Source organism: Falco rusticolus, chromosome 7, assembly GCF_015220075.1.
Source record: "Falco rusticolus isolate bFalRus1 chromosome 7, bFalRus1.pri, whole genome shotgun sequence".
Lineage (NCBI taxonomy): Eukaryota > Metazoa > Chordata > Aves > Falconiformes > Falconidae > Falco > Falco rusticolus.
The window spans coordinates 70,718,158-70,860,542 of NC_051193.1; the positions used below are offsets into that span (position 1 = coordinate 70,718,158).

General features: G+C 47.7%; 2 protein-coding genes and 1 long non-coding RNA gene across 7 annotated transcripts in view; 1 reads left to right on the top strand and 2 right to left on the bottom strand.

Annotated features, from left to right (window-relative positions):
• Positions 1–8,007: 8,007 nt before the first annotated feature.
• On the bottom strand, positions 8,008–55,038 carry CREB3L1 (cAMP responsive element binding protein 3 like 1). Of its 2 annotated transcripts, none has more exons than XM_037396081.1 (12): positions 54,803–55,038; positions 30,147–30,375; positions 25,203–25,363; positions 23,462–23,540; positions 22,367–22,524; positions 21,611–21,760; positions 20,753–20,811; positions 18,814–18,882; positions 16,326–16,425; positions 11,429–11,549; positions 10,724–10,970; positions 8,008–10,326 (listed from the first exon to the last, which is right to left on the bottom strand). In XM_037396081.1, exons 1-12 carry the CDS (start codon positions 54,908–54,910, stop codon positions 10,290–10,292), a joined length of 1,518 nt encoding a protein of 505 aa, XP_037251978.1. In that variant the 5' UTR covers positions 54,911–55,038; the 3' UTR covers positions 8,008–10,289. The 2 variants fall into 2 exon arrangements, with proteins under 2 accessions (XP_037251978.1, XP_037251976.1); XM_037396079.1 differs by having other exon boundaries at positions 22,367–22,527; positions 54,803–55,037.
• Positions 55,039–69,799: 14,761 nt separating this feature from the next.
• LOC119150671 lies at positions 69,800–73,638 on the bottom strand. Its single transcript, XR_005105179.1, has 4 exons — positions 73,573–73,638; positions 72,917–73,065; positions 72,527–72,633; positions 69,800–69,989 (listed from the first exon to the last, which is right to left on the bottom strand). It is a non-coding gene; the product is annotated as an uncharacterized LOC119150671 (long non-coding RNA).
• A 23,695-nt stretch (positions 73,639–97,333) lies between these two features.
• PHF21A (PHD finger protein 21A) overlaps positions 97,334–142,385 on the top strand; it is a 132,387-nt gene continuing 87,335 nt past the window's right edge. For 2 of the 4 annotated variants that reach the window (XM_037395402.1, XM_037395399.1), the window contains exons 1-5: positions 97,334–97,782; positions 129,831–129,871; positions 133,932–134,067; positions 138,630–138,662; positions 140,805–140,870. In XM_037395402.1, the coding sequence (XP_037251299.1) occupies positions 134,014–134,067; positions 138,630–138,662; positions 140,805–140,870 (153 nt within the window). In that variant the 5' untranslated portion in view covers positions 97,334–97,782; positions 129,831–129,871; positions 133,932–134,013. Of the gene's footprint in view, positions 97,783–109,665; positions 109,796–109,872; positions 110,093–129,830; positions 129,872–133,931; positions 134,068–138,629; positions 138,663–140,804; positions 140,871–142,385 lie in introns of all 4 variants that reach the window. The other 2 variants (XM_037395401.1, XM_037395400.1) reach the window with 2 other exon arrangements.

Genomic DNA, 142,385 nt, shown 5'->3' on the forward strand with positions numbered 1-142,385 from the left:
AGCAGCTCATGCTGCCTGCACCTTGTGATGACTAATGGGTCCCAGCAGGAACAGGCAGGTTGGCAGCAGGACAGGGGCCTCCAACCTTCACTTGACATTGAGGATGGCTGTGATGCCCGCAGCCCACAGAGGAGGTCCTCTAAGCTCCACGCTAGGGTTCAGCAAGTGCCTCCAGAGCCAGCACATCGGGGGGGGGGCTTTCTGTCAGCACCCCCTCCAGGGCTTCTTGTGCTGCTGGAGGGGCTCCTGATGAGAGGTTAACCCAGAACTGCTCCATCACTGCCTGCCGTGCCCCAGGGAGCAGCCAGAGACGACCCTGTGTGGGCGTCACAGGACTGCACAAGCAGATTTCCACCCCCAGACACTTCCTCTCCCGTTTCCCCTTCCCTTTGCTGGGCTGCCAGAGATGGAGGGCGAAGGAAGCGGCTGATCCCAAACACCACCTCCTCCCTCACCGCCGGCCCGCAGGTAGCTGCGGCATCCCCTCCGCCCCTGCCCTGCTCTTCTCTCCTGCAAAGCCCTGTCAGATGGAGCAACGCCTCTTGCAGAGGGACTCCCGGTGAGGGCTGAGGATGGAGGAGCTCTGCGGAAGGGTGGCACAGCCTGGAGCGTGTCAGCGGAGCCGCCTGCCTGGGGCGGCCGGCTTGGGTGAGCAGGATGTAAACAATCCCCAGCAACCTTAGACAATTCTGGAGCAAATTCAGGCTGATCAAATTAGGTTGCAATACGGTCCCTTCCTCCCCTGGGGAGAATGGATAATTGCAGCTGGCTAATCCATTTGCAAAACATGCTGTGCACATCTGGAGAAAGACAGCTAAGAGGAGAAAATCCTGTTCTGCCCCCTCCACTTGGCACGATAATCCCTCACCCTTGGTGGCATCAGGGCAGAGATCCTCCCAGCTCGGCCTGGCACCTCCGTGAGCAGCCCCAGGTACCGAATGAGGGCCAGGAGGTCTGTGCGTTGCCCCAGCTCACAGCAAGGCTCAGGGATGTGGGGCTGCCTCTGGGAGGACTCTGCCACCCCGGCTCCTGCTTGCCACCCACTGCAGGAATAACAGGTGCTGGAGATGAGTCAGCTCCAGGGCCCCTCCTGCTCTGCAGGCACTAATACAGTTTCCCATCAGTTCCCATTACCGCAATTATCAGAGAGCAATTTGCTCACAGTTTGCACCACAGCCCACACAAGGGGGGAGAAGGGCTGCTGTACGCGTGGGAGCGCTGACCGATAGCTCCTGCCCCAAATCTGCCCCCCAGCAGAGCCCCGTGCCCTGGGGTCCCCATGTCCTGGGCTGGCACAGAGCCCACCCGGCCTCTGCCCACCACAGCAGCAGGCATGGCACCAACACCCTCTGGGCCGGTTTTCCACCTGCTTGTAAACCACCTGGTGCTTGCTACAGCATGGCATGGCATGGTGCCGCTGAGCCCAGGAGAACGCAGGGGTGTCCCCGGGCCAAGCCAGCTCAGGAGAAGGGTAAGGAGGTGGCTGCTGCCTTCTCCTCCCGGCTCGGTCCCAGCAGCCCAGGGTCGGTCCTGCAAGGGCTCGCGTTTACCCCGGACAGGCACAGGGTCGAAGGATTTCTCCTCATTTACACCTGAGGGCCGTTCTGCAAAGTTCAGAGGTACGACATGGTAGAAGGGCTTAAAGGGTGAACAAAAGGGGAGGGTGAGACACCAGATCTTATTCACTGTGAGGGAAAGAATAAAGCTGAGCTCCTGGAGGTGCTGACCCAAGCTGACCAAGGACCAAGCTGACCCAAGAGACCACAGCTGGAGCTGGGAATAGGAGCTCACCTGAGCATCACCAGGCAGCGGCTCCTGTAAGCTCCCCGGGAGCCATGAAAACCACTCTTTGCCCCCACCGGCTTTGCATGGCTCTAGTAGGGGGGTAAGCAGAGCAGTCCCAGCAGAAAAGTCACACCGAAAGCCAGGACAAGTGCTGCAAGGTGTCCCCTAAGGGCACATCTGCAGCCTAAGCCCCAGTCTCAGCCCCTTCACCTTTGCATCACTGCTCAGTCTCCCCAGGTGGGACCGAGGTTTCTGGACCTGGGAATCAAGCAAGGGGACATTTGCCTGGGGGTCGCAGAGGAAGAGGAGAGCCAACGTTACCAGAAGTCCCTTGTACCCAGTGCATGGAGCAGCGACAAGCTGGCGCTGCAGAGAAAGAAGGGAATGTGCAGCCCATGGCCAGAGCCCACGGCAGGCAGCTGAGCACGAGCTACCCAGAGAGGGGCCTGGGAGGCATCGCAGCCCCGGGACGGGAGAGAGGAGTCAGCGAGAAGGAAAAATAAGGGGGACTGCGATGGTGACAGGAGGACTGCCACTGCAGAGGGGGCTGTTGCGTGGGTGGGGTGAGAAGGGGCTAACTGTTCCCCTTGTCCCCATGCCGAGAGGTTTTCCAGTGGGAAGGCACTGGTGGCCGGTGGGAAGAGCCAGCCCTGACCCCGCAGGAGGGAGATGCCCCCTGGACAGGGCACTCCTCCACCCCAGTCCAGCCCTGGCGCGCGGGGACCCGATGGCTCCTACCTGTAGGAGACCTGCTTTCTGATGGCCAAGTGCAGGAACTGCTTCTCCACCTCCGCCACTGCCCTCGCCCCTCTCATCTCCTCCCAAGCTGGATCCGCGCTGCAGAGGACAGAGTGTTCTGCTCGCCTGGTGCTCTCTGCATCTGCTGCTCCCCAGAGGCTTGCGGTGGCCCCCCTGGCCACCTCGCTGTCACCCCTGGCTGGGGTGAAGTCTCTCCAGCCCCCGGGACCTTCAGCCATGCTGAGGTGAGGTGTCTCTCCAGGTGGGGAGTCCTGCTCTGTCCCCGCAACCTCTCCGTCCTGCCCCACAGGGTCCCACGGGTGCGGCTCCACTTCGTCTCCCCAGGGCCGTGGGACAATCCTGGTGAGGCTTAACTCCCAGGGGAGCACAAGCAAGGAGGAAAAGCAGCGTCCAACTTTTTGCAGTGGTATTTACCTGCCTCTTGAGAGCGATTTGGGCAGCTCAGGCGCTGCAGCTCAGCCTCCCTCTGTCTCTGCTGCCCTGCCACTGTGAAGCAGAGGAACAGCTGACAGAAACCCGGAGACGCTGGTGATGCTCCTTGGAGGGCTAGGAGAGAGCACGTCCAGGGATGGCGATGCTCCCAGCGAGGGGTGGAGAGCTTGGGGTGCCTTCTGCGGGGTCCCCCCGGGGCTAGGCACGTCCCTCGGTGTCCCCGGCAGCAGCAGGCGAGCAGGAGAGGCAGGCAGAGGTAGGCAGAGAGGTAGGTGCCTGTGCACCGATCCTGCAGCAGCCCTCAAAAGACAAAGCAGAAAGTGAGCATGAGTGTGTGCGTGTGGAGGGGGGCTGCGGAAAGCTGCACCGAGCCAGGCAGCCTGGTGGCACCTTAGAGACACTCTGAAACTGGCACTTAACCCTTCGGAGGCCGGGGAGGCAGAGGGGGGAGACAACTCAGCTGCCCCTCGCTGCTTGCAGCCCAGCTGGCGCCTGCCTGCCTGCAAGGGCTGCTCAGGGAGCTGCATCTCCACCGCTCCTCTGACCCAGACATGCAGCCAGGTAAAGTCAGGCAGCCTGGAAAACTGCGTGACAGGTACCTGCACCGTACCTGCTGCTCTGGCCAACTGCCCATGGATGGGGATGGGGTCCCCGGCTGTGGGCAGTGGTACCCAAGGAGAGGTATGGCTGTAGCAAGGCTTCCCTCCTCCTAGCAGGCTCACTCAGCTCCTTGCCACTTAGGCGTCCACATTACCCATGGTTTTTACTACTTCAAGGCATTTTTTTCCTCCAATCCTGGTATCCAGAGGTAGAAAGACTCTCCTGTCCTCTGTCCACATCCATCAGGAGAGTTGCATCATCTGTCTGTCCTGAGCTGGGACTGGACTTTGCAACCCTAGTCCCAGCTCTGGCCTGCCTCAGCCTTGCCTTCCCCAGTGCTGCGGATGCCAGATGGGGTGAGAGATCCCCACAAAGCTTCCATATGTGCCTGGCTGCTTGTTTTGGATTTGTTCTGCCCCAGATTCACATGCTGAGGCTTTACCTGCTGGGCACTGCAAATAGGAGCTTCGGGTCAGTAAGAGCCACCCCCTGCATCAGTTGCCTATGGCAGGGTCCTACAGTCATGTAATACATCAAGAACACGTTGCCATCACCCCTAATCCCAGTGATTTCCCATGAAGGGCTGGCACGGCAGGAGCTGGAACACGTGCTCAGCCTGCTTTGACTGTTTTATCACCTTGGGAGTCATCAGGAGGAGCTCACCCCTCTGGCCAGTGCTCCCCATCACCTCCACACACCCTGTGGCCCCTTGGCTGCAGGATGCCACGGCAGGGCATGTTCCCACTCCGCTCCTGACGCCAGTGTGGGACACAGCAGGGGATGGAGGAGGGCTGTACCTTTCCCTGGGAACCACAGCCCACCAGCACCCCCAGTTCAACTTATTGAACCTTTGTCTGGCCCGAGATGCCATGATGACACCTCCCCCAGAGTCCTGTACCTGCCGGGGGATTTGTGCCTCCCTGGGGCACGGCAGCCCCCGAGCCCACTCCCCCACACAGTCGTGACTTGCAGGGAGCCCTGCAACCTCCTCACAGTGTGACTCAGCCCCTCCAGCCCCCACAGGGGTTTTGTTCCCCTTGAAAGCCAGAGTGCCGCCGGGCGATCCCCCCCAGCGATGGCAGAGCTGGCCCTGGGGAAGCAGCTTCACCCTCACTGCCAGGACAGGGACCTGCTGGGGGCTTGGCAGCACTCACGGCACTGGCCCGTGTCCTCCCACCACCCACAGACACCGCGGAGGCTGGGAGCAGGCTGTGGGAAGGGGGAAGCAGCAGGTACCCAGCCGCTGCAGAGGGACCTGCAGCACCTCGCTGCATGGGCCACAAGACCCACCTTCACCTGCGCTGGCCGGGCTGCCATGGCAGGGCAGAGCCGGGGATGCCCAGAGGAGCTACGAGGGGTGGGATGCAGGCTACAGGCTCACTCGAGCTCCTGGGTTATGGTGGCAAACATCTGTCCCTCATGGTTGAAGGAGTCAGTGGCCACCACACTGAGAGAGGAGATGGCAGCTGGGGGTGGATGTGAGCTGGGGGCTGGGGGAGCGCGGGAAGGAGGGCACAGCTACCCGGGGGCGCTCCTGGCTGATGGCTGTGGCGATGCCATGGGAAAGGAGCTTCGGGGAGGGAAGCAAAGGCTCTTATTGCAGGAGACATCCCAAGAACGTGGCACAGCATAGCCCCAGCGTGCAGCACCTCTGGTTGGGGCAGAGAGAGGGGCAGGACAGTGGGTGCCTCCTGCCCTCCCATGGAGCCTGACCCTGCGCAGCAGAAAACCCTTCTGATGGGAGGAGGAGCCAGCAGAGGATTTTTCCTCTTTTGACACATGCACTAAACTGTCCAGCCGTCACACAGGCAGTGCGCCCAGATCTTGTGTGGCTGGAGAAGAGGAGATGTAACGGGATAAGCCTGCATGAGGGGAGGTAAAGGATTGCTCAGGCTTCTGCAACTCCGCCTGCCTGTTCCTGCAGGACATTTCAGATGTCTGTCACTAACAGGGCCACCCCTCCCTTGGAGGATGCCATCAGAGCTCCCTGAGGACCCGGGAAGGGCAGGCAGTGCTGGCCAGGGATGGCATGGCTGGGTGGTGGGGCTGGCTCAGTCCTGCCCTCCTGGCACCCATGGCACCCTTCAGCTTACCGGGGGCTCACCTGCTTACAGGTGGGCTCTCCTGTGCCCTGGGTCGGGATTTTCTTCTGCATGGGCACATGGGACAGTGCAAGGGCAGCTTGGTGCTACCACAGACCCCGTCCTCACTTTTGCAGGCACAGGCAGGGCACGAGCTTTCTAGGAAGCAGCATTTGTAGCCACCAAAGCTCTGGGAGGGTACGGTCTCCTCCCTGGGCACAAAAGAAGGAACATCCATGCTGCTCACCTGGAAGCTCCGTTTCAGCCACCAGATTAGGAAATTAGCACGGATTTGTTGAGGCTGAGGAGGTCTGGGTCAAGCCCTCAGCCCCTGGGGGTGCCAGGAGGTGCGACCCCCCCGTTCTCTCCAGCGGTAGGACTGGAGCTTCATGGTGGGTCCCTGTGACAACTGCTAGCACAGTCCCAAACAGTGACAGCAAGAGGGACCATGCTGGGCTTGGAGAGCAGGGATGCCCTCCTGAGAGCCCTAACAACACATGTCCTGCTGTAACAAACTCAACGTACCCGCCAGGCTGCTGTCACACACACGGCCAGTGGCCCACCTGGCAGCGGAGAGCAGCAAAAGCTAATTGTTTTATCTTTTTTTCTTTTTTTTTCCCCAAGTTGGCCTGGTAACAGAGAACAGTTGGGAATAATTTGTCTCTCAAAAACGAAGGCCGTGTTCCGTTAGTGTTCTTTTTGTTCAGCACTTGTACGTATCCACAGTGCAGAGGCTTGTTCGAAATGTGACCCTAAAGGGGCGAAGGCCTGGCTTGGCACAGGGGGGCACCTGGAGCGCATCCAGCGTAACCCAAGGTGACTTGTAAAGGAGGTGCTCTCTTGCTTTGCTAATTCTCTTGTTCTGCTCTAATTAGTTGCTGTAGCCAAATTGGTAGGTGTGATCGGCTGGCTGCATTTCGGGAGGCATAGCGGGGATCAAAGGATCCTAATGTGCCTGTTCCGAGCTATCTGGTAGGCTGCGGAACTGGGAGAATTTGTCAAGACGAAGGGAAATTTGCTCCTGATGGGTGGGGGGTCTGGTTGCTCCAGCCGCATCAGTGTTAAAGGAGCCAAAGCCTGGGAACTTGTCCTTTTAAGAGCTCCCTCCTTGCACCCATTTCCCTGGATGTTTTGGAGTGTGCGTGAAGGGTGCAGGCCAGCTTGTCCCCGGGAGGCAATGCCCGAAGAGCCGGGTGATGTTTCACAGGGCAAGCAAAGCAAGAGCCCCTCCCTCAGATGAAAAGTGGTGGGTGCAGGGGGCGAAGGTGCCTCAGGCCTGTGCAGGGGCAGGAGGGGGCTTCTGGACAAGGTGCTGCAGGGAAAATGTCAGACCCTCAGCTAGTTCTGGCCCAGGACACAAACCGCTGGGCAAGGTCAGGCACTTCCTTGCTCCCGCGGGTGAGCAGCGGGGAAGGGAGCCCTGCGGAGCGCTGTGTCAGAAACACGCGGGGGATCCCACGCCAAACCGCTCGGCAGCACAGACCCAGCTGCCAAAAGAGCGCTCCTCTCTCTCTCGGCCACTGTCCAGCGGCCAGCCCTGTCACAGCGGGATGGCAACAGCTCAGTGCTTTTACTCATAGCCAAAAGAGACCTTTGCAAGCCTTGAGCCTCATACCCTTCTCCCGCGGCAAAGGCAGAGCCCTGCGGGCCACCTTTCAGCACCTCTGTGAGGGGCCTCTGCCCAAGCTGCCTCCCAGATGTGGGGGGCCGGATCACAAGGAGAAGTTGTTTCAACATGCAAATTCTAACGAACCCACCTAACTCTTTCCAGAAAACAAAGATGCATTTTCTAGAGCCCCTCTCGCCTTGTGTTTTGCACAAAATTAGGACAAACCCCGTCACTTCTCGCAGATGCCAGTGGACCGTCAGAGGTACGGGCTCAGCCAGGTCCCCGGTCCTCGCCGATCCGAATGCAGCTGCTCTGCTTTTATGGGTAATGGAACGATTTAAGTATTTTTTTCAGACAGGATGGGACAGAGCCACGGTGCTACCAGCAATGTCTTTGCTGTACAGACCCCTGCGCAGCCCCTTCATCAGAGAAGCTCACTGCACCTCATTAACTTTCTTCCACGATCTTCCACCTTTCCAAGAAGATGATGTTAGTGGTATTTCGCAGGGGGGTAAGAAACTGAGGCAGTTCTGACTTGTTCAGAACTGCAGAAGAAATCACAGTGCTACTGGAAATAAAACATGCAAGTTTGCTTCTAGCCCCCGACACTGAGCACAAGGTCCCGGCGCTGAACCAGTTCTGCACAGGGCCAGGGAATGGGACCGTCGGGGAGTAGGAGGTGAGGAGCTGTGCGGGCTGTGTGACAAACATGCCTCAATGAAAGGAGCCATCAACCCAGGGTGATGCTGCATCTTTTTATTTTATTTTTATTTTGCTTCACTAAGCAAATGCAGAGCGAGTGATAGGAGGAGGGGAAAAGGCGGCTTGAAAAAACAAAAACAAAAAAAACAACCAAAAAAAAAATCAAACAGGAGGGAAGAGGCAGCTGCTGGAGTATAAGGGGAAAGTGAGCTGCTACCAAGAAAGAAGTTCATAGATGCCAAGCCCGCACTAATTCTTAATAAAATACAATACTGAAAATAGGATCTGAGAGTCTCCAAAATACAATATCTTAAGGGATCGGCAATAATACAAAATAAGGTTCATTATGTACAAACGAGTTCTGCTCTTGGTCTCTGTACAACGGTGGGAGTGGGAGGCACGGGGACGTGCTCAGTGGAAGTGTTGGGGTGGAGGAGGGCGTGCTTGGACCCAGCAGTGGTTCTTTGAGCTGGGGTGGAGGCGGAGGATGGGGAATGCAGTGGTATCTGGTGACCAGCGGGTCCTGTGTGAACCTCGAGAAGAGCAGCACTACGCTGAAGGCCTTCCTCTTCCTCTTCCTCACCCCGCTGGCCATGCCTGTATGGTTGCAGCTACCTCTGTCCAAATTTGTCCTAAACGGCTTGAGGGCAAAAACAGTTTTCAAAAGGGAGAAGAGAGGGATGTGAGGGCCCTTCCCTCACTTCTCCCAGTCCTTGAGCAGGATCCATCCCAACCTTCCTCTCCAGGGAGCCCTCTCCACTCCCAGCCTGGGGGGAGAGGAGAGGCTGGGGCAGTGCAGAGTGAGTCCAGGGTGCGTGAAGAGGAACAAGCCACAGAGGAACCTGCTGTGAGAGCTGGCCTGGACAGGGACTCGCACGTACAAACACAGGGCAGCCTGCCACATCCCAGATCTCCGACGCTCGTGTCTCGCATTGTCCTTCCATCAAATGGCAGCTGAGGGAATGGAGCAAGGAGACACCTGAGCCTTTCAGCAGGGCTTTTGCCGGGGAGGAAGAAGGGTCAGAAATGGGTGTCTGGGTGCTGAAGAGGATGGCATAGATGAGGTCATTTCAGCACCAGGCTTGGCAAGTCTGGCCTGAAGGGTGGTGTGGCAAGAGTTCGCAACCTTTGGTGCCAGCACTTAGAAGGAAAAGGTCTAAAAGACTCTTTGGTGACCCTGGCCAATTCCAACATGCCACCCCTTTCCTGACAAGGCAGACCTGTCACCAGAGATGCCAGTATGTCCTCAGTGGCTTTCACAACACTGCTGTACACACAGAGGATGTGAGGGGAACGATGGCTATCCAACAGCCCTCCAACAGGCTGCAGCGCTCTCCTTGGTGGTTCCTAGAAAGACCCCACGTGGCATGAAGCAGAGCTAGGGATGGAGAGCCGGGATGGGGATCAGGTTATGGGAGCGGGTTTCTCTCACCCACTCTCAAAGCGGGAGGCCTCAGATCAAAAAGTGAGAAGGCCACTGACGTGGTTAGCACTGCACTGTAGGGCCCAAGCTGGGAACAGAAAAAGAAATACCACCCCTGCCAAAGCAAGGGTGCCAAGGGTGGGGAGAATTGGGTTGTGGGGAAAAATTGTTATTTATTTCAGAGCTCTGGTTGCCCAGAAGCTTCTGGCTAATTTTTACGGTGGTTTATCTGTCTGGGATCTGTCTCCCCCACTCCGTTTGCGTGCAGATCTTTGCAGATAGTTGGTGTGGAAGTTATGTAGGTATGTCCATCAAGAGAAAACTAGAGCAAGGAAGAACTAGGTTTTCTCTCAATGGAAGCAGAAGTGTACTAACAGATGGAGGGAAAGGAATGAATGAGCTCAAACTCTCCAGAGCCATCTCTCCAGCACCAGTATTACCCACTCCTAAGCCCCCCAGGCAGGACAGCAAAACCAGCACTTTCTTTCCCTCCTTCAGGTGCATCTGATGTAGCCAAGGGGTACACACCTGGGGACAGCCCCCTTGATCTGGAGGCTTTGGGGAGTGAGCTGAGAAGTTTGGGGGCTTCCCCTGATCTCCCTCCACTCCAAGGTGAGCCCACATCCATAGGGTAGTGCTCATTTAAGCAGGAGGTAAGGCCAGGAGAAGAGGGTGTCTCAGGGCTTCGCCAGACATTTATTGCTGGTTCTGGCAGTCCTGCAACTCCCCTCAGAGAGATCTGTACTAACGGGGGGGCATGGGGAAGGGGAGAAGCTGAACCCAAGGCCAGATTAGGAGTGTCTGAATGCAGCGTCCTCTCCCGACAAGTCCCCTCAGTTGCTTGGTGAGGAGGGGAATCCTGCAATCAGACAGATGAGGCCTTGAGGTCCAGCAGCTGCTACAAGTATTCAGCTGTCTCACTGGAGCTTGTCTCCCTGAGAAAAAGAAAAGACAAGGCATCAGTCAAGGTTCACTGCAGCCTCCTATGCAAATTCACCTCTGTGAGCCCAGCTGGTTTGCTCTGACAGGGATGGAGCCCTTCCCCAGGGCACTGAATGACCAGCAAGCCTGGGACCCGCTGAATCACCAGTCCTCCTCAGCTCTGTGCCAGTGGGACACTAATCTATGGAGTCCTGAACTTCTGCTCTAGAAAAATAAACTTGGTCTTATGCTCCCTGCCAGCACGGGCCTCCTCCAGCCGCTGCTTTTTAGCTAACTGCATCCCGGGCAGCTCAGCTGTCCTCAGCTCGCAGCAGAGGGGACAGGGCTGTTGCTCACTCCCAGACACCACGCTGTGCTTTGGGGCTCGGAGGGTGGCCCCCAGCTGCTTACCTCTCATGGAACCGCTCTTTGAGGTGGGCGAGAGTTGGGTCAGTTTGGTTCTGGTCAGGACCCTCCAGCTGGGATTTGCTCAGATATTTGGCCGTCCCATGTGTCCTGGCCAGGTGAGGCCTTCCCTCCTCAGACTGCCCTTTTTTGGGCTCCCACCCCTCAGGATGGTCCATGGTTAGAAAGGAGCTATAGCTCTCTTCTAAAGAGCCAGCACCTTCATCATAGAAAAGGAGGCTCCGTGACTGAACTGGAAAAAAGGAGAGCATTGGTTAACAATGAGGACAAGGTCTCTTGCAACGGATGTGGGTCAGGGTGGTGGTTTCAGCATGTGCTCCCCCAGCTATGGCCTTGTCCGTGTGTAACCGTGCAGGATGCCTGCTGTGCAGGATACCCATCTCCCCCCAGCTTCAGGAGGTAAACGCCTCCCTGGACACACAGCCTCTTCAGAAGACAATCAATCAGCCCTGGAACTTTTGCCTCATATTCCTTCCTTTGACACTCGTCATGTTTTGGGACAATGGTTAGCAGAGAACAAGCCCAAACAAGGTGCTGTTATCAGACTGACAGGCCAGGACTCTCTCCTCACCAGAGCCCCAGCATATGGGGTAGGCACCAAGGGGAGGACGCTACCCTGAACCAAGGGCATCAAGACAAGAACTGGAAATGGGTTAAGAGGGTGAAATGCAGGAACCACGTTAGACTCACTCTTACTAGTTGTGTAAATGTCTGGTGCTGGTGTTGCTTTCACTGTCTGTGATGATGAAGAAAACTCAGGGAGACAGGGCATCAGGGATCCCAGGATCAGAACGAAGCAGAGTGCCAGCACCTAGAGAGATCAGCACAGAGTTAGTGCCACTAGCCATGAGGAAATGCTCCCCCTGCAGCACACAAGCATGAGGCCGTGTGAGAATGTGTGGTCATTGCTGCGGTCCCCCAGGGAGGGAAAGGGCCCACTCTGCTAATCTCTGCTGCAAATCTAAGAAGGGAAGTCAGAAGCTTCCTAGTGTTCCTTTATTTGAAGTACTTCTGGTTCAATGGTGAGACCTTGCTCAGCCAGTTGGTGAGAGACGGGGGAAGGCATAGCTGGGGAACAAGCTGAGAAAAAGGGAGACTCAATAGAAGGGATGAACTCTGCCTCGACCAAAGGGAACCTGACCATTGGCTCAGCAGCAGCTGTAGTGTGCTGTAAGAAAACAAGCTCACTGGGACAAATCTGTGAGGCACCACAGCACATAGCAAGGTGAAGCTACTGTCCATGCAAGGACAGAAATGACAGCAGAACTGCAGCTGCCTAATACCTGATAGCAAGGATAGAAAGTGCAAGGAAAGGGTTAAATTTATGCTCAACATGCACTATTCAGGACCATGTGTCTGTGCCTTCTGCTGTCAGGCAGACCAGTCAGAGCTACTGGGCAGTGATAAAAGGAAACTGGCAGATGAAAGCTCCCTGGAAATCCCCCTCTGGTAGGTCTGCACCTGTCTGCAAATTCTGCCCTAACAGTAAACCTGCCGTGAGATGCCAGTGCTGATTGTAAGGGACTCTGTGGCGTTTAAGGAACTGCCAGTACAGAGCGAGAGGGGCACATGGGAAAAGATACAGAGCGAAATACTTATTATCTGAATACCCATGTGCTGTGAGTGGTTTGTAACAAGCTGCTGCCAGCTCAGTGCTCAGACTGAGCAACACCGAAGAGGCAACGCATCTGTTGGTGATTTCTACTACCTATGCATACACTAGTTAAGTTTGACCTGTGGGGACAGCAGTTTCTTGAGTGCTTTTCAGAATAGCCACCTATTTTGGAATAGTCATGCCTAAGAAACGCACAGAAGCTGGTACACCAGGGTAATTTTGACCACCAGTCGATTCCAGGAGATGTGGAATATCAAATAAATAGCACAGGGATTCTACACTATGTAAAAAGGGCTTTTAATTGTCCAGACTCTCCATGGCTGTTTTTAAAGTAAGGAAATTAAGTGTGGACAGCATAGACACTAAGCACATCATATCAGGCACACAAGGTATTTAGAACCCTTATCCCACAAAAACAGGGGAAAAAGTAAATTCTGAATAGATGTTTCTTGCAATTCACAGAATCATAGAATCAGTGAGGTTGGAAAAGACCTTTAAGGTCATTGAGTCCAGTCATTAACCCAGGACTACCAAGTCCACCATTAAACCGTGTCCCTAAGTGCCATGTCTATGTCTTTTAAATACTTCCAGGGATGGTGATTCAACCAAGCCCCTGGGCAGCCTGTTCTAGTGCCTGACCACCCCTTCCATGAAGAAATTGTTCCTAAAACCCAATCTAAACCTCCCCTGTCCTGTCGCTTGTTCCCTGGGAGCAGAGACCGACCCCCCCTGCCCACAGGCCCTGTCAGGCAGCTGCAGGGAGCGACCAGGCCCCCCCAGCCCCCTCCTCTCCAGGCTGAGCCCCCCCAGCCCCCGCCCGGCTCTGGACACGCTCCAGCCCCTCAGTGTCCCTCTGGCCGTGAGGGGCCCAGAGCTGAGCCCAGGGCTCGAGGGGCGGCCTCACCCGTGCCGAGCACAGGGGGACAGGCACTGCCCCGGCCCCGCTGTGGCCACGCCGCGTGGGACACCAGCCAGGGCACTGCTGGCCTCCTGGGCCACCCGGGCACGCTGCCAGCTCATGTTCACCCAGCTGTCAACCACCCCCCAGGTCCTTTACCCCCAGGAAGCTTTCCAGCTGCTCTGCCCCAAGCCTGTAGCACTGTGTGGGGTTGCTGTGACCCAAGTGCAGGACCCGGCACCGAGCCCTGTTGAACCTCATACAATTGGCCTCAACCCATCGATCAAATTATCACAGCCAACTTCTAGAAAGGGGAGCCAGCCCTGTGAAGCCTGTTATTCTCTTCTAAAACAAAACAGGCTTTACGGGCTGCAAAAGACCTGTATACTTAACTTCTCGCTTTACATGGCTTCCAGCTGGGGCTTTGCAAACCAGTGTTGTTTGTACTCTGTTTCAGGTTAACTCTGGTTGATGCTCTGATTTGGTTCCACTTCAAACTCCTTAACACTCCATAACAATAACTCTTGGTTTGACTCCAAGTACCATTCATCTCATAGCTTTTTACTGTCTCACCATTTTGACCTCTTCAAAAGTGAGGGGGACTAATCTAGAGGAGACTACTGCAAAACCATTTGGAAAGGTGGAGGCAAAATTAATCAAAAAAAGACATCCTGAGCACATAGTTATCACATGCTGCACCGTCAGACTGGGAGGAAGTAGCAGATGGAGTGGCAGAGAGCCGTTATGGCTCTGGCAAGATCCAACATTTTTAAGCTTGGCTTGGATGATGGATTGTATCAAATCTGCAGATGGGGGAGACTACGAGCAGACTGGCTTTTGGTCAGGATTCAGATTCAGAATGATGTTGACCATGGGGAGAAGTGGTCCAAGAGAACAGTGGGCAGATCCATGTAGACAAATGCCGAGACCTGCAAGGCAGCAGGTCTGGTTAACAGAGGAAACATGTTAGTGACTACGTGGCCAGGCAGCTGTACTAGAGGACGATCTGAGAGTTAAAATGGAGCACAAGGTGGGCACAAGCCAGTGGTGTCACTTTGCAAATGGCAAATCTCAGCCCAGGCAGTGTTGAACAGGCTTTTTGGCTGGCTCTGTACTGGCTTTCAGGTGGAACCCTGTGTCCAGCTTTGGGTCCTGTACTTCCAAAAAGATGTGGGGCAACTGGAGAAAGTCTGTAAGAGAGCTCTGGGAACAAGCAGTGATTCAGTAATTCAGCCTACAAGGGAAGACTGAAGAAATAGTGGTGATCTAGCAACCAGACTGAAGTGAGTTGCTCAAAAACCAATAGCTTTCAAATATGTAAAATGTAGCTGCACAAGTAAAATGTAGCTACACAAAGGGAGGGTAAACTGATCTTCCTTACAGTGGGCAGAAGAAGTTGTAATAGGCTTAAGCTGTTGCAAGCAAGATTGAGATGAGATAGCCAGAAAGCCTTATCTGGGAAAGATAACAAAACACTGGAATGGTTTGCCTGAGGAGGCTGAAGACTGCTCACCATTGGAGGCCTTCAGGAACTGGCTGGACAAATATACAGCAGGAATGGCACAGGGCTAAATAAAAAGGGTACTCTGCTCCACTCCCATGCTGCAAGGCATGATGATTCCACATATCTGTCATGATAAGGATTGATAAGGAGTGCTGTATTTGAAAATGGAAACTCGGAGGCCTATGAGAGGAACTGGCCAAAGATAGAAAAGCAAATTACAAATTCTTGAAATGCTTCAAAGCTAGGAAGCCTGAGAGAGTTGGTGTGTGGGCTGGGATGCTGTGGAACTGAAGGGAGCAGCAAGCAGAGATAAGACATTGTTGGGAAGCTAAATTAGATATTTTATCAGCCTACAGCACAGGCGTTGTCTGTAAGGCCCCTCTTCTGGACTGGCTCGTTCCAGGTAGTAGTGAAGAAGAATTGCTGGAGCCAGGGGTGCTCTGATGAGCTGCTCCATTAAGGAACAATGAGTCACTGGGACCAGCTGGGTCACACCCGAAAATGTGGAAAGAACTCCGGAGCGAAGCCACAGAGCAGCCCGCAGAAAGGACAGTTGGTCATTAAAATCTGGTCTGACATGGGGGCAGCAAAGAGCAGCAAAATCTGAGCAGCTTTCGAAAGGAGGAAGTGCTGGAAATTACAAGCGGGGGCTCTGGAACCGAGGAAATTCATTGAACCGAGAGCAAAAAACAACCCCTCAGGACACTGAGGGTGCTGAGAAAGTGTGGCAAGCACCTCACCATCTGTTTTGTATTTCATGGCTGTTAACAGTATGGAAGTGATAACTAGATATAGATAACTAACTTTGACAAACTTGTCACAAGCCGTTGCTACGACAATCCTGCAAAGACATCATAGGGTTGAAGGTTATATTTTTATTGTGGATCAGAAACTTCCCCCCGGCAAAAAATGAGATGACGAATAAGCAACTGACTCTATTTACGGCCATACTGGCGTGCCCCCAAACTCCACAGTGAAGCCAATATTGCTTAACCATGACCCTCTACTATGAGAAATGAGAGGCAACCATGGATTACCAAAACCAACAGACAACTCCGGATAATTTTGGTTAGTCAAAATGGCAAATTAAGAGAATTTCAGCTGGATTTAACAAAGCCTGATATGCAGGCATAGCAAGAACAGATGTCATTTCTTGCTGATAAACACAAGGTAATGCCCACTGGGAGGAATATTGAAATGTTCATCTGCCCTGCTGACTTAAACACTAAGCAATACCAACTCAGCAAAAGAAAACTACCCAGTGTGATGGAAGCTCATTGAAGATTTTTGCTGAATGGCCGATAGCCAATGAAAACCAAACAAAGTGTTGTTCTGCTCAAAGAACAAGACAGTGAAAATGCAGGAATTGTTCTAATGGTGTTGCATAAACAACTGGCAATACTGATGTATATATGACACAGGGCCCCGTTCTGGTGACTCTAACAGGAAAGGAGAGAGCAGACATAACGGACAACAGAGCCAGGCAGTGAGGAAGAGGGCAGAGACAGACAATCGACAGAGCTGTCTGGGGAAGCATGGCCAATAAAGAAGATGGAAATGAAGCTTATACCATTAGGCAGGTCCCGGTCTGCGTGGAAGCCATTTTGTAAGGTCTGGAGACTTTCCCAGCTACCAGAGCCTGCAGCTTCTGTAACTGCTGGAGTAGAGTCCTGGGATAGGAAACAACCCAAATCAAAACTTGATAAGGAGGTAGCAGCCAGTAAATGATGCAATGATACCACTACTCCCTTCGTATTTTACCCTGATTTTCCCTTCTTGTGAAAACAAGTATCTCCCCCTTGCTATATCTTGCCCAAGTTCTCCAACTGAGCAGCCTTGGGAAGCAAGAAGCAAAAAAGGGTGAGTTTGAGATACAGTGTGCAGGTACTGCAGGAGCAACACCCCAAGGTGCTGTTACTTTGAGGTAACACCCTCCGTCTCCTCACCAGTAGATCCACCACAACCTTCACTGCAACTACCCACCAATATGAATGTCCCATTCATTTAGGACTCCTGGGTGCCTCAAAGCCCAGCCAGTCAACTCCCAGAGCAATGGAGAGGCAGGCTACCATGAAAACCAAGCTCTGGGGTGGAGGATTAATGTTGTAGTCATGTCAGACCTTGAACACAGGCCTGCCTTCTCCCACTTCACTCAGAGACACAAGCTCTGCAGCATGACCTGTGCCCTGAACCATATGGCAGAGAGAGAAATAAAAACCAGTTATGATCCCCTCCAGCTTCTTCAGTCTCGGCAAGCTCTGCAGAGGTATGTGGGCAAAGCCAAATCTTGAGTTCCACAATTCATTCTCTGGCTGCCCCAGCTGGAACACGTGCTAAGGTCTCTCTGCCCTGTTTAACTGAATGCGGGCATTGGCACACATAAGCACAAAACAGTGGTGGGTGTGTTACTAAGATCCACCAAACCCTTCACTGGGCTGGTGAAGAAAACTGGGATGAGGGAGACTACAGATCACACCATTCCCAAGAGCTGCAAATTACTGAAATGCATACTATGCGTATTTCCCCCTGGGAGCACTGACTGTTTTACACAAATATGTTTGAGCTTTTATAAAATGCCAGGTCCTGGAGCCAGGAGATTGCAGGAGAATCCCAGCTTTGCCTCTTTCCAAATCCTCTTGTGCTCCTTGTACATATGGAGAGAAGCACAGAGCGTCCCACTGGCAGTGCTCAAAAAACAACCCCAATTAGAAAGAACACAATGTGTTTTTGGAAAAAAAAAAAAAAAAAAAAGTGTATCCTGGCTTTTAGGACAATCTCCTGATTTTGCAGGGTGGGGCTCATGCTTTTTCAGCAGCAGGGCTGCCCACGCTCCCAGAGAGGCCAGGCGGCAGGCTGTACCCTGTGGATGAGAGCAGCTGGGCAGATGGGAGGCTCTGGCCACTGGCACACCTCAGCTGGACCATGCCCGACAGCCCCTGGCCCCGGCACCGGTGGCTGGCCTGGAAGCCGGGGCTAAGGCACTGGTGTCATGAATGGGAGGAAGGAGTGAGGCAGAGCCTCAAGGAGTGCTCCATGAGCTGTAGTGGCAGCAGAGGGATGGGCGAGAGGGGACCGGCTGTGGTTTTCCCCTTTAATTCAAGCTGGGGGTGACAGAAATGGGGCAATTGAAATAAGTGTGTGCGTCCCCAGCCCTGCAGCTGACCCTGCCCTTGCTCACACCTGCTGCACTCAGCAAGAGGGAGCAGAGCTGGGCCCTCCTCCAGCTCCTGCTGCCCACCCCTGCAGTGGGGATGGGAATCTTCCATTATTTGCTTCCAAGGAAGCAAATTTCCCTAGTGATCAGTTAGCCAGCTCTGTATATTAGAAGCACAAGTGCTCACCAGATTCTTAGGTAAGGGAGCCAGTGGCCTGTTCTGAGGCTGTGGGAGCAGCTTGCCCCTTTCAGGTGAGCAGCAGCAGCAGCAGATGGGAGGTAGATTTTCCAGGCTTGCTTTGCAAGGGAAAGAGGCAAGGCAAGGGCCAGGGTACCACATAGGCAGGGGTTTGGCCTGGATTTGGTGGGAGCTGGGATCTCCACCTTTATTAGAGGAATGGGCTTTCCCTGTATTCAACAAGTCTGTTCAGCTCTTTCTCGAGAGAAACCTGAAAGAGCCACATTATGTCCAGGGCCTTGTATTCCTCCAAAGAGCCCAAGACCAGAAACAGTGGGTCTGAGAGGCTGGTGTGAAGGGCCTCTCTCAATGCAGCTACCCTGCAGGCAGCCAGAGGCCTGGAGTGCAATGGGGAGAGCAGCATGAGCCCAAACAGCTGCAGGGAGAAGGAGGAAGAGATATGAGAAATGCGCCTTCCCTCCCCTCCCCTTGCTGCAGCACAGCCTGGCCATCCCAACACAAACATTCCAGGCTCACTAACCAAACCCAGCTGCCTTGCTGCTGCCACGGGCTGAAAACCAGCGCCTCGACGAGCAGCACCCGTCCCACCAGGAGCTGGAGGAGCCTGCCTTTCTCTTCTTATCCCTCTGCCCCAGCACACCCCCCCAGCTTCCCTACCTGCCCACCCCACCCCACCCACAGAGGGTCAGGTCTAGCCCCTCTTACCTGTTTGCATTTTCTAAGGTCTCCACTTTTTTCCAGAGTTCATTGTTTTCTGTCGTGTATGTCTCAACCCTGCGGGAATAAAACCCATGGCCAGTTAGTTACAAAGGCCAGACAGATAAGGAAAATGTAGTCCTTGCCTCTCTCGGGGAGTGGAAGTTCAGTGGCCTCATCCATCACCTGCGAATATGGTCCTGGAGCCAGATGTTCCAGGTCTGTCCGGTGACAGTCAGCCCCAATGGACCAGGAGTGAGATTGCAGGTGGGCTACGTGTTCCTGTTCCCAGTTCAGGGCTGGGAAAGCCAGTAGCACCCTGTTACAAGCAGGTCAAGTCAGGACAGATCCGAGGTTTTGCAGGCATTTCCATCACTTCCAAACCCCGTTTAAGGAGCATGGAAAAGGAAGAGGGGGACAAATTCAAACCTCTCCCACCCCGCCTGGGAACCTGCCCTGGCTGCGCCTTGGGGGTGAGAGCCGGGCCCCGGTGTGCGGACGCGGGGCAGCTCCGGCTGCAGGCGCTGGGGGGCAGCAGAGAGCCCGCAGCCTCCGCCCGCTGCCTCGGAGCGTGGCCGGGCTGCGGCGGGCCGGGGGCCGGGGCATGGCTCCAGGGCGCAGGGAGCCAGGCCAGGGCCGCGGCCTGAGCCTGCTGCCGGCTTCCAGCACAGCCTCCGAATCAGGCGTTCCGTGTAAAAACTGGGCTTGCAGCGAAGGTGTCAAACTGAATGGTGAAGGGCCCAAGCACAGGTTCTGACAAACCAGCTCTTACAGAAAGCCAAGTTGACCAAAGACTTTGTTCCATTAAAAAAATTCACTGAATGCTGCTTTTGGTTCACATTTAAACCTGGCATTGTTTGAAAGCCATCTGTCACAGCAATGCACTAGCGTAACAAACCACTGAGTACATACAGGCACCACAGCCACGTCTGGGGATGAGGCCCCAGCACAAAGCCCTGGCCCTGCCACTTCAGCAAGGCCAGCCAACTCCCCAGCCCCAGCCTGACGGAGCTGGGTGTCAGTGTGGGACGCTAGCTGGAAGTAACGTGTTCCGCACACTCACGTGCACACCGAGGTGCTGCTTATGGAAGGACATGAGAACTTGACAGTGCCTTGAGTCATCTGGATTTATTCAGTATTTCTGCATGCTTAGAGAAGATAAACAAATAGCATCAGGGAGAAGAGTTAATTAAAGCTGGGGTTGCGGGCTGGTTTTTTTCCATTTTGCTGATCTCAGGTGGTGTTAGTAACAGGAAAGATGATGATATTTAAACAGAAATGTGAATTTGCACCTGGATCCTGGAATTCTTCTTTGCCTGCGAATGCCTATAAGGGGCTGCTAGTACAGAGGGGATCACAGGATCAGGCCCTCAGGGGTTATTTTCTACCCCGTCAGTGTCATGTGATGATACCTTAGGCTTATACCTACCATATGTGCAGGACCTCAGGGTTGCAAGGAGAAAAGCAAAGCTCATGCAGGGAATAGTAGAAGGGAGGGAGTGTGGGAAACAACTGTAGTGGCAAGGTTTTTTCTTGCTATCAAATGTGGGTGTGTCCACCCTCACGGGGAAAGAGAGAGGGAAAACCCGTGGTCAGTGCCCTCAGAGGGCCTGCTGGTTATAGGACAGACAAAACAGAAGCAACTTCTAGTGGGGAAACATGACTTTTACCCAAAATCCCACCTTGTTGGTAGCCAAAATGGCCTGTGTTCTGCAGGAGATGAGCCAAACCAAGCAGTTGGAAGCACAAGGTTTCTAAAGCAATCTTTACCCTGCAAGAGGATTTCTAGGAGGGAGGGGAGTAGGGGCAGGATCCCAAACCAAACTTATGTGCAGCCAGCCTTGCAAGGAACTGTATTCTTTGAGCAATTCAGAGACAAAAGCACTAGAAAGCGGGGCTGTGCATGGACAGGACTCCTTTTCCAAAGGTAAGACTGAAAAGAACTTACTTTTTCTCTAGACACTCCACATATTCTTTCTTCTTCCTGCGACTCTCCTGAGCAGAGATCTGAGGGGGCAGCCATCAGAAAGGAGTCAGTATCATAAGCCTCTAGACATTTCTTTGTGGTTCCCTCATCTTGCCTGTTCCCTGCACACACAGCACCCTAAAGGCAAATGGGGAAGTTGCCTTCCATTCAGTCTGCCATTCCTACCAGTCTCCAGACCAAAACCGGGAGGGACGGATGCTGTAGGTATGCAGTTTTCTTTGGCCTGTAGGCCACAACCATTTATTGCAGTATGCCTGACCCCCTTGCAGCTGAGAGCATCTTTAGCGTTGCTTTGAACTCCTCTGACTCACACGGGTACGTGCTGTGGCCATCTGGGCAGATTCTGCCCCAGACCACTTCTGAGTCATTGGGTGACTAATTCAGGGTCTCATCACTTCTCCCATGGGATGCTTTCTAATCACAGTTGAAAGTCTCACAGCCTCTGCCTGGCTAACGAGCTCTGTGGATCACCCATCCTGCACCATGCAATGGCTCTTGCTTCCCTGCCCCCACAGCAAGGGCTGACCAAGCTGGTTTGTCTGACCTTAGCTTCTGGGCCCCATCCCAGGCCATGCGCTCCCAGGAGCTGGGCTGGAAGCCACACTTCCCAGATATAGCTGCATGCACAGCATGCATGCAGAGATGCACCATGGCACCATTTCTGGTGCCATGTAAAGCTCGTGCCAGTGTACCAAAGGTGGGACACCACCTTTTCTGAGCTGCACTGCAGCTGAGGAGGCGAGGGTAACTATAGCACCGGTCAGCTGAGGACATTCTGGAATCATGGAAACTGCATGGTTACATTTTTTTTGCAGTCACCTTGTTCTTGATTTTCCTCCTGACCCTCTTCAGTGCTTTCTCCTCTGCTTTGGTGAGGGGCAGCTTGGTAGGAATGGGGTAGCCCTCAGCAATCAAGGTGCGTTTCTCCTCTTCAGTCAGGAGCAGCGGGCCAGAGGTCCCTTGTAACTTCTGAAACGCAAAGAGAACACCTGTCAGTGTCAGCAAGGAGTTCTATCCCAGTGAACCTCCTTAAAGCCTCGCAGAGCAGCTAGGGGCTCAGTACAAACTGGTGCAGGGCAGTGCTCTTTCCTGTTCTCAACCTGATCCTGGGGGGCACAGCCCAGCAGCTGCCTTCCTCCTTTACTTGGAGGGCATCTGCTTCTCCATGGAGAGGCTGGCCACACGTTTACACTGCAGGACCCTGCCAAAGAACTTCTGGGCGATGGTTAAAACACAGTCTGGGTATGGGAATTCTCAATTATTCCTTTCTCCTCCATTAACCTCTTCAGAAAGTTCTGCAGTGCACAGGCCACTTCCCAAAGTACGAGGTGACAGACAGCACTTGCTAAAGCAAGGAAGCTGCTGGTAGGCATTGTGCAAGACTCATTGTGCCTCTCCTCACTCCTGTGAGCATCCTCACATCCCTGTGCTAAGACATCACATTGACTGGCCAGAGCATTTCAGCTTGGAGGCCTTAACAAGGGCAAGATCCCCTACATGAGCCTTGGAAAGAATCCAACTCTCTCTGAGCACCAAGGAGCCCTGTGTCCCAGTGACATCCTGCTGCCTCCTTACGTGTGGTGCTGTGAGGAGAGGTGAGGAGGAGATGGCAGTAGAAGAACGAGCAGCAGGTCGAGCTGGGCTGGAGGGAGGCAGGGACCGGGGGCTCTGAGATCCATCGCTGTCACTGCCATGGCTGCTGGGTGGAGTTGGAGGCATCTGCACCAGGTCATCTACTGAGAAATAAGGATATCAAGTCAATGGCCGCCATGTCATCCTGTTGGTACAGAAACAGGACCCCGAGTAGCAACAGGGAAAAGCACTGCCATAACACAGGACTGAAAGGAGAGGGTGATGACTCTGATAAGACAGGCTGGGTCTGAGAACAACGCTGGACTGAGCACTGCCCAAGACAGAGGCGAGGCTGACCTCAAATGTGCTAACCAGGAACTGCAGGAGTCAGACAGCTGGCAGGGTCTTTGCCAAGACAGTGAGGGTATTTACAAAGCAGTAAGGTACGCTGGTGTCAACCAAAATGGTGTACAAAGCCCTTGATGTTTTGCTCCATAGCCTGTTCACAAGTACAGGAAAATCTGTGAGAGAAAAGCTCCTCCAAAAGCACTGCAGAGCTCACACACTTGCCAGTACACTTGATCCAAAGGGGCTCTGATCACTCAGTTGGTTTCCAGCGCTTCAAAACTGCCCCCACTTTGTACTGGAGAGCCCTCGGGGCCTTAACGAGGTGGGAATCTGCCTAAGGAATGTCTCTCTGTGGCAGTGGGAGTTCCTATAGTGCTTTCATTTGTGCATCGGCAGATTTTCAGATGCTTGGGTTTCTTTCAAATTAAACTGGATCCTGAATTTCCTGACTTTCAGATGGTTGTTTTTGGATAACACTACAGCCTCTCTGAGGATTTTAAAGGCACTCTTGCTGAAGTAGCCTGTTTTCCCTGGGAGTCCCCGATGAACAATCCTCTGTGTGGCTGCTGGTCCAGACACTGATCTGAGTTGGAACAGTGCAGCACTCACTCCTCTATTGGTCTGTGCCCCAGTGCTACCTTGTGTGCATGGCTCTGCCCTCAGGTGTTGTCTTTCCTCCCTGTATAGTAATGATCTATATCTGAGTGATATAGAGGGATGTAAGTCAACCAGCAAATTCTATCTTCTTACCTGCAGGCACATTTAGAAACTGGTTCACCTCTTTGGGTTCAGCTTTGATCACAGGTGCTGGAGTCATTTCTATGGGAGTCTGTGGAAAAGAAGCAGAAAGAGCTCTTGGGTGCTGCCACCTCTCTGCCCAGAGGGTTCCCACCAGTTCTGTTCATAGCTGCTCCTTCCCTGCTCTCTGGCCTGCCCCATCTCACAGGTCTGCCCCAAAGCAGCCTCTCACCACCCATAACAGAAACCAAGAGTCCAAATATAAGCCCCCTGAAGTCTGTGTCACTGGGCACACAGAGTGCAAACACGTTTGCAGAGGAAGAGGCAGTGGCAGATGCTGCCAAGCAATGCACTAAGTACCTCCAAAAGGGAGATGACTTTTATCCTGGGTAATTCTTCCCTTGTTAGACCCAGACAGAAACAACCTATGCATTACCACGGGAAGTCCCTCTTTGATCTGCCTTCATTAGAAATGGGAGTGTAGAGGTTATACAGAACCAGAAACAGAACAACCCCCTGTCCTGCTCACATCATTTTCACCAGGGCTGCTGGGCAGCTGTTTCCAATCAGAGGGGGCTGAGAGTTAAATAAAGAGTAGATTTATTCCCATCTGGGCTATGCTGCCCCTCAGATCCCTGGCTCACCAGCCCCCAGCCCACTATCGGCTGGGGGAGTTTTTACACTAAACAGACACATTGTAAACTCCTCCAGACTGTAAACACAGCTGAGAGAGCACCATGGTATGGCTGCTGAGCACACACAGCAGAGCTTTGAGGGCACAGCAAGTTCAAGCTGTGTAAATAATGGAGGAAGCTTGTGCACAGTTTTGGCTGGAAGTACCCATTTGTTTTGGATGGTTGTTTAAATGGGAAGATCCTCAGCATGAGTGAAAAAAGGAAGTGAACCCCAGAGATGCTCTGCTGTTACCTACTGAGCTGCTACAAGATCGCCAAGGTCTGTGTGAGACTGGTCAGACTTTCCCATCCAACATGGCTGGACTCAAGGCCAGCTGAACTGAGCCTCCAACTCACACCCTTGGCATAAGTGAGCCTCTTTCAAAACAAACGGACTTCTTAAGAACTTAGATATGACCAAAAGACTTGGTCCCTTGTTACTTAGAAATAGTAATTCCTGCTGCTTCATAGGAAGAAGCAAGCAGGACCTGGAGTGGGACCTCCATTTCCAGTGAACAGCTGAGAAAAGTGAGAGGCTGTATGGTAAGCGTGAGGCCATGAAAAAGGCAGTGGCAGAGTGGGGGTCTATTCTCAGGAATAGTGAGGTCACTGGCAACACGTTAGTTGACACTGTTCTCTGAAAAATGCAAATAAGCCAAGAGTGACTATAGGAATACTGGCAGAATGAGGGGACAGGCCTCTAGCACGTGCAAGCTTTAAAGCCTTTGGCCTTTGTGCCAAGGAAACATGCCTGTATTTAACCAAGACTGTAAAGCCTCCATTGCTGGACAAAACCCTCCTTCCACCATTTCCTCTGGAAGGATAAGTTGTCTTGTAGCTTTGCTGCCAGAATCAAGGACATGGTTCTAGGAGTGCTCATCAGGAGTGCTGCTCCTCTGCCTGCCGTTTCAAGAGAAGAACGACAAATAGTGCAGTATCTGGGCTTTGTATCACCTTCTCCTGTCTGTCCAGTGGCTAAATCGCCTAGCAGGACCCTGCAGTCACATGGCTGGGTCTGCATCACCACAGTTGCTGCTGTGTGAGAGCCCAGGTTCCCGATGGATCTTAGATGGGCTCACCTCCTCGGGGACTGGCAGTCTCTGCAGAGGGTTGAGGTTCAGCACTGGTATGGAGCTGGCAGCTAGCTGGGACTCAGGCAGGTCTAGAGCCAGGTTCTGTTCCTGTTTCACCATGATGGAGCAGAGCTTGGGCCCCAGCGACCACACTCCATTCTCCAGCTCTGAAACATGCACAACGTGAGAGTCAAACTCAAGCAAGAACAGGACAAGAAAAAAAAAAAGTCACGCAGACAGCTTCTCCCCGTCTGGGGAGGCTGCCTTTCCAAGTTTAGCACTGTCACCACACAAGCATGTGCAGGCCCACAACACAGAGTACAAAAGAGAATGAACCCCCAGCGTGCAGGGAGCAGACAGGACAGAGCTAGAGGGATTGTGGCTCTGCTCCGCTCTGACTGTGCAGCCTGAGTGCTGGAGGACAGCTGCAGGGTTTCTTCCCTCAGTGATGTCTCAGTCTCATCCTCTGGAGCTTATTTTTATTTAGAGCTCCAGGAGAGGAGGATGCTGGGCTGTTGCTCCTTAGGCAGCATGGCCAGCATCACAGAGCTGCCAGGTGCATTACCAAGAAGAGCACCATCTCTGTGCTAAAGAGCCGGTGAGAGGGCAAGCACAATGACAGTGAAAGGCTGACAGTGCTGCTTTGGCCTCCCACCGATGTTATGGCAAGTACCTAAGCTTTGTTGCACGACAGCAGACGAGGGAGGTCCATTTCTGTGGAAGGAAGTCCAATGTGGCACCTACTTGTGAGGCTGCTCCTATGGCTGCTCCCCTCAGTGTCACCTCTGAGGCTCCCTCCTCCACTCCATGCTGCTCAGGAGGACTGCTGCCTACAGCCATGCTCTGCTGCCATCGCTGGCAGGGCCAGAAGCAGCAGCAAGGGAAAGGAAGTGTCTGAAGAGAACTGAATGATGCTATGTGGGCATGCTCCCCTTGCTCGCCGCCTGCTCTGTCTCATGCACATCTGTGGTGTAAGCCTGGCTTGTCACTGGAAGTAGAGATCCCAGGAGCTGGGATTCAGGTAGTGGTGGATAAACTGCAGCTCAGATGGGAAAAAAACCTGCTAGGCAGGGGAGCTGCCTGCGCTCTGCTCTGAAGTTTTGGTCCCCTCATTGCTCTTCAAACACTCCAGCCTGCCAAAAAGCTACTCCTAGCTGGCCTGGAGCCTGCATCCTCCTCCCTAATCCTTCTCCCTTCCCTTCCTCTTTTTATCTGACAACCAAAAATGCATTTGGCTTGACACAGGACAAGCTATTGGTAAGTGTGTCACCAGACAGTGCCCCAGTTGGCTCAACGTGAGGCCACAGCTGGGCTTACTCCCCAACCCCTCTGCCCTGCTCTCTGCATACAGCACCCACAGAACCAGGGGTTGCCTAGCTGTCTGCTGCTCAAAGCACCTCTGCAATGAAGGTCTCAGTCTGGAAGATGTCCTGGCAAGAGAAGAGGGAGAGAAAGGTCTTTCTCAGCTCCAGAAAAGCCTGCACAAAAAAACAGTAAAAGTAAGCAGCTGTCTGTGTGGGAGCTGCGATCTGAACTAAAAGGTAGCTTAACATCGTCTTTGCCCAACTCAGTCTCTGTTGCCCTCAGGAGAGGACGGGGCAGAATCCTGCCTCTGGTTTTTGCTTGGACAGAGTGGTGTTTAAGCTTGTGCAAGAATTGTATCAGTTAACACAGTGTTGCTCTTGCCAATGGAATATGTTGTCTTCCTGTCTTTGGTCTAGCACCTCTTATTTTGCTGCCTAGATAGGTCTCTAGCAGAAGCTCATTCCTTCCAGCTCCCTGTGTGACTGGACATCTTCAAGCACAGACACGAGTTCATGTGGCTGTGCTGTGTGCATACTGGATTGCTTCCTAGAACTTCCCACAATGCAGTGGAGCCGACTCATCAGGCAGCGTCTCAGGCAGGGGTGCACTGCACAGCCATGACAACAGAGAGGCTGCTGAGCAGGCACAGACTAAACTGCGTTTTCTCTGTCCTGCTAAGGACACCAAACCCGCAGCTGGTAGTGAAGTCCCGGTTACCCCTGGTATGCTGACAAGCCCTTTCTGATGGAAGGAGGCAAGGTGTTACACAACCACAAGTGTTTGCAGCCGAAAACTTGTATTGACTTCTTCTGCCTGATTACAGCCTGTCACAAAGATGACAGACCTTGAGAGGTCTTCCAGTCTACCCTGCTGCTCTAGGCAAGTCCAACTAAACCTGTGTCAGTCCTGACAGATGTTTGTCTGATTTGATCTTACTCCTCTGGAAAGTGATGAAGAGTCCACAGCTTCCCCCATTAAAACTCTTCTATGGTTTCACTATGCCCACTGTGGGAACATTTTCTCTACTGGCTAACCTGAAGTTGCCTGACTGTGATTTTAATCCTTATCTTCCTCATCCTCCCTTTCTGTTGCAAAGCTCTGCACTTCTTCTCAGAGGCATGGGGCATCCTCTGTCTGGGAGGGCTGCTGCTGAAGTAAGTTACCAGACAAGGGAGAGCAGACCACCAAGGGCTCTCCTCATTCAGACTTGACTCAGTGGGAGAGCAGCCCCCAGTGCTGTGAATCCAGACAGTCCAAGGAGCAGACACCCAAATAAGTATGTGCTGTGCTCCCATTTCCTGTCTACATTCTGACCCTGCTCTCTTTCCCACCCTCTGAGATTTATCTGGGGAGTGATTGGGTTACAGAATCAGAAACACATAAGCCATTGGGGGGTCAATGGGGGACTAAGGAGGAATTTTGTGTGGACACATCTATGTTCTGCTGCCTGAGAGGATGTTTCAGAGGTATGGCCCGTCTGTAACCACTGCAGATTTCACTGTATGTTGTTGGGTGAGGCATGCCAGGAAGCTCATCCTCTGCTCTTGGTGCTCTGTACCTAATGGCAAGAAGTACAGCTGACAGATATCCGTAGCTGCCATGGGCTGAGGAGGTGAGGCAAAGAGCAGTGAGGAAGCAGCACGTGTAGAGGGGTGGGGGCACTAGCCCGAGGCTGGTCCAGCACCCGCTGTTCTGCACAACCCTGGCTTCCCCTGCTCTTGGCATCGAATCACACCCTGCAGTACTGAGGGCTAGCACTGAGAACTGAAGCAGCCAGTCTGTATGCGCAAACCATCTGGAAAGCAAACTCCACTGATAAGCAGGGTCACAATGCACCCAGTGGCTTGCCCTAGCTGACCTGTGTTAGTAGGAACCATGTGGGAAGGGGCAGGATTGGAAGTGTTTTGGAGATCTGCAGAAAAGCTGGGAGAAAGCACATAAATAGCAAGCCTCAGTCAGCTCCAAGCCTAGACAGAGCCTGGGCATTCCTGAGGAGCTTTGCAGACTAAGCAGAGCTTGCTTAATGTTAAAGAAAAGCCATTCCTGGGTAATTAATTTGAAGTGAGTGTCTAAAAGGACCAAGACTGGATGGAGCTGTGCCAGAAGGACTGCACAGTGTTGCAAATACTGGACCTGACTCAGGGCTACACTAGAATATGACTCACACCCAATTACGAGCCAAGATAGCCCTGGAAAGATGGGTTGAATTATCCTGCTGCAAGACTGGGGTATATATATATTTACATATATATAATATACTCCTATACCTGCCACATTAGTGTTAGGCCCTACTCCCTGTATAGAGGTGATCTGCACCCTCTGAGAGCAAGTGCCCGGTCCATCTCAAGCTCTCCTAGGTTATGTGCTGTACACCCTGTGCTGGCCTCTGCCCAAGGATCAGTGTTACACTCCAGTCAGAGGAGTGACGGTCTTGCCTTGGAGACACTGCAGCTGAAGCAGGGGCATGTCCAGACACAGAAGAGAGGAGCAGAAGTGGTGACAAGTGTCTCAGAGAGGAGTCCCTGAGGTAGCTTCATGCAGGCAGACTTCATTTCCCTGCTTTCTACAAACTCATGCTTTTTGCTTCTCATTCCAAGCCTCATCTCCTCCTATTCATTTGCAGGGGCAAAATAAAGATGTTTATGCGCTCATGCTTGTTTGTTTTTTTAGTCGCCTGGTTGCCTGTTTGGGCTGAGTGCCCTCCAAGACTGTATTTGGGTTAAAGCTAAGGAAAAAGAAGTGCAAATGGAAAGCTTTTTTGATACTAAGGCAGAGCCTGCTTGACCTGCCATGAGCCTCTCTCCCAGCACCTCTCTGAGTGGTCCCTAAGGAATGTGGCACTGACGGCTGCGCCCTTCACAGGGACCAAAGAGGCAGCAGAGGCCAGCTCATCTCCTCCTGCCTTGGCGTTTGTACCAAAGAGTTGGGATCATTCCTGGCCATGAGAGGGAAGCCTCCATCCCAGGTCTCACTCTCACTCAAAGGAATTGCTTTCTTCTGTGTATGCTGAGCCTGTGCCACTGCTTTTTCAGGCAGCCTGGTGTCCATCAGCTGTTGGGACACCCACACAGTCCCGCAAATTACAGGACTCTTTGCAAGGATGGCTCTAAAAATATCCAGCCATCATAAATTATCCAGAAATGAATTGTTTTAAAAATAGGTTTTGAAATGACTGTTCCTCTCTGTCTCTTGCTAAAAGATCTGCCGGTAAAGAAGCCACTTAGCTTTCCACATGTACCAGCACTGGTTGCAGCCAGAGACTCATGCTTCCTATATTCAAGCCAAAACCCTGCTGCCTGATGCCAAAACAGACCTGGATCTAGGGCATCCACACCCCGGTTTGCAGGGTCCTAAAGAGACATTGCCTCTCCTATTGCTTGCCAGAAGCTGGCAGCGCACTGAACCACAACCCATTATCATCCTCGTAAATAACAGTTAGCCTGGCAAAGGAGCAATGTGACTGTCAGAGCACAAACTGAAGGAAAAAATGTAGGCTGTGTTTGACAATGGCAGATCAAATTCTTCCCTGGATTAGCCATGCGCAAGCCCAGGGACTAGCCAGTTTTTCCTTATATATGGAAGCGGGCCAGAGCCTCTGCTAACAGATGTGCCCGAAGCAGTGCAGTGCGCACGTCTCATGCTCACCGTTAGCATTATCTTCAGTCTTGACAGGCACAAGAGGGCTCTGGGGAGCAGAGTCTCCACTGAGGGAGTAGCTGTGCTCTGCCTGGATGCCTGGAGTGGGTGGATCCAGGTCCATGTCCAGCAGTGGGTTCTTCTCAGCCAGTACTGGGTCATCGAAGAAACTGCTGAAGAGGTCATTGGAGAAATCCTCCATGTTGTCAGAGAAGTGATCCAGGTTCTCTGAGAAATGCTGAAGGAAGACAAAGGGAGAGAAAGCATTACTGTCAACTCCAAGAAGGATCCAAGAGCCATCCTCTGCACTGAGAGCCAAACCTCAGCAACAGCCCTTTTTGGATGGGAAAAAGCAGTTCCTATCCCTTGCCTGCATCAGCTTGATAAAAACACTTTGAATTAAGATAGAAAGGGCCATGGTGCTGTACATCTTCTCTGCCTGTTTATCTATGCCACAAACACTCATGAAACTCTTCTATATTCTCACATCCCCCCTTCCTCTGTGGTTACCTATCTTCAAATTCCCAGCATCATCTCACTGTGACAACAAGCTGAATAGAGGCAAGAAGCCTCTGTGATGACAAAATGCAAGTATGGCAGAAAATCATGGTCTTCAGCACCTGTCCTTGGTGACAGACACTTTCTCATGTTCTCTGCCAGCAGCAATAGGCACTCTGATGCCCCAGAGAACATCAACCCAGCTGCTGATTTCTATCACAAGAAAAAAAGATCAGTTGGATCAACATAACAGGAAGGCCCCCTGTTGTATTTAATTTCCTCTGGGATTTCACAGCCCCTCTGTGGACCATATGAGGCTGTCCTCCAGCCAGATAATGCCTGTGAAATTCGGCTCCCCAATGAAGTTTAAACACTACAGATGGGCTGTTAACAACAAACAATCATTCCACTAATCATTCCAGTAACAGTCAGTAAATATGGCCAGTGCAGAGTCAGGCTCCTGATGCTACAGGGAACCTGTTTCCTTTGAGGCATATCCTCCTATTCAGAAGTCAAATCACTAACTTTTCCATTTGCTACAACAAAGCATTGATTGGGCAGGGAGAAAAATTATGGTTGCCAAACACCAGCTGAAAAATTATCCCATTTGCTGGCAGATTGAGGCTTCTGGCTCAGGGAGAGGAAAGAAAAGACAGATACATTCAAGTGACTGTATTACACAGACGGAACTGTGTAACTTAAATGAACTGGAGAGAGCTCAGCAGAGTCAGACTGGGTCCCCCCCGCCTGGAAAAGCATCTGGGTGGGCAGAAAGGCATTGAAAGCAGCATATTGAAATACCAAGAGCAACAGGGTATGGATGAGAGAGTGGGAGAGAGCACACAGGTCCTAGAGTGGAGACATAAATGCCAATGAATTCCAGTGTGAGAGCTGAGCTCAGGAAAGAGCCCGGCTCCTAGAGGAGCTGCTTTCTTTCCCCAGCGCTCAGACCAAAGGAGGAGTTGGCCAGAGGACCCCGGATGCCGGATCCTGCAGGTTCCTGCTCCTACAGGAAGGTATATTTGTTTTACCTGAGCACAGTATCACTCTGTCAACATTATGTTGGCTGTCAGAGGATTGGGGTGGAGGCTGGGGAGTGCAGTAAGCTCCAGCTGAACAGCCCCATGCTTCCCACCAAGTGGGGGAGGGAGATGGTGAGCTGCAGCCACCTCCAACATGTCAGTCCCCTTCACCCTCCAACATCATCCCTCAGCCACTCAATTTAAAAACTCAGATGTCCACAGAGCATGCTGGAAATAAGGGGGAGTCCTGCCATCTGCATTCTACCTGACACGAGGAGGTTTCCCTCCCTTCACGTCCCTCCCATTTGTCTGTTCTTCCACTGCCTGGAGTGACAGCCCACCACACCACCATCCAAGGCTCCCCTGGGAGGGCAGACACTGCATGTGCAGGTAAGGTGGAGAAGGCACACACATGCTAAATCCCAGTGTTGAGGCCCTCCCTGGGCTGTCTGGGCTGAAGTTTTCTCCACTTGTTCCCATACCGGAAGCAGAATTGGCAGGGTAGCTTGGTAAAATCTACCCAGCCATTTCCAAGTTGCCTAGAAGCGTTTCTGCACTTGAATCAAGCAACAGAAAACACCTCCCATCTGTGCCGAGCATAACCATTCTTCAGAGGGAGCTGAGTCAGCAGATGGAACTGGGTTAGATATTTATCTAAAAAACACTGTAAAGCCAGGTTTTGTCCTATCCTACAGCACGGAGGGGTAAAGGGTCCAGAGTCCTGAGCATTAACCCCAGAGAGTGCTTGCTCATATAGCAGCTGTTCTTTGTCTTGCTTTCTCTAAACAACCCAGGCAAACACAGGATATGAACACAACAGCCTTATGGTAAGGGTGAGAACATAACCACAGAAGAGTGAAGGGATTCAGAGTTCTGGCTGCCAACGCACCACGACAGCACAGTAGAACCAGGATCCAACAAGAAGCACTCAAATCATATATATTGTTGGAACCATCAAAACTAGAATCACTGTGTAACTCTGGAAAAGAGGCAGAGCTAGAGCTGCAGGGAGAGCTGTTGGCGACTCTGCCACGTGCTTCAAATTTCTTTCACAACTGTGCATTAACAAAGGCAGAGGTGGGACTTAAGAAGATGGACTTATGCAGTAGTTCCACAAGCTCTTTTAAACGGTATCCCACCCACACCTGGAACAAGGATCTCTTGGTCAATCAACAGTCTTCCTACTGTAGGACAAACCTACCTGAAGGGAAGAGGTGAAGGTGTGCCTCTGGTTTTATTCTGAAGCCAAAAAATCTCCCCAGCGGTGGCTATGGGGTGAGAGATGTGTAAGGAGTGCAAGAGTTTGAGTATCAGAGCCTTAATAAGGGCATCAACACTGGCAGGAGTAATTGCAGATTTCTGGTTCTTCTTTTAGACACCACACAGCAGGCTTGCTGGAGGACCTTGCTACTTGGAAGGGAGGAGGAAGGCAACACTGTTCTCCCAGACATGCAGGAGTTCATGCCCCCAGGAGACCATTCTCCTGAGAGACAGAGACCTACTGCACAATATGGGAAAACGAAGGGTGATAAGCAGAGAAGGAAACTCACACCTTCCCTGAGAATCCAGCAATGTTGGGGCATGTACCCCTCTCTGTGCTGCTGGGTCTTTATTATCAAAGGGTGCACCAAGGATCAGACCCGCTCAAAGAGGGAGAGCATGTAGAGGTGTCACAGAGCTGGAGCTTGCTATTTTAGCCATCAAAGAAGGTGGCAAGAGGCAGAGGAAAGCAGAAGAAGGAAGGGTAAAGCAAACAAAGATAACGACATGGCTTTGTAGCTGGCTATATCCACGAGAGAAGCTACAGGACAAGCAGGAAGCTAAGCCACCACGTCCCAGGAAGACTGCTGTGTCTCTTGGCTTGGTTCTGTTCTCACCTGATGCCAACAGGTATTATTAACTTTAGATTTCTGATTTGTAAAGACAGCCATGCATGCAACCACATGCTAACAGGAAAAAGTGTCCTCTTGTCCAGATCCAGCTGTGATGGGCATAGTGAGGAGCAGTGCGGAGCTTATTTTGGATAGATGCCATCAAAACTGCTGCTAATTAGTTTAGATGGAGCCTGCCAACCTGGAACATGCAAACTCTGTCCCACCCGAGCCTTGCTGGGGGAGCTGCACCTATCCAGCAAAACTCAGAGAAGGTTTCAGCCATACTTTTCCTTAATGTGTGTGAGACAGAAGGCTCCAGGAAACTGCAGGTCCCAGGATACAGTGTCTCAGGGCTGTGTGGATCATGGCAGAGCATGAAACAGAGCACCTGAGTGATTAACGGAAGCAGGTTTATCACCTGACCGAATGGATGGGTAGCTTTATCCTGGCTGGAAAGTCACATGTCAAAGGAGGTCCTGGGCAGCCACTAGCCCTCCCTTCCCACCCAGATAGGGGCCAGCACAGCTAAAGGCTTTTACTGCCACTAAATGAACAAACTGTGCTGGGCTTTGGGGAGAGTCTTGCTGATGTTGTGGCAGCAAAGATCTCGGCAGACCGGAGGCACATGTTGGTGGAAGGTCCAAGAAACAGTCCACAGGACTTGGTCGTGAATGAAGGTGGGATGGACAGAGACACAAAAGCAAGAGCAGGCTCACCCTCTCACAGCCTCCTCACGGCTTAAGACTGTCTCCTCAAGAGCACCTTCCATCCAGGCTGAGATAAGTCAGCTCTCACTCCTCAGAGAACCGGCCAAGAATCTCTGATTGTGACAATGAAGGACTCTGCAACTCTGCTGAGATTCTCCTTTAAGATATCTCAAGTAGCTTTCACGCAGATGGCTCTGGCTTGAGCAAGGGGGACCAGTCAACTGGGAAATGTGATCCTTACCATCCTGGCCCAGAGGGAGCGGGTGTGAAGTGTACTGGGGGAAAACAGCTTCCAGATGGGATACGAAGCTCACAGCACAGTCTCATTTTGCATTATTCGCTCCTGCTATCTCCCCCTCCCTTTCACACCCTCCTTCCTTCTCCTTCTAACTATGCTCCAAAGCCAAGAAATAGCACGAGATGTGTTTCCAAAGCTGTATTACCAGTGAGCGGTCAGGGAGGGGGCAGCCAAGGGACAGAAACGCAATGGTGAGGATGTGCTGGATTCCCTGATTCAAGCCCGATTTCTGGCTGCCCATCCCCCTACCACAGTTCTGGGAGGATGGGGAGGCAGCACCTGAAGGGGACAAGCCAGCATGTGCAGGTACAGCGAGGCAATGACCACTGCATCTCCAGGCCCAACAGAGTGTCTTAAGCTGCTCCAGTGCAACAGGAGAATCTGCTCGAGCTGAGGCCACCTCAGCCACAGGGAGAGAGTGCGAATCTGTCAGCTGCTGGCTCCTGCTCCCTCCCACTCCTGGTGACCGACATAGGCACTGACTCTTCCAAACATATTTCCACCACATGTTTTCATCCTGACCTCATGCTTAGGGTTGTCTAAATAGCACACTGTATGTGCGTGCGTGCATTTCTCATTTGAACACCCTTTCCTGTTGTACAACCGTTATCTTGGGAGCTAATGTAAGGCATCCAGACATCCAGATGCAAGCTCTCTATTTCCCGCCACCCGGAGCTGGTGTTAGACCTCTGGTGGCCCCAAGCAAAGACTGAGGCATTAAGCCTCTTCGCCTGCCTGGTTGTGCATGGGATCCCTTAAGGTGCCACTCTTGAAGCCCAGTAGCACCATGGATGGCTGAGGAGGGGATAATTTCCTTTTCCTGGATCCACTTCTCTGTGATCACCCTGACTGCATCTGTCCCTCCTTTTCCCTTTCACGCTTCCATCCTTTGACTGTGACTTTCCTCTTCCCACCTCCAGCTGAGTTGTTTAGAGACAATCTCCCTTCAGGATCAGCCTTGTTCTCACAGCCTCCCTGCTCCCACCCCAATGGTCTCGCTCCAAAGAGAAAGCAGTGAGGGGCTAATCCAGCTGGGCGGCAGCCCAGGCCCAGGAGACGAAAGGCCTTTGCAGGTTGGAGGTTCTGCTCGTGCTGGCAGGCAGTACATATGGGGAGGGGATTCTTCTGAGTTTTCTCTTTTCTTTTTGAAAGTATTTTTCCTCTTTGCTTGCCAAGATAAATCTCCTGTCCCAGCTGTGACATCTGCATTTCCCTTCTCTGCTTTCACTAAGGAATGAAGCCCCCTGCACTCCAGCTGCACAGCCGAGGTTTCCTTTATATTCCAGGAAAGAAGAGCCCATACACTCCAGACAGTCCTTCTGCTCTCCTTAAAATTTTAGACCTTATGAAAGTGAAGGTCTTGACAGCATTAACAAGATCCAGGCAGGATGGACAGATGCTGTGCAAACCTCTCCTCACAGTCTAGCCAGAGCATGGGTACCCCAAGGGGCACAAGCGATCATTCAACCACCTCCTGCCTCTCTCAAACCCCACTGGTGTCCCTCTGTCCTGACCCACACTGCTCTTGCTCTCTCCTGCCATGTACCACAGCTGCCTGCTGCTCCACGCCTGGTCCACCCAGGCCCCCCACCTGCCTGGATAGCTTACCACTGACCTGCCACCTCCTTGCTGCTCTTGCTTCCCTGCATGGCATGGCCAAAGCCCTCCAGGCCAAACCAGGTGCAAGCTTCCCTTCAGCAGCAGGACAGCATCCTGGCCAGCAGCACCCCTTAGTCTTCCTCCGAGACTGCCGGCAACACCCAAGTCACCCGTGATTACTTTCAGCATCGCGACCTTGGGCTCTATGGTGAACCAAACGCCTCCCTGACACCCTCCAAGTGATGGAGGGTTTGACTGAGCCTGACCTGGAACCAAGCCCAGAATTTATTGCTGTCTGTAGAATAATGCACAATGACAGAAAGAGGAGGGTTTACAGTCACTGAAAACAAGGCAGGTGGCCTGCTTTCCCACAGGCCAGCTGTGCCATCAGCTCCCTCCCTGCAGGGACTGCAGCCCCTCAGACCAAAGATGCTACAAGCTGTTAGTCCTCGGGAGCAGCAGCCGCAGCCGTGTCCCTAGTGCCTTGTGCAGACCCAGCAAGGCTCAGGCACAGCTCACTGTGGAAACCTCCTTCCACCACGCATCCGTGCCAAAGGACCTGGATTTACAATTTCCAGCACTAGGCGCCACAAGACCTAGGAGGGACGACAGAGGCTCAAGACACAATCAGGGGAAGGCAATTGAGAGAGTGGTGCCAAGGCAAGGCACTACCCTGAAGCGAGGGAGCAGCAGCAATCCAAGCCACCCAGGTCCCCGCCTGGGCCATGGGTGCCTGCAGCCACTTCACCCCGCATCAGGCAGCATAGCCTGAGGCTGCGGCCGAGCCTGGCCCGGGCCTGCTGCACCTCTGAGGTGCTCTGAGGGCTCCAAGGGCTCTGAGGGGCTCAGAGGGTTGTGAGGGCTGTGAGGGGCTTTGAGGGCTCTGAAGGGGCTCCGAGGGCTCTGAGTGGCTCCGAGGGTTTCTGAGGGGCTTTGAAGACCTCTGAGAGCTACGAGGTCCTCTGAGGGCTCCGACGGGCGGCAGGCAGGAGCGCGGACGCCCCCGCCCCTCCTACGCCGCCGGCGGTTAACGGTCTCCGCGGCCCGCTTCCAACGGCCAGCAGCTGCGGCCGCCCATTGGCCGAGGCAGCCGAGCGGCGGCCAATGGGAAGCGGCTGCCAGCGAGCGGCGCGAGGCGGGCGGGAGGAGTGCAGGGTTAGGACGGAGCGGCCCGCGGCCCGCCGTGGCTCGCCTCAGCGCGCGGCCCCGCCGGGCACCTCCTCACCACCGCCCGGCACCCGCGCCACACGGCCCGGCAGCCCCTCCTCATGACCGGGCAGCCCATTCTCACGGCCCGGTCCCACCGGGCACCCGCTACTCACGGCCCGGCCCCGCTGGACACCGGCCCCTCACGGCCCGGCACCTCCTTACAGCCCGGCCCCGCCGCACCTCACCGCCGGGCACCCCCCCCTCACGGCTCGGCCCCGCCGGGCACCCCCTCCTTACGGCACGGCTGCCGCCCGGCTCTGCCACAAGGTGAGGCCGGAGGGGACGCCGAGATGGCGGGGCAGACCGGCAGGGAGAGCACTCCGCGGGCGGTGCCCCAGAGGAGGCCTCACCTTTGCCCCTTCATGGCTCTTCCTCATCCCGGGATGTCTCAGCGAGCACCTCAGAGGGTCCCAGCCTCTCCGGGAGACCTACCCCTTCCAGTACATAATGCTCCCACCCTCTGCAGTAACCGCTGCGGCAGCCATAAAGGTTTTGTGGGTTCCCCCCCCCCCCCCCTCCTACAGCTCTAACAGGGGGAAAAAACAAACTCAGCTGACAGAATGGGTGATGCTGTTGAAAGCATACACACAACACCACATCAAAATTCTGTGGCTGGGATTGTAGCTTTGAAACACCCAGCTTAGAGTTCCTGAGCCTGCTTTTCACTGGGGAGGAGCCCAGGTGCAGGGCGAGTGGGCAAGATAAGTCTTTAAATGGTTTTGCCCCTGAAAGAAAGAATAAAAAGAGAGAAAAAAGCATGTGGAAAGCTGAAATCTGCCAGACTGGCTTTCCCAGTGGCCCTGAAGTAGATACTGAAGGTACCAGCTGCTGTGGTGGCAGAAGAGCCATGGACGATGGTGCACCCGTACCTGGGCTTACCATGTTCAGCATAAACAGGATTAGCAGCCAGTGTGGGCTGTGGTAGTGTGGAGGTGCTCTGCGAGGCCAACAACTGTGGAGTAGGGCAGAGCCCAGGCCAAGGTGGTTCAAAAGACAGGTGCCATCACGGTGTGGCCACAATGGCATGGCCATCTGTGTGCCCCCAAACCACCTGCGGGTGCCAGGGTGCAGACTGGGTATGTGCATGCTAGGGAGGAAAGTGAAGATGTCAGCCTCTCCTAAGGCAAACCAAGCTCCACTGGCCTGGGGTAGAAAGCAGCTACAATACACAGTTTGCCTGTTGCACGAGACTCGTTGAATCTGCAGAGACAGGAGCATCTCTCCTCCCAGCAGCAGCACCCTGGAGGATAAAGAGGAATGCCTCTGCTTTCCAGCAAGCTTTTGCTGCGTGTATGCTACATATGCAACAAATGTCCCAAATTTCCTTTGACTTACAGCTAACTCCCTTGCAGCCGACTCTGATAAAAAAAAAAAACCAACATTTGGAGCAGGACTTAAACTATATGCAGAAGTGGACACAACCCTCTCTGGGTGGAACATTTAGATCAGCTGCTCTCAACCCTCATTCGGCAGAAGACTTGGGTGCTATTTCTAGGAGTCTATGAAAGGTAAATAAAAAAAGTTTGTCCTTCAAGGCCTTTCTTGAGCTCAGAGAACTGAAGACACCTGCTTACTATGAAACAAAGCTGCCTTTATTTCTGAACCATGATGGTGGCAGCTGGGCCCCGTTCAAACGGAGATGCGTGGGAGGTGTTCTCCATGGGAATGCAGGTACCCCTGGGCAAGCTGGCAGGGGTCTCTTCCTCTTCTTTGCTCCCTCCCAAGCCAAGGTCAGTACAGTCTCCAGACAGAGACTTCACAAGAGCAGTAGCTCTGAGAGAAAGAAGCTGTATCGTCATCACCACCCTCTTGTCTGAATTGGTGTTTTACGTCCTTGTGTTAACTTGGCAGCCTCAGCTGAGTTTGCAGCAGGCTCCCAGTGACACCATAACTCCACACCACGAGCGGGGGCCAGGAGTCTTTCAGCTGCTGTAGCATCAGGGCGAGGGGGTTCACATGAACGTTATCTCCTTATGTGTGAAAATATAATCCATCATCTTCAAGAAGGCCCTATCTGATATGTTACCCCAACCCACCTCCACCCAGGCGTGCCCTTTGCAGGGCCCAAATGCATCCATCCCTTCTCAGTCCCCACAGAGGTACAGCCAGAACACAATTGGGTTTCCACAGCCATGCCCGCTGGCATGTGGCAGCTCTGCCCTGCACAACCTCAGGACGCAGCTCTGGCCCAGCCCTGGAAATCTAGAGGCAAATCTACCCTGAAACTACATGGATTTAATTGTGTGTGGCATGTCTGCCTGTACAGTTTAGGGAAAAATTCTGCTTGATGGAGAGGGATGTGCGGTGTGATGAAAGGCAGCAGGCAGGGCAAACAAAAGAAAATACTGGTTTACTCTGCGTGACTGTGAACTATGGTGCCATGCTGCAGTGGAGCAGCGTTACAGTCAAAAGACATGAAATACAGCATGAACATTCTAATACAATCAAAAATGAGTTAGAGTTGCAACCGCTCAAGTCAGTCACCAGTCAGTGGGATGGGGAAGCTTATTCAATAACCAAAATAAACTGGAATAAATACCGCTCCACCGCTTCTTCCATCTTTCTTGGAAGATTCTGGCCCTGCCCAATATGGGGTTGGAGCCACCACAGTTGGCAAATCTCTGATCTTACACAGCTTGTCACCCCCATGCCATTATGGGCCTTTTTTCTACATCTTACAAGAAAGGCAATCTAAGCAACAGGACAGGCACCCTGGGCGACAGAGGAAATCTGCTTTGGGAGATAAGGGGAGAAGAAGGCATGGTCTGTATTATCTTTACAATCAGCTTCATTTGCCTCATTGAAACTGTTTCTTTTTAGTGCTCAGAGAACAAAATTGGAGATAATTCACATTTTGTCCCCTGGCAGGTCCCTGGAGACCCATAAAGAAAAGCAGGCCTTGGAAGAGGAAGATAGCTGTGCTCTGTTCAAGTCCAAAAGCTGAGGCATGCAGCTAATACCAAACGTTACTGGTGGCTTTCATTCTTTGGGCCTTTGAAAAGGGCAATTACAGAGCAACTAAGTCTGGACCAGCTGATCAAGGATGTGAGAGATTTTCACCCAAAATCTTGAGCCAGTGAGAGCTGGGATTCTCTTCAGTGGCCAGGCTGGGCAAAAGCTGGGTTTTGCAACCAGCAGACTAAATGTGGTCCCGCACCAGGACTGTTTTCAAAGCAATTCAGCTTGGAATGCAGATTTCTGACCTGCTGCCAATATCCCAGTGGAAAATCTGTGCCCTGAGCAGCAGATAGGAAATTCAACTTCAGCTCCAGTGCTGAGGGTATCATTTTCACCTCAGTGGTGGAGCTGCAGAAACCAGAGTCTCTGGAGAATGGGGAAATCCTTCCTAGCCTGCAAAGGGCAGTAACATCTTTCAGGCCATTCTTCACTACTGGGACAGCCTGGATTAACACCATCCTGGGGGAGAACAAAGGTGTGATGTTGGTGAACAAGGGTCAAAGCCCTGTGTTTCCAAAGATGAGGATGGAGATCCAACTGGTCAGAGCTAATGCAGTCACTTCAACCGTGGGATGAAAATCAAGGCCAAGGGAGAAAGGCAGCTTGTGAAAACCGTTTCCCAATACCTGTCTCCCCAGCTATCCCCTCTTCAAGCCACACTTCTCCATGATGAGACCCAGCAGCCAAGTACACTGTAGCTGGGGAAAAGAAATAGGAATGTGAAGATGCCTGGGATCCTGCACTCAAATAAAGTCAGAAGCTTATGGGAAGAAAAGATCCCATGTTCTGCTGAAGATAGGAAACCTATTATGCCCTGACAACCTGCCCTGAAAGCTCCTGTGTCGGATCAAGCAGGCATCTGCACCCCAGCATCGGAGGGAGGTCTGCAGAAACTGGTGGAGTTGGGAATCCATTCTCTGGACACCCCTGTAGCAGCTCAATGAGACAATGGATGGCTTTGTGGTTTCAGGGACTGGAGGAACCAGGTAACCAAATATGGTTCCTTACATAGCTGAGTGCAGGTGCATGCCTCCTGCTTCAAACTCATCATCTGCAACTGAGCTTCACAGGAAGACATATCTTAATTTAAAGTCTTCAGATAAACCCACCCCTTTCTAAAAAAAAACCTGTTGTAGAAGCTGACTGAAGCCACCAAACACATGAGTCATTGCAAAGAGGGACTCTCTAGCTTAAAACTCCAAAGTGTTTTCTCAGGCTTTTTGCTCTTAGATGAAGTCCTTACTACTAGAAGTCTTCCTGAGAACTAAACCAACTCACTTTTTAATCTGTGGAGTGTGGTATGGCAACGGCTACCCTCCCAGATTATTCTGCAGACAGCAGAAACACCATTGGTCTCATTGCAGGCAGGGAGAACTTGAGGACTTACTTAATGATGGCAGGTTGTAGGCATGTAACTCCACGTTAGCAGCAGACTCAAAGATTAAATTACATTTCTATATAATTAATTGCTGGATTTTAACATAATCAAATCACAGGTGGAAGTGAGTGATTCCTGTGGGCAAAAGAAGTTACAGCCCTGCCATGGTGGCCAGTGCTGCAAATGCACTAATGAAGGCTATGCGAGCCCTAGAAAATCAAGATAAAATCTACAGTGGTTTGGCTCCTGGGCATCCTTTCAGACATGGCCTTATTATGCAGGTACATTATCCAGGACCAGAAGTAACAATAACCTCTTAGTATCCATCATGGTTTTATGTGCAACAAAAGAGAAAAAGCATCAGTGAGATATTCTCTGTCTGCCCCTTAATCCCGATGCCAAGTGAATTTTCCTAAGTATGGAGTTCTCCATACACATCAAACCCTTCACAAGTGCCAAGTGTGTGTCCCAGCCCAGACACACCCAGACCCTGCTCCTGCCTGGATGCTCACAGCACCAGACCTCCTCATGCCACCCTCCTCCCTCACGCCTCTGCTGCCTGATTCTCCCCTGCTTTGCTCCTCCATCGCCTTCCGCCCATCCTCTCTCTCCGAAAGGGTGCACACATCTGGCTTGTCTTTATTGTGTGATAAATCTCACCCTGCATCTTGGGTTCATTTTCTGAAAGTTTTGAATGGTGTCTTGGAAATGCTGTTGGACAATAGGAGCTCTTTGAACCCAGGCCAGCTGGATGGGACTCCTTGCATTGCAGCTGACATGCAGGCTTTGGCAGTCTTTCTCGACTCTTTCCTCTCTTCTCTTTTCTTTACAGCATTTGAATTGTCCTCAAACTTTATTTTTGGAGTGGGCAGTGCATTTCTGAATCTTTTCATCATTATATTATTATTATTAATTATGGTCATGACTATTTCTCTTTCTGCTGGCACTCCTGGGTGTATCTCTCTTCTCTCACTTAATGTCTTGGGTAAGACTACCTTGGCTGCAACCCACTTAAGCAGTGACTCAGAATCCCTGGCCACTTCCCAGGAGAGATGCAAGAGTTTTGCCAGTTGGTTTATAAAGAGGCCATCGTTTTCCTCAGCTACTCTCTTGCTCAGCAGAGCTGAGTCGGGTGGAAAAGCTCAGCTCTGTGGTTCCAGTGAGTCCATCCCTGGTGGACAAGCCATCCCCGGGGTATTATGAAAGCAGAGCCCTGCTCCCTCCGGGTGCAACCAGGACAACTTCTGAAGCAGACGGTAGGATTCTCAGCTGAACAAAATCTTGCTCCCTGGAGGTCACTGCACTCAACTTCCTTGTTCCCAAGCCCCTGGAGAAAGCAAAGCTAAGTGGGCAGGGTGAGGCATCGTGAGGGAGGCAGTACTGTGTGCTCATGTCAGACTGTTGCTCATCACACAACTACCCACATCTCTTGAGTCAGAGCGAAGAATGGTGTACTCTGAAGCAGGCCGCTTGTATCGCTGGGTTTGAGGTTTGCTTGCAGCAGTGGTACGCTGAAGAGAAGTTCTGTCTTCATTTTCTGGGCATCTCAGACCTTTGCAGCCATGCAGGAGGGTGGGAGTTGCTCTGTTTCTGAAGGCAGGAGGGGACCTAAGGCTCTACTGTTTGCCCCTCCACACATTGATTTTATGTAGCAAAGAAGACCACTTTGCTCTTGTGTGGCTCCTGAAACTTAAAAGATGTTCAAACAGTGTGATGTTATGGAGGTGGACGGTCAAACTCTCTTCCCTTCATGTGCTGGCAAGGACTCGAGAAAAAAAAGTTGGCTGGTCTTGGTGAGGTGCGGCTGTCTCCCACAGAGGGAATGTACATTTGAGTCCTTCCCATTAGACTGCACTGCCTCCTGGAAATGGCACTGAGCGATGGAGAGAAGGAGATTACAGGCCTATTCCCTAGCAAGGGTGGGTGCCTGGCAGCATTGGACCACATCTTCCATAGCTCCCCTTCCCCTGTGCTGGGAAGCCCACCTGCTTCACAGGGCAGCCAAGGGCCTTGGTGATCCCCGGTGCCGGCATTAGCAAGGGAGCAGGACTGAGATCATTGATTGCTTTTTACTCACATCTACCAAAGGGAGGAATAGGTCTTGGGCCAAATAAAATTATCCTTCATCCTGTTCTGCTGCAAGACCCAGCAGGGCAGGGAAGCCCACGAGAGGCTGGGAAGGGTGGTCCTGCCAGTCCTCTGTGCTGGTCAACTCCTGAGCTCGGCTGCAGTGTCCCAAGCACCAGGCAGAGGTGTCACCCTTCCTCCAGCTGCAGCACGGTGCAAACCACAGCTGGTTCCCTGCGTGGGGCTGGCCCGCTCCAGCCAGCAGGCTGGCCATGGCTGGCCTCCACTCCACGCCGGCGGGATGGCATTGCTTCTTCAACTTGAGGAATGCAAACCGCCCGAGCTGCTCTTGAGGATCGGCCAGGAAAAGTCCACAAATAGCAACAGGAAATCAAAATGCCCGCTCCAGACATGCACCAGATATGAGGCCATCCAGTGCAAGGAGAAAACTCAAATGCTGGACGATGGAGATTACATCATGCTGTGGATAAACCTGTGAGCTTGTCCAGCTGGGGCCATGCCAACAGGTCCAGATGGCTCAGTAATGCTAACTGCATAGCTACCTCTCTCTTGTCTTTGCTTTTTCTTCCCTCTTTCTTTCCCTATTCTCCATCCCTCCTGGACTCCTTCCCTCTTCCCTTTCCCAGAATAGATAAATAAATTCTCTGGCAACTCTATACAATCCAATTTCATCAAATATCTGAAAGGCATCTGAGACCAGCGGATGGGGCACTGGTCTGGACATGGATCTCTGGCACTTACTTCTAGATATCGAGGCTGCTGGGTGACCTCATCACACCGTTTAGCTGCTGGGGTTGACATAGTAATGCCTTCATCTCACCTGGGACTTCAGCCTCTGGCTACAAAGGAGGAGGTTACCAGAGCTGCTCCTCTGGAGCCTAAAGCATGCAGGAAAATTAAGAAATGAGCATTGCTTCTGCTCTGCTGCAGTTCACCACAGCTGCTTACAGCTGCCACTGACTGCTCGCCGTGGCTGCAGTTACAAGGGGAGGGAGAGAACAGTTTTGCTCTCGCAGCTAGCAGCCTCTAGCTACCATCCTGGTACTAATTAGCGACAAAGAAAGGAGTGCAGCACCCTCTGTTCTGTCCCCAGCATTGACCAGAGCAGCATCTGGGACTTAGCTCTTTCCCAATGTGATAAAAACAGGGCTCGAAGACATGTATAAAAAGAATGAAAGGTGTGTGCTTTCCTGGGTCTGAAAAAGGGCTGCAGGCCATTTGCTCATTATTTAATGCTAATCCAGCTGCTGGACCGCTGCCAACTATATCTGACAAATCCTGAAGAGCAGGAGAAGTGTCGCAGAATGGGAAAGCAACCTTTGCATCTCTCTTCCCAGTGGACGATGGAAATCCTAACTTTACAACAGGTCAGGCAGACTTACTGTAGGGAAAAGGCACCTTCAAAGAGAAAGGGAGAGCACAAAACCATGCACTGAGCAGCGGGAGGGACTGACGTGGATCTTAATTGCCCTGCTTGGGGACTGATAAAGCCATTGCACTCTGGTACTTGCAGCTCAGTACCTTCTCCTCAGACACAAACCAGATGAAACATAGTTTGGGAGCCTGGGAACTCAGCATAGCCCTGACCATGCAGCAATTTCAGGCAGAAATTTAACAGGGTGCCCTCAGCAATTTGTGCCAAAACCGGGGAGAAGTTAGGTTTTGTGACTCAGCCAGGGTCTGGTTATGCAGTGGAGGATGAGGTATGAATACAGTCCATTCACTGGTTTTATAAAGTACAAATTAATTGGTTTTCAGTAAGGCCTGAAGAGGTCAGGCCAACAACAGCATGGCCCAAGTACTTTAGTTGAAATCCTGATGCTGACCAATGCAGTCATTTAGACTGCCTTCTCCGGATTTGCTTGAAGTATCTGAGGTCAGAATCAGACACGTGCAGTCCCCAGGGACAAGGAACACAAGAAGGGTGAAAGATAGCAGGGACATCAGTGGAGGATGGCCCTGCCAAACTGAAAACATTGCAAATATCATGTATAGCTGCAAAGCCTTTCAAAGAGACTCTAACCAGGGACGCAAAGCAATAGCTCCTATGGACCTTTTGTGGCAGATATCCACTAGCAAAACTCCACCCCAGTCTAACTTTTCATTAATCTGCTTCACCCATTGATGCCACTGCCCCATGTCAGTAAGAATAAGGATGTGTACTATTTTATACAGAGTGAAAGCTGCATTGTGCAAGTGACACCCTAAGGATCACATGCAAAGTAACTGGCAGAGCTGGGACTAAAACACAGTTCTCCCATTCCCGACAACCTCACTGCACCGCTGTCCATAAGGAGAGAAAAAACACAACAAAAACAAAGCCAACACCATTCAATTGGCAATTCAATATTTGTGGCTCGACAGCACCTCATCAACTCTCAGTCTGCCACATTTGCTTGGAAAGAAGAGCCAGATTTCCAGCAGCCCCTGGGCAAAGAGCTCTCAGACCGACAGACTGAAAAGGTTTTGAAAGAAATCTTCCATCAACAGTCTTTACAAATGTCAGAGCTGGTTTCCTCCTCCCTGAGCTGCCTGGTTTGCCTTCCCTCCCCTGGGGCAGCAGCGAGCTCAGCCAAAAGCACCTGCCCAGCTCCTTCCTTCAACTGTCATGAATTTAGGGGGCTCATTTAGCATCAAGCTGCTGTGACAGGCAACAGTTAGCTGTCGAGGCTCTGGACCTGAGTCCCCTTCTTCACCCTCGTCTTTCTGCCTTGGCTTCCCCTTCTGGAGGGAAAAGCTGTCCTCCTGGGACAGGGGGAGCTGCAAATACCGCAGAGCCAGGAGCAGGCTTGCAAGGCAGACCCCTTGCACCTTGGTCAGCAGAGATGTGTTATTCTGGAGCTGCAGTGCTCCCACCTGGACATGCTGTGGCATCGGGAGGAGAATCCAGTGCCCCCGTGACACTGTGGTGGAGATCTCAGCATGGGGGAAGTTCCCTGGGCATTGGTCTAAGGAAGCTCACCTGCAGGAGGGATGCTGACAATCCAATATGAGTGTGCAAAACCAATGTTGTATCCATTTGTACTCCCTCCTGTGTAACGTGCTTGATGTCAGGCCCAAGTTGTATTTCTCCTCCAGCCTCTGCTGCCAGGTTCCTCCCAAGGGAGCCCTGACATTCCTGTTGCAGGGGAACTCCTGACACAGATTGCCGAGCTGAACGTTCTCTTGCATCTATTCTAGGAAAAATATTAACTGAGTTTTGAGCCGGCTTTGCTAATCGGGTCCGCCAGACTGACCTAAACGAACATTTTTCCTAATCAAGACAAAGTCACAGTGTCAAGAAGCCAAAAGCAACTTTTCTGAGGTAGTCAGGGATGAGTTTCCCCTGGAACAGGCTGGACAGTGATCGTACTGAATGACCTCACATAAGTCATTACCTTTGAGCCCTAAAGATGGTACTAATTACCCCAGCACTGGTTTATATTACACACTAGTTTCAGGGAGAATAGCCATGCACATTGCCTCCATCCTGCATGAGGAATTTCTGCAGTCTTAGAAAGTAAGAAGATAAAATAGGAAGAGAAAGGAAGGAGTGAAAAAGTGTGTGGATATCTGCAGTTCCAACCTTCATGAGACCTCATTCTGGCTGGACAATGTGTCAAGATCAGTGTCAAGCATCTATCGCTTGGACACTGACCAGACCAGAGCAGCTCCACATGATTTCAAAGCCAGCCCTGGAGAGATTTAAGAAAGGAGGAGTGAAAGCAGAGGTGCAAAGAGAGAAGGTGGGTAAAGAAGTCAGAAAGGGGTGGGTGAGGGGAAGGTTGGGGTGTTCAGGAGACTACAGGAAAAGAAAACCTTAAATGATGTGACCCTACAGGAAAGTAGAAGCAAAAAAAAATTGTTTTATTGAGCAGCTGGGAATAAGTTAGAGAGATGTAAACACTGCACAGCAGATGTGGGGAGCAACCAGGCCGAAAGGCACAGCCTGCCTTTCAGCATGCTACCTGCAGTCCCCTGCTGCTCTGGCCATGCCCTCGGGTCTTCACAACCTTTCAGCTATTTCTGCTCTGAGGGATGATAACCCAAGAAAACAACTAACGACTCACAACACAACAAGTTGAGCTCCAAAGACAGGAAAGAGTAAGAAAAGGGCTCCACACAAACACTCACTCTGTCCTATTGCCAGCCTGAAATCAGGATCAGTGATTTCAGCCAGCGGATACCAAACTACACTAAAGTTGCACACACAGAAGTCACCTGCTGCAGTGGGACAGACACAGTGCCAGCATGGGGCTCAGCTGAGAAGCGTGGCTTTGGTTCCACCCTTGCTCTCACTTCTTATCTCCCATGTGGAGACATGAAGTGCCAGCAGTTCAGATGTGTAAAGGAGGATAAATACAGTCCCCAGCAGAAGGGTAGGACTGGTGGGATGTAGGAATCCCAGGACTGAGATTGGCCTGGAAGTGAGGACTCACACACTTGGCTCCTCCGACAGACACCTCTCCTGAAGAACAACAATGCTGGCCACCAGGTTGCATGTAAAGCATAGGTGACAGCACCTGACCTTGCAGCACAGACCTGGAATTTCCCTGGGAAATCTTCCAGCCAAACCAGGCCAAGAGACAGCTATTGGCCATTTCTTAGCTGAGCTGTAATGGTCAGCTTCATCCCTGGTGCCCTACATGCTCCTCTGTAACTCTGCAGCAAGAAGAGTCACCAGCTGGCTTTTGCAAACCATCTAGTTTCCTGCAGTGGACTGTCTACAACAGGACAAGGATTCACAGGCTTTCGTGGGTTGACTCATGCCTTGAAATGCACTGGTACAATATGCACTTCAGATCAAGCACAATCCTACCTGTGGCTATGGGAAGAGGACCTGCCATGTAGCCATCACAAAGGCGGCTTCAGAGAGTTAAGCATTTTCATTTGCTTCCTTTAACACTGAGAATACTTTAAATAATAAGTAAGTAATATACTACATGCTAATTAAATTCTACAGTCTAAAAACCTACAGGGAAGTGCTGAGAAAAAAAGGAGCAAGTGCAGGAGTAGACCTTTCCCAGAGGAAACACAGGAGTACACTGCAGAGGTGTCAGCCTGGCCCTATGTTGAATAGTGGGGCTGCACCTGTGGCTGTGAAATCCCTGCTTCTAAATTTCCCTTTAACGGGCTGCTTCAGAAAACACTCTTCTTTCCAAATTTCCCTCTCGACCAGAGGCAGCTATGTTCCAGGCTTCAGCGAGACCGGTGCAGCACCAGATGAGACCAGCACAGTGCCGAATGAGACTAGTGCAGCATGGGGTGGGACTGGTGCAGCACCAGATGGGCTCCTGAGCAGCAAAAGCCACTTTGCACCAATGAACCCAACACTTGTCTTGGGATTCAGAAGCCACTAGATGCCATGCTTAGGCACTTGCACTGGTACCAGGAGGAGGTCCAATGGGCCAGCCTCAGAGGCTTTCTATGGTCTCATCTATACAAATGAGACCTCAAGTCTCCTCCTCTCTGAAAGTGGTGCTGGCATGGAATGGCTGCCATATGCCAGAGGGGATGGGGATCACTTGGCAGACATGGCCTGAGCTGCACACAGCTCCAGCATCTCCCATCTGGTGCTGCTGACACCCTCCCTCAGTGAGAGCGGACTGTATGCACAGATGTGCTTCCACCTCCTGCCAAGCCCTCCCTTTGTTTACTCTGCAAGCACTTCACCAAAGTCCTTCCTGCTTCTCCCCACCAAGACGATGGCTCTGTCTCCATTGTTTAACCCTGTTGAGGATGCATGCCTTCCTCCTCCACTCCTGCTCTGAGTTGCAACCTCTCTCCTAGCTTTGGCCTACCAGTGCAGTCAAAGGGTTCTCCCACTTCAGCTGAGACAAGCCTTTAGGCCAGCAGATGCCCAGCAGATGCAGACAGTTGTCCAACAGATGAACATTTTTATTAGGAAGACTATCCCAAATGTTTATCAGTTTCTTGGCAGCTAGGAGGGACACACAAACGATCCCCAGTCTCTGTGGAGAAAGTATTGACCTAGAGTCTTCCAAAGGAAGTTCAAGTCTCTCCCTGTCTTTGTCACCAAAATGGAAATACGTTTCCTGGTGATGACCCTATGGTGATGATGCTGTAGGCTCAAAGACTCATGAACTTCTGTGTTCAGCTCTGGTTTCATCCTGCTGCTGGCACTTTTGCAGGTGTAAGTCCTGCTGTGAGACAGTAAGGAGCAGCATGGACATGAAGTGGAAGAACCACAAGGTGGATCCAAAGAGACTAATGAAATAGGAAAGTCTGTGAGCTGTTATTTTAGGATTGATTTCCATCAGGCCAGGTCTGATGGCCCCAGCAGGTCTCTCTGTATCTATGCTCCAGATCCCACAGGAATCTCTGACTGACAAGTTCCAAGCAAAATTTAAAGAAAAAAGTCTTGCCTTACCCAGTACTTGGCTGACTAATCAAGGATGTGTCACTGACCAAATTTTACTAGGCATGGGAACAGAGGCCCAAAATGCTGCATATGTCCCCATGAGGGACTACCATCAATCCCAGAGACCCAGCTCCCATTAGAGCAGCTGGAAGGAATGAGAAGTGGATGACCCGATCTGCCTGAGCAATTTGTCCTCCCTGTGTAAGGAGATGGTGAGAGGGAGCTTACATAGCATGAAACTCAGACCAAAGGTCAGCCCAAGACCTAAGCACCACTAAAGTGCTATTTATGTCCCTGTAGTAGGCATAAGAGGAAAAGAAGTGTGTACAGGCTTCTTGCAAGAGCAGCGGTCATTCATGGTGAATAGTCCCTCTTTATCTTTAGGGGAGGCTCCCCTCACAAGTTGCACCAGCACTGCTCTCAGCCTGCTCACTACAAACAGTCCTGCCACTCTCCGCTTTTTTGCGGGCCGGGACAACATTAAAGGGAACAGCACACATTAAGCACAAAACCCAGTTTGCACTCAAGGAGTAACCCCCAGAGACAAGCGGTTCTCCCATTCTGCTGTCCCCTGGTAGGCTTCAGAAGATGCCGCTTGTCACATTGGCTGGGCATATAGGATCACACAGTGCAAGGGCACGTCACCGTGCGCCCTGCAGAGGAGCTGGGTTAGCACCACCGAGACAGCCTGAATTGCTATTTTGCAACTTCTAACAGTGCAGACCTCGACTAGCATGTAGGGTATTTCTTTTTGCCTTGATGTCTCTCTTTCAGAAAGAGGTAAAGAATATGCTTTGAAACCCATAGAATCAAAAAAAGAGCTGTGTTTACATGAACATCCAAAGTCATCTTTGAAGGTATTTTTCATACTATAAAATACAGAAACATAAGGAAGAAACAAACCCACTGAGGTACTGGGTTAAAAAGAAACACATGACTTCTGGCTGGCTGGTTTATTCTGGCTTCATTCTGACACTGAAGTGTTACAAACCCAGTGAAGCACTGTGGTGAATCTGACTCAAAAAATAAGGCTTTTGAAGAGTTTCATGGCACTGATAAGAGCTGAGAGAGAAAGTAAGAGCTCCGTGAGCGCAGCTGTAATAGACCATAAGTGAACAGATGGGTGCTCACAGGAACGACCAGAAATGCTGGGCTGGGCAGGAGGCAGACAGGTGACACTGGTAAGCCGGCACTGTGTGAAGGATCGGCTTCATGTACGGTACATCTTTCTGGCAGAAAAAGATGAGCAAAGCTGCCTAAGTTCAAGAGCAGTATGTGGACTCCTGAGCAAAACGAGACTGATAATGCTGTTGATAATGTAGTCATCACACGTAAGTCTGGTTAGCACAAGCTAAGTGAAGTAAAAAGAAACATTTCTGTCCCTTGGAGATTTCCCCTCTAAGTACCAAGCAGACTCTGCTTTCCCTAAGATTTTCCAAAAAACCTGAAAACCCCATCATATAATGGCAGACTCATGCAAGTTGGGCAGGAGCTCAGGAGGTCTCCAGCCCAACCTCCTGCTGAGAGCAGGTCCAGCACTAAATACAGGTTGCTCAGGGCTTTGTCCGGATAGCTCCTGGAAACCTCCAGAGATGAAGCTTCCATGGTGTCTCCGTGCAGCCTCATCCACCACTAATTCTCCTCACAGTGAGAAGCTGTTTCTTTATACCCAGGCTAAACTTTCCCCGTTCCAATTTACGACCACTTATCCTCCTGCCAGGCAACTCTGGAAAGAGCCTGGCTCCATCTTCTCCATCCCTTCCCCACCAGCGCAGGCAGGCTTCTGCCAGGTCCTCCTGGAGCCACCTTGCCTCCAGCTGAGCCCACCCGGCTCCCTCGGCCTCCCCTCACAGAAGCTCTCCAGCCCCCAGCTATCTTGGTGACCATCCTCTGGCCATGCTCAGATTTATCAACGTCTTTCTGGTACCAGGCAGTCCAAAACTGGACAGGGTATTTCAGACACAGTTTTATGATTGTCAGGAAAAGGGGTATAATCACTGCCCTCCAACCATCTGCCACCGCCCGCCTGTTGCTGACTGCTAGCTGCCCTTGCTGCCGGGGCCCAGCACTGCTCCATGGCCCGTGGTGGGTCACTCCATCTGTCCCAGGGGCAAGAATCCGTTTGTCCTTGCTGAATTTCATGGGGTTTCTGTCAGCCTGTTGCTCCAGCCTGGCTAGGTTCATCTGAGCGGCAGTCCCCAGACTTACTCAAATCGTTTGGGTTTTCTTTTTTCCTGTTTCACGCACACAGACCTTTTTGAGGCTGCAGCTACACACATGCCTTCATTATTTCTTTGTCGCAACTTCAGATGAACAATACGGAGAACCATTTTTTAAAGATCAAGATGACTCATTAGAAGCCAAGGTTCAGGAAAGGAGAGTAGTTTAGAGATGCATAATTCTTGCCCCAAAGGAGCACAGCCTCTGCAATAAGGTTCATCCATCTTTTCTTTCCACTTCCTTTCCAAACGGAGGAAATCTTCCTCAGAAAAAGTTCCATACTGGCATTTTATGGCCAAAATTCCTGGCCTGCACTAAGAAAAATGCTTGCTGAACAATATCTGGATAAGTTTGCCCATCTTTGAAGCAAAGGCACTGGCAACTTTGTGAGCTATTGTGCACGGTGATGCTTTGCACAGTTCTATGTAAAAAGAACTTCTCAACACATCTCAAGATCCCGGGAGATTTGCTGGATTTAGTAAGAAAATGTGAGTGTGCTCCTTCCCCCATGTTGTCATGCAGAGTGAGAACAAAGAGGGTGATGTATTATGTTCTGGCACTTGTATCACCAACAGATTTGGTGGGCGAGAAGTGGCTACAGAATCTCTTGTGTTTATCATCTGCAGGAAGAAAAGGTATTGGCTTGACTCTCACACTCCAGCAGAAGTTTGTGGTGCTGGCAGTTGGGAAAAAAATCCACACACACAAAAAGATCCTTTCTACTTGTAAGCTGAGCACAACGAAGCTTGAGTCACTGCAACCTAGTTAACGTGATGTAAGGGTAGGCTCCTTGCAGAAGCAGCTCTCCAAGCAGAAAGGCCGTTTAAGCAAGGCAGGACAGAGCCAGCCTGCACATGGCCACCACACACTTTAAACACACTGTCCTGGCAGGTGGCACCAGATGGCACTCTTACACAAAAGCTTCTTTTTCACAGGGTCTGCTTGCAGGCAGAAGTTGTATTTAAGTTATAAAAAGGCACCACCTCTATTGGTTAGAGGTTCCGTGACTTCTGACCGCAGCCCGCATTGCACCTAGGCGAAAGGGCTGCTGCCAGTACATCCTATTTTCACTTCGCTCAGGGAATTAATGCTCCTGGCATAAAGCACTTCATATCAGCATAGCTTCATCCACATTGGATGTATATAGAACTAGGGAAAAGCACGCGACTCCTAACAACAGGTCTCTCAGATGTGAGCAAACGTCCTCGCAGTGCGAGCGAGCGCTCAGTCTCGGGGTGACGGGCCATGCGAAGGGCTGCCTGAGCGCAGCGGGACGAGCTGCCTCCCGCAGAGCCCGGCTGGAGTCAGCCCTTGAGGCACCCTGGTATCCTGGAAATCGGGAGCTGGCGAGGTTTCTGAGAGATGGGGCTGCCGGCATGATGTCTTTCCCAGACCTGGAGTGCCTCCACACACCAAGTGGGGTGCCTTCACGTCTATGCAGATTCCGCATCTCTACTGCCTCCTCCACAAGGGAGGCAGCGCAGAAGGGTTTGGAGACCTTTCGCGTAGCAAAACAGAAGCGGATCCATCAGGTGTTTAATGGCTACAGACAGCCCTCCCCTCCCTGTCCCCTGCTCTGCGTTGTGCTGCTGGCATCTCCCCTGCTCTCGTTGCAAGGGGACCTCTCAGGGACACTCAGGGCTGCCCCGGGAACGCGGGAGGTGCCAGCGTTGTGACAGGGGGTAACAAGGTGCAGCTGGAGCCCCTCTGTCCGGGGCAGGCTCCCTGTCCGGGGCTGCGGCTGCTCAGAGGCCGGCGGAGCCCCGGGTGCCGGCAGTGCCCCGCTGCCCAGCGCGGGATGATGCCCCCAGCCCAAACCCCTCCTGCTCCAGGGCCGGGTTCTCCCTGGCAGAGAGGCCGCAGGGTCCGCCGCACAACCGCCCCCGGACAGCCGGGGCAGGACCAGGAGCCGGGCGCCTGCCGCGGGCCAGCGCTGGAGCGGGGACTCGGCTCCTGGGAGAGGCTGAGCGGCTTCCCTGGGGGCGAACCATGGCCCTTTGGTTTCTTGGGACCGGCAACGCATTTCCCTCCGCAGTCACTCTTCCCCTTCACCCTTCTCTCCAAAGCCAATCAGCCCGGCCTCAAGGCCGAGCGGGAGATGCTTCGCCTCCCAAACGACACTCCGAGGAAAAGTTGCACGGGGAGGGGAGCGGGGGCGCCGAGCCCGAGGGTCTCCCGGGGGCAGCCGGCGGTCGGAGCGGGGCCACGGGCAGCTCGCACGCCCCCCGCCCGGGACCGCCCGCTTCTCCCCCAGCCATCACCCCACCAAAAAAGCGCGTTTTAAGACCCCCCCCGCCGTTGCCCGGCGCGGTGTCCCCGGGGCGCAGCGGAGGGGGGCAGCACCCCCGGCAGGACCCCGGGGCGCAGCAGCGAGCCCCGCCGGCGCGTCCCGGCCCCGCTGCCGGGGGAGCGGGGCAGGGAGAGGCGGGGGGCTGCCGCCGGCCGTCCCTTACCACATTGCTGAGGAAATCCGCCTCGCTGAAGTCGCCGAGGTCGAGGAAGCCGGTGCCGGCGGCGGGGAAGAGCCGCTCGGCGGGGAAGGGCTCCAGGATACTGTCCATGGTGCCCGCGGCGCGGGGGCTCGGCGGCCGCCCCCCGCTCCGCCGGCCCGGCTCACTGCGGCGGCACGCGCCCGCCCGCCCCCCGGCGGCGGCGGCCCATGGGGCGGCGGGGGAGCCCGGCTGCCGGGTGCCCGCTCGGGGCGGCTGTCAGTGCCCCGCTGCCGAGGGGCCGGCCGGGTGGCCCCGCCGCCGGCCCCGACACGCCCCCGGCCGCGCACCGGCCGCCGGCGGGGCGGGACTTGCCGCGCCCGCCACCCCCTTAAGGCAGCGCGGCCGCGGCGGGACCGCGCACCGGCGGGGAGGCTGCGCCGGGTCCCGCCGCTGCTCCGGGGCTGCCCCTTCCCCGGGTCCTTTGCGCTCCCCTGGGGCTCCCCCGCGCCGACCTCCCCGCCGGCTCTCAGGCGCTCTCCCTCGGTCTCTCTCCGGGTCTCCCCCTGCCGGGTCTGCTGCGCTCCCCCCCCCGCCGCCGGGGCTCCTGCGCTCCCCGCCCGGGGCTCCCCCCAGGGCTCCTGCGCTCCACACCCGGGGCTCCCCACGGAGCTCCTGCAGTCCCCCCCCGCCCCGGTCTCCCCCCAGTCTCCCCCCGGGGCTCCTGCACTCCCTCCAGCGCTGCGGAGGGGGCTCGGGGGTGGTGCTGGTTCCCCCCCAGCGGGATCTCAGCTGGGTGAGCTGCACAAAGCTGCCGGCAGCACGGCTGGGCCGGTGGCCCCCCCTGCATCCCCGGAAAGGGGGCGGGGGGGCAGTGCCCGAGGGGAGCTGCCGGTGGGGAAAGCCCCGCGCCCCCGCTCCCCGCCGCGGGCATGCAGGCAGGCCTGGCTGCAGCAGCCCATGTGGCTGCTCCATAATTAAAGAGTTGGACACCATTAAAGAGCTTCAGGAAGATTATATGGCTTCAGATAAATGGGATTATGGATCCCCGTCTTCTCTGATCCTTACTCCAACCAACACTCAGGAAAACCACTTATAATAATCTTGTTGAAGAAGCCCTGATGTTTTATTAATCTGTCCCTGCTTTCATGGCTCCACAGAGAACGGACCGGAGTCCTGGCTGCCAGGAGGGTCTGTCATGGTCACAGGCACACAGAGAGAAAAATAAAACCCAAAGACAGCGGTGCGTTTCTCCTGGCAGAAACCTGGCTGCAGGTTGCCAGCCATGAGGGTCCTGGTGGTGAAACGCTGAGTTGAGGCTGGCTGGAGCCTGTGTTTGAACCAAACACTGGGCTTCCATCCCTCCCTCCCTCCCGGCTCTCGCTCTGCTCCCCCCGGGTCTCAGGACTAACTGCACAACCCAAGGTGGTCCTTGGCTACTTGTTGCACAAGCAGCCGCGTGCTGCCTCCTGCACACAAAAGCCTTTATACCCGCACGCACAATGGGCTCTTTCAGTTACATTTACTTTTACTTTACGTTTCAGTCAAGTGTAAAGAGCCTTTGGGTAAAAGGTCAGAGACATAAATTCAGCCAGGACAGAGCTGTGCTGAGAAAATGCTGTTCCTCCTCCTTTAATGATAAAGAAACCTCTTTGGCAGTGTGGGTGCCAGTGGGTTTAAAGGGGGACACACACAGCGAAACCTTTGCCACTGCATGATGGGGAGAAGAAATATGTCCAGCCCCTTCAGCAAGAAGCAAACCTTCATCTGCAAGCAAGGGGAAAGACGTCTTTCCTTAACGCCCCAGCCAGCAGGGTCCTCAGCTGCGAGGGCTGGGAGGACCGAGCCCTTCGATAGCAGCAGGGTGATGGACACCCGGCCCAGGGTCACGGAGCATGGGCAGAGCTGCAGCAGGGGCAGCATCACCTGCTGCAACCACATGCGGGTATCGCTTCCCTGACTACAATGAAACCAAGTGAAACCAAGAGTTCCTGGTTCAGTGCCTCACGCAAGTTAACACAAGGAATCATCTTCTCAGGCCACATGCTGCACTCATCCTCAGCGCCAGGCCAAGGAAGCTCAGGTGGTGTCAGCTCCAGCGACTGCGCAGCATGGGTGGCAGTGTCATCAGAAGAGGTCAAGCAAAGCAAACCTTCAAATTTGTCTGCGCTCTGAAGGAAAAATGCTTTGGCACATTCAGATAGGGATTGTGAAGTCCATTTGGAAGATTAAAACATCTTGGAAAAAATGAAATTGCCTGCTCTGAGACCCTGTTTCTATTTAATACTTTTAGTACTGAGCAGAACTGCCCAGACACAGCTCCCTTGTCTATCGCTGCTCACCTCTGCAGGCAAGGAAGGATTAGAACACGCCCTCCTCCTCAGTATTGCGCTGCAAAGCTGCTCTGTCCCATCTTGGAGAGCTCTGATGGGACCCCCATCCCTAGAACTTGTGTAGAGCTTAGAAACGGACATTTTGCCCACATCAGGCACGAGTGCAGTCCATTAAAGGCGACGCAAGTGTTACCTCTGCATTCAGAGAGTGTCACTGCTGACCATCTGCAGCCAAAAAGGAGAGGTATTTCTGCAGGCGAGCAGTTTTGTGCTCCAAAAGAGACCTGGGGACAGGGAAAGTGTTGATGGTGTGAGGGAAGTTAATTGCAGTTCAGAAAGTCTTGGACATGCTGCTGCAGCTGGCAGGGAGTGCCCACAGTGGGGGGATAGGACAGGCTGAGCGGCACGGCTGCAGCAGAGACCTGGCAACTATGGTATTTTTCCTGAAAAAAACATTTTTCTCTCTTCTTTTTAAGAAAAAATCTTGAAAAGAAAAAAATTACAGTTTTTTTACGTTAGAAACACTTGAGCATCACATGGCTGTGAAAAAGGCAAATGCCATGCTGGGATATAGATGTAGGAATCCTCCTGGGAAACCTTTACGACGTGAAGTTCCCCTTCTGCTCTGCAGAGGACCAGCGCAGGACATGGCGTCAGCTCAAACACCATGCCTACCCTGTCACCCCTCGAGCAAGGCAGGGACTCACTGGGCTGGGTCCAGAGGAGGGCAGAGGGAGCAGCTGGAGAAAAAGTGAACCCTGAAAAGGGACCGAGGGAACTGGGCTTCTTGGGTCTAAAGAGATGACTCACGCCAACAGCCTAGGCACTCAAAGAGCTGCAGGCGCAAATTGCTCTTCTGTTGCCACACTGGAGGGGACAAGCAGTAAGAGACGAGCGCCTGGGAAGCGGCAATGTCACCCTCACCGGAGCATCTTTAAAAAAATTGGGAAAAAAATTTCTTTTAAAAAATAAATCTTTAAAAGTTCTGCAGCCATCTCTTGGGACATAGCTATGGCAGATCAGGAGGTGACCGTGGGGCAGGGGCTGAATCACATGATCGCTCAAATTCAGCCCTATTTTCTCTGATTTTATATTTAGATTTATTTTCAATCTGATCACAGCAGGAGACTGAAACAGCAACCATGTTTAGATTGCACAAGTCTCAAACTGAGAGCAGATAAGCTATCCCGGCCTCGCAACGTTTGATACTGCAAATGCACATATACAACCAAGCTCGTTTTATCAGTGCTGAAAAGTGAATCAGCAGCCCAGTTCTCGTAAGAAGGAGCTCCTGCTCTCCTGTGCTCCATCCTGCCTTGCCTTCCCGACACTGCCTGCGTTTATACCCACGGAGGGAGAACCGCAAGCCTCTCATCATACCATTTTGCATTTTCTTTGCCTTCACCCTGCACCGTTGTGACCAACACATGCAAGACAAGGGAAGCAGCCCCTGGCCTTGGACATGCCGACAGCAATCCAGGCCGTTTTGCAGGCTGCAAAGCTGAGGCTTTCTGTTCCCCCACCCCAGACCAAGCCAGGAGGTTTCACAAACTCATCGAGGATGAGTGTTTCTTGAGGAATGTGGGGCGAGTTGCCTATGTCAGTGACTTTTGTTTGGCTGCGTGCAGGCCCCGTTGTTACAGGAGAGGTCGCCTGCCTGGGGTTCACCCTGATCTGCAGCCTGGAGAGCGGTACGGGAAGGACTCACGCTGTCAGCGCTGCTTGCTTTGGGGGTCAGGCTGCCTCCAAGGCTGCCACCACAGCAGAGCTTTTACTTCGAGTCTGGTGAAAGATACCATTTGTCCTGTTTATTTTTCCAGCTTTGGCGTTCATAGGGATGGAATAGCTGGTTTCTGCCACAAGCCATCTTCCTAGCCACAAAGGCTTTCTGGAGCCGTGCAGGCTCCACGCTTTGGCTCTTCAGTAGCTCTTTATAGCAGCCTTGCCTTTATTTCTCTCCATTTTTTCTCTGGATTCAAATTACCTCTCACTATGTTGTTTGGGGGTGGTTTTGCTCACCATTTTGTGCAACACAGACAGAGGGAGCAACTGCTGCGTTGTAGGTCCCCTCTGCTCCTGAAGTCCCACTGAGAACAAGGTGAGGATGGAAACGGGACTTTCAACCCGTCAAAGAAGAGGCACTGCAGTCCCCTGACAGCCCCGTAAGAGACAGGCCATTTGTGATGGCACGAGTAGTTGCATATCCAACCCTCAGGCTGTGATTTCTTCCTTTAGGTTTTGTGGGAACAATTCAAAACCCATGAAAAAGTCAAGACAGGAAAGGAGGAATCCAGCAGAACGTTCTCTAGCAAAAGGTAACTTTCGAGGAAGGACTCGCAGGCTCTGAAGCCTTTCTCTGCCCTCTGCTCCGCCTCATCTGGGAAATCCGGCTCCCTTTGATTTCCTTCCAGATGCTGGTTTAAACTCTCTTTCACACACGTCTCCCTCCAGCCAGCTTCAGCTGCTTTGCAGTTCCTCCTTTCTCCTGGGTGCTGCCTCCCAGCCAGGTGCCCAGCGCACCTGCTCCCACCACCAGCGAGCAGCAGCAGGGCAGGGAGGGCAGCCAGCGAGGAGATCACACCTAGCCCAGCTCCCTGCTAAAGCCGGGGGTGGGGGGGCACCTGTAAAACCAGAGCGTTCATAAATCCGCTGCCCCAGCTGAAGGAGGACACGAGTTGTGTTCTGCAGGTTGCTTCGCGTGCAGCTACACAGAACTGGTGCTGCATCAAGTTAAACGCCTGCTTGCAAGCAGACATGTTTCGTCGGTAACCAGCGAGCCCAGCTAGGTGTGAGCCATGCCGGAGCACTCAGGCGAGGTGCAGGCACACACACCTGTGCGTGTGCTGAGGGAACGTACACTGCGACTTGTGCTTCTTTCCTCCCTCTTGTAGAGGGGAAAGTGAAGAGCGTATTAATTGCATGTTTGCATATGGCAAGGATCCATGAATGCTGTGGTTTCAGTGAGCACCCTAATGCTATGTGGGGAATGAAAGGGAAGCCGCAAAGCTCAGCGCTGCAATCATTATTCTTTCTGGGGTGAACTTAAGGCCCTTGGATAGATTTAAATTGGCCTTGCAAACAGGAGTGAGTGACAGGCAGGGAAGCAGGGAATGCAAGACCTGGGGAAAGGAAAGCCTTGAATAGAAGACACCAGACCCTAGGAACATCCCTCCACGGAACTCCTTCAGCCTCCTGGGGATGCAGTTGAGCTGCCTGCAGCAGGATTAGGTATGTCAGAAAACAAAGCCTCCAAACTGTAAATGGGCACTACAACACAAGCTGAGAACTGAAAACTCACCACTTTGAAGGTAACTGATAAAGGAGGAGAAATCTCTTTGTACCTCCTTCACTTCTTCATGGCGGGCTAAGAATGTTGCCTTGCCTTGTCACACACAGTCTGCCCTCTCTGCTCTACACCTCAGAAAGAGCAGAGGCTCCCTGCACCCCCCCACCCCCCATCCCCCTTTTTTTGTTTTTCTGGCAATCTCCCTGGAGAACCAGACAACTTTCAGGGTGACTAATAATGAAGAGGAACTTCAGTATGAGGGCATCTCCTTCCAGCAGTCTGCTGCTAGCATTTGAAGATGCTGTGAATAACTCTCCTTTGGGAAACCTGGAAAAATGGGAAGCTGCAGGACAGCAGGGGAGGGTGGCTGCCTCAGCTTCCCATGCTTTAATTTTTATTTACCCTACCAGGCTTCTAGACTGCACGGTTGCACAGCCAGCTTGCAAAAGGGACCCAGGCAGCCTTCGTAGGGTTGCACACAACCCGCAGAGCCATTCTGAGGGGGTTGTACTGCCTCATTTCTCTTAACTGTTTCCTACATCTCAAACCTTTTCCTAAGGATGAGGGGTACAGCTGCACACCCTGTTTGACTGAATTTTGCCCCAAGAAAATACCTCGCATCAAGGAGCAGGAGACAGACAGCTTTGGTGTAGATGGGAGCTGAAGAGCCAATTCCAAACCCCCAGTTACCCGCATGATGACTAAGGGGGCAATCCCCGCTGATCTGTGCCACTTGACCCCTCGGGCACAGGGGAGAAGCCAGACAATCAGACCTTGGCTACGTCCAACAGGTTCTGCCCCCATTGGAGCCAAGCAGATGTGGGCACAGGCAGGCTGGTTGGGGGAGTGGGGGGGACAGTGTTCCCTGCCCTGGCAAGGGTTAAAAGCAAGGTCTGCATCCACAAGCAGTCCTGCGAGGAGAAGAGCACAACCCAGCAATTCAGGCATGTCTCACCACTGTTTAAATGACATTGTTTCAGTGCTGTCTGCCTCGCCCCTCGCTGGTAATTACAGACTTTCACTACGGGGGAAAGAGAGACACCGAGGAGGAAACCTTCATTACAGACTTATCTCCTAGAGCAAAAGCAACCCCAGTGTAATGTCTGGGGCACGCTGCCAGGATCAGCCACTAAAGCGAAACACTTACATTTAGGACAAAAATAAAAGGGGAGAAGTGTTAAGTGATTTGGGAAGATCAGAAGCCCACCAGGTTGGCTGCTGTACAGTGCTGGGTGGGGGGAGAACTTCGGAGGAACTGGAAAGCCGCCCTGGTTTTAAGCGGTGCGGTTTGCATCTTAACATTCTTCCTTCCTTCCTCCTTCTCCATGTGCTTGTGTCCCCTGATGTCTGCATGTGTCCCTTTGTCACCCCTGGCAAACACCAGCGGGCTGGGAAGGGATGGTTTCCCTAGGCGTCCCAGCTTGATGCTCCCCAACAGAGCAGATAAAGCTGTAGATGTCCTTGGCTGACCCCTCTCCCCTCTGCACACCTGACTTAGGATCTACATTGAAGAACAGGCTTCTTGTCTCCAAAGCTGGGGGCTTCTTCGCACCTTGTCTATGTTACGGGGGCCGAAGTCTGAGCTGTGTTAGAAAGGCTGCAGGAAGGCTGCAGGAGGGTTTCCCTTCCCAGAAGGACACTCCTCTGTTACAGCCCACAACCATTTCCCATCGCCATGGTGCATCTCTCAGGGCTGGCGTTGACTTGCCCACAGGTGGCTGACACCTCTGGCGAACATGATCTGATTCCCACTACTTTTTTCCTCATCCCAACTTTATGTCGGCTGGTGATGTAGGTACAAGCTAAGTCGCTCTTCTTACCCCTGTGCATTCACACGAGTGAAACTGGGACCCGCTATCGCGGCACGGATAGCTCAGTGCTTGTGGGAGAGCTTACTTCAGCCACAGAGCTTTCCTGCAGAGCCCATTTTTGCTGCCGGTGGTGACACCTAGTTCTTGAAGGATCTGGGGTTTGATGCTGCATTAGAAAGATCCTTCAGACCAACAGGCCTTGTCCCCAGCAGCTAATGGCAGGGATGGGAGAGGGCCTGGAGGAGAAAAGCATTCAATCAGATTGCTATTAAGATGTGTCTAGGGAACTGGCTGAATTTTAATTGTTCTTTCCTACTCGGTGAGTGAGCACAGGAAAAGATTTACCTTCTGGCCTTTCCGTTTGGGCATGTTGACATTTCCAGGCGGCACTTTCCTCTGATGGAGAGGTTTGACGTCAGGTGGGCTGATTAAAGCCTGCAGTGCCTCTGACTCATGTGGCTACGGCCTGCGCAAGGGGATTTGTAATGTGTCTCTTCTCTTTCTATCCCTCGTTATGGTCGGGTTTAAATAAATAAAGCTAAGCTCAATTCACAACTTCAGGGAAGATGCAGCTTGGCTCAGGCTCAAATACGCATTGCCATGGCAACAGATGCTGTCAGGCGCACGCAGATGTGTCACTCCCGGCAGCGAACTCCCCTGGCCCCCTGGCTGGCTCTCCCTGCCCAGGCGGCCCGTGGGGCTGGGGCTGGCTGTGGGAGCGAAGCTGGCACTGCCCACACTGCTTGGGCACACAGCCGCTCCTGGCAGCAGCCCGGTGCTGGCCTTGCTGCCCTCCTGGCCTCCACCTGTGCCAGCCAGCTGCCCCTTCTGAGCAAGAACCTCCTGCGGGGGAACCCCCAGTAAGTGGGGTTTGCAGAGCTCCCCGCTTGACCGGCATCTCCAGCCTGAAAAGCCCTAGAGTGGCTTTGTCAACCTGCAAAAAGGAAAAGAGGGACTTCCAGGGTCAACAAGTCTCATACAGCTGCAGCCAAGCATGTAATGCAACCCTCTTCATGCACTGGCCGAGCTCTGAAATAAAGAGATAAAAATTATCAGCTGCTTTTCAGAAGACGCACTGAGCAACCCCCTCTCACTTGCTATCTAGATGCCCAGCAAGGAAACAGAGACGCAGAGATGTGGTTTCTCCAGCTGACCAGGGGGTAGATAGGCAAGGCAAGGTGAGGCAGTAGAGTCCCTGGCTCCTCTGTCCCAGAGTACCTGTCACCTCGGCATGCTGCACACGCTCCCTTTGGTGCTGCCGCATCCTGCACAGCTTTTGATTCATTGAGAGCTTGAGTGTGGCAGCAGCCTAAAACGTGAAACACGCCCAAAGGCAGCAGAAGGCTCTTTGAAGTGCTGAAGAACTCACCGCCTGCGGCACTGCGCCTGCGCATCACTAACATCCACTGGTGTACACGGGAAATGAGAGGTTCTGCTTTGAGTGGCAAGCGGGGATAACGGCCTCGCCAGGTCTTTCTTTCTCCAGGCATCTCAGGACATTTAGTACTTTTCTTAAAGCCTGAGCACCTGGAGTCCTGGGAACATGGAAGCTTCTCACCTTCCCTGCTTTTTTCTTAGGTGACTCTGATGGTTGCAGGGAACCAGCTGAAAACGCACGCCCCTAGCGACGGTGCTGGTGGGCAAAGCCAACAAACCACCATTTACTGGTTTCAATCCTATTATTTTTAGGCCACCCCCATTAACTGAGCTCTGAATTATGGTTTTCATTTTGGATCATGGGCAAGCACAACATGCGCGGGGAGGTGCTTGGGTGCTCTCCCGCTGACCTGAGCTGCACCAAGAGGCAGCATATACCCCATTAGACACTTCGGAAGGGGCAGAAAACCACCTGAGCCAAGAATCCAGTCTTCTCACATAGATCACTAGCAGTGGGGAAAGGTTTCTAGGTTAATCCTCATTTTGTAGGTTTAATGCTTCCGCAGCTGCGGTGCCAAGTCATTTTTCTGCCACAGCTGATTTGAAATTAACCTTACCTCCTACAGTCACTGTACCCCGCCACATCAGGGAAGTTAACAGCACGAGAAGAGTTTGAACATGTGAAATGTTTTTATGACTGCATAGATTGAGCCACATTTCCATGACAAATCACCGAAATTTGAGAAATCTAATTTACAACACAAATTCCTTTCTTTTGTGTGTCTTTCCCAACTCAAATTCAAGTCAGAAACTCTCTGGGTTCTGCAGTAACTCTAATCTAGCAAAACTGTGGGTGTAAAAGAGATGAAAAACAATTGCATGAGGTCTCCAGGGCTGGTCCACAATGACTCCAAACCCTAAATTGCTCATCCCTTGAGCATGGTTTATGACTGCAATGATCCAGGCGGAACTGTGTAACCAGCACTTACATAAAGGGGAGGCAACAAGACCTCCTGAATCAGTGGCATCTGTTCTGGGAAGGGCTGACCCAGAGACAGCCACAGCAAGAAGGTACCGAAACCCACTGTCTCCTCCTAGAAAGAATTGAAGGTCACAGAGTAAAGACCCCTGCAACCAGTGCTGGCTTCTGATTAAAAATAAATCCCTTTCATGCACAGACAGTGGTTTGGGAAGGGGAAACACCGAACTGTGGTGAAAGATTGGAGAGTTGATGGCTGGGCATCTTAGAATGGAAACACAAGTGGCATCAATTCAGGTACAGCTCTATACCCCCAGCCACTGGCATCCATGTACAGGCGTGTTCCCTCCTATTACCCTTCTTGCACAGTAAAACTGATTTTTATGGTAATTTCATCTGGGAGCAAATGTGAAAGCAACTGAGTCTTGGGAACGACAGAGCTGAAAGGCCACTCGGGGTCCTTCCCATGCCACCTCTGGAGCCAGGAGAATCAGGGTTCTCTGTAGACAGTCGGTGCTTTGCCCCAGTACAAGAATTAGCATCATTATTTTCCAGTGATGGGGGCTGCCACTGTCTCTCACCAGACTGCTAAACAAAACCAGTGCTGTGGTGTGGTCCTCCTACCCACGGTACTGTGCTCTCAGAGCTAGGAGACAGCAGAGCCATTTGGGCACTTCCAAGGCTCACTTCTCCATTTAAAATGCACTACAGAAAATCCTAGTAAAATATGTTATACAATTGGCCCACATAACTTACTGCTGTCAGTTGTAATTGAGAAGGAACTGAGGAAAGGATCCAACATTTATAGGGGTGAAAACATCCTCTGCTACAGCACGCGAGGGAAGGGCATGGCTTGCAGCCCCACAAACCCTTTGAAGAAGACAGGTTTCATCAAGTATCTGAAGCAGGAGACTGAAAATGGGGAACTGTTAAAAAACCTCAGCACACTAAACTCCAGACCAAACCAGAAATGTTCCCCATGAGCAGGTTAATATATAAATAATTTCACATCATCCCAGTATTTCTGCGGAAGACAGTTAAATTCCCAGGAAGCGGCCAGTGCCAGCTCCTGGCAGAGGCAGGGCTCCCGACCCAGGGAAGCTGTGACCCCGAACAGCAGCTCTTATGAACCCATCACAGCCAGGGAAGTCTTGCAGTATCCTACACAAATATGAGTCCCAGTGCCAGCAAGTAGTTTTGCCTGGTCTTTTGCTGTCTGATCAATCCCGTGTAAGTCCCTCTTCCCTCCCTGCCAGCTGCCATCCTCTCCTCCTTGACCAGATACCCAGTGGATTATTTTTGTCTTGAATCACACAGTCCCAATGTTACAATTACACGCTGACCTCAAAGACTTGCTTTTAAAATTACCCCTCTTTAGCAAACCCTCTGTCTAGTGGGTTGGGTGGTTTTCTTATTTTTTATTTTTATATCTAAATGGTTAAATAGTGGGTGTGGTTGAGGAGAGAGGAAAAGAATAAAGAAGCAGACAGAGCACGCAGCGGGGGGGAGGGTTGTGAGGGTCACAAGTGTCCTCCTCAGGATGGGGAAGTCCATGTGCTCCGGAGAGGAGACACTTGGATTCCTCTCTTTCTTCAGCGGCATCTTCTTCTAGAGGGTCAGTTTGCCTTGCCAACACATGTCATTTCACAACGGAGACGGTGGCAGTCCCTCTTCCCCATAGCTACACCCAGGGACTTGCTCTTGCAGCTGCCACCTAAACCCAGAGACCCAACAAACCAGTGTCCTTCAAACACAGCGTGGAAATTGGGACTGCCCTGTAAATGCTCACTGACGTCACAGATTTTCTAAACAGAAGAGACAGAAAAGCAAGTCAGAAGTGCTCCAAAGCACCTAAAGGTGAACAGGCCTAGGAGAGGGATAGGGAGCCATGGCTGTAGAGGTATGCTCATGGTGAAACCCCATGTAGGATAGGCATCACCCGCCAGTGCTGCTGCTCAGCTGACAGTTCCATCAAATCCCTGCAAAACTTCACAGAATGCACAGAAACCTCTGTGATGAGACGAGAGATGAGCATCTTCTTTGAGGATGGAGAATAGGAGGGAATAGGACACCAGTTCATCCTAGCGAGGCAAAAAGGGAAGCAACTCGCAGGCTGACAGGAGAAACTTCAAATCTGCAGCAACATCGCAGGCCCAGGTTGTGCACGCACAATTTTTTCAGTTTGCTACACACCCGAGCTTTCCTTCCATGCTCTAAATAGCATTAAAGCCCAGCTGAAATGGTTTCAAGGCTGACTGGAGCCACAGTGAATCAGCTCCAAATGACACAAGGAGCTCTGGCTGGGCTGGTTGTGAAAGCTGGCCTTTTGACAGCCTTCTGTCACCTGGCCCGGGGCTGCTCTTCCAGCCACCTTGTCCTCATCCCAGTCTCACTCACTTTCAGGCACGCATGTCACTTCCACGCTGTTCTGCACACCTTCTCTTCCCGTAGCCTTTCCTGCGCACTGGCTACGTCTCAGACCTGACAGGGTGAGCTTCCACCGCATCAAACCTCACCAACAAAATGCCCAGTAGTACTCACAGAGCAGCCCTGCAAACAGTGGCCTGAGCTTCATGCATATGAGAAGGTGGCATCTGTCACTCACCTGAGTAAGCCTGAACCCCTGCTCCCGGTGGGGGTTCAATTGTATTAGAGTGATCTGAACACTGTCACACTGGGAAAGATCTCAGCATTTTTGGTGAAGCCAGTGTTCCAGATATTTGGGAGGGGATGGTCTTCTTCCCTTCGTTCTCCCTGCAGCTCCCCTTGGACACAGGCTTTTCCCCCCTCTCCACAGTAGTGCTGGGTGTTGAGCTGTGCTGTTGCAGAGCTGGCCTCACCCACACCTGCAGCAGCTGCATTTTATGGTTGGTGAACTGATTTTTGGTTTGACAAGGGTTTTTTTGGTCGATTTTGTGAAATGCTTTTAAAGCCTGTGAAACTGAAATGGATTTGATACCCGCTGGAAGAGACTACAGGCTGGTTAGCGCAGCCCAGGCTGGGGCAGAAAGTAGTGCCAGAGCTCCAGTTAAGTGATACCTGTAAATGCTGGCAAGGGACACAGTGATGACGAACAGGCATCTGAGGACTCACCACTTCTGTCACTCAGATTTAAAAAGCCAAATCCACCTACCAACATTTGCTGAATAGTGTTTGTTTCACTGGTATCAGTCAGCAAGACATCAGTCAAAGGTATTAATCTCTGAAATAAAAAAAAACCAAATTCCAAACTCTGTTCTTTTCATGAGCTCTGGTAAATTTGCTCCCTTTTGCAGTCCTGGGGTCAATCAATTAGTGACTGCCTAGGGAGAAGCTTAATTAGGCTCAGATAACACAACAGAGGTTTCATCCCCTTGCCCTCCCTCTATACACATCCTCCTTTACACATCTGGGTAAAAGCTTCGCTGCAAAGCCTGGAGAGAGCAATCGCTTCAAGCATAGAGTACCCAAGAGCACATCTGAGCTCCCGAAAAGCATTGCAAACTCTTGCATCATGCAGACGCAGGAGAAGCCAGAGCGGCGAGGAAGTGAGAAGATCCACCCTGGCAGCCACTGCCACAGGGATAGTGTGTCACTGGGAACAACAAAAGGTGTTTTTACTGAGGAAACGTGGTGCCACGAGTTGTTAATCTTCTCGCAGAGGCAGAAATCCTAGCGCTGCTCTGATGGGGCTGCTCTTGCAGCAGGAGCGAGCCAGCCATTCAGGACTAGTCTGACAAATCTGGCTCCAGCTGCTCGGCTTTATTAACGACAGAAGCCCTCGAGGGGTGGGATCCAGAGGCATCACAGAGATTTTTTTCCCCTTCCCTAAGCACAAAAGACAGAAGTGGAATGTAGCTGAGGAATGCTTCGCCCTTGGAAGGGATGTAATAAATCTTCTTGGATGTGATATTTGGTTTATTTTGTGGGAGTCATTCAAAAGGAAAATGTAGATTGTGGGGCTTAGAGCTCAGCCTATGCTGGCAAAGGATCCCCGACAAAGAATGTCCATTGGCAGGGAATTTCCTGACTTTGCAAGTGAGCAAACGCCTCTTTTTCAGTTACTCTAAAAGCTGTCTTGCTATTATATAAAAGGTTGCTATAAGGCAGACTGCGATCAGTTCTTCTCCAGATCCACCAGAAGGAGGACAAGTAATAATTAGCCTGATTTGCAGGAGGAAGGATCCGGGCTGTACTCAAGAAAATGCTTTTTTTTTCCAAGGAAGGTCTCCTGGGCCGCAGGGGGCTGCTGGGGAGGCTGCGGCGTCCCCATCGCCAGAAGGATTTCACGCACGCGTCAGGCACTGCTCCTGGGTGACTCCACCTCGGCGAGGGGGGGGATGGCTTCAGACACTTCCTGAAGTCCCTGCCAGCCCTCTGGTGATTATTACTGTACGATTATTATTTAACAGTGGGAGTGCTGCCTTTGGGAAAGGGGCTTAAGAAGGATTCTTCCTGCGCTGAAGGCCACCGGACATGGGGATAGCTTAGCAAGCAGAGGCCAGGAGAACAGAAGGGAGCGGATGTGCGGGTGGACTCGGTTTGCCACAGCAGCATGGCACAGAAAAAGCCCAAAGGTGACTGTGGACCTACCGCAGAGCAAGACGAAGCCAGGCTCACTGACAGAGGTGGGCAAGGAGGAGGCAGGGATGCCCTGGAGGTCTCCGGTCTACCAGTGAGCTCCTTGGGGAGGCCATGGCAGAGGCCGGCTGGATGGCAGTAAGCCATCTGGGAACCCTAAGCCAGGTTTAAAATGGACCTGGCTGGAAGAGGAGCAGACTGCATGGAGCCAACCACAGCTGCCTGCAGCGGTTCCAGCCTTAAGGGAATCACCACAGTGGAAGGTAGAGGGGGCTACCAGCCGTTAGTGGTAGACACGCTGGTTTTAAATGCATAGAGTTAGTTATTGCCCGTGGTGGGAAAGCCCCAGCTATAAAAAGCCTGAAGCCCTTCCACCTGCAGAGCTGCCACAAGAGCTGCAGGATGCCTGGGAAGAGGTGTAAGTGCGGTCCCTATGCACACTCGGTGAGCCCCGCCGTGAAGCCCAGGCCCTGCCCAGGCCATGCCCTACGGAAAGCAGTGGAACGGCACTGACAGGGCCACAGTTCCGAGGGGTCAGCCACACTAGCCGTCATTGCGCCGCTCTGTCCATCCTCCAGAAACGTCATTTTGCTCACTCCGTCAGGTTACTGGAGTTTCTCCTTTCTTGTGTGGTTGTGAGAACAGACGAAAAAAAAGATCCCATTAACGAGGAGGTGTTTGTTAAGATTTTAATTTCCTAGAAAAGGAAGCATGTTTGCAGTGCTCAGTGGAGGGGCTAAGGCCCCCCCAACAGATCTTAAGCGAATCCTTCGTGTCTTTGCCTGCCATTGTCACCTGCTGGAAATTACATGTTTTCAGTGTTTCCTTCCTTGTCAGGGAACACAAGTATCTTCTGTTCCGCACCCTGTGTTTTCACATGGAGAGGAGGTGCCTGTGTTAGTGACCTTATCAAGAAGTTAGCAATCTTGGGTTATTACCAGGGCTGGACTAAGCACTTTGCTGCTGTTATCATCACTATTGATTTTACATTTATAGAGAGCTGCAAATTTACACAGTGCTTAATAAACACAAAGTTTCCTGGACTGCAGCTAGTGATTAGGAGAATTGGGAGGCCTTCATTTTTTTTAAAAAACAACACAATTAAAAAAAAAGAAACAACCAACAATTACATGATATTTCTGTGTTGTTTTTTCCACTACGGTAAGAGGCTTAAGATTAGAGGAGTTGCTGCCACACTCCTCTATGGCCACACGCATCAGGACACTGTGAGAGCTAACAGATCTAACATCCTCCTGGGCAGAATGGCAATTTTATACCAGTTATCCCACTGATGTCACCCAAAGTTTTGGACAGACAAATCCAAAACCTGCTGGGTAACAAGTGAACCAGCAGAAGTCCTTTGGTTCTGCTCCTCCTGTGCCCCTTAAGAGTACACCCAAGCTCTCCAAAGATGCAGCATTTTCCTCCTGCAAGAGCAGGGCTGTGAGTTTTGGACCAGGATATGGGATATCTCTGGACTGAGGTATCTGCGAGCAGGGAAGTCAAGTAAATGTAAGATAGGCAAATTAATTCACTCAGGGCACAGCACCGTTATCAGCACAAATATTTTGACTCTGGACAAATTATTTGTTCATCAGCTTAAAAATTAAAATCTTTTGGCTTAAATCTTTGTGGGTGTTTAAAGAATATTTTTTTCTAAAGGGACCTCTGAGAGCAGGATGAACGTTCCCTGTCCCCTCCACTGTACATCCAAAAGTATGGCTTTGTGCAACACCTTGCCACAGAGAGACTCAAAAGAAAAAAAAGGAATGGCAAACAACCATGGGGACAGGGAGGCTGGAAGATGCAAGGAAAGAGTGGAAGTCATTGGCCTTGAAGAAAGGGAAATCTGCTGAATCCAAACAATCTCTGACGAATTGAAGAGGGAGGTTGAACAACTGGAAGAAAGCACTGGGTTAGGCCTCAGGAGATCCGAGTCATCACATATTAGTGCTCAAAGGGGACTAGAAACAGCACCGAGGTTAAGCCCTGTGTTTGGGAAGCACTCAGGAAAGTGGAAACAAATACCTGTAGGCGACTTTTGGGAAAACCAAAACAAAGCAAAAAAGGCTTTAAATGCAGAGATGACATGTGCCAAGGCTGTGCTATGGCAGAAACTATGTCAGGAAAGCCCATGAGATACATGCTCCCTGGAGGTGGCAATATCCTCCAGGAGTTTGGCTCCTCCACTGAGAGTTCTGTCTTCAGCTCCTCACAAGGAGTTAAAAGCTCTGCCATTCTTCACTCAGTGCTTTTGCTCTGGAGATCTGGCTGTAAATCGAGGCACACCGCTCACGCAGTTTACCTTGGCAGGCTATAAACATCCTACCGCTGGCTACAGGGTGTGGCCAAGTGCGCCCAGGCCCTTTCTGCACAGCTTCTCCATAGCCTCTAGAGGCTGGCATGGACAAATGGCCCAGCCTTGGAAAATATTACCACCTCCCAGAGAATGCTGGTTCTGAGCTGTACCCAAAGGAAGCCAGGCTGCACTCGGGGAAAACTTAATGAATGGCTGGGTGAAACTCCCTGGTCTCTACACACGGATAGAAGCAGAAAACTTAGCGTTTGAGACGTTCACCTGAGAATATTCCCTTACACCTTAGCCCCTGCTCTATGCTTTCACCGGTACTTGCCTATATGCCACAAATACAGCGTCCCCTGATTTATATTTTTGGAGCGCTGGGCATGTGCGGATGTAGCATATTTACTTGCCTGTCTCTTCCACCAGACTATCCCCAAATACCTGGCAAGGCATTAACGGCTTGAGGCTCCAAGGTCCCGCAGCAGTATTTTCCTACCAAGTACTGCTTCTAACGAGAAGGACCCTGAAGCAGGTTTGAAGCCCCTTGGCCTTACTTCAGGCACACCCAAGCGCAGCTCCGCAAAGCCATCTGCCCAGATAGCTTCCTGAACCTCTCATGCAGAGGCCAAAGGCATTCTGTCCAGTTCTACATCATGATCACACAGGGAATTACATATTGTTCTAAATATTAATTTTTCCTCTGTATGCTACTGCAGATCTTAGCAAAACAATCGTGAGGGCTAAGCCACGGTGATTCTGCTGTGCACAATGTTATTGTGGAGTCCTTGCCAGCAGTCCCCACAGAACATTTCAACTTCACTTTAACCCACCGTTGCTCCATCTGTATCTCTCAATGCATCTGCCACGCACATATAATGTGATTCAATTTGATCTCAGAGTTTTTCTACATGGGCCAGTAGATATCGGAGTCTGAGTATATGAGTTATTTTCAGCTTGTCTGTGACATCCAATTCCACCCACCAGGCTTGCAGAGATATATAAATTATGGAAGTGTCTAAAATAACAGGCCCCGAGGAAACATCTGTCACCTCCAGAAGCTTGTGAGGGAGGCAGATGAAGCATTCAACTCAGCAACTTACTGAATTTTCTTTTAGCTCCAAGAAAGCAGAGAGCAGCAAGTCTTTCTGACACAGCCCAGATGCCTTGGCAGTTAAGATTTTCACATTGCCTTCACACTGCATTTGACCTGTAAACGTAATGCAGAGATGCTCAGCAATTTGGATGACATTTGTGCCGCCTTCACCTTTACCTTCAAAAGGAATGGATTGCTTCAATTTCTTTTTGTTTCTGCCTATTTTTTTTCCAAAAATGACTGGCTGGTCAGCCCTTTGCACCCAGTCTCTTAATCAAAGGAACACAGAACTTGCTGTGCCAGAACCTACTGGTGGCTGCTCAGGTCCTGTATCCTGCCACCTCCTGTGCTAGTGAAGCATGTGGGCCAGAGACTTCCATATCCTACAGCTATGCACCTTTTTACATGAAAAATCAGGATGAGAGCTGAGAAGTTAATTTTCATTCTCTCTCTCCTCCCTTTTGAAGTGATCTCATCGTCTCTCATGGGCCCCAACGCCACTCATTCTTTGCTGCTCTTCGTAGTGGAGAAAACAGCAATGGAGCACTGGAAGAAGAAAAGTAAAAAGGCAAATTACACGGTACGGAGTGCTACTTATAGGGCGAAGACTGGCAATCGGTGAAGCATGTATGCTTTGGAAAAAGAAAAGCAGAAGACAGATGGTGCTGCTCTCCTTCAGCTGGTAGAGGCAACCACTGGAGGCGAAGCAGGGGCTGGGGGCGAGCAGGATCCACCTTGGCTCGCCACACTCGCCCACCCCTGCCCCAGGCACCCATTCGACCTGCCCCGGACCCACAAACGGGGCAACGGGCAAACCTAGGCCCTTCCCACCCCACCTGCTAAGTATTTACGTTGCGGTGTGTGGAAGTGTGACAGAGCGGGCGGGACACCGGGCTCTGGCCCTGTCAACAGGCCAGACCCCCCAGGCCCGAGCCCTCCCCGCCGGCAGCACCGCCGGCGCCGCCTCGGCTCGGCTCCCGGGGGCCTCCCACCGGCGGGCCGCCCACCGAGGACCCCTGCAGCCGGCCGCAAAGCCAGGGCGCCCCAGCCTACCGCCGGCTCCCTCAGCCCCCGGGCCGCCATGAGGGGACGCACCGCCCCCGCCCGCCCTGACGCCGCCGAGGCGCTGCGCGCGCAGCCCCCGGCCCGGCCCGCGCCGGCGCTGCCCCCTGGCGGCGGGCGGGAGGTACTGCCGCCTCCGTGTCTGTGCCCGTGTCGGTGTCCGTGTTCCTGTCCCTGTCCATTTCCGTGTCCGTGTCTGCGCCGCGGGCGCTGAGCCACCGCCGAGGGTGTTTCGGCAGATGAAGCGAGGGACCCGCTCCCTGCAGGTGAAAGCAGGAGGATTCCCTCCCCCGGCTTATTTCACGGCCCCAGACGCCATCGGTGATTTTTGAGGAAAGTTTGCGCGATTTCTAGTAAAAACCCGCTGGTATTTAACGTCATTTTAGTCAGAAAAAAACCCAAAAAACAAACACCACCAGCCCGGAGCCAACCCCCCCTGGCGCTGCGGTACCCCATCACCGGAGGGCGATGACCACCCCGAGGCGGGGGCCGCCCGCACCCCGCGCAGCCGCCAGGGGGCGCCGCCGCCGCGGCCAAGGCGGAAGAGGGCGGAGCCGCGGCCGCCGCCATCAGCTGGGGCCTGCCGCCCTGCGCGGCCGCGCCTCGGGGCGAGAGGGGCTCGGGTACCATCTTATTTTTACAAATATATAGTTGGTTTTTTTTTATGAGGGGATCGGTCCTGTAAGGGTGCGCCGCCTGCATTAAGGCCGGGATGAGCGGTTTTTCTCCTGAGCGCCCGAGGCGTTCAGCTCGGCGCCTGGGCATTAACCCCGCCGCAGGCCCGGGCCCGCCTGGGCCCCCCCAGCGGGGGAGTGCTGCCCCCCCAGCGGGGAGTGCTGCCCCCCCAGCGGGGATCGCTGCCCCCCCAGCGGGGAGTGCTGCCCCCCCAGCGGGGATCGCTCCCCCCCCAGCGGGGATCGCCCCCCCCCCAGCGGGGAGTGCTGCCCCCCCAGCGGGGATCGCTGCCCCCCCAGCGGGGATCGCTCCCCCCCCAGCGGGGAGTGCTGCCCCGGCCCCCCCACCCCGGCCCTCCCATCCCTGCCCCTCAGAGCAGCGCCGTGGTAGAGGAGGCCTGGAATGCTTGTCCAGGCCTAGGGACCGACTGCGTCGCCAGCATAACATTTTCTGGTTTTACTAAGCCGTCCAAGAGGGGAGTTTTCCTTGGGGGATGGAGGGCAGAGGTGATGCTAAAGCTGCCTCTTGTAGTGAGGGGCTTTGCATAGATCCTACCTGTCTTCGTCTCACTGCACTGGTACGTGAGCACCAGCCTCATCCAGATGCCAAGACAGGTCCAAGATGTAAATCTGGAGGAAGATCTTGAAGGAAGAGAGAACCGTGGATGGCAATTAGCCATCCAAGCTGGCTGTTCCCTACTGAATAAAGCTGACTCTAACTCAGATGTCACAGCAGTTCATATGGTAGAGCTGGTTTTCACTGACAGCTTGGCTACTGACCGGTATGTTGTGAGCAGCGTGACATTTCATGCCAACTACAAACTCTGAGAGGCTGGGGAAAGACCCGGGCACTGAACCCCCAGTGGCTGTGGCTATACTGGTAGGAGTTGCTAGCTGGCAGCTGGCCCCAGTCTGTCCCCACCACCCTGGCAGCAAGGTGGCTGTGCAGTGAGAAGTGCTCATGCTCACTGTGTGCCAGTATGCTGATGGTGTCATGTCATCTGTTCCCTGCAGGAGCCTGGGGTTGCAGTGCAAAGGGATGGGATAAGCAAGGAATTAATTCTTTCCACTTTTGCAGCCTTCTCACTCATGTTCTGAATTCCATGAAACACCTACCTTTTGCAAAACCACTGAATATTTGAAACAAAATCCAAACAAAGCTAGGAAACAAAGAAGTGCAGGGTTAACCCAGGTTAGCTCCCTGCCCTTGTAAAAACTAGGAATTATAAAGGGGTTCATAGCACTTGGCTAAAGCAAAAAACTCTGTACTCAAGAAGTGATCAAACTTATAACAGGTAGTAGATAATTATGAGAACATGGAAACTTTCACAGACATTAATGTCCTTGCTAACAGCAGACCAAACTGGCAAATATATATATATATTTGGCAAATTGATGTAAATGGTAGCAGATCACCTTAATCGGATAGAAGAAGGAGATGCATAAGGACATCCTTACAGATTCTTCACACGTGCAAGAGCTGATTGCCAATGCCATTGCTGTGTCAGTATCTTTAATGTTTTATCTTTGATGTTGGCTCAGCACACTCTAGGACCTGCAGTTTCTGCATAGAAGCAGCTCCTTAGGCTGCCTCGGGCTGCCAAGCTGTCTCCAGGTCATGCAGAGGAAGGAACATCCACAGAAACATGAGTGGAAATCAGTGGAAAATCTATAAAGGGATGGTAACTTAGGGAAGGTCTGCTAGAAAAAGGGGTTCAAAATGTGCCAGTGAAGCGAGCGTGCTAAGTTTGTGTATTGTATTCGGTAGGAAACTATAAAAGCAAATTGTCTGTGGACCAAAAGGACAGAAATACAAAAGATTATAAAAAGCATGTCAGGGCTGAGCTGTCTGCTTCACAGAGGGCATGGGCAGAGCTTTCCCAGCCACAAGGCACAACAGAGATGGCAGTGAGGTACAGCAAGCTGGGTATCAGACACGGAAGACTTCAGTCTGAAGTCTAAATCACGGGCATGTGAGCTGATGATGTGAAAGAGCGAGCCAGGAAGCTGCTCAGTGTCCTGGAGCAGTTCACCAAACATGCTACCCCTTTTAACAGATCTTCAGCAGTCACTTTCTCTCGCACATATAGCACGTGCTTATTTAAAAGGGGAAATATCTGGACAACTGGCCAGTTCTTCAACAGCGGGCAACTAAGTTCAAACAAGTTATATACTAAATAAAGATGTAGATTCCACTGAGCTTCTAGTGACTGCAGATTTTGATTTGGTTAACAAGGAGCCGAATCAGAGTCTGGAGAAATTTAGCACTGGAAGGTTTTTTTTCTGCCTACCACAACACCTGATTACTGTTTCTGATATTACCATCTGCTTTAATAAGCAAATTCCCTCAAACAGCAGTCAGCCCTAATAAATCCTTCTTCTGTTCCCTTCTCCTTGGCCACATATCGCTTACCGTGCTAAGTGTTAAATGGCTCCTGGAAAGTGCGAAGAGGGTGTTGTGAAAGGGCTGAGCCGAGTTTCACAAACAATTTCCTGTACGGAGAAATACTCCCATTGCTAGGGTGGTGCCAGGAGCCCAGCAACAGTCTGGTTGAAGACCCTTGTTTTGACAAGGCTGGAGAACTGAACTTCACAGTTGCCTTCTTAAGATAATTTAAATGAGACATTTTTACCTTGTGGAAGTGAAGTTTTTTTGACTCGAACTGAAATAAACCCACTGGATACTTAGAAATATTTGATGAGATCAGTGTGTTCCTGCTAACCAGGTCAAATTCATCTGCTCTGCCTGCTCCACCAAAAACCACCTCAGCCAGCAATCTCAGCACTCGATAATTCTCAGAAGTGAAGAGCGGTTCCTGGAAGGATAGGGGAGGAAAGCCCCAGGCCCACTGTTCCTGATGTGAACTTGGCTTCTGAAGCCCCAGCCAAAGTCAAGAAGAAACCCAAAGCATCCATCCTGCAAAGAACCGCTGAGGCGCCAATGCCAATTCAAATGTTCCCCAACTAATCACCGTTGTCTGGCCATGGGCAGAGAATAAAACGGACCGAAGTTTTTTATCTTCTCCAACAAATGGCAGCATGTTGGGGCCACCAACAAGCACTAGCCAGTGTATAAACTTCCACCTGCAAGTAGAGGAGAAGCTTCACCATATAAGAAGCTGCTTATTTGCAAGAACATTTCAGGAAGAGTAGACAGGGTCTTTTATGTGAAGCAGTTTCCCCAGGTGAACCAGCTCAGCCCGTGGTTGCAGCTTATTTATCTGCTTAACTGTTGGAAGATCTTGTGCCCATGAATTGGGATCACAAGACACCTCTTTGCCCCCTTAGTCGCTGTCACATGGGAGATGTCTCGTTATGCTGGGCTGTGGCACGTGGATTTCATCCAGTGAGTGCTGGCATGGACTGGCTTCCAGCCTGAGTAAGCAGCCACTCTGTGACTAATGGGTAAAGTTACTTGTTTTAACTCTAACCCAAAAAGTTTGCAAAAAAAGCCCCATCTTCCATTAGTATTTATTTTGTTTCTTTTGTAGGGTGCTTCAGATGCTATGAATTTCTGCATAAAATGGATGAATTATGAACACTGAGGGCTGCTTTGCTAATTGTTTTAATTTTGCAATTAAATTTTTGCAATTAAATTACTGCAGGTTAGATGCTTGCTAATACATTTAAATCAGTCCAATGAATTGTTTTTTTATACTAACAACACATTTTGAAAGCACATGTTTCCCTTAAGAAGCATAGCATCTGTAACTGTTTTACTGAGCTATTTGTGTTCGGAAATGTGTGTATTACAAAAAAATGCCACAGAGCCTGTTATGTCCTATGTAGTATTTGCCGTGTAAGCTACTTATAAGGCAAGTTATTTATAAGGGAAGTCATTCATAAGGAAAGTTATTTATAAGGAAAAGCCAGGCTCGTTATCTCATTTTACAGTTGGAGCTGTTGTGACACGGGGACAGGTGAAATGGTTTCCCCAGTGTCATGCAGCAAGTCCAGTGAGTCCCAGCTCCCGCTACCTGCCCATCCAGCCCTCTGCCTGCTGAGCCACACGCTCCTCCACAGAGCTATTTGGTCTTCTCCCCCCACTCCACAGCAAGGAGTTCAGTTTTGTTGCATCCTACCAGTTACAGTCAATTGCAGAGGACACAGCTTCCTAAGTAACGATGGATCTCCACAGAGCTTCCCAACTTCCCAACTTTTACTAGAACCCTATGTTCTAGTTTCAAGACCAATATACATCTGTTAATCCCATGTCATCCAAAAGAAAGGAGACATTAGTCACCAGATTTGGCCAGTGGAGGTTAGCAAACCTGTATTTGCCACTCACCATTGGCTATGTTTCCTTCTCCAGGTCAAGAAATGGGGTGAAAAACTCACTGGGTTCCAGAATTGTTCTGCGGTTTTGGTTGGTTTGTTTCCTCAATGAAATTCAAAGCTCTGGTATTTAAAGAAAGTGCAGCCAGCTCTAGGGAGAATTGAAAACGCGGAGGAAAATATTGTCAATTTTTTTCCCCAGTTAAATCACAACAGAGACTAGCAGCGACTGAAACGCAAAATGTCCACATGGATATAAGCAGACAAGCAGAGACTGCCTGCACTGACAAGGGCTTAGGCACTTTATATTGCCTCTGGGAAGCCTCCCGGGATCTCCTCACCAAGATGTTCAGAAACAGCTCAACAGGAGAGGCCGGGAACATAATTCATGGCCTTTTTCCATCAGCTGCCACAGGGTTTCTCTGTAATTTGGCAGGTAGGAGGAAGCTGCTCTGCTTTCACTGTCAAATTAAATGTTGGTATCTGAGGGCTTTACAGCAAAATAAGTCATTTTGTCTTCATATCTGGGGTGGCACAGTTCAGTTGCGGCCACCCTGAGCAGGTGCCTTGAGCTTGTCTCCGTTGGCATCCTACATTTGCTGCCCACTGGCAGGCCTGACCATACCTACAGAATCCCCAGAAGAAGTTGGTCCCAACATGAAGAACACTGTGCACAGCCACCTTAGTAGCTCCACAACTTCGTTCCCTTATGCCTAAATACCAGGGCATCTTCCCAGGGTTTCTGTTTTGAAGCAGAAACCTCTTCTTGTCCCACTCCCAGCAGTCAGTGAGAACATTTCATCTCCACAAGCCAACGGTTACCACATCATTCTCTAGTCTTGCCCTTCTTAAACAAACCGTCTTAACCTTTCTTCACAGGACGTGCTCTCAAAGCCTCTTCTTAGGTTTGCAGCTCCGCTGTGAAACCTTCAGTTGGTGTCTGGCCTTCCCCGTGCCAGGCAGAGCAAACCGGTCACTTGCTGTGTTGTGCACCCAGCTCCCCACAGCAGTTCTGCCTTTTTTCTGGAACAGCACCATACTGTTGACTCCTGTTCAGTTCATGGCTCACACCCCCAGCTGCCTTTCTGCAGTACTGCCGCCTGGCCACTTATTCCCCATTTTCTCTTTGTGCTTTTGATTTCCTCCTCTTAAATGTAGCACTTTGCACTTTTCTTTACTGAGTTCTTGATTTTCTCCAATTTAGCAAGATCATTTTGAATTCTCAGTCCATCCACCAAACTGTTTGCATCCTCTCCCAGCTAGATGATGTCTGCAGATTTTATGAGTACTCTTTATTCCCTCATCACAGGTTGTTAATGAAAATACTGCATAAAATGGATTCCACGCAGATGTTGGAAGGACCCTGTTCAAAAATTCCTCTAAGTCTGACAGAGAACAATTGTTAACTGGTTTTTAAAGCTATTTTTTTAACCAGTCACGCACCTACTTTTTTAGGATTTCATCTAAACTATATTTTCTTTGTTTGCTTAGGAGAATGTCATCTGGAATGGTGTCAAATCCTTGTAAGAATCAAGATGTATGACAACTGCTACTTCCTGCTTACCTGCCAGGAAAGGTGTATAAAGCCCACACTGACCTGAGCTGAGAAAGGTATTTTTGTACAGGCTTGAACTGCTTTATCAGTTTCCAATCTTCAGTTCAATCACCACAATTTTGTGTGTAGCCATAGCCTGAGTAATTGTCTCCAGTATCTCAGTGATTAAAGCTCATTCAAAATTCCAGCAAACTTCAATAAAACATTTTCCTCCCTCACTAGGACAATATATAGTTAGAGATCAGGGATTTTTTTGTAATTCCAAATTCAGTGAGGGAGAAGTTGGCACTAATACACATGCAGTCGTGAAAAACTCCTTTGTAAAACCACAAAGATGTAGGTAGGTTATTGAAGATACTTCCTGCTTTGTAAAATCCACATTCAAGGAAGCACAGTGATGCGTGCTAATAGTTGTGTATCCCATCAGTCTAATGATTTTAATTTATGTACTGTTCTGCACTACTATGAAATTCCTGATGCAATCAGTATCATTGCAAGAAAGTAAAGCTGTTCTTACAGATGAGTTACAAATCCTCATTAGCCATCAGATGTTACATTAGACAAGCGTTTGCTATATCCTCAATATATTATGCACTTCTTAGTGCTATTTGTTGGTCACCTCTGTACTTAATATCCTCCCTCACCCCAGTATCTAAGCAACTTGATCCCGCAGACCCTTGTGTGAAATAGTGGCCCACCTCTCAGAGCTGCTTTTCTTTTTAGGGAAACTAGTACTCCATCTGAAGGAATGAATGGTTATGATTCTGTAATATTGAAAGTGACTAATCCGGTGTTGTAAATGGGATAAAGGGAAATGGAATGTATTTTGAGAACAAACAGTAATCATTGACACAGTAATTTGCATCCCTAGATGTTATAATAATGACTAAGTATCACTTCCCCTTGTTTGCATAAGGAAGAGTAGGCAGAGAAATCCAGTGATTTGGCTAGCACACCACCAGCAAGCCACTGAAAAAGAGATCTGAGCATAGATCGCTTGTCTTGCGGCTTGTTTTCCTGCTCTCTGCTGCACGCTTCACATACAGCGTTACAAAAGGTGTGATCCCTTCCAGTACTGAAGCCTCTTTAAGGGCTTCACTAGGTCATGCCAGAAATAGCCAACAAGGGTTGGGCAAGACTTGTGGCGGATTTGAGAGAGACGGGGCTGATTTGAGAGAGACGGGGCACAGTCATCGCCTTCGGCAGAGCTGGTGTCAATGGGTGACTTGGGATTCCTGACAATTTACATATTATTAAGTGCCAACAGCCTCAATCTGTGCTGTCTTGCTGATGGAGCTAACATATTTTTGCTGCCTAAGGAAACTTTCTGCTCTTCAGAAATTGATTGCAATTGTACAGACCAGAGTGTATTCAGTGACCCTTCTGCTTCATGACCAACTTATGTGGATTTAAATGGGGAGTACTCGCTACGAGTGGATCCTAAAGGTGTATTTGTACAGTGAGCAGCTCTGCACAAACATTTCTAGACTGGCAGTCCCCAGGAAGTCAGAACCACTGCATCAGAGGGATGGAGTGTTCGCAAGCTGAAAAGCAAATATGTTTAATGTCTTAATTTTTTTAGAAGAAAATTAAGCACCTGAGGTACAATTTGCTTTGTACTAAATAAAAGGAGTGCAAAATACCATCAGTAGGACTGGTGATAGCATTCTAAATTGTCTTTGAATTTCACCCTGGCTGCATACTACAGGACCAGGGCAAATAGCAGTTAATACAACCTTTACTTAGCTTCTCCTGACAAATACAAAGTAAAGGGCGAGGCAGTCTCACACTGACATATGGCCAGATATAGGCAAGACGTACCTAGAAAAGGTAATCAATTTTTATCATAACTATTTATTTTCATGTGGTTGTGAGTCCGAAGAGAAGAGCAAAATGGGTAGATCATACAGACTTCACAGTCCGAGAATATGATAATCATTAATGAGGGTCAGTCTTGCACTTCTTTCTAGTTCACGTACCTAAACACTGAGGTTAGGCTTTTACCAAATATACAAGGTGAGAGTTATCGGGAGCATGTAGGGTTCAGTTATGGGAAGCAAAGGGCAGAGGAGCGGAATATCTGGCTGCTGGACATCTCTCAGGCCAAAGAGGAGTACCAGAGCTGGTGAAAGGCAGGCTCTCCTGCCAGGGGCATCATCCTGGCTCATCTGTGGGCACGCATCTTCATGTGTTCCAGGTTTGGTGAAAGAAAACAAAAACAAAACCCCCAACCAGTTATTAACCCCCCTGCCTGACAACTTTGCAGGTGTGCTGTACCCTCCTACTACTCTTCGCCTTTGCCTTACAGCAAAAGTGCTGCCAGGGTTGTGAGGTCTCTCTGTGCAAATAACCCCGCTGTGCTGTGGGTTGATTGGCACCCCTTGGGCACCACTGCAAGAAAGATGAAGAAATATTTGTTTACATTTGAATAGGAGATCGGAAACTCGGTGATTCTGACTCATTGCCACAGCGCCAGATAACTAGGAACACCCTTATCTTTTCTACTGCGTTTTCCAGCTGTTTGGTCCCGCCCCCCCCCCCCCCCCCCCCCCCCCCCCCCCCCATCTGAGTGTTTTTGTGACTTTTATTTCTTCTCTCTAGTTTTGTCTCCCTGGTCTCATTTCCCTCATTTCCCTTCCTTTTCTTTCTTCCTACACACTTTGCTTCCTTTTCAGCTTTCCACATTCTTGTCAAGTTCTCATTGTAAATCCTTCTTTTCAGGCTTGTCTCTCTCACAGGCTATCCCAAGCCTGTCTTCCACAAGGAGGAGAGACGGAGACATTCAGGCTGGAGTGGGGCATCGCAGGAAGGGAAAGCTGGGGGGCAGGGGAGTTGCAAGCGAGCAAGGAAGAGGGTGGAGGGAGAGGAAGGCAGGAAGGGACACTCATCCAGGCAGGAACAAGGAGAGGAAAGAAAAGTGTCAAGGAAGGATGGAGGGAAAGAGATGGGAAGCTAGGGGAGAGGAAGGGGAAGTAGGAGGATGTGAAAGAGAATGTGCATTAGGAGGCAGGAGAGAAGGGAGATTTCATGGAGAGGAGTAATTAAAGGTAGAATTACACTTGCAATGAGGAAAGCACTTAGGGCTGGAAGGGAAAGAAAGCCGGAAGAGAAGGAATGAAAGAAAAAAGAAATTCAAATCCTAAAATAGGTGAGTCTATGAGAAATAAAAGGAGCTAGAAAAAAAAAAAGACAACAGTAATCCTAAAACATAGCATGGAAAAAGGTGAAGACTGTTTGAATCTTGGGGGAAGACAGAAATATGGGAGGAAAGGAGAAAAGCTGTGGAGTATTTCAGAATTCCTCCCTACAACAGCTCTAAACTGAATCTTTATAAAAATATTACAACAATATGAACACACACTTTCTTAAGCATGTAAATGTTTTCAAGCACACTCAGTCACTTTTCCTAGTCCCAGCCCTTACTGCCCTTACTTCAGAGTAAAATCCTTGACCTACTGTAGAGCCCTTCCTTATACAAAGGTCATCATGTAAAGCCAAACACTTGTTACTGAAACAGCAGCAGGGAGGCAAGAAGATCCCTCCATGTGTAAACCCCATTATCCTCCCCATTACTTAACATAATTTGTCCCAGGCAGCAAGTCAAATCCTCCAAATATTCACCGCAGTGAGGGATAGGGAGTGAGGAACTCACTTTTCGGGTTGATTTCAGAGTCTGGTTCTCTCTCTTTGTTCTCACTTTCTCCCTGGTTATGTTGTTTTTCTTTCATCTTTCCCTTTCACGTTTTTCAGCCCGATTTTACTTTCTGCCCGCTGTTCTCAAACAACTCGGTTTCAGATTGTATTTTCCTCATTTTCCTCACCCACCCAACTCTGATGCCCTCTGGAGGTACTTTTGCTGCCTATGCCTCCTCTTCATCTCTCTCCCTCTCCCTCTCCAGGTGCCCACCTCTAGAAGCCACCTCCTACCTGCCCCTGCCAATGCATGTGCCCCGCACGTGTCACTGGGACTATGTACTCTCCCTGATAAGCTCATGCAGCTTCCCTGGGTGCCTTCAGTATTTCGTTCCTTCTCATCAAAGGGAAATATCTAAAACATTACAGTTCCTCTCTGAACACCAGTAGAAAGGACTATGCCCCTCCACCATGTGCGGGCCCATCACACATCTATTCTCTACTCACTTTCAACACCTGACCTTATGGTCTTTGGTCCCCTCTGCTTCATATTCAAACAGGCCTAATCTCTTTTGACCTTCTGTTCTGATCCAAATATTTGATCTGAATTAGGAAAAGTTCAGGTTCCTTTTTCTCTTTTTACCCTGTTATGGCTAGCGAGCCTTCCCCCACCCTGGGGTCCCTGCCATGCTTTTGAACTGGGACAACGGTAAAGCTGGAAGACCAGGAGCCAGGCAGGAATGGCAGTGCCTCACCATGAAACTTTCTGAGCCTCACCAGGCGACTTTCTGAACCTCATCAGGAAACCTTCTGATCCTCACCAGGAAACTTTCTGAACCTCACCAGGAAACCTGAGCCTCACCAGGACACTTTCTGAACCTCACCATAGCTTGCGGTGCAAGCCCCCACCTTGGACTGCAGCAGGGGGACTAATGCATAATGCACAGCGACCACCCTCTTGGTTTTGAACACGGAGGTGCTTGCCATACCCAAGAGTGCTGCTCAGCCCGGTGTTTCCCACCAGACCCTGCCACTAGGTCTAAGCGTGGACATGGGAAGCCTGTATAAATTTGGACTTGGATATTTTCCTACACTCCTCCCATCAACTGCATAAAGGTTGCCAGAAGTACTGTGTGGAGCAGGGGTTTCACAGGAGATGAAGGCACAATGGTATCCTCCCAAATTAAGAAGCCAGTGACGCAGTGGAGATGCTGCTCAGCACCATGTGTGCCTTCCAGCTGAGCTGCCTGGTACCCTCCCAAATCCAAACACCCAGAGACCTCCAGGCTCTGCTCTTCTGACACCCACCATACTCAAGTATCCTGGCACCACCATGGAGGTGCTCTTGGGCAACCTCACCTCCATGAACCGAGGTTCTCTGGTCCCCTCTGTATCCCGCAGTCCTGCACTCAAAAAACTGGTGTGCCTCGAGCTAGCTCCCCATCCAGATGGTTGCATCGTGACCCTCAATATTCATCTATCAAGGCAAATGGACTGAGGTCCAGAGACCTGCCCAAATGCGGAGTGTCCCCTCAGAATCAATGCACGGTGTGAATCCAAGGTGTCAGTGCCAAACTGAGATGTCCCACATCACCCCAAATGGAGGCTTAAGGGATGCTTCTGAACTGTGGCAGTCTGGGGTCTCTTTCTTGACGCATCATTGCCATCATCATATCCCTGGGACTGAGGAAACTCTGCTGGTCTCAAACCAAGCAGCTCAGTCCCCTTGTAATTGAGGCGACCAGTCCTCACCTTAAAATGCTGAGGAGGCAGCCCCCAAATTACTCTCTTCTGAGTCCCATCACATGGGAGCACCCTGGACCACTCCAGATGCAGGTGTAACCCCCAGGCACCCCCCTGCCCCAGCCCACACACTGTTGAGATATCCCCGACCCCCACAGACGAAAGTGTCACAGGGACCTTCCTCACTCCTCCCCACCTGGAGCCTCCTCAGAGTGACACAACCCGAGATGCCCCCGCTGAGGCCAACAGAAAGGAGCTTCCCCGCACGCACTGCGCTGTGGCGGGGGGAACGCAGCAGCCAGCAGTTGTAGGGGATCCTCATTACTGTATTCGGGTTCTGCTTCCAGGGGGAGATAAGGCCCACATCTGAGCCATCCTAAGGTGGCACGCTGTGTTCCGGCACGAGTGTCTCTCCTCTGCAGATGTTCAGCTCAGGGTTAGGGTTAGGGTTGCCACTAGCAGCAAGGCAGGGAACGGCAAAGGGCACCTTTTCTCACCGCATGCAGTTTCAGACTGAGATAAGGGCTGGAGCGTGTTAGCGCCAATGCTGTATATTATGTTTTCAGGGGTGGAAATAGTTTTTTCCTTAACTGCTTGCACAGTGCCCCAAACCCGTGATTCTCATCTGAATCAGGTGTTGGTGCTGCTGTGTCGTGACAAGTGTTGTACAGCTGGGACAATCCCACCTTGCAGTGGAGAATCCCCCTGCTTCCCAGCACAAGCTCCTGTGCCTGTATCATTTCAAAGCACATCAAGGGGGCAGCTGCATCTCGAGCCAGAGGATGCAAAATGACACTATTGTTTATCTATCTAATCACACCTTTTTAGCCTCAACACTGAAACAAAGAAGAAGCCTCTGAACTTTTCAGATGCATAGCAAGGGAAGCAGGACAGGCTGGCCTCAGAGGCAGATTCCCCACCAAGCAGTTCACACCAGCAACCAAAGGAAGAGAGACATTGAGGTAGGAAGCCAAAAATCAGCAAAAAAAATCTCTGCTGCTTCTGCAGCTGCCTGATGGTGAAAAAGAGCCATCTCGATGCCAGAAGGAGATAATCCACTGACAGCCGGTTATGCTAGTGAAGATAAATAAACACAAGCTATTCGATCCCCTCTAAGGACTCCACTGTAGAAGGGGTGTACCTTCCTATCCCTTAGCTCTTTACAAATAGCTGAGAAACATTTGTTTCTGGGAAACAATTAATTTTTTTCAGTTCTGGATGAAAGCAGAATTGCTGAGGGGCGTGGCAAGCTGGAAATGGTCTTTTAGCACCTTTATGTATTTTGACATTTTCCTTTAATTTTTCCCTAAATCTGTAGAGGTGGCATTTCTTCTCCATGAGGGTAGGCAGAGTCTGAGGTCTCTCATTTTATCCATCAAGGTTAATATTCCTCATACAGTCTTCTTATCTTTGCCAGGAGGGATTCCCTAAATAATTTTAAACTTTTGAGTGAATTCCCCAGAAACAGCCATTGATATAATTACTCACTGGCCCTGTAAATTCAGTTTTGCTTGTACTGGAGCCCTAGAAAGCAGCAAGCATCCCATGCAAGAGAGGGAAGACATGGTTCACGTGAAACTAGGGAGTTAAAAATACATCTTACAAGTCTCAGTATTATATTTAGTAGTGATGTCGTTGCCATGGTCTAAGGATAAAGAAGGGCAGTCTTGAAGGTAAGATTATTATGAGATCAATCACTACCTCCAGAAAACACTAACCAGCTTTTAGGCACACAAGCCTTTCTTTAGGTCCAAACTGGAAGCTGCAATCTGCATATAGATATTTGTAAAGAGAACTTGATTATTGTTATAATATGCATAGCTTCCTCTCTGAAGTGCTGTCGCATGGGACATTTCACCTCCCCAGCCTCAGATGTCCCCTCAGGAACAAGGGATCCACTTGCTCCTCTAAGTTCACATGGTGCAGGGAGAAGGGTTTGGGAAGAGGGGTGACTTTTCCATCCCTGCAAGGAACACCTGAGGTAGAAATGAAGCAGCCCCTGCAGTTCCTAGTGGTGATCCCTTTCCTCTAGTGCAGCTCAGCAGAAACAGTAAAACTTCATACACATTTGCCAAGCCGTTTACAAACAGATGTCCTCATGCCTGGAAATAAAACCTCAAGAAGTGTTTAACAAATACGCAGATGCGGTGCTTAGGGACACAGTTTAGGGGTGGGCTTGGCAGTGCTGGGGTAATGGCTGGGCTTGATGATTTTAAAGGTCTTTTCCAACCTCAACGATTCAGTAATTCTATGATTCTAAGACTGTGATGCTTTCTGAACTCTTCCCTCTCCTCTTCTTAATTCTCCTTCTCCTTCTCCTTCTTCTTCTTCTTCTTCCTCCTCCTCCTCTGTGTAGCAGTGGCCCCTACTGGAAGCTGCGGGGTGGATGGACACTGCTCTCCATCTGTCCAGAGAAGAGGCTGACTGGGATGGCAGCGTGCTGGTGGGCAGCAGCAAATCCACCACAGGGGCCCGGCAGAGCCACACTGGGCACTGGGCTCCACCAGCATCCCCCCAGGCTGTCTCCCAGCCAGCTCCTGCCTGCACCAGCTGCCTGTGAACAGTATTTCAAGTGGCAGAGAGCAAGGATGCTGTTTTGGTTTAGTAGGAATGTGTAGCCCATTTCCTCCACAGCCATCGAGCAGCCCCCTTATGTGATTCCCGTTTGAACAGTGTGTTTTTATTAAAAGATAAACTGCCTCTCATTCCAATAAATGTGATATGAATGACAATGCAAGGCCTGTTTTCATTCTCAGAAGAAAAAAAAGCCCCAACCTACGGTACAAGAAGTTTCACTCTATTCAAATAAAGAGCAAAGTCTATACCATTGGCACATGTGAATTGAGAAGAAGCCTCTTGCACTGATTTTTTTTCCTTCTCCACCAGAATATTTCTACTTCCTTTATTCCTGAACTCATAAAAGTGACAATACTGAAGGAGACCAAAGATGTGTCTTTCTCAGATAATGTCCCAACTCGGGTACTAAAGGAGGACTGTAAGAAATGGGGTCCAACCAGAAGGATTTTCTTGCTGGTAGCCTCTGGCATTCAGTGGTAAAAAGGCTTGCTGAGTCAGATGTTGCACCCTTCAGTGGACTTGTTTCATGCCTTTCTGAACCTGTTTATACTTTCAGGCTCCATGAAATCTTGCAGCAATGAGTTCCAAATGTAATTATGCATTGAGCGAAAAAGTATTGGCTTTTTGTTTGTTTTAAACGTTGTCTAATCATTTCACTCGGTGCCACTCACTATTGCATCTTGAGGAACAGTGAGCGTGAGCTCGCTATTCTCCTCCTCCCTGCCGCTCTCCATCTAGCAGCCCTCTTCATGTTCCCTCTCAGTTTTCTCTTATTTCAGCTGAAAAGTCCTAGTTCCCATGGTTTTTTTTATTCCCTATCCCTTCTGCTGCCTTTCTAGTTCTACCACAACTTTTTTGACACAACATCATTCAGCTTGCTCTGATGGGTTGGGCATGCAATGGCTTTGTAAATGGGCAAAATACAAGCTCCCGTGGAATTGTATAGACTTTATATAGATTAACTTCCAAGTCCTTCTTTAACTATCTGGCTGACGGCAAGCACAAAGCTGATGCTTTCAGGAGCCCCACTGATATTGCCAGTGAGACTAAGGTGACCTGCAACTTTGCAATGTTTTCAGGCTATCGTAGGTTTTTACTCAAATTCACTATGGTGTTTCCAAGTCCACTGTGAGAAAAATTAATCAAATTATGTCATGTTTCCACTTGATGGCCTAATAGAGTTTTGAAAGAAACAGCCTTTTCATTCTGTCCCTCCTAGTGAGAGAAAAATATGTTTGTGCTTATGCGTACTACTCCCATAGGGAAGCGATACCAATGAGATTTGTGAATATATTGGCATTATCTAACTGTCTTTTAGCTGAAAAGCGTAATGTTGGTGTATGTTACTGTTATTAATCAATTTTGAACACAAAGAATGCACAAACAGGCTTAATTGCTGAACTCCCTAACTCTTGAGTGATATATTTTGCAACTTGCCTATCACTCAAACAACAGAAGTCTTGAGTGGAAGATATTAAAATAAATTATAAATAAAATATCTGTGTAGACCTCTCTGTACGTACACGTGCCTCTGAATTTACGATGCCGTAGCTGTATTGGAAGACATGACTGAGTAAAAAGGGCATCATCTCGCTGTGCAGGCACCTTCCATGTCCATCAGTACTGACTCTTTTTTGATGTTTACTTTGCCCCTTCCCAGGCTGTTGAGAACACAGCCAATTCACCTCCGGATTACCTGAGAAAGCGGCAAGGTGAGATAATGCAGCCAAAGCAGAAGCCCAGAAATAGCCAGACCTGCCCAGGAAGCTCAGAGAAGAGGGTGCCACGCCGTCAGGAAGGATTGGTGACTCTGGGGACTGTGGAGGGCAGGAGGTCACAGCTCCCCAGAAGATGCGATGCTGTGTGGCACAGTGCTGCGTGAGCATGGCAGCGCTCCCATGAGCCCACACTAGTTCAGCATACTCACCTCGGGGGGCATCTGCACCCTAGATACACTTAATCCCAGATAATCTAGAGTTGACTAACACTATTTATTGTTAGGCCGTGAAAACCCACTCTGAATCCCTGCACTGGCACTGACCTCTCTGTCTACTGAGTCATTGTTAACTCTTTCATTCTCACACACATAGCCAGGCACAGCTCCGCTCCTGGATCCCCCTTCCCCATCCCTCCTTCAAAACAGCTGTTTCAGAGCTCCTCTGCCCTCCCCTCTCCCCGTGCCTATGCTGGGCTACTCTGCGGCACAGTGAAGTCAGAACAACACATAATAAATACACAGGAACCCAGTAGTCTGATACTTCCCAAAAGCTTACTACTTCTGCATGGCTCCTAAACACCAATACTCTTCTTGCTGCATCATTCTATACGAGAAGATGCTGCTCAGCTGATAGTCCCAAACTGGCAGCTCAGATATACACCTAGTTAAATACTTAAAGGGAACTGAATTGCTTTCTAGGTGCTCCATCCACTCAAACCCCAGGCTCTTTATGTATCTAGCGATAGGGAAGGACTTGGGGACCAAATTTATGCAAATATTTTCGAAAACCACAATCAGTATTTATACTTGAAGTACTTAACATCCTGAAATTATCATTATTACCTAGTTTTCCTAAGGCACCTGGGTTCCCTGCCTCTCCCCTGTAGTGATCTTTTACATTGTACGTTCCTCGGGCCAGGCTCTGCTTCATCACATCTCTCCTGCGAGGTGCTAGAATGACCACTAACACCCGAGAGAACTAAAAAGACGTGACGTCCTGTTTACCGCTGTTATGTCGCTTACAGGAATGGACTTCTTTTGTGGACACTGTTTGCCACAATGTCCAATTTCTGTGCATGTGGCGGAAGGTCTACCTGTTGAGATGTCTGTATGCCTGCATTACAACCTGGCAGTGAGTTGTCATGGTCTGTGGCTTGTGCCCTTGGTGTAGCACTCTGCACTTGTATTTACTTATCAGGTTAGTGACACACCAAAACGTTCCATTACAAAAGCTGTCATTTCCTTTCAGTGGGTCCTTGAAAACTTGCTCAGTGGTTTCATTGACATCCACAGCTTTCTAATTCTACTAAACTTTCTCCCCTCCAAGCTCCTCAAAAATAAAAGTGAGACAATTCTGGTAAAGGGTATTTTGATGAAGACTAGATATCCCTGATCACTAGTGGTCCAACAGTCTCCAGCTGCAAAATCTAGCAGGGCGACCAACGTTACAAAAAATCAGCCTGAATTAGGGGACGTTATGTTGTTTAACAAAAAGGGCGATGAGCCAAAATGAGCTTCTTTTACCTGATAATGGAGCTGCAATTGCTCCTCGGATACTTCATACCACTGGCTTAAAAATGAGAAACTGTTCCCTGGACCGTTTGCATCTTGGCACACAATTTCTAGCTCATTGTGATTCTAAACAGTGTACAGGATCCGTAAGCGTGCTTAGTCAGCCTGGCCAGCCACCTGAGAGCCATGAGCAATGTCCCCTTTATGATTGCTCACATCTACTTAAAGAGAAAAGATAAAAAAAGGGCAAGGAAACCCATTCCTCTCGATTCCCAGAGACAGTATCAATGCTCAGATCTTCCTTCAATCTGGAAGCGGCCAGACCACCAGCCTCTCTGAAAGCAGATGCACCTCCAGAAGCAGAGAGCAATGGCTTGTGAAGGGTAAGAGACACTCTGCCCCCCGTGCCCCCTCCCCACCCCCCCAAACTGCAGATGTGACACAGAATTACTGCTTGAAATAGTCAGCATTTTGCTAGAGGTCAGATCAGATAAAGAGCTGCCAGCCTTCCTGACTTTACATACGGAAACCTTAAGATGACTGAAACCCTAAGAAGGGAGCCAAGGAAGAAGAGCTCTGGGAGCTGCTGGCAGGTACAAGATGATGGTGGGTCCCCACAGGCCCCCCCTGCTCTCTGATGCAACAGGCCAGGCCACCCCCTCTGAGCTAGAGCCCTCTTCTTTCTGTACACCATAACCAGTATTGCTGGTAAGCAAACCAGTAAGCGATCAGGGGAAGAGAAAGCAAGACGGAGTCATCCCTTCTAGGCTGACCTGGGAAGAGCTCGCATCCCCGGTGAAATCCTGCTACAGACATGATGCTGTGCTGCACTGACAGGCGTCCTCTGGCTCTGCTGCTGGGGGGCAGCCTGGAGAACATGCATTTTGCAAAAGGAACAGGGCAGCCCAAAGGCTGAATTACCTTTCCTGGAATATAGATCCCAGGCAGTGAGCTCCTATGACTGTTTTTAGCTCACCCAGTCAACTGTTGCCTCCCAGGCAGAGCATCAGAAGAGCTGAGATTTGCAGCTGCACTGCTCCCAGCTGGACCGACCGACAGCTGCCAAAGCCAAGAAGTCCTTTCAGATGGGCCAGGGGTAAGCAGGGTCTGTTGCAGTGGCTGCTGTAAGCAACAGCTCCTGTGTAAGGCAATAACCCGTGGCCGAAGTCGGAGGTGGCTGTGTTAAGCAATGCAGTTTGTGCTTAGGCTGATGCCCTTAATGGCGAGTGTCTCATGTTTTCAGGCTCCGGCCCCAACTGGTAGGCTAAAGTGTCTGCTTAATTTTCCTTATCATCTGGGAGTGAGTGATGCCCTATCCTTCTCTGACCCTGGGAAGAGGAAAATATTTGCTTGTAGAAGGAGCTCTCTGCCTGGATCCTGCTGGAGAGATAACCCCGTGTTCAAACACCGATGAGAAAAACAGGCAGGTTCCCGACTGTTTTCTTAGGCTGGGGCATGTCTTGCCTGAAATGGTCTTACGGCTTTCTCTTTTAAGCATGGCTGCACAGGCTATCTCCCCTCTTATTTGCAGCCACCTAGCATCCCTGCCAAAAGCACGGTGAAAACCAGCAATAGGCAACTTACTGACTCTTGGGTTAGTTTTTAAGGTAGTTTTGTTGCTGAAAATCAGGGGAAGAGAAAGCGTGCTGCGTGGCTGCTCTGCTGTCACCTCCGTCCGTGACCTGTAGCTTAGGAGTCTTTGCGCTTGCTGCTAATTCCTTTTAACGTGAGTTGCTACAAGACTGTTTCTGCATGTTAACTAATGTCTTCTTCTCGGGTTGTGCTTCGAGCCTTCTCAGCAAACGGCTCTGTGAGATGGCTACAGCACAACTAGCATGTTATGATGTAACTTGTTATTTTGAACACTTGGTGCAGCAATTGTCAGTAATGACAACTGATTACTCTTAAGATGCCCCTGCATTAATACTTTACACCGACTGTGCTCCTTTCTCTGAAATTCACCCAAACTGACAAAATAACAGAAACGTCGTCGAGCAGCTGCTTGCAAGTTCTCACTAGAAGCTGGATGATTTTTGTGGGTTTTCCACTAACTTTGGAAAGACTTTGGATTTGCCTCGTACTTGTAAGCGCTCTTAGGAAACAAACTTGGCAAAGGGGAGTGGGTGAGCATCCAGGGTGATGCGATCAAGCAGAAAGTGGAAAATCTGGACAAATGGAACTACGGCTTTTGACAAGGAGCAGATTTGGAGGCAGAGGTGCGGAGGGCAACTTTATGCACAAAGACTCAGAAAGTGAAGAAGGGAATTTTTTTCCCCCTAGGCTTCTAGCAGGATTTCCTTTCACTGCAAGGAAAGCATGCTAGGTATCTCTGTATTGAAGCCAACAAACGGACCCAGCCAGTTTATTCAAGCATTGAGCTGTGCCTCTGATGGTACCGTTGCTCCCAGTTGCATACATGAAATGACTTCTAATGCTGCTGGAAGGTAAATGCTACACTTACACCTCTGGAGGCCCTTTTTGCTGACATGGAAGTGAAGCTCAGTAGCATGGAGGTTGGGACCACTCCTTTTCACCATCACAAGTCTGAGAAAAGGAGTAGCATATGTGCGCCATTTTTAAAGGAGAAACTCTCAGCTGGTCTGTGATCATCAGGATCTGTGGCTTAAACTGCAGAGTTCAGGGTATAAAACGGTCTGAGCCACTCTACCCGGCTTGACCCAGGTGAAGAACACTGTGGGTAGTGTGCACCGAACGAATATAGCCAGAATCATGAGATACCCATCACTGTCTGAGTTCTAAGACGAACCATGTAACATTTCTTTGCACATCTACGGTAACAGCTAATGATTATTTTTTTCTTTGAACTTTGTCCAGAGTTCATCTCTAAAACAAACTTTAGTCAAACTGTGTGTATTGACTCCTCAGCAGAATAAACACACCAAATCTCTAATAACGCTTAATCACTCGTTCTAGCTTCTTTTAACTTGCTTGTTAGCCAGAAAGATAAAAAACCAGTGAAATAAGCAGGCTTTACTAGGTATTTATTTTTTCTGGTGCCTCTATCAAAAACTCTGAAGGACAAAAGCAACTCTGGTCTGATTGTTTTCAGAGTAAGCTGAGCCCCTCTTCTTGCTTCAAACCCTAACTGAAGCTAAAATTAAAATCCAGGCTGTCATCTGCATTGTAACACTTGGCCTCGGCAGCTTGAACTGCTGGTAGTAAAACTTATGCATGGAGAGGGGAAAAAAAAAATATCTGAGTACCGGGGCTGGGATTTTTGGAGGGGTTTAAAAATTGGTTATGGACTTGAGACTGGAGGGCTGAGAGGAGGGAGGGGGCGGGACAGTGCCCCAGCCCCAGGAGAAATCTCAGTAAACTAACGTGCAGATCTGACAGTAATCGACCTGATCCCGGTGCTACTTGATGCATTGAATGGCTGTAGAGAAGGGAAGTAGAAAGAAGTCTAAAAATCAAATATACATTTATTAAAAATAGCGTAGTACCTTTATTATACTAACCATAACACTTCTTGTCACAGTTGGACATGTTAGAAAACCTGCTGTGATGGCTGTTAGAATTTTTGGTAGTCCTATGCACATGACCTTATCTGTTAACCCATGAAATGTGCACCTATCAGGAACGATTTGATAAGCACCCCAGTATTTTCTGTGTTTTTATTTTTTTAGCACTCCATCAACCCTGCTGTTCAGAATCATATCCAGCTTGGGGGGTGTGGGGGGTGTGTGGAGGGGTGGAGGGGGTGGGAGAAAAAGAGAGAAAAAAAAAAGGGGAGGAGGGTATACGAGGGACTGCCTCAAAAAGAAAAAGCCAAATAATGTGACATTATATATAGTAAAAAAAAAAGGCACTTTTGGATGCCTCTATTTGCTTCATACCTTTTCCTTTTTGTGCCTTGAAGGTTTGTGTCTTCAAGCTCATATCTACAAACCCACAGGCTAGAAACTTAATTAAAAAAATATAAACCCAAGTTTCTTGCATAATTGTGTGAGTCCAGAAGCTACAGCTTTAAGAAAGGCACCAAATGTTGTAAAGTTCACAATTAAATCACACAGAGCTTGGCAACCGACTGATGGAAAAAAAGTGGGAAATTAACAGTAATTAAATAAACAATGGTTCAGTAGCCCAGTTTTTTGACAGTTGAGAGGGAACCTTGCTGTAAATCCCCGCTCACGTTGAGCACACCAGAATCCTCCAGATGATAAAACTCTGCATTACTGCCCAATTACGACGAGTCCCTGAGTTACTCATCATGACTGCTTTATGGATTTAGTTTCACAACATAATAATGAGTTCATCGTGGCTTCCTGAAGCATCTGCAGAGATAATGCAAACACTTACTTTTCTTCCCAACTTGTGAACATTTTGAAGAAATAAAGCGATGCGAGAGGCTATTAAAAAAAATCGGTTTTGCATTGCATCAAACGCCGTCTTTCTGTGAGAGCTCATGCAAATCCCACAGCGTCCAGAACATGTCCCACTGCTTTAGCAATGGTGGCTCTGATAGAAAGGCGAGGTTTTCAGTATTTCTGACACTCTGGAGACTCTCAGGGGCCGGAGATGCGCAGGAGGTGCATGCCATGCCTGTAAACTTAAGCTAGTTTATTGCAGATAAGGACTGGTCCTGCGTGGGTTGGCTGCTCGGCTTTGGGCAACCCATTGCGCCGGGGCTGGAAACTTGGGGGGGGACGACGACGACGACGACGACACACACGATGGCCCCCCAGCTGCCTTCTCACACGCACCCAGGAACGTACGCAAGGCTGAGGAGCCTCACACCCCTGGTCCTGTTGTTCGCGAGTTGAATTCACGTTTATTTGCCTTTCATGTCAGCGGGCACCGCAGAAACGTTCGAATTTGTGATATGCAACTTCATTGCTTTGAACCTGCCTATGAAACTTTTTTTTTTTTTGGTTCTTTTGGGAGGGGAAATAAATAAATAAATAAAAAGTAAAAGGCAGGGAAAGCTGATGTGCTGCTGATCCCCGCTGGTTGCGCGAAAGCAAATGGCAGCATCCCCCGTCACTGGAGTAGTAAGTTAATAAATAAATAAGCAAAGCCCGTTGCACGAAGGCGGAACGCAGCGGCGGAGGCCGGCGGAGAGGAGGAGGAGGAGGGGGAAGAGGAGGAGGAGGAGGAGGAGGAGGAGGAGGAGGAGGGCGAGCCCTGCCCGGCCGCTCGGGGTCTGTGCGGGTAACATGGCAGGGCCGGCGGGGCGCGGGGGGTGCCGGGCCGCCCGGCCGCGCTGCAGCAGCAAAGCCCCTTGCATGGGGATGAGGATGGGGATGAGGATGCCGCTCTTCCTCACCCCCCCCCCCCCCTCTCGCCCCCCTCCCCCCCCCCCGCCGCAGCGGCAGCTTCCTGCCCCCCCCCCTGTTGCATCAACTTCCTGTGCGGGGCCCCGCGCGCCTCCTCCCGCCCGCCCCAGCTTCCTGCGCGCGGCCCCGCGCCCGCGCGCCCGCGCGCCACCCCCGCCGAGCCCCGCGCGCCGGCCGGCCGGGGGGAGGGGAGGCGGCGGGATCAGGCGGAGGCGGGGGGGGGGGGGGGGGGGGGGAGCAGCGCTCCGGTAACCAGCACCCCCAACCCCACCCCGGCCATCCGCCTCCTCATGCCCTGCCTGAGCCCCCCGGGCCCCCCGCGGCGCCGCCGGCAGCGGCGGGGCTGGCCGGTGCCCCCCGGTGGCGCGGCCGGCGGGGCCGCTCCGGCAGAGTTTGGTGCCCTACTTCACTCTACTTTAGTTTCACTCACTTTACATCCGGGCTTTTTCCCTAGGCAATGGGAGCCGCAGCACAGCCCGTTCCTTAGGCAAAGGGAAATAAATTCGCCGCACCGACACGTCAAGTAGTCCCCCCTCAGGAGAAACGCCGAGCCCGCCCTCCCGGCTCAGCCCCGGCCCGGGCCCGGCCGGCGGCCCCCCGCTGGGTGACAGGAAGGGGGAGGCGCGGGCCCCTCGCTCCGCGCGCCCCGCCAGGACCCCCCCGTGCCCCCCCCGCCGTGGGTCTCCGGCGGCGGCGGCGGCGGCGGGCCGGGGCGCGCGCGCGGCGGCGGCGCGTCGGGAGCGCGCCTGAGGCAGGCAGGCAGGCAGGCCGGCGGCGGAGGGATCCCGGAGAGCGGTGCTGCGGCCGGGCCGGGTGAATGGGATTGAAGAAGAGTTCAGCTTCTCGGCTTGTTTTTGTGTCACAGTTTCTCTCCTCCTGCGCCTCTTCGGCTTCGTGCCTCCCTCCCCGCCCGCCCCCTCCTCCCCGCCGCAGGAGGAGCCCCCCGCGGAGAGGGGGAAGGAAAAGGACCCCACAGAGGCGAGAGCGAGCGAAGAGGAGGAGGAGAAGGGAGCAACCTACCATCTTCCACTCCCCGCTTAGCTTAAAGAAAGTGAGAGGAGGAGAGAGAGAGAGGCGCCCAGAAGAGGGGGACAGGGAGGCCCGGAGGAGCGGCGGCGCCGGCACCCTCCCCCTATGAAGAAGAGTCCTCCCCCTCACAGAGAGGTCCTGCCAGGGGGACCCCGGCCGGCCCGCAGCACCACCGCCGCCGCCAGCAGGGTGTAGTATCCCACCTTTCGGATTCGCCTCCTCCTCCTCCTCCTCCTCCCTGCCCCCCCCCGCCCCCCGGGCGCCGGCCCCCCCCTTTCCCCCCTTTCCCCCCGCCGCCGCGGGGCTGGGGGCTCCCGGGATGGCGGCGGCTCGCCCCGCACTCTCCGGCCAACTTGGCGATGAGGAGCAGCAACTTCGCCGCGGCCCCGGCCCCTCCCTCGGGGGGGGGGGGAGCGGAGCGTCCCGGGGCGCCGCCGCGGCCCCCCCCGGCCTCCCCGGCAGAAGTTTGTGAGCGGGAGCGGGAGAGGTGGAGGAGGGTGACACTTGGGGTGAAAGGAGGAGGTGACACATTGGGGTTGGGGGGGAGGAGCAGGGGAAGGAGATGACACATTGCACTGGGGATGGGGTGGGGGAGGGAGGCTTATCCCCTCCCCTCCGGTTTCCTTCAGGATGATTATTTCCAGGCCCTTTTCTCTCGGTCGGGTTCTTCGCCGCGATGCTGTCGGGGAAGTTTTATTATTATCTAGGAAATGATGCCGCTTTCGGTGATGGATAATTCGTAGTAAAGCCGCTGCTGCGGTGGTGGTTTGTTGTTTTGGTGTTGTATTTTTTTTTTTTTTTTGCCTCCTCTCCCTTTCCTCTCCCCTCCTCTCCTCTCTCCTCCTTCCTTTCATTCGTCTTTGTGGCCCGAGCAGCGCCGGGAAAATTCCGTTTCTTCTGCAACTTGTTATTGGGGCCGGGCCTGCCCCGCGGGCTGCCCTTCCCGCACAGGTACGGGCTGGGCCGGGGCTCCGCGCCCGCTCCTGCTCGGCGCCGGCGGCCGCGACGGCCACTTCGGTATTTTTATTTTTTCCTTTCCTCCTGTGCCTGTGTAGGTGGAGTGGGGCTCTTATGTGGGACTCTGCCATTTGGTCTAGTCCTCTTGTGCATGCTCCTTTCTTCACTTGCCTTCCTGCAGGATTTTTATTTTTTATTATTTTGGTGGTGGTGTGCGTCTTGGTTTTTTTTATTTTCTTTATTTTTCCGAGCTTTGCTGTTGGTAGAGCTTTTCCCACAACCACCTCTGCAGTTTGGTGGGTGCTGGCAGGATTGTACGCCGAGGTTTTTAGGTGAATTCGTGTCGGATTAATGCATGGAGCCCTTCATTCAACTTCTTCTCAAGTGTCAAAAAATGAGGCTATGAACAGATGTGTTTCAATATGGAGAGATTTCCAAGTTCCTAATTCTTGGGGGGGTGGAGGGAAGAGTGCCATTGGAGAGTGGCTTTTGTTTTCGATTGGTGAACAAATGTCATCACATTTCAGTCACGTGCTGTAATATTCTTTGTTCAGCTATCAAAGTATGATATCTGCTACACCTGTTCCCACTTTTTAATTGTAAGTAACGGTGATTGCCTGCAAATCTGAGAATTGTGGATGGGAGCGCTTCCCCTCTTTCTCCCCCTCCTACCTCCTGGATGTTTGTTTGGGCCCAAGCGCTGAGCTTGACAATGAACTTTTGTTCACTGCGGAGACTGCATGTAAAAAGGTCCCACTGGGGGTAATAACTTGCGTGTCACGAGAAAGTTGTGTACCGTGGTGTACGGTAGGTCTGAGCGTTGGAAAAATCAGGTGGGGATGTGCGCTTGGGGTAGGCTCCTTTGGGCCAGTGAAATTTTCTTAACTAGATGTGCTGTTGCTTGCTGTCAGGTTAGAGATACTCCCACACACCCGTATAGACAGATATCTTGTCTTTTTTTTTTTTTTTTTTTTTTTAGCTTAGCTGTAGATTTTTCAGGTATCAGAAATAGAAAGGATTTTGCCAGTCTGTTTACTTTTTTTTTTTTTTTTCATTGTGCTCACTTGTAACAATGAAGACACCTGCTTAGTTTCAGTTTTGTAAGTCAGCTTCCTCTGGCTTTCCTGTGCTTGCCTGGAGCTAGCTGGTGAGGCTGGATACACTACATAGCGGGGGAATGTTTAACTTTGATGAAAAGAGGCTTATTTGGGGGCTTAATTTGTGAAGAAAATAATGTGCTTCTCAAAACCTTGGGGGGAAAACAAACCAATGACACTAAAAATCAAAAATTCATGACTCTACCCAGTTAACGCATAATGCTAAACTTTTATATTAAGCTTGTTTGTGTATAACATAACTTTATGTTTAAATAGTGACATTAAATTACTAGTAAGAAAGGAATAAACAAAAAAAACCCGGTGCATAGCTACCCGTATTAGTTGGAGAAGTTAATTACCACACTTTAGAAAGATCACAGGCTTTGGGATTTTTATTTATATCTGTGCATGTCTCACGACAGCTATATGAAACTATATCTTTGGGGGCAGTTTTTATTATTATTTTCTAGAAAGGAATTCTGTAGCTCAGTAAATGAAACTTTAAAACTGTATTAAAAAAATTAAAAACCAAAACAGATGCAGTGCTGCTTGCATGTTTTCTAAACCTTTCAACCTTACTGTGGTAGAGGAATAAGATTTATTTTATGATAGTTACATCAGCTAGAAGTTTGAGCTGATCCAGAAGGGAGTATGAAGCAACTTCTTTATCTATTGATTTCATGTTGGGTAGTAGCATGTATAGAGTATCACTTCAAGGTCTTAAGAGACCCGTTGTCCAGCAGAAGGTAGGTGCTTGCTCACAGAGTGCTTACCTCCAGCTGGGTCATACCCCCTGTTTTTAGCTGTACTGAGCCAAGCAATAAGAAACTTGGAGCAGATCCTATCATGGGGTTTAGTGATTTTTTTTTTTGTTGTTTGTTTGTTTTCCTTTTCTGTTAACTAATGAAGCTAGCCAGCATGGTGTAGAACTCAAAATGTCGCGTTAAGGAATATTTTATTTATTAATAATTATTTTACCATTAGTCATTGCAACATTTCACCTGCAAGCTTTTCATCTTTGTTCTTCTCTATGTGCATCCTGAACTGGATTTGTTGGAGGCAGAAGAAGGCATTAGAAAGTGCGGTTCTTCCTTTTAGGGAATGAAAATACAAAACATGCCTTCAAAGAACTTAAATAAAGCAAAAGTAGGAAACTGAAACTTAGTGGTGCTGAGAGGAAAATGCTGTTGTGTTTTCCAGCTTGAACAATAAAGTCACTGCTTTCAGTTCAGGTTTTGTAAAGACCTCTCTTCACCCTAGGCCATTCAGCTTCAACTGTGTTTCAAGCTTTGGGCCTAAATAGTTCTTATTCCAGCTTTGCTTCTCTCTTTTTAGAGATGAGGTTTTGTGTGTATCTGTTAAACTTCACCTTAGAAATTATAATTAAAAAAATAAGAAATCCTTGGACTGGATCTGTACAAAGGAGACTATTTTCATGATTAATTTTTTTTTTTAGTGAAATAAAATGTGTTTTAATGACTCCTTAGAAAGTTGTGAAATTCTGTGTGCAGTTGGAATGCTTTAATAGTGAGCCTGGCTATCACTTGGGTTGTTCATGCACTTTGTTTATAACAGTCATAATTGCGTTATGAGCACATTGTAGCTGTTCGGTTCCTTTATACTTATTCTTGGAGCCATGAAGAACTTTATTCAGTCAAATGAATTGATACTGGTGGAATTTGGTTACAACAGAGATTTCTCCTTCATTTCAATACCAGTTTGTAGGAACCTTCATGGATTGTCTTGTTTCAGACATTGTGAGCATTTTGCGTGGGTACCAGAAACTCAAGATGAATGTCATGTTGGTGACTTAACCTTTTTACTCTTGTTTTGGGTTTGTTGTTTGTTGGTTTTGCTTGTTTCAAATCTTCCAGAAAGAACTTCGTGGTGTGACAGGGCTTTGGTTTTCGGAGGGCCGTCACGTGGTGGTGTGAGCTGTAAAGCAGAGCAGCCTTCGGGAGAGGTTGCTTGCGTAGAAGAGGCAGTGCTAAACACCTATTATTAAGCTTCTAGTAGTATTTCTTCACTGTCCCCTTCACCCTTTATGCTCATGACTGTGCAGTCACATGGGTATACTAGAAGAGTAAGACTCCACAAAAGGCCTGGCTCCTGTACGTTCGTGAATCGCCCTTGTTCAATTACTCTGTGCCAGAAAGCAGCTTGCATCCTGTTTCTGATGTATTTTAACTGCACAAAGGTTATTTGGGAATGAACCATATACTGGAAAGGTGGGGCAGCATGCAGAAGGGTTTTGAGATGTCCACCGTATGCAAGGGGCGAGATACTTACTTCTCTACCCTGTAAATAGAGGGTGAACTGAAGGATAGTTTTTATAGGTAACTTACATTAATATTTCATGTTCAGTATAGCACAAAGCCAGTGTCTGCCTTGTGCTGGTGGTAGAGATATGCATTATGCAGGCAAAAAAGTTTATTTACATTTGGGGGTGGGGACTTTGTATTTTCTCCTTTTTCCTTCCTTTTTTTTTCTTAATACAAATACAGTCTCATTTAGGGGAAAAAAACCCACCAAAACAAGCCCCTGTGTTTCTTTTATAAGTTCTAAATAATTTATGGCTCCTGCACCTTACTGGGTTCCTCACCTGATTAAAATCTGTACGATTTTAAGTTTGTTTGACTCTGCTTTTGTGAGGTTTTGACATAACAAAAGCCAAGTGGTGAGTGTAGCTATAGAATGGCTAGAAAATGTACAAAAATCAGAAGAGTTGTTTTTTTATAATACACTTAGTGGAGGGGAAGGGTGCACCTGCGTGACAATCTGACTTTACAATTAGCATCATTTGTCCTTAAAATAATTTTTAAAGTAGAAAGTTCTAAAAGGTGCCTGCCTTTGGTCTCAGAGGATCACCATGCCTACTGCCCTAATAGAGCCCCAACTTTACCACAGAATCTTTTGTTTTAATACTTTGATGATCCCAAACTTTTAAGGAAAGAATGTAGCACTTGATGTAGGCTTCTCTACAGCGTTTTCTGATTTACTGTTTACATCATTTTAGTATCTCTGTTGGCATTGTCAAGTACCCCGTGCCTTAAAAGCTCTTTGCCTAGATGGTTTGACCTATTGTTCGTTCCCTCTTACCTGAGATTTTTTTTGTTCACTTTCATTGCAAACACTCACTTTTTGATTAGAGATGGTGTGCTCAAAGCATGCTTTAAAAAACCCACAATGGAGAGCAAACCCCCCCCTTCCCAATATGACTAACCCCCCAGCCCTAGCCTAATGTTTGTTGTTACTGGTGGGAATGTGTTTATAGACAGTGTGCAAGGAGCGAGGCTCTGCTGTAGGCCATGTTCACGCAGCTTCAATGTTTTTTTCTTTTTAATGTCAGACTTCTTAAAATGTGTGTTTTCCAGATTCTGCCCTTCCACCTGACGGTGCTGCGCTTGTAGAATGAAAGGGAGTGTTACCAAGTTTGCTTGCTTCAGAAATAGTGTTGTGTGCCTCTGAAGTAAGGGACTCTAGTGTTGCGTATGTAATTAGAAATAGTTTTGAAAATGTAGCTGGTGTGTTTCTGGAACGGGAGTATGGAGATGTGAACGGTTAAAACAAATGAGGGCAGGTTTGAGCCCGTGACTCTAAGATGGCCTGTGCTTGGATGCGGTCTCCAGGCCTGCGAGAGAACTCTAGCAGAGCAGCTGAGCTTGCAGTCGGTTCGGTTTGGTCGTTTCTGCCTGTGAAATGCAAGCAGTCGGTGTGAAAGGGCGAAGGAACATTGATTCCTTCCCTTGTTACCCTCTGACCCCGCAGATCCAAGCATTGTTAACTATGTGGATCCCAAAGGCAGTGTAGTTGCAAACAGTTAATTGAAGAGATCAAGTGGTATCCTATTGAAGCTTTAGATTGTTTTAACAAAACTTCTGAATAATCGCAATAATTATTTTCTGATAAGCTGGCTGATAGTAACTATGGCAACAGCTGTCTTTGGCCTATGGACAGTATTGCTGTATTGACAAAACCTTTAGATGCTCCTGAGGCCTCTTGCCTCTGTAGGGAAGTGCATCCGGATGACTTTGAGGTGACTGAAGCATTGCCCGTTTGTCTTTCTGTTGCAACAGGACGCTGTCTTTCTCTTGGGTCAGAGTCTTGGTCCTTTCCCTTTTGCGTGTTTTTGTGGGTGCTGCCTGCTAGCCTGGAAACGCTGCGAAGGCTGTCTTGTTCTGCAAGGACTAGTGCTCAGATGGAATTATATATGCATGTTATTGTGGGGGTTTTTTGGTAATAATAATCCAGAACTCGGTGAAAAGGGAGGGAAAAGAAAGGAGGACTTACTCATTTTGATCCCTGGTTGTTTCCTTCCTTGATCAAAACCTTCTTAGAACAGACTGGTAGGGGGAGCTGCCCTTCCCTTTACTGAAGTACAGCGTATTCTTCTCCGAGGCCTACGCTGAGATACAGCTATTTAATTCTCAGCTAAGCTCTGCTGCTTTTTGGAAGAGAGGCAAGCTCCTGCTTCAGTACGTTGTAGAAATGGAGGAAGAGAGTAATTTGTTTCCAGATTACTAAATTCTGGACAGGGAGAACATGCCCCTCAGCAAACGTACTTTTCCTGTTGATGTTCAGAAGAGCGCTCCTTTAATAAATGTAGCAGTCGGGGGTGTTGGGGGGTGGGGGGGTGGGAATTAAAAAAAAAATATTACTGCCCTTTAGAATGAAGATGTTAAAAAGCTATGGCCCATTCTGCATGTTTGAAAGTAACTAAACTGCTAATGATTCTTTGGGAATTACTGCTTAGCTGATGTTTATTTTTACTGAAATCTTTGTCCTCTTAACTTCGACGTATGAGAACTCGGTATCGATCCAGTTTACCTGGTGATTACTATCAGCGCCTCCCTGTACGGGTGCGTGCGTGGTTTGCTGGCCCGTGGAAGTGTGCAATATGGCCTACATCTGGTTTCATCTTCAGTAAGAATGTGGCTTGTGGAAACTACGAGCCCCAGTATGCAGTGCTGTGTTTTTAGCCACATCGCCTGCCTGGATGGTGATACACTAATGCATCCTGGGACCTGTAGTTCTCACCAGCAGAAGTTAGAGATTCGTGGTGACAAGTGGAAGATGCTATTGTGGTGTAGGAAACAGAGTTGTTGATGCAGTTCTTAGTTGGTCAGCTTAAACTTGTACTGCCATTACTGTGCAGCAGCACGTATTTTTATTTACAAGTCGAAGGCAGTTTATAGTTGGGTATTGTGTTTAGGGAAAAGCAGTCAATGAAGGAAGTCTTCCAACTGCCTATGTGGTTTTGTACAAAGAATATACTAATAATTGCACGAATACCTTGCTTCATCTGTGATTGCAAGTATCCTGCTTGATATTCTGGAAACTTCTAATCTTTCAAGGCGACGTTGTGGATGGCAGTGTGGCTGCCCTGTTCTCCTTTCAAACTGCTGCCCAGCTATCATCATGGTGGCTTTCTGGCAAAGCGAAGGGGGATTTGAGCGGCTCTTTACCCGCCAAGATCTCACTTTTCTGCTGTTTCTTGAAGTTGAAGGAAGACGTAGTTGCCTTGCGTAAGAGAGCAGGGGAGCCGGAATGTCCTGCTGGGGGGGTTAGTGACATCATTGCTGGTCTCACACTTGGGTACCAGTGCATCGGGTGCTGGTCGGTGGTCCTCCAGTGTGTTTGAGCTCTCACCGCTGCGCTCGAACTTTCACCAAAGGTGCAGTGTTTCTGAAGTAGAGGTAGGGGAATAGTAACATTTGGAATGCTCGGGGTTTTAAATATCCATAAGAATTGCATAATTTCACACAAAATGCTAACTAATAACGTTCAGTGGGGTTTGTGAAAGTTAATGTGGACGTTAATTTGATTTCAATTGTTAGGCCTGTAGCAAATTTAGTACTTGCTGTAGTCTTGTGTGCCTTGTTTTGCAGTTGTCTTCATTTTTAAGCGAGACCAGTCAATTTCTTTGTTCCTCAGTTTGTGCGGGATAGTAACATATAAAAATATTCATATTCAGGTGCCGAACAATGTGAAATAAACCTTCTTGATGTTTTTTGAGAAGTTAGTTAGAGCTCTGGTCTTGCAAAAAGTCATGTGTAGTTTACTTTAAGTCCTGCAGAAGTCAGAGAGAATAGCTGAATGCTTAAAATCGGAACCTGTATAAGCAGCAGTAGGATCAAGACCTCCAGACTTCTGATGTTGGAAAGTAGCTTCTTTGTATTCACAGTAATTAGCTTGTATCTAGGTCTGTGTGGCAAAATTCTTCTTTTAGTAAGTGTCCAGAAATTCCACTCAGTATAAATTTAGCATTCGTATTTGCTTCACAGCTGGCGGGGGGGGGGGGGGGAAGCTAAGTAAAAGTTGTTCTCTCCCTCACCTGTACGGTTTATAAATATGACAGATATTTAGGTGGTAATAGCTTCTTTGAGGGAGGGAATGTATTTTTGTCATCACTGATGCATTGTACGCACAGTACATTGCTGATACTTCTGTTTAAAATAATACAAAAAGGTAAATTATACAGATATTAATCTAAAACCTTACATATGCTGTAACTCTATTAGAGTTTGCAAACAGTAATACAGTTTTCTTTTAAGTGTTTGCAGCCCTTGTGAAGCAAATTCCTGGCAGGACTATTACTGTTAGCTGAAATAGTTACAGTTAGTATATTGGCATGATTAGAAATGTCGTTGTTGCCATGTGAGGATGCAATTCCCTTTTGCTGGCTGATGGGGCCTACACAACAGTCAGGAGAAGAAACCAAGATAAATCTATATGTAGTGGAATGATGATGTATCTTGTCCTTCAAGGACATTTTACCCTCTGTGGAGAGCCTGCGACAGTGCCCTTTGTAACGCTCCTGTATCAGAGTATTCTAGATAAGGCACGCGGGTAATAGGGATGTGCAAAAGAGTTTGAAGCATAGTTGTAAAGCAAAAACTCTTCTACAAGTACTTCTTATCTCGTAAGAGCAAACGTGTCCTGATCTGGGAGGAAATCCTGGCCCTGCTCAAGTCGATGGGAAGCTTCCCTGTTGAATTGAGAGTACCAGGATTTCATTCTTTTTTCCCCACAAGGTAGTTTAAAGTGGGTTTTGCAACACTGAAGAACTTGACAAAGTTTGAAGAATCTGGTGTCAGTTTAAGATGCTGCTGCTGGCCCTTGGGGGATCTTGCACTGGGTGCTTTGTTTCCTAGTTTTTTTGCTGTTCCTTTAAAAAGTGGATAATGTTGAGCTCTTGTAATGCTTTGTAAGAACTTGGAATGTATTTATTCAGGGCTTTGCTTAATTTGCTAAAACAACAAAATTTCGCATGAAAGCCAGAAATTAGTCCTTGGTCTATCTAGAATACTTTCTGTCTCTGTCTCTTCCTTCTTGCCAGTGTGACAAAACTGCCCCGATTGAGATGTTCAGTCAGAAATTTGAATAACCTGGCTTGTGATGGATTAAAAAACAGAGCAAACAAAAAACCCCACCACAAACCAAACCTAACAAAAAAACCCAGCCCCCCTGCCCCTCCTGAACTAACAAACCTTTTTCATAACTTTATAAAAGGACTACAATGGCCTATATTACTAATAATGAAGCTTTTTGCTAATTTGCATCTAGTGGGAGCTACGGACACCTTACTATTTCACTGCTGCTTAGCTTGCAGTAATTGTCTCTGATAAGCATCTTTATCATGTAAATCTATTGTTGTGTGTAGTCTGAATTTGCTGTATTAAGGATGCTCTTGTCACTGACCCCCAACGGAAAGGATGTGACTACCTGAGCTTCCCTTATTATTCCTGACCAGAATGTACTGTCTGAAAGGGTAAATTGGGAAGCACTGGTGAGGTTTGCGCTGCTTCTGAACGCTGGGTACCTGTCCTTGAGTTAACTGCAGTTCTTCTCCCAGGGAGGAATCCCACTGTACCGTACCCCTTATTTTGTATTCTCAAAGACTCCTGCTGAAATTGGTGGATTTGTCACCATAAAACTTGTTTCAGAATCAGAGACTTGGTTTCCATTTCCCACCTGCATTTGGGCATATTCCACCAGCTCTGCTTTTCCTTTGAATTTCATGCTCTAAAGTAAACATGAAAATCGCCCCCCTTTGCCTTTAATTCTCATCCCTGTATGGCAATTTCTTCTTGGCTTAAAACTCGCAGTGTCTTCTCCCACCTTACTTCTTGCAGGAATTATATTTGGATGCCTGGCTGTTGATGCAGAACGCTAATAGAATGTGCAGTGTTTAATTTAATCAAACGGTTTTTCCTGTGATTATGAGCTGCAGTTTTTGTAGTCAGTCAAAACCTGATGATGTTGGCCTGTTAAATGCATGTTCCAGGTTAGTTCCTCACTGTAGGAACAGTAGCTTCTCAGCTGCAGAGTTGATTAGTTCAGCATAGGTCTATGTCTGTGAATACCGGTACCTCCAGTTGTTGTTTTGCACTGACACTGTCATTGCTGCAAAACTGCATGAGTGAAAATACTGATCTTTGGTTTGCTCCTTCCTGATGTAGGAGAAACATGTATGATTCCTCAAAACTTGGGGCCTTCTTTCAGATTTCCCTTTTTAACTTAATCTACACTTCTCTGACCATGATTGTTTCTGTCAAAAAATGCTGATTTTTTTTTTTTTCCTTATGCCAAATACATTGCTAATATAATGGATGATTTTGTAATCACGTGTATAAGTTGTTTGACTCTAAGGCTTTGGAAGACTTAAAGGAAGGGGACAAGTATCTGTTAAATCCCTGTTTATTTGTATGTAGAAAGTACTATATACGACATGTCTATATTTTTCTCATAAGTGTATCAGAAACTCCTGTAGCTTCTTCAGAAGCTCTTGCATACCATGGGAAAAGTGGTAAATACTATCTGCATATGTTTTTCTATAATTTTTGCCATTTTCCCACAGACGCAGGACACATGTTAAGCCTTCAGCTATGAAACCTTCATTGTGTTACGATTAAATTTTGCTTTGTCAATGCTGCTTTCTATGCTGTGGTCTTTGGCAGTCCAGTAGGCAGTAGGACTCATACAGGCTTCTTAGGGTTCAGGAGTTGCATTAGAAGGGACTTAAAATCACACAGTAAGCTTTCATGTATGTTTCTCTTCCTCATATGGCTTCCCCCCCACACCTTCTGTGTAATAATCGGAGTCTAAATTGAGAGAAGCTGGGATTTTTCTCAAAGGCATTTTTAAAAGGAGGGGGGGGAACCCATCCTGGAAACAACAAGGAGAGGAGCATGTAAGGATGATGTAATGAGAAGCGTGCATGAGAATGTCTGTGGAGGGAGATATGTTAAAACATCTCTTCTAGCACAGCAATAGGACCGTTAAAAATCTGGGAATTTATAGGTAAGAGAGTTTCTTTATAGAGTAACTTCGCAAAGAAGTTACTGTAATGATTTGCACTACACCGATACTGCAGCAGTGCTGTGATTGTAAATGTTACCGTGAGTGTTGGTCTTGATACTACTGTGGCATATGCAGGACTAGTTTAGTGCCCTGCACCGTTTTGGTTCATCTTAGTCTCCACTATTATGGTAAGCCTTCTTGCCACGTGGTGGCTGTCTCCATCTCCTAGGACGCTGTTGGAGCAGGGCTGTTGTGTACATGGAATCAGGAAGTCCCAGGAGAGCAGGTGGCGGTTGTGGTTGATGTTGGTGTGAGGGCACGTGAGAGATGAGTGTCTGCAGTGTGAAAGTTGGAAATGATAACGCTTTTCAGTTGATTACGGTAGCCACTAAAAATGGATAAATCTACAGCTTAGTCTTCCGATTTTAAGTAAATCAGTTAAAAATCCAAGGCAATCCCTGTGGTAAAAATGTTTTGGATACTTTGTTTTTCTTGTAGCTGAAGTCTGCTTCCTTTGTACAGCAGTCTTGGATTCGCATTTTCTTCCACTAAACACTAATTGTGTACTTTTGTGATTCCATGTTAGATTGGCACAGTGATTGTGTTACGCTGATGTGATATAGCATGTAAATTTTTTACTTATATTGACTAACCATGGTTTTGAGAAGAAAGGAACTTCTATTAAGTGTACGGTTACTTGAATTCTTCCTTTCAGATTAGTGACTACCATCAGCACTCCCACACTGAGTGTGACTACCCCAGCTCCAAATACCATTCTCCAGATGCTAAAGTTCCCATTTGTGTGCTTTTGAGGAGAAGGAAGGAAAAAGCAAAGCTTTTAAGGGGTAAGGAGGGATATTATGATAAAAGGGGAAGGGAAGACAGGATCTGAGGTTGATACCTGTGCCTGTTACATTTACAGGGAGCAGTGAGAGTGCCAGCTGACTGGAATGTAGGGGAAGGAAGATCAGAGCACATCAGTACAGTAATTTTGGAGTGCTTCCTGTTGACTTGTTAATACTGCATGGAATTTGGCCCAGGCAATCTGCTGTTGTGAATCAGCATCATTTATTCACTTGAGTATAGGTGTGCCTGTCATTATTTGAGAATCTGCTCCACTTGAGAGATAACAGGTCAGTCTGGTAAGTAGTATTATTCCCATGTTTTGCATTAGAAACTGAGGCAGAGAGAAGTGGATTTATTCTGCATTGTGGTAAATTTATTGAAGACCTTAAGCTAGGAACAGAGGCCCTCACTTGTGTGTTTAATCCAGTAAACTACCTGCTTCCTTCAAGTCCTGAATGTTGCTACCAAAATGAGCCTAAAAGTGATTTACTGATTAAGTGTGAGTGGTGTACAAATAAATAGTGCTTGCTCCAAGGGAGGTGAGATTCTTGTAAAACTGGTTGTACAAAATAAATAGGGTAATTTGGTTTTGATGTTTTGGATATATTTTTCTATTACGTTATTTTGGGTTGAAAGAAAAGTAGAGGTTTGAATGGGGATGAGAGACCTTCTGATGCATAGGGGAGATGATGATTAATAAATGTGAATTTGAAATCCAGTGAAATATGAGTTGCATAGGTAAGCAGTGGTGCCAAGAAACAGTCCTGATTCAAGTTCTGCAGAACCTGAAAAAATACAGAAGAAGGATGATGGTGGTGGTTGTTGCTGTTGAATTTTTTTTTTTTTTTTTTTTGGTGGCCACTGTTCTGGCACCCTTACATTGTACTGCAATTAATACAAGAAATTGCCTATTACTGTGTAAGCTTGATTACATTTTTACAGATACTGTTACATGGGCATACATCCTAAATGTATGCAGAGGGTCAGAGTTAAGGTTAGTGCTTACATTTACCAAATTAAAGCATCTCCAGAATGTACTTTGTCTATGACCAGTGTGCGAATGATGTTCCGGTAACTTAGTATAATATCACTGTTTCTGTATTGTACTTTCCAAGTCTGGTGTAAAGGACTTGACATAGCTGGTTGTGTGGACTGGTTCAATGCACAGCAGAAGTAACACAGAGTAACTAGTGTCATCAGTGCTGAAGTCTTAACCACTTGTTAAAACTATTCTGTGTACAGCTGATGTGAGCAGAATTCTCCAGTCTTCCCAAGTGAGTACTGTTTGGGGACAGATATCTTGTTCTGTTAATTTGGATGAACGCTTTTTCCAAGTAGAAAATCAGTAGAGGCAGCAATACCCAAATTTCTGCATCTGTCCCAGCTGGCTGGGTCCAGCATTGCTTCCGCTAACTCTTTTAGTGCCGCTTAATACAGACACTATATTCCAATGCAAACGTGAAAGGTATGGCTCCCTTTTTTGTTACGTGCCTACTGTAAACAGCTCACTTAAAGGTGTGAGTCTCATGCATAGAACTCCCATGTGATGGATTCTGTGATTATCCATGGCATTAGGTGCATGGGCTCTGGTGGGATGTTCAATCATTCTGGAGTATCTCCAGTTACAGCCCTTAATGGCACTGCTTGTGATGTCTGCTGGTGTCTTAGAGTGTGGAGCTCAGGCAGTTTGGCACATGCCCCTCTAATGTTGCATTAGAATTGTTCACGTTTTCAGACGCTGGTTCTGTGTAAGCCTGGATTGACTTTCGGTGGTAAGCTAGTTTAAGTACTGTCTCTTTACTGAAGTATTTTTATGTTGTGACATCTCAACTCTGTAACTGTGGAGACAACTTCAAGGCCAAATACAAGGCAACTTCAGTAACTACCATGTGTCATACTCTACAGCGTGACTTCTGTAGTGATCTCTTGATCTGGATGGGTGTAATGAAACTTCCTGGAGTTAACAATTCAGCGATTGGCATGCTTCTCCTGTTCATGTGCAGTTGGTCCCGCTTACGTCACCACTGCTTCATGAAATGATGTTTCTAAAATAATTCTGAGGTATGTTGCCTTGGCATTAAAGGTCTGAGATCCAAAGAGAGAGTGTCGACTGGCACTGTGTTTTATGGAGAGAAGACTTTCCGGTTTTGTTCTCTGTGTTGCCAAAGCAGCAGTTCTGCATTGTATGCAAGTGTCAGCGACATGTGAAGTAAACCAAGATGAGAACTGTATTGCAATGGAAAGGTCAGCCTGCATCATCACCGAGGCGATTGGCTTGGAGCTACGGGCAAATGGGCATAAATCTGAGGACATCCATACAATTGTCTGGTTCTTCCTCCGTCTCCACGCAGCCTAAGGTGTGAGAAGAGGATTCATCAGACTCATTACCTGTATTGGAATACATCGGAATCAACTGAGCTTTCCTGTGTAGTAGTTGAAGTATCAGCAGATATGGAGGAGAACAGAAACTCCCCTTGAACTTAGGGGGAGAACAAGAGGATAAGCATTTGGGTTTTATTGCGAGCAAAAAATGTGAATGAATCTCGAGAGGTTTCTTGGTACTGCTTGGAGCTCTTTTATACCTTGCTTAGAATTTTCTCACAGTGAGAGATGGGGCAGTTCAGAAGAAAACTTTCCAAGTCATGTATCTGGAGACAAATTACACATTGGTGATGCCTTTACTGGTGGGATGGAGGGGAGAAATGTGGCCCCACAGATGATCAGCAGAAGCACCGAAGCATGAATAAACTCAGTGTGCGCACACGTTATGATTAAATCTTCGTACGATTCTGTCAGAGATACCAACAAATTCAACCTGAAACATTCAGCCTATGGCAGCGTGGAGTTAGAAAACATCTAGTAAATCTGAAGTTCCCAACTACAAATAAGAGTGCCAATTTAAATTGTTAGTTTGTAGTGCTATTTGTTGCCAGTGTAGTTTGCACAAGTGATCTTTAGGATGACAGGGGTATTATATTGCTGTTTTCTTTCAGCAGGACCAATTTCAATGCTATTACTGGCCTAGGTAACAAGCCCCTCTCCCAAAACAAAATGAAAGAATCCCAAACCAACCTGTGTGATTCCATAAGCAGAAGGTTATTTAAATAACAAAATTATAAGTATGCCTTATATGAAGTGAAAACCAAAATGTAGTGCAGCCTGAAATTCTTATTTTGTTGTCTTTTTGTGTGACTTAAAAGATGTCTCATGTAAACTGGATCGTGGTCAGCTTCTTTACCAGTGTAACTGAGCAATGATTTTATTGAGGAAATGTCTGCATCGTCACAAAACTGATCACAAAGCTTCTGCTCTTTTTTTATACATTTTTATACTTGATACTTGCTTCTTCCTGATAAGGATGATAAGCTTTTGGGTACATCCATCTTCACCTTACTGCCTACAGCAGTACTTAATGGTGGTGTATACTGGACACTTGCTTTGTTTCCTAGACCCATTGTAATTTGGGCTCTAGAAAATGAAACTTCTGTGTTTCTTACAGATTGAGACCTGCTTGTTTATCCTACATGGCTTTCAGCTTGGCTATCTTCAAAAGCTCATCTGTCAGAAGAGAAGGAAACTGACAGTGATGAGAAACCAGACATTCACCAAATTGTTTAGGCAGTCTTTCTAGCAGGATGAGCAGTACTTCCTAGCAGAATTCTGTTTGATGTTTGTTCGTTCTGGGCCTCGGCTTGAGGTTATGCATTTTCTGCGATGGCATTACTGCTTCAGCTAGACTTCTCTATTAAAAAAGAGAGCATCCAGTACTGCGCCAGGGTCAGACAGGACCTGATGACTTTGGCAAGTTCAGTTTTCTTGGAGAGGAGTCAGACATTCGTCTACATGTTCCCTCTGAATCCATTGGTTCAGGAGATCTTTCCTCTGGTCAGCTGGGAGGAAGCCAGATTGTTGCCAATCTTAAACGGGTCTTGGCAGTTTTTCCAGCAAGCATCCATGGCTTATGTTTCGTGCTGCTTTCCAACTTTCTGGGTCTTTCTCGGTTAGGAGAAAGTAACTGCCTGAATCTCCTTGGGTTGACATCCTGATTAGTGAGGGGTTTATAGGAGAATTTTTCGGCGGTGTGATGAGTTATGAAAAAAAATAAAGCACCACAAGCCCACACCCTTGAATATTTGATCATGTCTTTGTTTATTTCAGTGTTGCGTTATATTACACAATAGGCATAAACCAGTTTGATTTCTGCTTCAGAAGTTAACATTTTCTGCCTTTAACATTACATGCTTGAATTATAGCCTGGTTTATTTACCAGAAGAACCAACCTCCAAACCAACCCAAGACGCATACTGGTATGGCTGCTCAATGTGATTAAATATAAGAACTAACATACTGTGCTGGACCAAATGTCCATCTAATCCAGCATCTTGCCTTTATCAGTGGCCAGCAGCAGCAGCTGACTGAACAGCGTAGGAAATGGGTGAATTCTGTCAGCTGCTGAAATATTAACAGTAAATTTCTGACAGACACTTGTTTAGCTGCTGCCTGAGATGGAAGCTGCGTTTGGGCTATTGCACTGTGAATAGCAACACTAAACTATTTATAGGTGAATTTGTTTGCTGCCTTTTTGAACTCGTCTTAATCTGTGACTTCCATGCTGTTGCACAGCAGCAAGTTCTATGCAGTTTAACTGCATTTTCTGTGTGTGTGATGGGTTGATGCGAGAAAAATAGTTTCATTTGTTTTAAACATGCTGCCTAGTTGTCATTCCTCTCCGTACCATTTCTAGCTTTCCCCTTTTTGAGGTGAAGCAGCCAGAATAATGTGCAGTGTGCATCACAGCAGAACGTTCCCTGTTTGTTCTCTGTTCTGTTTCTAATACCTTCTGAGATTTTCTCTGACTTCTTGCTTCTGGGAGTTGAACTGTTTGCTTGCAATAATCCCAAAATGTTTTTTGTAAGTAGTAATGCCTAGTTTAGACTCATCGTTGTATATTTATAGCTAGGGTTATTTTTTTCCTCCGAGTGTGTTACTTTGCACTTGTTGACACAGGACAATAAAATGACGAATGAAAATCAGTCATTCAGTATTATCAGATCCCCTAGAACTCTTTGAAGTTTGCTTTAATTTTAACTATCTGGAATAATGGAAAGCATCAATGTCTGCAACCTCCTTTTTTGCCAGATCAGTTAAAAGTACGTTCACAGACTCAACCCTGATTCTTGTTATGGTAACTTCCCTGCTCTGTGACTGTTTACTTTTTTCTTCATTTTCAGTCTTTCAATGTATTCCTGAGTAGGGGAAGGTCCTTTCGTGGATTTTGCTCTGAGGTGGTGTGACATGTGCAGATGGGTTCACCTTCCTTTTGTTTGTGATGCAACGTGGTGTATGAACCTTTTGCTGTTCAAGATGTATGTATTCGTATCCCTTTGCTTTTGCTTTGAAGTTGGATGTCCAAAAGCTTCATTTCATTGAGATTGCAATCTATTATGAATGCTTAGAAGAGAATGTTCCTCAGAGATGTGATTACTTTTTTATTAAATGGTAGTTTATAAATGGCCAGTGCTTGGTAAGCTTAGTACCATGAATTGTATCACTTCTGGTAGATAGTGGCATTCCCTGCCTCTTTTCAGTTTTTTTCTCTTCCAGTTTGTGTAAGTCTGTCTTGCCTTTTTAACCTAGTCTGTCATGTTTTTGTTATGACCAATCATAAGTTTACTTCTTGAATAAATATCAAGAATCTACTGTTACCTCTTTTTGTCATCTTAGTAGAATTTTCATTTTTATTTGAAGCTCAGGTTTGAAAGGCAAAACTTCTCGCTCACCCAGCATTGATCTCAATGAGGAATATTATGATCAGTTTTAAGACAGTTGGATTGTCAGGCAAAGGGCAGGTGTTAAACTAGGATTAAGCTTTTAAGAATTAACTAGAACATCTCAGTTTCATGATTTTTTTTTTTTTGGCAGGGAGAGTTTGATTTAACTAGTTGAATTTTTAGGCAAGTGGAAACGGACACTTTTTCAGAGAATAAATATTGCTAGAAATTAATGCTTCTTTTGATTATTATGCTTCTACATGTGAATTTACCTTTCTCTTGCTGCTCTACATATTGATTGGGGATTAAATAATTAGACTGACAGAATAGTACATGTGTTCTTTCTTATCATATCTGAGGGGTAGGAAAAAGGGCTGTGACAGACACTTCTGTCCAGAAGGCTTCTAGCCCAGAGGACAAAAAGACTAATGCGTTGTGTATGAACATGCAGATGTGACATCCAGACTGTAACAATTTGCCTGCTGTAGGAATTGCATTCTACTTCAGCTTTTCTCGGTGTGTACTGTACGAATTTTCCGATGTCTAGAAGGTTTAGATTACTGTTGTGGGAATCAACCCCTTTTCAACTTCCTTGCTCTTTGTGCATTTGGTAATTTGAATTACAACTTTACATTATATTCAGAAGCTCTTAGCATCTTGTGCTCTCCTGTGGGTGCATACTTGTGATGCATCACAAGCTGGGGAAAAAATATTTTTTTAGTAGGTTAGTATTAATCTGTTGTGGAATTTGAACAGTCTCTAGCATACTGTGTGACTGCAGCAGGAACTTAATAACTGCAAAAGGTTTAATTCATAAAAATTACGGTTATCTTGACTGCTTGTGTAAAACTTCTATGCAGATTTTGTAGAAGTAAGACTGACAGTTTTAGGTGTTGATGAATGAGAAGTCTGAATAATGTGTTTTGGTTTTACAGCATGTGTAACCTAAGCAGCTGAAGTTTGCTTCTCTGCCTCTACCTGGACAAACCATTGTGTTGTGTATTAGTGAACTTTATTCAGACACTTGTGAAAACATATAAAGCCAAGAAATGAATACTTGCATTGTTATAAACCAGGTATTATTGATCTGTGTTTGTATTTGGAAGACAAGAAATGCTCTTAAAGTTACTTGAGGGGGGCTGTTCAAATGAACGAGTTTTGAAATTGGCAACACATGCTACTGCTGGTCTCAGGGTCCTTTGGCCTGTTCGCTACACAACTGTCCAGTCCTCTTCAGAAAAAAAAGTAAAAGTACTGCTTAGCACTCTGCCTTCTTCCAGGTCTGGAACATGCAGCACGTATGAAAGGATGGTATACAAGCTACTTCGGCACCCCCCACCCCCACCCCTGTCCCAGATATTATGTGCTTGTTAATGCAACTTGAGAAAATAAAGGGCTGCATTAATTGAAATTCTTAATGTTTTTCCAATAGATGATTTGAAAAACATGCCATTTAACACAGGGTAAAATGACAATAGGGACTGTTATTCTCTAGGAGTGACTTCTAAGGCATTAAATACCTCTTGGTTTAGAGTTCTGTAACATGTTCGTGTTTGTTTTGGGAACTTAAATATCTTCTGCCTGGTACAAGGATATATGTTTTCTTACAGCAGAGGGATCTGAAAAGGGTGTGGAGCGTAGTGTCCTGCTTTTCTCTCCTTTTAGGGCAGATGTTTCTTGGAAGACAAGGGACTGAAATAAAACTTGTGCTTTAGTTCAGGTATATTGTGCAGAATAGAGGGGGGGAAACAGCTGCTCAGATTTTGAGATCAGAAAACAAATCTGTAATGGGGAAGAGAAAACAGGTCTTTCCAAGGCGCGTATATAAACCTCTATATAAACTTGTTCTCACTTGTCCATCTTGTTTGTGTTTGTTGGTCTAACAGTGAGTTCTTTAGGACTCTGTCATGAATGTTTTATGTATCAGGTGTTGTCAGGGTTTCCATTGCAATGAGCTAGTTAAATCGGTATTTAAATAATTATATGTTAAAAAAAAATAATTTCATGTACACTGGATTGTCTCGGAAATCTTTTATTTTTTAATTGCTGTGGACCGTTCTCTGCAAGGGGCAAGCTATGGTGTTTTTTTGGGGGGTTGATTCTTTTTTTTTGTGTGTGTGTGGATTTTTTTCTTTAAAAAAAAAAAAAGGTACAGTGAAACAGTTTTTGTCTCCAGTATTCAGGTAAAGCATATATTTCTGTACTTACCTCTAAGTGTTACTTAAAGTGGTTTCTTGTGTTTGGTTGTCTTTGGGTTGTGGTGGTTTTTTGTGGGTGGGGTTTGGTTTTTTTTTTTTTGATGCAGTGTTCTGATATACATTTGACCTCCAGAATGTTACCTCTTTTTGCTTGGCCTGTTGTGTTTCCCCAGTAGTTTTGTGTCAGTCTCATGAGACTGTTGCATCAACTACTTTACTCAAAAGATCATTCAGAGTAAAGCTATTAGGAAATGTGGTTTTTATCTCAGTGTTGTTCTATCTTGCCTGGATGAGAAAGTTCATGCTATATAGAGACAACGCTTTACTTCTTTTTTTTTTTTTTTTTTTTTTTTTTTTTCTTTCTTTTCCTTCTCCAGAATCTGGGTGTTGCAAAGCTACAAGGTAGACTGGGAATCCTAAGAGCAGAAAAATGCTGATTTAGATAAAGTAAAAGGCTTAAAGTAGTTGTCAGAATGGGATTAACCTGGCAGAGAAATCATGTTCTCTAGGAGAACACTTGAGGTACTTGGGCCACCACTTAATTGCACTTTTATTTAATAGCATTGTATGAAAATAAACAGGGGAGTAAGGAATTGGTGTTGAAAGAGAGAGAAATGTGTGACTATTGAACCAGTGCTGGACTTGTGTACCTGTTAGGAGAGTGGGGAAATGTGTTCACAGAGCCCCGCAGGGAGCAGGTGAGAGGAGGGCGTTTTCCCCGGTGGAGGTGCGCTGTGAAGCCGGGGATGCTGCCTGGCAGACCCAGTCCTGTTGCGTCGAAGGAACAAAAAGCAACAGCTGACAGTGGCTCAGAACCTGCAGGGTAGCCGGTGTGGTAAAGAAGAAAAAAATCGGGGCCAAATCTCACACAGTAAATTGTGATTCCCTTGTCTTTTTAAATACATACACTACAGCTAAAGGAAGCGGAGGAGAGAAAGCTGATGCTGGAATGATCTGGTAGTTTCAATCTGAAGCGAAATGGGGAGCAGGGGTGGGCTCCTGCGCCTCTGCAGCAGCGCTGCACGCAGACCTACCTGATTTAGGCCTGGTGACAGTTGCGTTGGAGGCCTGGGGAAGGCAGGCGGCTCAGCCGGCGTGGCTTCGTGGTGTGACGTGCTCGGGAGTGTGTACAGCCTGCATGCTAAACGCGAGTGGCTGCATTTGACTTGCTTATAACAGTTCTAAGAATGTAATGAAATCCCTTCTCACTCACGCTTTTATTTTGGGATGGAGGGGGAGAGAAAGGAGGTTTCAATATTCCGTTTAGTTCAGAGTTTGAAACAAGCATGTTTTACCTAATTCTGTTTACTGCCTTTTTATTTAGACCGCTTGTAAATGTGTTGATGCCTTTAAGTGCTCTATCATAACTTACCAGTATACAAAAACCTGGAAACTCATGAAAACCCTAATGCTGTTTATTTTCTTGATTTAATCGATACTACAGAATACTGTACTTATTGTTAAAGGGCCTTCAGCTGGTCTTTTTTTTTTTTGTGGGTGTCTGTGTGCAGGAATGCCAAAAGGAAAACATAGCATCATGAAATAATAGCTGGTGAAACAGAATGAGTTTGACTAAAAAGCAAATCAAATTAAAATGTAGAATGAGAATGTTTTTTAGAAAAAATTAGCAGGCTGTACTTGGAACAGATGTGGTACTTATTCAGGAGGAGAGGAAAATGTGATACCTTTCTGGTAGCAGCAGAGGGTCCCAGCCACCTTTTACAGGGTTCAGAGCACCTAACAGAATCAACAGAAGTCTTGAGACTTTTTTTTTGCACAGAACTGCGTGAAATCAAATTCCTAATATTCTTTCTAGAAAAAAAATCACTTCTAGCAGGTGAGAAGCATTACCTTCTCCATCTTGTTTGTAAAATCTGAAGACAGATTAAGAAACAAAGAATTGTTCTTTGATAGTTTTGTCATATGAACATCTGTTCACTAACAAATAATTTTTATATTGTCCTCTGACAATTATTCGGAAGCCTGTGACATATTACAGCCAGTGATCTGTAGTGTTGTAAAGGCAAGAATTTATGTATAGTTTCTCATTTTGAGGTATCTTGCTTCCTGGCAAAAAAAAAAGTTAAAATACAAGAATGTACGTTAACAGCTAATTTTCAGGTTTATGCTGCTGTACTTTATATACATGAAATGGCTTATTTTTAATGCATGTGTTAAAAGAATTAAATTGAAGAGGCCAGTTTCTTGTAAGAACCGTGCCAGGCAGGAAGTGTGGACCAGTACTTGTTCCAGTATACTGGCATGAAAGTTGACCCACAGTACAGACTGATTTAATTTTAGTGTTTAAGATATAAGTCTTAAATGATGATTTTTCTCCTTGACCTCTTTACACAGTCTGTTCCTGGACAGTACAGTAAACAAGTAAAGAACTGTTATCCCTTGTGCCATAATGAGGATAAGCAGAAAATAATAGCGATGTCTGTTCTGCCTGAGTAACAAGCACAACATACAGAATTCAGATGCCTGGCAAATGCGGATGCCTCTTTTTTTTTTTTTCCCCAGTTGTCCTGTAGGTCTTCCAGTCTCAAAATTAAAACAATGTGTCTACGTGACTGGATCACTGAAAACATAACTCATTGAGCCAAACTTGTCACCAGGTGGGGAAAGTGAAAGATGATTCCATGCTGGTTGCTTTAGTTGAAAAGCAGCAAAGTGCTCAGCCGCTCGCCCGCTATAGCATTTGGAACCTGGAGGCTGCTGAAGGAAGGAAGGAAGGAAGGAGGGCTCCCTTCAGCTGCTGGCCCACTGCTTCTGCTGCTTAAGCCTGTGCTTGGTGCTCCACAGACCTATTTGTGATTCACTTCAACTTTCAGCAGTGTGACTGACACCCCCTCACCCACTGTTCCCCCCAGGAAGAGTGGGGACTGCTGGGGGGGTAGGACTGCGCAGCTGGAGGAGGACACAAAGGAGAGAGCCGTGGTCAGATAGATTAGCTGCCTGTGGGAGTGTTCCAGCTGCAGGATAAATTAATGGAAGCAGAGAATCAGGAGGTAGACCTGTAAACTCTGAGCAGAATTGGGATTTACTTAAACCTCTTGATATACTGTTAGTCTAATCTTTCCTTGTGCGTGCTTGCAGAACCGTGATTCAGTTAGCAGGTTTCATGGACACACTGAGAGAAGAGCTTTACTGGAAGTACAGCATCTGATTTTGAAAGGGCTTTATACATACGCAACTATATAAAAGATTGCACATTGTTATAAGGTGCCCTACCATATAATCACAGTTCATCTGCATTTTTAAATGCTTGCTTCTTATTACATGTGTACCTAGCTTCTGTCTGATATCTGTGGGAAGGTTAACATCGGTAGAAGCTTGTGTAGCTAATCTCCATACATCTGTCACCGAAAATCTCCCCGTTGTTTCCTGTGATTCTTAGCCTGTGATGCTTTAAACGAAAAGTCCTTGTCATTGCAGGACACTTCTGTCTCTTTTTTTTATTATTTTTTTTATTGTAAATGCATTTTAAATTTCTTTGATCAACAGATTTTTGTATTTTGGGTTTCTGTTTCTTAATTTTATAATGCATTGTGTAATTGAGTCTTTTTCCCATCTGTTGATTGCAAGTTACCCTTCATCAAAATATCTTTTACACGGTTTTATTCCCTTAACTGATGCTTCCTTTAAGTAGTTTTCACTATACTTTGTAAGCATGGAAATAGTGTACAGATAGTATTTATAAGGTAGAAGGAAAAACAGAGTGTTTAATGGGACCCCTGCTGCTCTGAAATCTTTTCAGCAAAAAAAAAGTCCAGACTCTTGGGATTCTGTGTAAATGTCATCGGAAGTCTTCTGTCATGCAGAATGATTTTCTGGAATATATGTATTCACTTTAAATAAATTAGTTGAGATATTCATGTTGGATAGTCCTTTAAAAATTTGTATTCTTTCACCTCGGTGTTCTCAGTTGTGTAATAACAAAACTTTGCTCTGTTGAGATGGTAGATTTAAGAGAACTTTAATAGATTTGAAGTCACTCTGTGCTAACACTGAATCCGAAAGCTTGTTTTTGCTTGCTGGTGCTGTTCTTAAGTGCTTGTATTTTGAACTAGCACTTTCACTGTTTCCTCTCTAAAGCCTGGAAGAATGTGCAAAATACTCCGTTACTTTGAATTGTATATACTCCCTTTATCCCGCCTCCCCTTTCCAGGAGGAGAATTTTTCCCCTTATCTTCTGAGGATGGGGGGTGTGTGTGTGTGATTGGTTTGTTTTGTTTGATTTTATTCCTCATCTTCAGTGTATTGCTCTTAACTTTTTTTCACTTGTTTGGCATTTCCCCCTGCTGGCAGATTGAGTCAATAGCACTGCTTTCTGCTCTGGAAATGGAAGGTCGTAGCCGCCCTTGAATGTCACTGTTTTGTGGTTGAGGCATTGGCTGCTTTTCTGACATCACCCCCACCCCCCTTACCGCCGAAAGTCTCTGATAGATAGATGAAATTCAAACTAACAGTTTGTACAACCAGAGGATATGCATATACCTGAAGTTCTCCCCATTAGAAGTGCAATAGCACTTCCAGTGACAGTCAGAGGTACCTCTAGTTTTGCATTTCATGCCTGCAGTCTTGCAGCGCTACCCAGATCATCTGCTTTTGTACTCTGGATGTCTTCCCAAAACTCTTAAGGCACTTCTGCCTCACTAACACATCGTTCCTGCAAGCCAGTTCTTTCCAAGATAAAGTGGATTGCTAGAAGGGGAAAAACAGTTTGGTACTCAATGTGAAATTTCTCCTCGTGTTTAAAAGAATAAACAAGAAATCAGACATCCCTCCATTCTTCATGGAATTTGAGTGGGGGAAGAAAAAATCCCAACCTAAACCAGGACTGGAGTAGAGTTTTCTTAATTTTTTTTCTTGTTCCTTGCATCTTCAGTTGTTACATCAGTTACTGTGTGTGTTCTTTCTAGAAATTAGTCTTCTGTCCTCCTCGCAACTCCTTCTCCTCCATCTCCTTTTCCCCAAGTAGAGATCTGAAGTACAAAAAGGAAGGCAAAAACTTCTTAGTGACTGCAATGAGAAATTTACAACACACCTTAAGAACAGTAGAGGTTAATGAACTGATTTTGCTAGGCATGTATTTAAAAAAAAAAAAATCACCACAAAACACCACCCTCCAAATAACTTCCCTTTGAATTTCTTACAAATTTTGAGCCAAAGCAGTGGGCTAGTAGAGGTAGGAGAGGACAACTTCTGTTTTCTGTTGACCTTCCATCTTCTTTTTCCTTCCCAGCTATATGTATACATTGTAAATAAGCTGAAAATAATTAAAAAAGAAAAATTCCAGTTTTAAGACTTAACAGATTAACTGACTTCTTTGAAGTTTGACTGATAAACTTTGTTTTCTAAAAAAACCCACCAAAAACAACAAAACACCCCCCCCCACCCCCCCAAAAAAAAAAGCCCCAACAATCCAAGTTTCCAGCAATTTTGTGGAATGTGACAGAATGCAGCAAAAAATCTTAGAAATAAATGCCAGGCTCTGCCTTCCACTGAGTTGCATCTTTACATCATGTAAATCTTTTAATTTTTGCAAAAAATTGCCTAGCTCACTGCTTCAAATATGAAATTTTGCTGTTGCACTGTTGGTAAATCGTAAACTCTACAGACTTTATTAGGACTTGGGGTTCCTCTTAGTATATGTGTAGATTGACAGTCCTTCTAAATAACAAAGTAATTCACTAAAATAAAAACTCGGGTCATCCAGTTTTTTATAGGAGTGGGAACTTGGCTTTGCTGCATACAAGGTGGTTTTGTGTTTATCTAAAAACTGGTGAATGGTAACTCACTGAGCAAAGTGCAGCTTGGTGTTCTTGTTCATGTTTCTCTGTCTGCAGTACCAGAACTTTAGTATGCAACAGTGCTGTAAAACATTCCCCATACACTGTTTTCAAGGTACAGAAAGCAGAATTGTACTGGTGATAATTTCATGAATGTTAGAAGGGGTTAAATGGGGAGCACATCAAGCCCTTGGTGTCAAGTCAGGAGGAACTTTTGCCAGGCTTAATAGTGGTCACAGGTTAGAGGCAGACTTTCGGTAACCTTCTAGTCTAGTTTTTATTAAAAAATAAATATGTTTCCCTGAATGCCATATTTATCATACGAAAGGAAATATAAAATCAGGGAATTGAAACTGTTATGGGTTAGTTTTGTTTTATTTTAAAGATGGCTTAAACAGTTAATCGTGGGTGAGTTAAATTATGCAACCCTTTTCCCTTTCAAGTGTAAGTGGCTTTAGGTCGGGCTGAAGAAATATACTAAGACTGTTCAAAGAGGAGGGGTTTGTGCATGAGTTAAAACTGCAAAGGCGCATACCTTCTGTCTGCTTAGGTGAGAGAGGTGATCCTGAGATTTTTTTAAAGCATACTTGTGCTAACTTTCCACTAGGCCAAATGTGGTTTTTCATTTTGCTGAAGAGTGTGATGCCAGGAAAGACTTAATTCAGGAACAGCAACTAACGCCTGTCAGAGCTGTAGTCATAGGACAAGCGCAGCTGAGAGGGTAATCTTCATCTGTTTACATGTGTTTGACTGCCATGGCAAGTTTTGATGGATGTTTTAAAAATCAGCTTGTGAAGTGGTTTTGCTTTTACAACAGGGATGGTCTCTTTAGCTGTAGTAAGTCTTTTTGCTCATTTTCTAAATGTTAAATATAGTACTGCGTCTGCAAAGAGGAATGATGATGTCACACGCTTCCATTTAAACTTAGTTTGATGGGTTTTTTAAGGCCTTGTAGAGAAGGTGAACCAATCTATCCCCAAATGAAACCTGCTTCTGCTGTCTTAAACTCCAGATTGTGTCTGTTTCATGGCTAATCACAGCAGCAGAAGGAATTCGGAGGCAGAACTGAAGCGTGTACTTTAAATCCTGTAAATTGTTTGCATGCATCAATAGAAAAGCCAGGGTCCTTGACCATTTTAGTGGCAAGTATCTACCGGTATTGTGTGAGGATAGGGAAGAGGAAGAGAGAGAAGTTGCAAAGGAGTTGTGCAGACCGACAGACTGGAAGGCATGGCTAGTATGCTTCAGTGCAGTCTCAGTTATCTTGGGCAGTCCTGTTGGTCCCTGTACCACCTGCCTGGCACGCGTTACTGGGACTGACTGGGAGTTCTCCCAGCTGCAGCACAATGGCAAGATCGGGTTCCCTGCACTGGCACACGGGTGGCTCGCTTTTAATCATGGAAGTGACAGCACCAGCGCTGCTAACGATGGTCATTGAAATGTGAGCCTTATAATAATGTAGTTGGAATAGCTTGTATAACCCACATACGGGCTGTGTTTGGTTTGTCTTTTTCTTGAGGCTGCCGAAATCCTGTCGGGTTAAAGAATATGAGTAGTTTAATTTGTGGCTTGAAAATCACAGTAAAGTAACTGTTACAACTTCTTTCCTGGAAGATACAGTCAGAGTGCTCTCTATATACAGCGTGCCTATCAAATACAGGAAGGAGAGCTATTGCTTTGAGGAGTTCACCTCTAAAGACAGATGTCCAGAGAAAACTGTTAATCCCTTCTGTGCGCCGTGTATTTTGCAGCCCCCTCCCCCCAAATTTTAAAATTGTTTTTTAATTAATGTTTTACCCTTATCATTGTCAAGTAATGCTCTGAAATATGAAAGAATGTCAGGCTCACAGTTGCCTGTGCACAACAATTAGTTCATTTTCATCCAAGTCCATCCTGGGCACTGAACAAGACTGAGGTCCTATTGGCAAAAAGTTAAAATCACATCATTAAATATTGTAATGTGATACGTACATATAAAGTTTCTGATTAAAGTTACATGGTCTAACAGTAGACATGTGCTAGCTTCTAGAGTTAGGAAAAATGCTAACAAAAAATGGCTAACATGACTTTCATTTCTGCCGTTTTTTCCACATGAGTCTCTGGTTACAGTAACATACGCTTTATTATATAACTTAAAGGTAATAATAAATGTCTGATTCATGTGACCAAACATCTTAATATACAGATACTTTGCATTTAAATAGTCTTAAACCTTCAGGTGCTGTATGCTAAAATGTTTTTAATCGTCCCAAGGGGCTACAGAATGTTGAACAGGAGTTTTGTGTTTGAGGTCTTCGTTTTCATGACAGGCCTATGAAATGAGTGACTTTTCTCCTTCTTTACAAACTTCAAAAAAAAGTTGAAAGTTGATCTGCAGAATATGATTTCGGTAATGGTGGTGTGTTTTTTCCTTACATATATTGTATAGAACTGTTGAAAAGGTTAAGAGCCTTTTTTTTTTTTTTTTTTCCTGGGGTGTGGGTTATACTACTTTAAATGTATGTATATGAAACTACCCTTTCTGTTAATAATACATCAGATTCTCAATAGTCAGTCTCACTAAGAAAAACAATTTCTAAAACTTCTTATTTGGTTAATGCTAATGTTAATTGGGTTTTGGTTTTAGTATATAGTAAACATAGGTAAGCATTGCTCAAACTTTTTCTTCTTGTATGTTTTGGGAAGAAAGCAGTGTTCTTAATAGAAAGCAGAGGTGGATGTAGAAATATGACTTCCAGAGCTGGGGTTTTCAAACCCCGCAAATATTGCAGAATATCCTGTAAAAATCTGAGATTTAGCTGTGCAGATTCATACCTCAAAACAACTTCAGCATGTGTTTCTAGAGCCTTCAAAAGGCAGCCTCAGTAAAATGAGTAGCTGAGATTTTGTGGTATGCTTCTACTTGCTGAAGTTTTTAAGAAATCCTGCAAAATGCAAAACTCTTGAGACTACTGATATGAGTGATTGTGAGCTGTATAATCTTAACTTCCTAATGTGTTTTGTAGTAAGAGAGGGGCAGTGTGAATTTGTGTATGTACTCTTGCTGTAAACAAGAAATAATCTCCATTCATCTACAGAGCGGGTTTTATCTGGTACCCTTTTCATTAATGCTGTTCTGGGTTGGTTCCCAGTAGCCACAAATGCAGAGAATTTTCAGGAACCAAAGCTATGGATTTAGTTGGTCATAACACTTTTATAGTAGAGAACAGTTTAAGAGCAATGGGAAACATAAGTCTAAGATGCTCGGAGTTACCAGTCTTGGATGTTCTTCATTTCTCTGTCTCAACTCCCTATCTAAGAAAACTTGCCTGTATCAGGCACAAGTTTTTCTGTGGCTCTCATTAATGTGCTGCTTATGAGGAAACCAGTTCTTTGTTTGTTGTAGAGCTTAAATGTTGAATTTTAAAAAGCATGCAAACTGAAAACTCAGAATGAAAAGAAATTATTCAACTGATGCTTCATTCTCTAAGCTTGTCTTCTCTGCTAAATGAGGCAGAGATGCCAATAAAAATACTGTACTTGCATGAGTGCAGAATTAAAGTATTTTGTAGTTCCAAAGGCTTGACTTTCAAACATTAACCTGTTATAAACACTTAAGAAAAAAGCCTGTAGTAAATTATGTACAGAAGAGGATGTAAATGTATTTTCATTCCCTGCCTAGGTCCTCTCTAAGTGACTTCTCCAAGGCAACACAGCAAATCACTGACATAGTCACGATTAAACTCCTGGTTTTCCTAACTTTGTCCTCGGGAGCCCCTGGGTTCTCAGCCTGGGGTTGCAGCCCTTCAGAGTAGTTAAATGCAATCCGAGGGCTTGTAACTGTGCAGCTTTTTTTCTGCACGGTTCAGCCTTGATGAAGCTAGGGTCCCACTATGGAGGTGAGTCTCTGCGTAGGGGGGGAAAAAAGGAAGGAAGGAACAGTTAATCATGCTGTTATTTTTAAGTACAGTTTTCTCTTCAGTTTATGTGTGCCCTTGTACTACAAGTAAATGGCATTTTTCCTTTAGAAATAAAAATCTTGCTCTCTTGTTCTAGGACTGTATTTGCAGATGTGCAGTACTGACAGTTTTTGTGAGCTTTTCAAAGTCAGTCATCTACAGCAGTGAGATTTTTTTTTTGTAATCATTTCTTATCAATAGTATGGAGATGTAGTTGTTTGTTGAAGACAGACTGTTAGTGCTTGCATGATGAAAGAGCTTCCTCTATAGATTTTTGGACCAATTAACTGATTGATAGTGGGAGGCGGAGGTGACAATTAAGGCTTTAATACGGAAGAAGAAACAGCTAAAGTTTGAAAATCACACCCTTTTCAGTACCCTCAACAGGTGCCACTTCAGGTGTCTCTTCAGCACCCTCAACAATGAGGGTATTTCAAGTTCTGCAGCATCAAGAGCAAATGCACTTGGTTTGAATATAGCCTGAAAACAGTCCATACTCTCCAGTTCATAACCTGCCATGTTAACAGTTGGATATTATTTGAACTAACCTGAAATTACTCTAAAATCAATATAACAACTTTAACTTCTGTAGTATTTTGTTTAAAATGTATAATAAAATTTGAGATTAGGAAAGCAACAATCCTTAGTCGCTGCCAGCAGTAGGCTTCCTGTTTTCTTTTCAGTTCTTGGTGTTCATCAGCAACCTGGCTCTGCTGGTGAGTAAATGTAAACTACTCCACTGAGCAAGAGATGATAATCTGGAGTTCTGCTGCTGCATCTGTTTATAAGGCTGGGTGTCCTGTTTTGGCTGGGAGAGAGTTAATTTTCTGTTCGGTAGCCGGTACAATGCTGTGGGTTTGGATTTAGTATGGGAACAATGTTGATAACACACTGATGTTTTCAGTTGTTGCTGGGTAATGTTTATACTAAGTCAAGGACTTCTTAGTTTCTCAGGCCCTGCAAGTGAGAGGGCTGGAGGGGCACAAGAAATTGGGAGGGAGCACGGCCAGGACAGCTGACCTGAACCAGCCAAAGGGCTATTCCATACCATGGGATGTCATGCTATGTGTATGAACTGGGGGACTTGGCTGGGGCCTTGGGATCGCTGCTGGGGGACTGGCTGGGCATCAGTCAGCGAAGGGTGAGCAAATGCATTGAGCATCACTTCTTGGTGTTTTTTTTCCATCTGTATGTTATTCCTCTCTTTCTCATTACAATTGCTGTTGTTATTATAGATTTCATTTTATTTCAATTATTGTTCTTATCTTAACCCACAAGCTTTACCTTTTTCCCTGATTCTCCTCCCCATCCCACCAGGGGAGCAGGGGGAGCTAGCGGCTGCATGGTGCTCAGTTGCTGGCTGGGGTTAAATCATGACACTGGGGCTTAATCTTCAGCTCTGCGAAGACTGTGTGTGGATGGAAACGTACCTGCAAAGATTTTGTTAGCTGTGGAGGTGAAGCTTAAAATATGCTGATATTCTAGTATTTTAGTAGGAAATTGGAGTATTTTTGAGGCTTTTTTTAGCATTAGGCAAAGTAATTGAGCAAATGAGTTATCATTTATGTTTTAGCTTATCTTTTTAGGACTCTGACTCACGAGTTTTTTATGATTCATACGAGCATGATTTAAGAGGTACTACCTTGCTCCGCCGGTAAATGTTGTTCTTCCCATGACACAGGCAGTGTAATGGGCAGTCTTCCTGGCCTCCACAGTTCATGACCTAGCATATTAGCTTAAACTGCCATTGATTTCAGTTTACATTGGTACTCTGGGATTTGAGCTCTAGTGACTGTGCTGACACACCACCTGCTCTACCATCTTTGTTGTATTGGTGTAACCTCTAGCAGCAGAGGTGGTGGGCAAATGTCTGCGGTGGGTAACCTTGTCATATTTAGCTGTGGCAACTGTCAGGGCTTGTGACTTAGATGTTAATAAATGTGATGGAGAGGAGGTATTACTCCCAGGGGAGGGGGACACAGGCCTTGCACAGAACTATAAAAGCTTGTACCTGTAATCTCTTCTTCCCCTAGTGACAGTAATAGTTTGCATTTTAATCCAGATTAGAATTGTAGGTCTCCTTGGCTTTCCCTGCCATGTCAAAAAGATTTTCTTTCCATGTGGTATTTTATAGTTAACATCAGCAATTTAAAAAAAAATGCCAAAAACAAACCCAAAAAAACCTCCAAAAACCCCAAACAAAAAACCCTTCCCCAAAACCTGAATGACTCCTCTCCCCACCTTTCCAAACCTTTAATTTTTTTTTCTTTGTTTCAAACTGTATTAAGCTGTTTGTAACGATTTTTTTTTTTTTGACGTTTTTCTTTTGTAGGAGGGGGTAGAGAGCTGAAGGGAGTAACTTTCTCAAAACCGGTAAGTACTACTTCTCAAGGCTAAGATGGTTTACCTAAGAATAGATGATAAGAAGACCTGGCATCCATTCCTGGAAAAGTTTGATGTTTACTGAAACTGAAATCCTATCTATTCTTATATTCAGGAATTAAATCCTAAAAAGTAAATGTTACTGATGGGAGCCCCAGTCCTATAAATAAAACCACTGTAGGGCTGAGATTTAGACCCAAAGGTCTGTAATTACAGTGGACGTTTAAATTCATGTGCTCAAAAATAATAAAGTTAAAATTTTTTCTGTGTAATGTGAAAAACAAATTTATTTGAAGGAATTCTGTCTAGAATTCCAAGTTATTCAGAGTCCTTTCATAAACACAGAAGGTATTCATGGCTTTTGTGTGGGTCCTACCTTTGTTTCTTACATATATATACTTTGACAGCTGTTTCTAGTGCAGTTTCCAAAATAGGTGTAGTTTAAATAGCATTGTGATACTTTAGAGGTTCTGATGTGGATTATATTTAATTGAGATAATAATAGAGAAGTGCTAATGCACTTATGTGATTATTGTAGAGTTTAAGGTTTCATTCAGTCTCTGAATATTTATATAGTGTATAAACATCTACTACCTTAGCTGCGGTGCATTGGGGTACTTATGTGAGCATGAAATTTGAAGTCTCGAAGCAACCACATAAGAAATAAGGGATTATTTATAACAAATGCGTGCCAGCAAGAAATTGAATGGAGGACTGCTGCTTCCAATAGTTGAAATCAATCCAAGGAATGGTAAATTTACCGCTTGCTCACAGTGTTCTTTCTGGCTGAGGCTTGGAAGTATGTCTGGATGTATGAGAGATACATGTACTCCACAATCCTTTGCTTTCCTTTTGGAAATCACTGATTCTAGCATTGAACAAGGCATTTGCATGTTTTCCTTTAAAAACTAATGGGATGAAGGATGTTTGCAAACCAACCCATCCATGCAATTTCAATCATCTACAAGCTTTTTAATTAAAGTAATTCCACTGTCGTAAGAGTAGAGTGGAAAATACAGTATGTTTTATGATTAATCCAGGGATGGATGGCTTTATATATCTTCTGGTGTGGTATTCTAGGTAGTTCATAATGCCACTAGACTTAAGTTTTAAACTCTTCTCTTGAAGTTCAGTCTAAAAGGATAAAAGTTCAAAAATACTGAAGATGTTTGCACTCATAAAATGTGTGAGACCACTTGCTTATGTAGTTCTGTACCTGCTTTCAAAGCGAAGTTTCTCTTTCCTCACGTATCACACTCTTCGTTTTTGAAGAGGAGTTTTTTTCCTATGTTTAAAATGTGCTTCAGTGTGACTTTGCTGGCAGAAGGTAACGGGGTAAATGATACTGCAAAGAGAGTTGCTCTGAGGCTATAATGGGAATGCTGGAGGAAGGGAAGTAGGAAGGAGGAGTCAAGTCAAGAGTTAGAAAACATACCAACACGCCCCACCCCACCCCCCAAAAAAAACAACAGGAAAACAAGGGGGGACAGGAATAATGACGACAAAAAAGAAGAAATGTCAAAAGTTTGTCAGTCTTTCACTTTTTCTTGGAAGCTTCAGTCTTATGAATTTAAATTAATTTTTCAGGATGTTATACTATGGCACCTATTTCAAATTTATATACGCTGAAGGAATAAATTTTAACACATCTTAAGATCTGCTATCTTTTTAAATTACAATGAAAGAAAAATGTGAAATTGTAACAAATATTTTGGAATGGAATTGAATGATTGGTATGTTACTAGAATTGTTTTGGGTTTTTTTTACTTGTCAAAATATATATACATCAATTTGACAGTGAATTACATTTGTTCATGTCTACACCCCTGTAAACATGGCTAAGCTGAGTAACCACTTCTGCAAAGCACTATCACTTTTTTTCTTACATGTCTTCAAATTAATTTTGAAAAATCTTTCTAGCTGTTCAAGGCATCTATAAAACTGGGTTGGAGTAGTTTTTATGAACCATCAATACTACAATTTCTATCTGTCAAATTAAGTTGTGCATTAATAGTAGTCACTCAATCTTTGGTTTTTGTTGTTTTGTTGGTTGTTTTTTTTTTTTTTAATAGAAGTACCTGTGTCATTTTTCCCATGAACTAGTACAGGTCTATAGTTGCGTGTATTAAAATTATGGATGTTGTTTGCATTCTCAGTTGAGATAACACTCTCATCTGCTGCTTTGCACTTTAAAGTTACCGTGCAGTTACAGAACTATACTAGCTATTCATCACGAGTGCCTTCCCATTCATTGAAAGAAACGGTGGCCATATCTGCCTGTATCTTTACCCCAAAATTGAATTTCCAAGGCTTATGAAAGATTTTATTTTTGCCTCTGTGGTGGGTTCCAGTTTTCATTAGACAGTCTCCCCCATGGTTTTCTGAAGCATGGTTTCTTTTGAAACTGCAATGGTAGGGACTTAATGCAGGCTATAGTTGTTCTTGTCAGTGAGTGGAAGTAATAATCCGGGATTCTGTTTTCTCATTACTGTTTGTGGTAATAGAACAGGGAACTATATGTAATTTCCATGTATCCCTTGATACAAATTACAATTTTATAGAGAGTAGTGCTGCAAAGGCAGCTGTTTTCGTTTATCTGTGTCACATGTGGGAGAGGCCCTTGCAGAAGGTCATTGCATTCGTCGACTAGAAAGTCTGATCAGGCCTTTGTTATTTAAATAAGTAACTTTAAGCTAACAGCAGACAGCACTGACAAAGGATGACTGAATATAATGCTTTTTAAAACCCCTTTCTAGCCCTCTCTTTTTGTAACATCTTTCTGTTTGGAAAGAGAAACAATTACTTTAAATAAACAAAACATCACCACCACCACCGTTTTTGTTTTCAGGAGTTCACAAACTTGTCCAGCACTTCAGTTTACTTTAGTGAGACAATGTTAAAATAAATGTCTCTAACTTAAGGGAATTACTGTATTTTTACAGCCTACATGTCTAATTTAAACTGTCACTATCCTCTTGAAAACAATCAAGACCCATTACGAAGGCCTCTGAGTTGGCTACAATACCTGTGCAATAATTGTGAGGATTTTTCGAAAAAATAAAAAAAAAAAGGAGCTATTTTAACACTCCAGCAATTCTTTAATATGTGATGTCTGGATGGAGAAGTGACTGGAGAGATTGCTATATAATGTTTTCTGATGGCTTTTATGTGTATGTATTTATAGATGTATTTACACAGGTTTCATTGTGATGTGAGCATATGGGATACAGACAGGAATCTTAATCCTGTTTCAGAAGCTGATACTTTCAATGTACGTCTGAACAAAAATCTCTTTTCTGACTTTCAAGGGTTTTAGAAGTATGACTGATAATGCTTTGCTATGTCAGAGGTTGGGAGATTAATTTGTTTGTAGTACAGTGAATATGGTAAACTCATACTCATGTTCTACAAGTAGAATTCCAGGATTAAAAGGATTTTAAAATTAATGGTTTTGAAAACATCTTGTGCTGCTTTATATCAATCTTGTGTTCCTTCAAAATAGGTTTCAACTGAAATGACTAACTCAGCACAAACTTTAGGCAGTGGCTTATTAATATATTAATGTCGCTCTGTCAAATTGCATGCAGGCCATCTCATCTGAGAACAGCTCTATAGTATCATGGAAGTATGTTAATGCAGTACATTCTGTTTAACAATTTATTGCTGTTTGGGTTGCAGAATTTTAGTCACCAGAATACTTTCTCATCTACACAGATTTTTAAAATGTTCTCGGTAGTTAAATTTTGCTAATTCAATATGCAACTGCAATAGGATATTGGTAGGAAATAGCTGCCTGCAAACGAAGATAAGGGACAAGTATGTCAACTTTGGGATATGTGGGAAGTAACAAATTTGGCTAAATGACTCTAAGGCGGCAGGCATTTTGTACAGTCTGTAGAATTTCTTGTGTTGGAAAGATTGTTTGTGTTTAGGCGAGAAAGCTGCAGTTGAATATAGTTCACTACTGAATTCCTGTTCTGTTATAATCTCCTTTTTTTCAAATTGACTTTTCTCCCTCACTAACCCAAAGAAAACCTTTATTTTTCTATAGCACTGGTGTTAAAGAGGAAACCAGAAACTCAAGGCACTGGAATCAGCAAAGACACTTCTAGAGAAAGTGGAGAAGGTAGAGAATGGAGCTGCAGACTCTACAGGAGGCTCTGAAAGTGGAAATTCAGGTTCACCAGGTAATTTGTATTTTCTTGCTTTATACGTTCAAGTAATAGCAGCATTGATAGTATTACTACTACTGGTAACATTAAGTAATAGCACTACAACTGTAGTAATAATTGTTTTATAAGCTTGAAACTGCTTTATAATTTTATACTCTGCATTTTGACCCCACCACCTGTTGTTTTTTAGCAAATGTGAAAAATCTACATATCAGGCTGTGGGTGGGGATATTTTTTTATTGTAGCAGTGATAAACGTTCTGAAAACTCTATTCAGCAACTTCTGTCTGGAAGGTTTTTCTAATGTTCTGAAGCCAACTTCAGTATTCAGTTGGCAATGGAAGAATATGGTGGAGAAATTTTCAAGTGAAATATACCTAGGGCTGCATAGTCTCATCTGGTGCTTCTCTTCTGCAATGTTTCCTGCTTTAGTACTTTCTAAACTTGTAACTGTATAGTTGTAGTGCTCGGGCTCAGAAATTTTTAGATGTTGGGTCTTTTTACTGGTAGCCCATCCAGTATATGGCAGTTTGCCATTCTGTTACAAGACAAATAAGAAATATCAAAAATAATAATAAAATCTAGCAAATGAAAGAGAACATATGCATATTAATTCTTGGAACAAAATTGTTACAGCCATAAACAGAGTAGCTGCCAACTTGAAATGTTAAATTTATCAATGAGACCTTTTCTAAAGACAGTTCTCCAAGTATTTCTGTTGGATATCGGAAACTCACAACTGTTGCACAGTAGACAGAAGAAATATGTGATAGGTTACATTGATCAGTGTAAGCCATCGTAAGAAATTTGGAAAATGTTTCCAAATGTACCTGGTGACTTGTCTAAACAAGTGTTCTAGTTGACTCGCTCATCATTGCAGCAACTACTGAACATAGTGCAAGAACTTGAATGGGTGGATTAGTAAAATTTTGTTTTAACAAAAAACAACTTTCAGCTAGGGAGAAAAACTTGAAAAAGCTAAAGATTAATTTCCAGAATTATGGAGAAGTATTTTATACTCCTCAAAAACTCCAAGGCCCTTGCATTCAAAACTGCAAAGAAGTTTTGTTATGGGTGTAAGGAAATCCAGAAATTACCCATGGCATTTTGCTGCAGGCATTAAAATGTTTAAGGCTAGTAAGTATTTTTTTTTTTCCAATTATTATCTGCTGTATGGTATCAGAACGCTAGCCATGCTTGTGTTTCCATAAAGGCATTTACCTCTTGTGTGTATCTGCATTCCCCTTTATGCCTAAGCTAACCAAAAATTTTATGACTGTGAATTTCAAATAATCTTTAGCATCTGTTCATAATGATGATAATGAACAGCGATGAAGACTGGAAAATGTCCAAAAAGACTTTTTTTTTTTAACAACTTCAAGGGTTTTTGGCCCCATTTGCCTTGGCTGTGCCCAGTCATCACTAAAAGTGAGCTCTGCACTGAAATCAGCTTTAATTAAATTTAGTTTTAGTTGGTGAAACTAGACAAGCAGACGATATCTGAAGGTTTTGTGGTTTTTTTTTTTCTCAAGAGCCTGAATTATGGGAATACACAGTATAAGAACAAGTCTAAATGTTTACAGTGGAAAATAACACTTGCAGCAACATGGTGGGTGCTTCAGTAGACTTTTCTTGAACTGTGTGCGAGTGGATACTGCTGTGCTTGTCAAATGCCCACTGAAAAAAATGAAACTGGTTTTGGTACAAGAAGAAATCTTCAAATGAAATGCTTTGAACTGTATTGTGTATCTTTGAATTTTATAACTTAGAGATATAAATATATATCCCTTCTTTTGACAGTGCTCAGGGTTTGTAGAGAATTCCTGCTTGTCATGTTTTACTTATCTAATATTTATTTTTCTGAGGACTCTCAGAAAAAACTTGCCAGCACTCTCACAGTCGCTGTTTGTTGTCCCCTTGTAAGTGGTGGGCAGGTGTCTATGATGTACAGAGTTCAGCTGTGCCCTGTGAGTAAGGTCTCCCCAGCTTCCTGATGCAGCGTGTCACCTGGGGCTGCTCATACAGCTGTCAAAAGTGACGCTCAGTATGACTGTATTTTTGTTCATAGAATAGCTCCTTGTTTCCTGCCTATTCCAATTCACCTCCAGAACTCTGTCTGAAGCTTTGATGATGATGCTTTGGCAACGTGTGTCTTAAACTACCAGTAAAGACCCAGAGGAGGTGTTTAGTTTAGAAAAAGCTACATTTCTTGTTTTGTTTCGATGATCAAAGAATACTCCATAAATGAAGTCTGACCAGGTCACTTGCTATATCAGAGTACAACTTCAATATTCTACTATTTTCCATGTCAAAGCTATATTGCATGTCCTGAGAAGAGATGCATCAAATCTAAATAGCTTATTCTGCGACTGTGTTGACTTAATTAAGGTTATTTTGAAACAGTCTGCTCTTCATAGTTTTGATCACAAGAGGTGTTGAAGAAGTTATATTTAGCTATCCTCACAGAAGGGTTGGGTTTCATGGATGACTTCTCGAGCTGATGTATGGAAAGAACCTAAAACATCCTTTTCCCTCTCTTATTTCATAGTGAAAAGATCAGTAGGTTTTAAAAATCTTAAATTTAGCTTGCATTTAGGATCAGTGCAAAGGAACTTTTTTCCCTGATGATTGGATGACACAGTATTGTGTGATCCATAAATTTAGCAATGCTTCATGAACAGTTTACAGTCACTGACTGTATTGTCTTATGACTGAGTCTGTACGAGCACCTTGTAGAAAAACTAACAGATTTGTGTCTTGTCAAACTGAGGCAGAAAGCACAGAGGAAAAATAAGCTAGGTATGTTAGCAAAAGGCTAATATGGTACCTTAGCTCTTGTGACACCAAATGGCAGCCTGACGAAACAATAATGCTCAGCGTAGGTAAACGCCAAGTGATGCGCTTTGGGAAAACAGTCCCGGTTTTACATCGGCAGTAGCAGGCTGTGAATGAGCTGTTGGCACTGCGGAAATCCTTGCAGTATGGAGTACTGCTGCATGCAGTTTTAAACTTTGTTTCCAGGTGATAAAAACTAACTAGAACAGTAAAGGGAAGAGTGCTAAGAGTGAACAAAAGAATGGAATGATTTGTGCGTGAGGAGGCTTTCAGTCTGAAGAAGCAATGACTGATGGAGGAATGTGGTGTGGTAAAAATGTAGGAAGAAGATAAATGAGAGACAGTCATAGAGTATCTCAAGTTGGAAGGCACCTCTAAGGATTGTTGAGTCCAACTTCCTCTTGACTTGAGTCAAGACTGGTTTTCCATTATCTTATTTGCCCCTCTTGTTTGTATTATCAGGAGACAGATTCAAAAGTGAAAGGAAGACTTTTTGCATGAGTCCTGTAGTTTAACTTTGGAATTTACTGCCACAGAATCCTGAGTGTTTTCCTGAGTTCAAAAAGTAATTAAGGCGGATTAATGGAAGAAGAGCATGTTACTAGCTATTAAACCCAAGACATAGTCTTTGAAGACATTAGAGATGTAAATCTCTGAAAGATGAGTGCTAACACGCTATGCTTGTCCTGCACAGACGTCATGCTGATGTCTCTGCTGTTGGCTAGTACTAGAAAGTGCAGCAGGTAGGTCTGTTGTCTGATGCAGAATTATATTGGTTATGCCTTTTTTTTTATTAATACCATTTTTATGACGTGAAATGAAATGACTTTTAAAGAGAACTAGTTAACAAAGTCTGAGTTCTGAACAGTATCAGCGTAGGTGGAATGAAACGTGGTTTTCTTGCTTGTTTTGTCCTTCTATTTCTCACTCCTTTTCCTGATTCTGATGAGCAAATACGGAAGAAAGTACAGACTTTACATTGTTCTTTGCATGTGTGGAAGGGACACGACAATGTGGTGAATAAGCGTGGCTGTCACCAAAAAAGAAATCAGGAATTCTTGGTTTACATTGTGGACTCTGCTTTTCTTTGGTGACAGCCTGGTAACTTTTTCCTCGCTTAGCAATAGACAGCATTCTCCTGCAGCTGCCTGAAGGAAGCGAAGGAGGAAGAATAGTGAATGGTAACCATCTGTCTGTTTTCCCTTGGATGTGCAGGGCATCTCTTCTACAATAATCTCAATCTCTCTCTGAGGGAGAAAAGTGGCAAAGATACTTCTGAACATGGGTCCTGCATGTGCTACCAGCCAAGCCAGCACACAGGCGGACCCTCAGTACTTGAAACATTCTGCTCTTGAATATACAAACAGCTTTTGTGCCTGCAGTGGTTATCTGTGATTTGTGCTTCTTGTGACTGCAAGCAAAAAAGGCAGCAGTTCTAGAGGAGATACAGCTATTAGATTATTTTACCCAGCTGGCTTAAATTGTCCTTAAAAGGCATCACTTGTTGCAAGAGCTGCTTATAAGGAGCAAAAATGGTGGCTTAGTGGGGGAGATTTGTTAAATTAGTAAGAATGGGTTTTGAAATTATATAATACTGGATTCCAGGCCTTGCTGTTAGATGCTGTAAAATGAATATTTTGCTTTTGTAAAAGTTCTTTAAAAATGTTGAATTTTAAATTGTTCAACAAGATCCGTAATGAAAATCCTCATTGTATTGTTGCATCTTTCTTTCTTTCTTTCTAGAAACTGGTTGCCCAAATGAAGCAAGACCCACAGGTAACTGCTTATTTTTGTATTGCATTATTTACCTTTAAAAATACAGGAAATAACAGTGCATGAAGCTTGAGCATTTCAGATATTTCTTGATTGTGTTCTTCCTTGCTAACATGGTATTTAGAAGAAAGCTGTTATGAACAAATCTTTAATCAATGACTGTTGGAGAGTTAAAACAAAACCAAAACTTCTGCCTTTATGGAGCCTTTTGCCTCATATTCCTAATAGTTTAAATCAAGTGACTTGCAGGCTATGGTGCAGTTCAAACATGCTGTTAAGTTTCTGATTCTATTGGAAGCTGCTTTCCATAAAACCTGCCGTTACTAGAATTTGCTTTTTTCTTTTTTTGAGTATCAGAAGGCTCACAGTTGTACAAGAAGAGATAGGATATTCTGTCCGAGAAATTTTGTCCAAATAAAGAACATAGCTTAAAGCTTTGTTCAGATTGCCAGTCTTAGGTATCTAACTTCAGCACTGTAGTGCCCAAAGAGTGAGGCCATGGCCTTGGGATGTTCCATAGCTCCTGAAGCTGGGTAACTAGACTGCTTGCACAGACGGCCGAAGTCATCCCTTTCCCAGTGACTGTGTCAGGAGACTGGGTTACCTCGTGTGGCAATGAAGCACTCCAGTGTGCTGAATGGAGAGTTCCACGGACTTCTCTAATCGGTCCCAAATGTTGAGTAGAGGGATAAAGGCAGCTCACTTGAGGCTTGCTATTAAATGCTTTTATCCCCATACAATGCTAATTTAATATTTAGCCCCGTAATTTTCTGAGCTCAGTGGAGTGGGAGGACAGCTCTTTGTAACAGTCAAGTAGACCCCTGACGGGGAGGGATGAGCAGGAAGTAGGGTGGTATTGGAAAATCTGCTTTCCAGAACTTCCTTATTATGATGGTATTTGGGTAAGGTCTGCTACTCTTGCTTGCTGGGCAGGCCGGCCTGCTAACGATTAGCCTGCCGAGCAGTTTGCTTTCAGTTCAGATCTGCTGAAAGCCAGGTCATCCTGCAAGCAGCCATGCAAAGTTCCTGAAGCCAGGAAGAGTAAATCTGGTCTCTGCTTCCGGGGCTCTTAATGCATTTTTATCCAAGATTATTAAGTGGAGCCTAGAAGAAGGGAGGATGACTGGTCAGTATCTGGTTTTGCTACAATTGTGTGTATATTGGAGAAGACTATCTACAAGCTGAGATTGTAATCCAATTCAAAATTCTTTGGAGGAATATAAAAATAGGGAAGTTGTCCTGAGCATGAAGTTCCTATAGCAATATTAGTCCTACATTTTAATAATTCTGTGTAGCACAGCAAACTTGTGTAATCTAGTGTAGAGTTTACAACATAAATGAGAGTGGAAAAAGAGAAAAATGCAGGGAAGCTCACTTACCTGTCATGCTTCTGTAGAGCTTCATAGGCTCTAAACTGAGGACAGATACTTTTTTTTAAATTATTTTTAGTAGGAAAGAAATAGCCCTGGTAAAAAATTTTCTGACCACATCTTTATAGTGATGCTCCTGGCTTTCAAATGTTAAACTTAAAGTGCTATTATAAGCAAAGTACAGATACGAATGGTGTGCTAAGGCAAATGTCATTCTCTTAAATAGTCTAAGGCATAATCATACATGGAAGTGAAGGTTTAGCTATGTTTGCCTTCATTTGACATGTGTGTCAATTAAGATTTAAGAGATATGTTTGATGGTGCTCTACAGAGTCAAATGTACGATAATTTCTTTGCATAAATACCATAGGTGAGAATGCTTTAGGTAGCATCCTGTACCATACTGTTGTATACAATGTGATGCTACTGTATTACATATTAACAAACATTTCTCATTTAATTTGTAAGCTTGATGAAATGTACAAATATGCTTTCTAATGTGGTAAGCACTAATGGATGTTTTAATGAAATCTTCGTTCCAAACTGGGTTGTCTCTCTTGAGTGCTAGAAGGGTCCTCTGGTGATTGTCGCACTCAGTGCCTGGAGTAAGGCTTTGTTGAGCCTCTTGAATTTTATTGGCTGTACATCCAGAGGTGCTGTATTTGTAGTAAACTATGCAAAAAAAACAACAACAACAAAAAAACCACCTTCCTGCTACTACTCTGTGTTAACAAATGGAATATCTTTCTCACAGATATTTTTTCTTTCTAATCAGAACGCTGATTTGAAGAAACAGCTTCATGAACTTCAAGCCAAAATCACAGCTCTGAGTGAGAAACAGGTAGGGAAACAGAGATGTATTTTTAACACCCTGTTCTAAATATGACACTTTTCCCAGCTTCCAAGAGAGCTGCTAAATTTTTAAATGCAAAAATAAGTGTGGGCAAGCAGACACTTCTGATTTTTACTTGATTTCTCAACAAAAGGTAGGGTAAGTTATTGCAAGTCTATCAAACAAGGAACTAGGGTAATCAGTGGAAGCTATAGCGATTTTTCTTGTGTTGAAACTAATGTTTTATATTAAGGGAGCTGGGAAAATGAATGAATTTTGTTACTTCCTTTATTATGATCTTGAAACTTTGCCTAAACCAGAATGGTCTGGTTTAGAATATCTTAGCTGGTCCACCCTGTTGTGTCTGGATGAGTATGCTGGAATTTTTCTCTGTGTCTAGACCAGTTAAATTCATGTCAGTTATGGGAACCTAATAGAAAATTCGGAAATCAGGTGTGTGGGTTTTTTACCACATTAAATTATACCACAATTGTCTTATGTTTTCCATTTGATACAAATTCTCTGTGGCAGGTCTAAAGTATTGAGTAATAATTACAACTGAATGCTTCACAGAAAGATTGCAGAACTTGAAGATGTATCTTGTGGGTGACTAGAAGGAAAAAAAGTAACATTGAGAGATCTACAAAACTTGTTCTCACTTATGTTTGATGTTTTGTTGGGGTTTTTTACAATACACAGAGAAAACCCTCATAACACAGCCTCCACAAAATCTAAACTGACTTAAGCGGTCCCTTAATTGTATTGCTGCTGTGTCAATAACAGAAGCAAATTAGGTGAATAGATAACATCTTTATAGAGGGGAAACATTTTAGAATGTGTGCATAGGTAAGAATATAGCTACGTATCAGTGTCACATCTAGATATATGCATTCACCTGTTATTACCTGCATGTGTTCTGTTTTGAGAATTACCTTCCCTAAGGAACTGGGGAGACAGAGATTAACATTTATCTAGAAATTTTGTTTACTAAAAAATTATAGTGTGTTTTAGTAGTGGAACAGCGAGTCTAGAAAGGAACACGTAAGGACAATAAAGAAAATGATTTTCTTAATGAGAAGACTAATTCAACAAAACCTGAGGTTTTGCTGATGTGATGGCATGCCTCTCTTAAAGATGATTTATTCTCTAAAACCAGCATGAGCCTCTGCGTGTGGCTGTGTCTCACAGCAAGCAGCTTCAGAATTCTCTGGTAAGCTCTGGAGGCTCATGGTAATTTCAAAATTAGCTTGCCTTGATGCCACGAAGCAAGTCGTGTTGGCTATCAGTTCACATGATCAGCAGGGACAAGCAGTGAGATAGTGAGTGGAAGGTAAGAAGTCAGTAAGTTTATGTTAATGTAGCATTTAAACATGGACCCTAACTCTTTAAAGTTATGTTAGAGCGGTCTATACTAACATGTATTTTAAATTACCCATCACCAGAAATGCAGCTGTGTCTGTTCTATGAAAATTGCAGCTCGGAGTACTAAAGCGCACTTGTCCATGGGATGAATGTGGGCTAAAT

Excerpts from the sequence above, each read along its gene's own strand:
- CREB3L1 (XM_037396079.1), bottom strand. The coding sequence starts at position 54,910 with ATGGACAGTATCCTGGAGCCCTTCCCCGCCGAGCGGCTCTTCCCCGCC. Across the intron at positions 23,541-25,202 it reads GACTGCCAGTCCCCGAGGAG|ACTCCCATAGAAATGACTCC; the intron begins GTGAGCCCATCT and ends TCTTTTCCACAG. Across the intron at positions 22,528-23,461 it reads GTTTCTAAATGTGCCTGCAG|TAGATGACCTGGTGCAGATG; the intron begins GTAAGAAGATAG and ends CTTATTTCTCAG.